Consider the following 128,257-nt stretch of genomic DNA (forward strand, 5'->3'; position numbering starts at 1 on the left):
TGCCCACGTCCTGCTGGAGGCAGTTGTGGCTCAGGCAAGCTTGCTCTCCTGATTCTGTAACTTTGCTCTCAAGTAATTACGGTATAATTGGCTTCTTTCTCATAATTGGAGGAACTGGAGAAAGCGGCTTTGGGCCTATCATCACAGGTCAGTGGTTTTAAAAGCATGTAAAAAAGTTTGTGGTACTGTATTATGAATATGATCATAATCCTGTATGTTGTAAAATAAAAGGTTTGTAACAGTTTGTTTCTTAGTGGATGGGCGAGGCTTCCAGAAGGCAGTGCTATCGCTGCTTCGTTATCAAGTGTGTGAACTGTTATACCTGTAAATACATATGAATTTATTTTTCACACCATCTTTGCATTTTTTGATGTCAGTGTTAGTAATATGTACAACGTCTCCAGAATTTTGTATCGTATAAGACAGCATTGAGGTTCGTCCTGAAGGACAGTTCGTCTTGTAAACAGGCCGTGTGAATTACCACATGTGCAAATCCAACCCTGTGTTTTCTCTTTCTTTTGATTTTCTTAGTAGCACTTTGTTTTGTGTAGCTTACTTTACGTAAGGACACAACACGTGTAACACACAGAACTGCAGACTGTGTGGATTAGGTGCCTGTGTGGCTGCTAAGGCCTCTGGTCCACAGTTACAGGCAGATCGCGGGGGCCCCTCGCCCCTTCCGTGTTCGGGGGTTTGGATCTCTCCTGCTGAAGGGCCCCCTTCTAGTACAGCTGTGTGTTTCCAGCCCCTCCCACTGGGCTGAGGCTCCTGGCCTCCCTCACAATCGTCCTTGTCCTATGATTGTCTGTCTGATCCTGGCTGCCTGGGTGGGTGTGAAGTGGTGTCTGGCTGCCTCCTGCAGACAGGCGTGGCCTCGGGCAGGGCTCTAGGGGAGGAAGGTCTGGTTCCTGCTTTTTCTCCCCTTTCTTCTCCAAGCTTCTGTTGGTTTTGTCAAGTGCCGGTTTTTCTCTGTCCTGAGACAGGTCCCTCAGCCAGTGCCCAGTTTGCATTGTTTGTCTCAGTTGGTGGTTGTCTTGCCATGTTCTTGGTGGCATCTTTTGAAGCAGGGGAAGGTCTTGCCTTACTGAGCGCCCACTTGTGTGTTCCATCTTTTGCTCCTTGTGCGTTAACGTCCTTGGGTCAGCATGGCTTGTGGGGAGCCAGATTGGCAGCAGCGTGCATGGTCGGCAGGAAACCCATGGCTCTGGCCCTGTTGGCCCCAAGGGTTCAAGTTTTCTTTGCGAGGGTCGAGAAAGGTGCCCATCAGCAGCCTTCGCCCCAAGACCCCAAAGGCACCACCCCACGGAAATGTGGGTTTTGGTGGCGTGGGCTGCTCCCCCCAGAAAGCATGGTGAGTACAGGCGAGACACCCACCCTTCAAGGAGCCACCTTTCGGCCACGTAGGAAACAGACTAGTCATGGTGGCAGCACCACAGTAAGGGCCCTGACAGGATCACAGGCTGCATGTGACCACATTTGCCTGGAATTGGTGGACCTTGGGAGTGTTAGCTAGGCTGTGGCCCTCATGGTGGCCATTGTTTGCATTTGAAGAACTTGGGGGTGTGGGTGATCCCACCGCTGGGGCAGGCACTAGCCCCCCAGGGGTACCCCCCTGCGGGCTATCATCACAGCCTCCTGGAGAGGAGGGTGTGGGTGTGCAGCGGCTGCTCGTGGCCTCACTCTCAGGCCTCAGCCTCTGTGGGACATTGGTGCTATCTCTTCTTGTCAGCCTTGCCGCTTCCCAGAACTGCTTCCACTGAAATCAGAACAGCTTTGGATATTTGATGAGACGCTCTCCCCAGCTCCTGGCACAGCCTGCCCATGTCCCGGGTGCTGAACTGTCTCGACTGCCTCACTTACTGCACTGACAGCCATGGTTCGGGGCTGTGCCAGCCGGCAGCGCTCACAGGTCGGATCTGAGGCTGGTGGGCTGTGCGGTCATCGCTCAGAAGGCTGTGACCTGGTGGAAGCATACAGCACAGGACGGGGGCAGAGGGCAGGAGTGTTGTGCAGTAGAGCACTTACACCCAGCTCCGTGTGAACTTCACAGAACGGGGGTCTCTCTGCACACCCATGAGCTTGGGGCAGGGTCCCTGGCTTAATCTGGAACTTGGGCCTGCTGTGTGCTACTCAGTTGTCCAGAATGGAAGCAGCCCTGTGGAGAGGCTGGCGATCCTCGCACAACCTAACTGCTTTCCTGGGAGGGGTGTCTCAGCTGGACACACACTGTGCTGCTGGCTGGGGCTCTGCTGCAAAACCTGGCTTCATGCAGGCACCGAGTCTGCGAGGGCAGACGCCAAGCGGCATCCTTTTGCCAAGTTGACAGCTCACTGACCAGGCCGTCCGGGGATGAGGCATCACCTTCACTCTTGGGCCCACATGTGGCATCTCTGACATGCTGTGGCGGTGGCCTGGTCAGGAGGTGGATGTCTGTTGGCCTTACAGCTACTTTGCCCAGTGCTCTGTCATTTGACCCTCACGCTGTGCCTCATTACCAGTGAGACCTCTTGGGGCCTGAGCAGTCAGCCTGAGGGCCAGGCAGCAGGGTCTCAGAAATGGATTTAGGCCAGTTTTGGTTCTCAATAGACCCACTCACCGAAGGGGGCCCTTTATTTGCTGATTAAAAAAAAAAAAAAAAGTGGATGCCTGGGTGGTCAGTGGTTAAGCATCTGACTTTGGCTCAGGTTGTGGTCCAGGAGTCCTGGGATTGAGTCCCACATCGGGCTCCCTCTGGGGAGCCCGCTTCTCCCTCTGCTTGTGTCTCTGCCTTTCTCTGTGTCTCTCATGAATAAATAATAAAATCTTTAATAAAAAAAAAAAGAAGTATTCACCCCTGTGGCACTGGGTACGTACCAAGACGTCCAGGCTGCCTTTTCCACCATGTCTTTACGGCTTCCTTGGTGTCCTAAGCCTTGTTCGAGGACCCCATCCCCTTTCTGAGGACCCTCTGCCATCTCCCTGTGTAGCCCTGCCCGCCAGCACCTTGGGTCTTCGTGTCCTGCTCCAGGACCAGCACCCCTGGCTTGCTTGGACAGATAAGCCAGCTCCTCACCCCCCATGGGAAGCTCCACTCCTGAGGCTGGGACTGAGAACCTTCCTCCGTGGTCCACGCCCCCTGGTTCAGATGTTGCTGCTCTGTCTGAGGCACAGGCAGCCTCCCCCAACTAAAACACACTGCTGGCAACGTGGCTGTGGCCTTCCAGGACTCCTGGGGGCCTGGGTGGGGTCCCCTGGAGGCCCAGGCCCTGCAGTACTCCTTCTCTGTGGGGTAACAGACCAGGGGGCTCCTCCAGCACCAGCTGGTCTCTTGGATCACAGCACATAGCTCTCCCAGAGCTTGTTAGGGATTGCTTGAATCTCTTAAGACTAAGGGAATGTGAAGCCTGAAGTGTTGGAGGCCAGCGTGTCCTGCTTGTGCACAGCCCTCAGCAGTGTCTCCAGCCTTGAGCACTTCTGGGAACCTCATCCGTGGTCACTCTCAAGCTCGATGACCCCGACTTTGCCTGGTGTGGCTAAATCTGCCTACTTGGTGCTAGGACAGCGGGACCCTTCAGGGGACAGTGAGTGGCAGTGTAGGCTTGGATCTGGCAGTGTTTTGTTTTGATTTTGGGTGTACCAACTCTAAAGTTTGACTCAAACCCCTTGTGCCTGGAAGGTTCAAAGCAGGGACCATCAGCACCAAATCGGCAGTGAAGGGGGAAGGGGTTTGGTCTAGGACCTGTTGTTTGCCCTTTAATTAGCAATTAATTAGTATTTAGGCATTCACAGCCGGGCCCCCAAGCACAGGGTGGGAAAGCATGAGGCTGAGGCCCAGTAGCAGGGCACTGCCCAGAGTGGCTATCCCTGCCTTGGGAGCCCCAGTGGACAAGGTGGTGGGGCTGGGCTCTGCTGGTACTGGTGCCAAGGCCGCGGGTTGAAGGGAGTTTGGGGAATGGGGGGGAGCTGCTGCCAGGCTCTTGGCCCCCTAGGCCCTCTGAGCATGGAGCTGTCAGCTGTAGGTCATACAGACCAGGCCAGGCCTGCTGTGGGGTCATTCAGCCCTTATGGCTGCTCCTGCCAAGGTGCCAGTGACATGCAGCTTGGCTGTGGTCGCTGTGCTCCAATGGAGGGCGTGTGTGGCCTGAGGCTCTGCGTGGTTCTCGATTCTGGGGAGTCCACCTTCATGACATCTGACATGCTTCTGAGCCCTGGGAGCCTCCCCTGGGTCTGGGGCATTGGTCCTTTGTCCTGTGGGGGCCCTTTGCAAAGGTCTGGCCTGCTGTGAGCTGGGGGCTTGGGAGGATGGGGTTTCTGCTGTTCGTCCCACCTGTGACTTGGAACTCCTTTCCTGTTTCCTGAGGAATTGAGCAAAATTCAGCCCCAGGTCATCTGCACGTTGAGCAGAAAAGGTCTCAAGTGGATCTTACTGATGCTCTATCTTGGCATTTGGCATTTGGCTGAGGCCTGTGACTCTTCTCATTGGCTTGTGCTGGGGGGGGGGGGGGTGCTGCCCACCTGGCTTGGCTCTCCTGTCCTCAGCCTGGGGGCCTGCCTAGCCTTGGCTGTTACTTCCTGCTTCCTGAGCGAACACTGCTGGAGAGCCTTTTTTTGCCATAAGGGCTGTGTCTGACCATCACCTGGGCCTGCTGCTGCTGGGGGAGGTGGATCGCTGCTGAACCCCTCCTGGGTCCCCAGCCCTGGCTTAGCCATTGGGGCTTGGCTCTGCTGCTGCAAGTTCAAGAACCCGAGAGTCATTTCCTCTGTCAGGACACATCTTGTCTTTGCTGGCCCTCGGTGGGGATCTGGAGCTCTGGGCCAGCTGCTATGAGGACGGACGCTGCCCTCACCACACTCCTATCAGTGCCCAGAACTGTTGGGCCAGAGGGGACCTGGGGGGCAATTGATGTCAGCCCCACTGCGTGGTGCCCCAGGCAGCATGTTTTCCTGGCCTTAGGCATTCATCTAAGTATAGTAAGAAAACAAAAGCAAAGCAGTTCCCATCTGCTCTGAATGGAGGGGGGGGGTCGGGGATGCTATTCATTTGCCCGGGTGTACGGGTGTACGTGTGCTCTGATATACTCGTGAGCAGCCTGCACAACAGGGGTCTGTGTGCTTCCATGGTGCTGAGGCCTGGTGACCCGTACCAAGGGTGTCCAGACAGAGCACAGGGAGAGAAGGACCCAGTAGGGGACATCCTAGGTGAGGGTGGAGGAGCCTGAGACCCTGACCCCACCAGCCAGGGTGGCAGCTCGGTGCAGGGAGCCAGAGGTGTGCTGAAGCTGCTGGTGTGCCCCAGACAGACATTTGCTTTAGGACATTGGTTCTCGTGGCAGAGCTGGTGCCCAGTGAGCAGACCAGGGTTACTGCTTCTCGTCCTTTGAGCATCCATAGCACCAGTTATGACAGGCAGAGTCTTAAGACTGTAGTGTTAAGATCCTCAGCCTAAGACCCACACATCTCCCAAGTGGGCATGGATAAAATTTGGGGTCTGTGGACCTGGGTGGGGAAGGTGACTATTCCCACTCACTTAGCGTGACCCTTCCTGCAGGGCAGCCTCTTAGGGTGGCTCTTGTCCCTCCCGTGAGCTGGATGTTGGATGTGGCACACTGCAGGGCCCTGCCTCGATTGCACTGGCTTTGCATTCAGGCGGTGCCTGGCACATGGCTGCAGATTGGGCCAGCCTCGCTCTACTGGATCTGTGCTCTACAGGTGTGTTCTGGCCTCGCAGCTAGGTGTCCCTCCTTTGGGCTGTCCTGGTTTGCAGTGGGCAGCTGTATCCCCAGCTGGCTTCTGGCTCTGCCTGGGAGTTGGGCAGGAGCAGCCCCTCTTCACTACCAGTGTTACCCCAGAAGCAGATGCCTGAGCAATGCTGAGTATCCACCATGGCAGCCAGAGCTCGGCACAGAAGTCAGGTTGTGTGCTTGGGCCAGTGTTGTCAGCCAGCATCTGGGACGCCTTTTTTCCCTCCTCTGTTCCCCATGAGCAGTTTCTCAGTCTTTTTGAAGATGTGCAGGGTGCTGCATGGGAAACCGTGCGTGAGAATTGACAGGGCAGGACAGGGACCCCTCCTGGGTTCAGGCTCTGAGTGTGGGAGCTCATAGAACATCCCAGGGCAGTCTCGGGCAGCAGAGCGGTAATGAGCTCCTTCCACCAAGAAAACATGGGGTGCTGCCAGTGGCATCTCTCCTAGGAGTCTTGCTCTAGGGGTTCAGCTCAGGCCTCACCATGCTGGTGGAACATGGGGTTCTCAGCAGAGTGTGGAGGAGGGACAGCTCAGAAATCCAAGGTCCAGGAGCCCAAAGCCCTCCTTCCACCCTGCCCTGCTTCTGGGCCTTGGCCTGGGCTGTCCCTCTGTGCCTTTGGGACTCAGGCACTGAAGTACGGCCTTTGTGAGCACGAGGCCCTGGGGCTAATGCCAGAAGCTGTGGCTCCTGGTGGCCACTGATCCTCTCGTCTACTCTCGTCTTCCCTGCACTGGTCTGGGGTAGTGGCCACAACCCCAGCAGCCATCCTGACCCCCATTCCACTTGTGTCTGATGGAGCCCACAGAATCAGTGACATGACTGACACCCCGGCCTAGGTTGACATAAAGGTCACGTAGTCAAGTCATCCCTAACTCATACCCCCAAATGCTTGCAAACCTCCAGAGGCCCTAAGCACAGTGTGCAGAACCTCATTGTGGGGTGTCCTCTCCTCTGTGAGGAACACACATACTCAGTGGTCCTGGGTGGGTGCCCACGGCATCTATAGCCAGCTCTTTTTTTCTTTTTCTTTTCTTTTTAAAAAACATTTATTTTTAAAAATTGAAATATACGTAACATAAAATTTACAATTTTAAGCATTTTTAAGTGTACAGTTCAGTAGCATTAAGTATATTAACATTTTTGTGCAACCATCATTCCTATCCATCCATTCGATTTTTTTCGTCTTGTAAAACTGAAACTCTATACCCATTAAACAATAACTTGCCATTCCCACCTCCCTTCAACCCCTGGGAACCACAATTTTTAAAATTTAAATTCAGCTAATTAAGATATAATGTATTACTGGTTTCCTAGGTGGAGGTCAGTGATTTGTCATCTTACATCCCCCCACGTGTCCTCCATCACTCCCGTCCCCCAGCCACCCATCCCCCACGACCCTCAGGTTGTTTCCCAGAGTACAGAGCCCCTCATTTTTCTCCCTCTCTGATGTCATCGTGATTTTCCCTCCCTTCCTCGATGGTTCCTCTGCTTGTTTCTTAAATTCCACCTGAGTGGAATCATGTGGTATTTATCTTTCTCTGACTGAGTTTACTTAGTGTGATACCCTCTAATTCCATCCACATCCTTGTAAATGGCAAGATTGTGGTTTTTTTTTGATGGCTGAATAATATTCCATCGTTTGCATACAGCACCTTCTTTATGTACTCATCTGTCGTGAGAATCAGGGCTTGTTCCATAGTCTGGCTGTTGTGCCACCAGATCTTCAGCAGGGCTGTAGCTCCGTGGCAGGCTGGAGTCTCCTGGGGGTGTGCACATGGGAGCACACCTGTGCACGGTGGCACCTGCCCTTGCAGATGCATGGCACAGTGTCCATGGGTAGTGCACTGGCCAGCTGCTATACCCGCCCTGCTGTGCAGGAGCCCCAGCAGGCTCTTGGCCTCAGGCTCGGGTGTAGGCCTTGCTTCTCTGGCCAGGTCCAAGGCCCAGAAGCCTGCCCCTTCCTTGGGGATTGTAGGCCCCCACAACCTGGCATGAAGGCCTTGAGAAGGGTCAGAAACCAAAAGTGACTGACCTTACCTGCTTGCTGACCTCTTGCGCAATGGGGATGTCACTGGGCATGGTTGTATCCCTGAACGTCTGCTATCACTGGGACTCGCTGGCACTTGAGGAAGCATGTCCTGCCAGGGCGTGAGAGAGCCCTCAGGTGACAGGGAGCCATGACCCTCCCTCAGGGCCCAGTGTCCAAACGTCCTGTCGAGGCTCCCCCGTGGCCCCTTCCTGCTGAGCTCTCACTTCCATAGAAGGTCCTGCTCATACGGTTTTTCTTGCTACAGGAATTCCAAAGGAACTACCCCAGCTGCCTGAAGACCCCTCCCCATCCTAGGGTTGACAGGCAGTGGAGGGGGGGGTGCAGGGGAGGCTCTGGCCCTTGCTAGCACCAATGGGCAGGGTTTGAGTACTTGAGGGGGCCAGGACCCCCTCAGTCCCCCACCATACGGATGGGGCTCTGGCCAGTGAGTGCTGGGTGCCATCAGCCAGCCACTGTACATGGGGTGGCCCTATAGCCGGAGTCAGGTGGTGCCCCTGGGAACCTGCAGGAGCCAGTGCCAGACCTGTGGCTTTTCTCTTGGTGAGAACTCAGCTTGTTTCCTCTCCTCCCTGCTTCCTATCTGCTCAGACAGGAAGCTCCACCCTTGCTGGCGTAACCGCGCCCCCTCCCCCACCCCCGCCCTGTCCCCCAACTGACTACCCGCTCATAGGCAGTGGGAGGTGTCCAGGCAATGCAGGCAGACGTCACCTGGACTCTTTCCCCTAAAAAGCACCAACAAACGGGTCTCTCTTTCCTGAATGATTGTTTCATGTCTGAGCAAACTGTCCACAGCAGTCTGTGGGTTCCCCTCTGAAGCGCCTCCCAGGAGCTGGGCGGGGACCCAGGAGCTGGGCGGGGACCTTTGAGCTGCAGGGCTCCAGGCCCCAGGGCTGCTGCTTCTCTGTGAGGACAAAGGCTAGTGCAGCCCTGTAGTGGGTCTGAGGTCCTTATATTTTCTCTTGGGGCCTGAGGGCTGCATCTGCCCGGAGTGGATTTAGGGGTAAGCCTTCCCGGTCCTCCTTGCCCTTGCCTGTCTGTGTCCCAAGAGGGGCTGCCGTGGAGCAGGATGCATACTAATGTATGCCAGGCTGGTCAGGACCTTCCCTTGTGGTCCTGCCAGTGGGCTCTCTGCCCGGGGTCCAGTCTGTCCTGGGTCTCTGGAATTTTGTGATGACAGCCTGGTAAAGCGGGACACCTCCACTTATCTCCCAGCCCCCAGGAGGCCAGGTCTGTGACAGTACATCCTCCAAGTGCTCCCAGAGGTGGGAGAGCCCTTCCCTGCCCCCCTCCATTGTCTCCCCTCCAAGGCTCCCAGCTGCAGGCCAGCACCCCCCCCCCCCCGCCCCGCCACCTCTGCTCCCTCCTCCGGAGGTCAGACCTACGGGAGTGACCGTGGCATTGCAAGGTGGGTGGTGCAACGCGATGTGTGTTGACCTGTGCTGTGGACGCCTGCACAGCGGCCCCGGGGAGGCACAGTCCATCTTCCAAAGGCAGTTCTGTTTTCTTGGGAAGAGACCCCATCTCCCTCAGGGATCTTGTGCCGTCACCTTGGGCGGGGGGCAGTTGTCCTGATGCCAGCTCGGGAAGCCGCTCTGCCCACAGTGTCCGACAGATGCTCCTTGGGGCCCCTGGTGTGGGGGAAGCAAGAGCGAGGCCTTCGTCCTGAAGCTCTGTGTGCCTGCTGGAAAGGCACATCTCTTACTTTGAGAATGCTTTTTCTCCAGGGTCTTGCCAGAGAGCCGCACTACCCGCCAAGGTGCCACCATCTCTGGCTGACAGCATGTTGTTGAAATTCTGCTTGGTGATACCCAGAACTCTGGGGACCTGGGTGACCCCCCCCCCCCCGATGGAAGGCCCCACACTTGACTACTGAGCCTGCCTGCCAGGCCGCCTCTTCCCCATCCTGGCATGACCACCGGTGTGGGTAGAAGGCCAGAGTCCACAGCTCCCGTCGGCTGTTTCAGCACCAAGTCCACAGTGCACACACCGGAGCCCGGCCTGGGCACCCCTACCCTGGGCCTTCTGCAGCTGTAGGTGGGGTGGCGGCATCACAGGTCCACAGAGAGTGCTCAAGGAGACGGCTGGTGCATGGGCGAGTCTGCTGGCTGGGAGACCCTGCCTGGAGTGCAGATGCCACTGGAGGTGCCAGTGACAACTTTTGTGTCCCTTGCAGGTCTCCTCCGAGCCCCCGGCCTCCATCCGGAAAACAGATGACGCCCCCTCCCAACTCCCCCCGTCTTCTGAGAAGGACAAACAGTCTGGCTGGCTGCGGACCCTGGCTGGCCCCTCCAGCAAGGTTGTGCGCAGGGCACGGGCGTGGGGCGGCAGCGGGCCTCTGCGTCTCAGCTCCTGACACCTGGCGCCTCTCTCCCAGCAGAGCCTTGGCTGCGTTCACCCTCGCCAGCGCCTCTCCGCTTTCCGACCGTGGTCTCCCGCGGTGTCTACGAGTGACAAAGAGCTCTCCCCACACCTCCCAGCCCTGATTCGAGACAGGTGAGTGGCAGCTGTGCTGGTGGCCAGTGGTCAAACAGGCCCGGGGTGGGGTAGGGTGGGGTGGGGCCGGGCCACAGTTGGGCTCTACCACCTTGGGGTCCGTAATCATCTGCTGGGTGAGACCTTCCCTTTGTGGGGCTGCCTAGGGTTTTTTTTTTTTTTCCTTCAAATGAAGACACGATCCTAGAGAGGCTATCGCTCTGTGGGTCTCAGGACTGGTGCCCCCTCCCCCTCTTCTGGGTGCTCCTTCAGTGGCCGAGGACACAGTGACATGTGCTTAGCATGGGCAGAAGGTCCCTGTGTTCTGCAGCCACACTGCTGGCCTGGCAGCTTCCTATTTGCATGGCTCTGCTCTTGCTGCGTCCACATGGGGCCCAGACCCTGAGTCCTTGGTCAAGGCGGTCATGGCAGTGCTGATCCTTTTGACAGTGTCCCAGTGGGCACACCCAGAACTTCCTTGCCCTCGCCTGGGTGCAGCCAACTACTGTGGGGCTGGCTCCTGGCTTGCATCTTCTCCTCCACACTTTCCAGGGGGCAGGTCCCACTATGAGCCTTCCTGTGCTCCCCACGGTGGTGGGGAGGCCTATGGCCCCAATGGCCCCTGTGCCCCTGCAGCTTTTACTCCTACAAGAGCTTCGAGACTGGTGTGGCCCCCAATGTGGCCCTGGCGCCGCCTGCCCAGCAGAAGGTTGTGAGCAGCCCACCATGTGCCACCGTCGTCTCCCGGGCCCCTGAGCCTCTGGCCACCTGCCTCCAGCCACGGAAGCGGAAGCTGACCGTGGACACTCCTGGAGCCCCAGAGACACCAGCGCCCGCAGCTGCCCCTGAGGATGACAAGGACTCAGAAGCCGAGGTGGAGGTGGAGAGCAGGGAGGAATGTACGTGTGAGTCGGGGTCTTGGCCTGCGGGCTCGCTGCTGCCCGGCAGTGCACTGGGCCTCCTGCTGACCTCCCCTTCCCTTTCTGTTTCTGCAGTCACCTCTTCCCTGTCTTCGCTCTCGTCCCCATCCCTCACCTCATCCAGCTCTGCCAAGGACCTGAGCTCCCCAGGTGTGCACGCCCCCCCCACTGTGCCCCCCGCCCCTGAGGTGGCAGCCCCTGCAGACACCACGAGTGGTGGGCTGGAGGCAGAGTTGGAGCACCTGCGGCAGGCCCTGGAGGGCGGCCTGGACACCAAGGAAGCCAAAGAGAAGTTCCTGCACGAGGTGGTGAAGATGCGCGTGAAGCAGGAGGAGAAGCTGAGTGCCGCGCTGCAAGCCAAGCGCAGCCTCCACCAGGTGAGACTGCCACACCACTCCTCGGCACCCCTGCACCTGGCTCAGGGGGCTGGCCTGTCCCTCTGGGGGCAGTGAAGGCCCAGCTGTTCTCACCGAGGAGCCTGAGACTTGCATGCCCAGTGTGGAGCCGGTACTTGGCACGTGTGCACCCGAACCAGCAGCTTTCCCTGCAGCGGGTGTGCAGGCAGGACCAGGTGGCTCCAGGCACAAGTGCACGGCCTTTGCGTGCACATTGGGTTCTAGATGATTCCACAGAAGTGACTGTTTCCTTTTGAAGAGGGGGCTAGAGGCCCTGCATTCGCCTCCCCCGTCAGGAGGGGCAGACAGTGGGGCCAGCCCTGGCTCCTCAGGCTGTGGGCGAGTGTCCTCTGAGCCACCTTTCCTGACAAGTGGGGGAAGCCCAGAGTTCACAGTGCCGAGGGTGGGGCCTTCACACAGGGCCCTTGCGGCCTTGTTGGAGATCTGCTCAGCGGCAGCTGCGTTCACACCTCTGCGGCTGGCGTCTGGCATCTGGCAGCTTCACACGTGGGGCTCCTAGCACAGCCCAGCCCTACCATCCCAAGAGCCCCAGGAGTTCAGATATCCCCTCTGAGTGTGTGTCAAGCACTTGCTTCTTCAGAACCCCCTTTCCCTGGTTCTGGTTGGAGATGTGATGTTATGCTCACAAACATGTTGAGGGGTGGGGGTGGCAGTCCCTGATGATGGACTAGAGGAGGGCAGCCTGGAAGCCTGAGCCAGTGAGGGCGCTGCCTCGGGGAAGGGAAATGTCCTGCTGCAGCTCCAGCACTGCAGTCACTGCCCAGGCCATAGGCTGGAGGACACACGAGGCACGCTGGTTAGGGTATCTGGGAGCCAGGGAGCATGTGAAGGCTGGGAGGGCCCTTTGCAGGGGTGCTGGGGAGCACTAATTGCTGCAGGCAGGTGAGGACCAGGGCAGCGGGGTGACTTTGACCCCCTGGGAGGGGGCACTGGCAGTATGGTGACCCTGGCCTGGTGTGTGTGCCACCTGCCCCCCTCCCCCCGCCAGGAGCTGGAGTTTTTGCGTGTGGCCAAGAAGGAGAAGCTGCGGGAAGCCACAGAGGCCAAGCGCAACCTGCGGAAGGAGATCGAGCGCCTTCGAGCTGAGAATGAAAAGAAGATGAGAGAGGCCAATGAGTCCCGACTGCGTCTAAAGCGGGAGCTGGAGCAGGCGCGCCAGGTGCGGGTGTGTGACAAGGGCTGTGAGGCCGGCCGCCTGCGCGCCAAGTACTCGGCCCAGGTACGGGCGGGGCTTTGTGGCAGGGGCTTTGAGGCACCACCTGGGAGGTAGGACCTGGTGCCTGGGGGCGGGTGGGGGGCGGAATGGACTGAGGCCTGTGAGGCCTGGTGCCATGCTTCTCAGCAAGGCCACCAAGCGCCACCTCCAGACTCAGCTGTGTGTGGGAAAGGGGGGGCCCTGGCAGGTCCCCGGTATGGGCAAGAAGTGGTAGGTGGTCTGTCTGCATCTCCAGGTCCTTTCTCATCTCTCTGGGTCTACTGCAAGGACCCTAGGGGCCTAGTAGGCTGATGCAAGCATGCCCTCCTGGGCTTCAGGGGCCTGTGAGCCACCGTGCAGGAGCTCTGTGCAGTTGTTCCCTCCTGGCCATGCCCTTGGTGGTTTTGCTTGAGAAACCATCCCTGAGCCAGCCTTGGGGAGCAAAGGAGCTCCCAGCCTCGGCGGCCCATCCAGTGCCTGCAGTTCCCACAGTTCCTGATCGTCCAACCCCCAAGCCAGAGTCCTGGAGCCTCGCAGCCTCTCTTCCCCTGACCTCACTGGTGCTCCAAGAGTCTGGCCTGGTCAGCAGGCTTCCAAGGGAACTCTGGCCTCAGGAGGTCAAGAGGGCACCCCGAGGCCGCTCTCTGGGGTTTAGGTAGTTGCCAGCTGTCAGAGGCTCTGTAGGCCACGTCTGGACTTGTCCTGCTGCCAGGCTGGACATCCTAGGCCTGGTCACCACCTGCCTCACAGGCCCATGTCCTGAGTGTGAGGAGGAGAGAGTACCAGGGGGCCAGGAGCAGGTGATGCTAATACCCGCATCCCTTTCAGATTGAGGACCTACAAGTGAAGCTGCAGCATGCAGAAGCGGACCGTGAGCAGCTCCGGGCTGACCTACTTCGGGAGCGCGAGGCCCGGGAGCATCTGGAAAAGGTGGTGAAGGAGCTGCAGGAGCAGCTGTGGCCGCGGCCCCGGCCCGAGGCAGCGGGCAGCGAGAGCACGGCTGAGCTGGAGCCCTAGTGGATCCCACTGTGTGCCGCTGCGGTGCGGACGCCACAGGGAGCAGGCGGGCAGGCAGCCCAGGCCAGCCGGGGGCTCGGGGGCTCTGCGTGCCGGCGGGCCCGCCCCCACGTCCACATAGCACAACGTCTTACTGTGCCTCTAACCAAGCGAGTGTTTGGAACCACATACTTTTGGAATCCACTGCAAAATTTTCTACTGGCCAAGTTTGAGTGTGCAAGCCGGGTTCCCAGCCGCGGCTGGAGCGGAGGCTCCAGGCCCGCAGAGGGCCTCTGCTTGCTGGAACGTTCTAACATTTACATTTTTGTTATAAGCTATTTAAAACCAATAAGAAGACTTGATACTCAGAAAAAAAATCAACAGGTTTTTTAATGACTAACTTTTAAAAGCCCCACCAACACGTGACGCCATCCTAGGACCTGCCGGGGCGCAGCCACTCCGCCCCTTGAAGCCATCGCAGCTCGTCCGTGGCCGAGCAAGGACAGGGAGGGTTTTCTCCAGAGTCTATTTTTTCAACGACGAGGACCCGGGCCTCCTGTGCTGCCGCTGGGAAGAGCAGGGAGGCCGCCGCAAGCCGCAAGCCGTGCCGAGCCAGGCCACCACCTCCGCCTGCCTGCCCACCTGGCGGCTCCAGAGGGGGCTCAGTGCCGGGCCCGCCCCACCGCGGCCGCCCTCCCTAGGCCACTCCTGTCGCGTCGGGACCGAGGCCGCGGTGTTGGAACAAAACAGCATTACTTCACTTTTTTTCTTTTTGTTTGTTCATTTAAACGTATATTTAGAACTGCACTTTGTCAAAAATCTTCCCTTCTCTTTTTATTCCCCAGTTAACTGAGGTTTTTACTTTTCAAATATCGCAGCCCCATTTATAGAGGAGTCCACATCCTAAGTGCTCGAGTGTTTAGAAACCCCCTCTGGTGCTTGGTTGAACAAGGGAATCACAAAACGAAAATGCAAAAACTGACTTGGGGGGTAGTCCTGTGCCTTCCAGCATCTTGTACAGCAAACCCTGACTTGTCTTCTTACCCCCGAGATACTGTCTTCAGTAGCGATGGAATCTGCCACTATCAGAATAAGTTACTTGCATTTATTCCAAATAATCTCGTTTACTCTCAACTGTTCATGCAAATTGTATAAGGTTTTTTATGCCCAAGCTTGAAAAAATGATTTTCCAGTAGACGAGAGGCGGCTCCCCATCCTGAATTACGGTATTTATGTATGTGAGGAAGATCTTACCAGAATTCTTCGCTTGACCCCGTTCTAACACCGAGGCAGCTGTGAGCGCGGACGGAGGGGGAGATGGCTGGCACAGGTACAGGCGCCGCCTGCTGCAGCGCCCACCAGAGGTCTGGTGATGACATCATCTGCGGGGCTCCAGCCCGTGGTTTACGGGGGGCAGGGCGCAGGTGCTGCTGGACCCCCCCTTCTAAAGTGCAATGCAAAAGGGACATCATATATATGCAGCGTTTGTTGGGATTTTTTTTTTTTTTTTGCTTTTGTTTTTCTTTTGCAGTTCCAGAATTTGTATGCATGGAATGTTAACCCTCTGCCGTATGTGTCCCCATCGATGGGCATTATTACCGGGTCCCGTGAGGGGCCTGTGTACTACACAACACTCAGAATGCTGTGTCCGGCCATGTTTCTCCGGAGTTGTTTTCTCAGTCATTTCTTCAAGGGAAACTAAATGATTCAGTTGGAACAGAGCTTCATGTGTGCCCGTGTGCTTCTGTGTGGCTGTGCTCTGTTGCCAAGTCTGAAAGTCGGGAGAGATCTAGGGGCCCAGGGCTACCTGTTCACTGTTCAGTTTGGGGCTCCGGAGGGCGGGGAGCTGCTCTGAGCTGTGTCAGGGCCCCGTGCTGCCCACCTCCGCTCACCAACTCCACTCCAGGGTCCTTGCTTCCTAGTGGCAGCTCTGTCCCAGAAGGTCAGGGAGAGCTGGCCGAGCCTGGGCAGCTTGGGGGCAACCCAGGCCCGTCCCTTCCGTCACTGCCTGAGGGGCCCGTGGCCCACCAGAGCTGGGGTGGCTCCCTCTGGTCCCAGGCAGCTCTCCCTGGGTGAAGTGGGTGAGGAGATGGGGGGGGCGTCGGCTCGTGCTGGCTGCTTCCATCCTCGGGGGAAGGGGGCCTGGGTCCCAGGGCCTGAGACCTGGCTTCCGTTCGTACAGCTGTGTTTCAGTTTCCCTGCAGAAGGGAGGAAAGGGATCTATCCTGTTGGCTGTTGACTCTCCCTGTGTGTAATATCCATTATTCCAAATGATTGTGTATTCAGTTTAATTACTCATTATTTCTATGCTGAAAGAGGATTTTTAACGAAGGGAAAAACAACAGCAATAACATTCATATCTTTGGAGCAGCTAACTCACACACATAATATCCTGCTTTTCGTACAGAACTAGCCCCGTGTAAAAACGGTTCCCCTGTAAATACCGTTCCTTGACACTGTTGTATCACACGCGTGTATGGTGGTTCCTTTTTCAGAAACTTTTCTTACCTGGTAGTTGTCTCGTTTTCTGGGTTGTTTTTAACTGAGGAAGAACAGCTCACCTGCCGGAGGGACGGACCCCCGCCAGCCCCTGCGGCGCCCCCGGGCCCTGTCCTCCCACCCCTGCCCGCCCACTGCGTCCACCAGGCTCAAGAGGCCGTTTTGTTCTTGCTTTAAGTCAGGAGTCACAAGCGACATTTTTTTTCAGTTAAGGAAAAAAACACAGCTCTACCTTTATATCCGCCAGGAGCGTCTGCACCGCTGTTCCCTCCTTTGCTGCTGCTAATGACAACATGATGACTTACTCTACTATCGAAAACTATTTTTATGTAATTAATGTATGCTTTCTTGTTTATAAATGCCTGATTTAAAAAGAAAAAAGAAAAAGCTTGGCATATTTATCTACTTCGCTGTGTACCCGTTAGTCCTTTGGCGCCCCTCCCCCAGACAGATGACCTTGTACAATAAAGGACTTTGAGAGTATGCCTAGGACAGCCATGCTTGGGCCCCAAGGTTCCCCCCCCCAGGGCCGTCCCTCCCCCCGGCCCCCATTTGGGCCTGAGCCCTGGGAGGGGATGGGACCGACCGTGTCTGCCCTCCAGACTGGGGAGGGGGGCCTTTGGTCTCCATGGCCCCTGAGTGAAGTGGGGCACGGGTAGGCAGCACTCTGCCTGGGGTGCTGTCTGCCTCTCTCGAGCCCAGAGACTTGCCCCCCAGGTAGATGGCTGGTGCCCCTCATGCCCTATTGGAGCAGGGAGCAGCATGGGGACTCTGCTGGGCTGGGGGCCAGGCTGCCATCTCTCCCAGATGCCTGGGGCTATCTATGTACTCCCGGCTCCCCCGTGGCCCTCAGAGGTCCCGTGCAGGTCAGCTCCCGGGGAGGGGGCACAAGGCCGACTGTGGTCCCGACAGCCCCACCCAGGCCAGGAAGAGCTCGCTCTACCTTGGGGCCAGGTTCCAGCCCAGGTCAGGCCTAGGGTGGGGACAGCAGATACCAGGAGGCCAAGCCTTGCCTGCCCTCGCCTCTACCTGCTATTCATGGGCTCACCCTCATGGGGTGCCCCCAAGGGCCTGGGACAGAGGTGGGGTCCGGGGCAGGGGACGAGGGCCCCAGCCACTGCCCCCACTTTGACCCCGTCCTGCTGCACAGGCCTTGGTGCTATCTGCCCCCTTCTGTCACCAGGGTGTCACCAGGCCTGGCTCCCCGCCCTCTTGGGGATGGTCTCCCATGGAGCTGGAGGACCATAAGTCAGATTGCTCCCTTAGCAGGGCTGGACACTTGGGTTGTGGGCCCCCTCCTATCACCTCCACCCCAGGGCACCAGCCAGCCCTCCTTGGGAGGGCCACCCCTCTGTCTCTGGGGTCCCCTATTGGGGGTCCCGGAGGCACCCCTGCAGCCACAGTGGTGAGCTGAGGGCTGCAGCAGTGGGCAGCTAAGGCTCTACTCCTGCCGATGCCGAACACTCGCCTCTTTCTCAGTCTCATGACCAAGCCTGCCCACCTTGCATGACCTTTCAGAAGACCTTGCATACCCATGGGGCAGCAATGCCCTGAGCCCCACCAAGTGAGTGTCTCCATGCTGCTGCCGCCAAGGGCCCTCAAGCATCCCCCAGAGCAAGTCCTCCTGCCACCCTCCGGGCCCCTTGGCTCTGTCCTCCACCCTGGTTCCCTGAACGTCTGCGTGCTGCCCTGAGTGTGGGGGCCACAAAGGGTGAGGCTGGCCTGAAGGAGGGCTTCCCAGGGTGGCAGGGCTGCCTGAGAGGGGTGGCCCCATGGCCCAGATGGTGCTCAGCCCCAGGGCCTTTGAGCTGGTCCGGCAGCAACCTCAAAAGGCCTGGATGCCAGCCAGCACGTCCCAAGGGTTGGGGCACCTGGGTGGCTCAGCCTGTTCCGGGTCAGACTTGGGATCTGGGCTCTGGTTGTGGCCTCATGGGTGGGGGGATGGAGACCGTATTGGGCTGTAGGCTCAGTTGGGGGTGGTCTGCTTGAGCTTCTAGCTCGTGGGCACCCCCCATTCTCCCAGCTCATGCACAGTGGTTGTGGGTGCATGCTATCGTGCACTCGCACTCTTGCTTGCTCCCCCCCCATCCTTAAAGGGTCCTGGGAACCCTGATGCAGGCCAGACAGGACAGGAGCCCCCTGGTGAGGACGCCCCTCCCAAAGCCCCCTTCCTAGTACTTCTAGCCATACCCTTCCTCTTCACCCCACCTCCAGGTCCCCCAGCTCAGGACCACCCGCCTCTCCAGCATGGCCGGGCTCTGGTCCGGGTCCCCAAGTCTGTCCTGTGAGTCCATCCTGTGGCGTGGCGGCCTGGTGGCCTGGCGGCCCATGGAGTCCTGGCAGGGGCTGCTCCCTGTGCTGGTGGCTCTAGGGCCTCCCCAAGGGGGTGCTGCTCTGCAGGCTGCGTCTCCAAGTCCCCGGGGATGGTGAGCACAGGCCAGAGAGGCTGCTCCTGGGCACCTACACAGGGGCCTGCCCTGTGACCCACCCCCACCCCCAGCTTTCACTTCTGCCTCTGTCACCAGCAGTCAGGGCCACAGCCTTGTCCCCGGTGCTCTCAGCTGTGCCTGCCTGGCTCGGTCTTGGGATCTCCACCCCTCCTCCCAGTCTGTTGGCTCCAGAGCCACAGTCTGGCCCCCCAGGCCCCACCCAGCACCCTGTGGTCAGGGGGGCTGACCGCAGGCCGAGAACTTGCACCCTTATCTGGGGCAGCGGATGCCAGGCGCACCCTCCGTGGAAAGAGGAAGCCGCCTGCCCATTTACAGTAACAGCTGGGAGGGCCCCTCCACCCTGGGCCCCTGGGGAGGACCGTGGGGTCAGTCCCCCACCCGCCCCTCCCCCTGTGCTCAGCGTGGTCCCTCGCCCTCCACACCACCCGCACCCCTGGCTGTGGCCGACAGCCCCGTCCTGGACTCACCCAGTCTGGAGCCCGACCTACCTCTGCTGGCCACCGGCACCCTCTCCCTCCCTCTCCACCTATCCTGACACAGGTCCCCCCTTCCTGCTGGCCAGGCAAAGGCAGCTCTCCGACTGCGGGGGGGGGGGGTCCCTGAAATCCCCAAGGCCCCACACCCACACCCTGGTGGCGAGGGGCCCGGGCCCTCAGGGTGACTGCCACCTGTGGGGAGGCAGGGGTCCTTGGGAGGGTCCCACAAGACTGTGCCCTCAGGAAGGGGGTTGTGCTGGCCCCAGCTGACTGTGAAAGCGGGGCCTTGGAGGGGACCCTGACCCTCCCCACAGAAACCCAGTGTGCTCTGTGCCCTCTGGTGTGCCCTGCCCACTGCCAAGCCACCCTGGGACGGGTGGGGGCAGAACGTTTGGGGCCCGGATGCCTGCCTGCCCCTGCCCTCCTGCCCCCCACAGAGTGATGACGTGAGCCTTGCAGGCCTCACATGAGTGGCCATCTGTGCCCAGACCTGTGCCAGGGGCTGGGGGCCGCAGGGGCCGGGGCTCCCAGCACTGGAGCAGGTGGCCCCACTGCAGGGGGCGGTACGGATGGGCAGGTGGAGCGGCCTGTGCCAGGCAGGTGTCTGGCAGGGCCAGGGTCGGCCTTCCTGTTCCCAGCCTGGCCCAGGAGCCCTTACTGGCAGGAAGCCGGGCCCAAACTCTTGCCCAGGTCTCTGGTCCTGCCACAGAAGCTTGTTCTGGAAACCTCTAGGGACAGGGTGCCTTGGGAAGGATGAAGCCCGAGATTGGGGCTTGGTCTCCCCGCAGAGGACACCTGAGTCCAGCTCCAGGCCCAGGCAGAGGTGGGACAGGGGAAGGCAGAGGAGCAGGGATGTAGGCAGTGTTCAGGGAGGCTGTGGGCAACTGCTGTGGTGTCTGCAAACTTGTGTGCCTGGGAAAACCAGGTTGGCTCGTGCAAACAGGCAAGTGCCAGGATGCCCACCAGGCCCTCTGTGGCCCCCACCTGTGCCCTCCCCTCACGTTCCTCCAGTGCCCGGTGAACTCCCCTTCCCCATCTCAGCCCCTTGAGGTAGACCCTGGACCCTCCTTCCCTTCCCTGCTTTGGTACTAGGGGTCCCCTGGGGCACTGGGGGCCCAGCATGGAGCATGGTGGGGTGTGCACCGCCCTTGCCTTGGGGGGCCTTGACCCCGTGGAGGTGCGGCCCACACCCCCAACTTCCTGTTTCTAAGAACAAAGCAGCCACAGTAAGGCCCTGGGGGTCTGGGGAGGGGCACCGAGGGCGGCGGGTGTGGCCAGGCCGCTTCACTGACCCTGTCACCGGCAGGCCATCTGCCTTCCCCGGCCACCTGCTTCCCCAGGCAGGAAGGCAGCGGTCAGGGGGACGGCCCGGGTCAGGGTCCCCGCCCCGCCCGTGGGCGCCCGGGGGTCGGCGCGACAGGCTAGGGTAGCCGGGCCCCCACCCACCGTCCCACGGCCCGCCTTGAGAGCCGGCGAGCAGGGGCACCGTCCCCTGCAGATGCAGATGAGCCCCACGCACCCCCTCCCCCGGGGAAGGGCAGGCCCGGGACTCCTCCGGGAATTAGAGCTCCTTCCAAAACATTCCAAATTCCTGCTCCTTCCGGCCCGGCCGGAAGCACGCGTGGGGAGGGGGCGCGGGGGGGCGCGCGGTGTCCCCCCTCCCCCCCCGGGCCGCGTGCGCGCTCAGGGGCGCTCAGGGGCGCTCAGGGGCGCAGGGGCCCCGGGCGGGCCGGCCTGGGGGCCTACACGCGCTGCGGCCGCCCACGTGGACGGGGCCGGGTCGGGGTGCGGGCCGCGCACCGGTGGGGGACGCGGCTGAGTCAGCGCGAGGGCGCGCCCCTGGGGGCCGGGCAGGCCGGCCGGTCCCCGCCTCCTCCCGCGGAGTCGCCCTGGGGGCCTGGCGCGGGGCCTCCCGTCCCCGCAGCGCATCTGGCAGGGCCCGCTCGCCGCCCCCGGGCCGCCCCGCCGCCGGGTTTCACTTCCCTCGCTCCCCGCCCGGCGTCGCGTCCGATTCCACCCGCAGCCCCGCGCTCCGACCCGGGGGTGGGGGGACCTCCCCTCTTCCCTCTCCCCTCCCCTCCCTCCTCTCCCGCGAGGGGCGGGCCCGGGCACCGGGGCGCAGAGGAGCTGGGGTTCCCCGAGTGCGGGGGCGCGCGGGGGGGGCGGGGCCGGGCGCAGGAAGTGCCCCCCTCCCCCCGGGCCGGGCCAGCGAGCCCTTCCGGTCCCCGTCGGGAGAGGCGGGGGCGGGGCAGGGGGCGGGGGCGCGGGGCTGGAGCTGGGGGGCGCGAGCGGAGTCCCGGCGGCCGGGACGCGGACGTGTCCACGTGTCGGGAGCCCGAGCTGGCGGGCGGCCCCCAGCGGCGGAGGCGGGAAGTGCAGGCTGGGCCGCGATGGGGCCTGCGGGCGCCCTCCCAGAAGGCGCCCCTGCCCCCCCCACCCGCGATGCCGGCCGGCGCCTTCCCGCTGGTGGAAAAGCGCCCCAGCCCGCAGACCTCTGCCCCAAGCCTCCCCCCCGCCCAGACCTCTGACCAGCCAGGTGTCCCCAGGCGGTCCCCTGCCCCGGGCCCACTTCCCTCGGCCCCTAGTGGCTTGGCCCGACTCCTGGGGATGCTGTCAAGGCCCTGGCTGGGGAGTGGGGTGGGGGCCTTGGCAGGTGTGACCAAGAGCGAGCCATGGAACACCACGTGGTGACCTGTGACCCCTTCCTGCCTGTCCTTTCTCCTCTAGGACTGGCCCCCATGCGGCAAGGGACTTGCTGTCACCAGAATGATGACCCTCGATCCACACGACCTGCTGTTCCTCCCCAACTGCCTGAGCCACTCCCTGCTAGCCCCCATTTCCCGCCTTCAGACCTACTTCAGTGGACCTGCCCTGATCAGGAGCTGGCCTGCACCCCAGGGGTGCCCCATCCTGTCCCGGGAATCTGCTAAAGACCCCCTTACCTTCCTTTTCTGCCTCACCTTTGCCCATTTTTCTGTGGGTCTGCAACGGGGGGGGGGGGGGGGGGCTCCCTAAGGATTTGCAAAGGAAACGAGGAACCCCTGGAAGGCCGGCCCCACCCTGACCTTGGCCTGTGCAGAGGCTCCTGTGGCCTCCATAGCCTGTGGCCAGCACCTGTGGTGCAGGGGGGATCAGGGAGGGTCTGGAGGCTTAGGGTAGGTAGCACCCCTCCATGCCGTTCCCCAGGCTGGGCCCTAGAGTGACAATTTTTTTTTAAAGATTTTATTTATTTATTTATTCATTCATGAGACACAGAGAGAGAGAGAGGCAGAGACACAGGCAGAGGGAGAAGCAGGCTCCATGCAGGGAGCCTGACGTGGGACTCGATCCCAGGTCTCCCAGATCATGCCCTGGGCTAAAGGCAGCGCTAAACCGCTGAGCCACCTGGGCTGCCCCCTGGAGTGACATTTGTCCTGGTTCTTCCTCCTCTAATTGTCCAGGGGGCAGAGCTGGGGGGTGCTGACACTTCTCTGATCAGCGGCGCAGAGTTACCAGGAGGAGTGGTGGCTAGGGTCTCGGCAGTGTCACCACTGGGGGGTCACACGGGGGTGGGGAGAGCAGGCCTGGTTGTGGAGCCCAGCACATCTGGCAGGCTCTGTCAGGCTGCCCGGCTGCCCGAGCGGCTGATGACAGCCCTATTTATAGCCTCCATCAGAAAACACCCGCGGCAACGGCAGTGGGGCAGCCTGCCTGCTCCTCGATGCCCGGGGCCTGGTGCCAAGAGGAGCCCAGGCCGGGGCAGTTTCGGCCAGTAAGGGTGGCTGCCTGGCCTGCTCACTACCCCCGCCCCGCCACCCCCTGGGCTTGCTGAGGAAGCACAGCAGTCTCAGACCTGAGACTGTGGGGCCCCAGGGTCACCCAGTGGGTGGGGACCCAAGGCACCTGTCCCCTCCTGCTCAGGCCCCCAACTGGCTCTCAAGGTGCTCACTCACTGTGGCCCAGTCTTTTCCATCAGAGAGGCTGTGGGCTGGCCCTCAGTGGCTGTCTCTTGCCATGAGGGGACGGGGGTGGCAAAGGGATGGCCCCACGCAGCTGTGTCCATTACCGGTGCGGAGAGCCGCCCGCCCCTTGATGGTTGTACTGAAGTAGACCTGTGACTCCCAGTAACTCCCCCAGGACTGAGGGACCCCAGGGTGCAGGGGGCCACTTGGGGCAGGCAGGGAGCTAGCAGACAGCCTGGCCCCGCAGGAAGCCCAGGAGGAGGGGCCCCACGCAGCTGGCCTTGCCACCCTGCTGGTGGCGAGACCTGGCAGTCTGCCCAGGCTTTGCAGAGGGGAGGCCTCCCCCGGGAGTGTCCTGGGTGACCCGCCAGTGGGACAGGAGGCTGGGCGAGCTGTCTGCGCCAGGTGGGGCCCTGTGGGAGGGTGGGCTATGTCTGTCCTGTACTAGATGCCAGGCTGGCGAGGGGTGGCCTGAGACCATGCACTGGCCAAGACCCTGCTGGGAGGTGGGCCAGGCCGAGAGGGACAGGCAGGCCTCTGGCCTGTCTCTCTGTTTCTCAGGCTCTGACTGTGGCTCAAGCATGAGTTTATCTCTGTAAATGTCCACTAAGCAAGTGGACAGCAGGAGGAGGGACCCCCAGGGAGAGACTGTGACCCAGGAGAGAAGGTTTGGGTTGTAGTTAGGGAGGGTCTGGGAGCAGAGCCTCCTCCCCAAGCCTCTTGGGGGCTGAGCAGCTTCTTGGGGTGTAAGGCATGGAGGGAAGCCTCAGGCAACTCCCTCTGCCAGCCCAGGTTGGGGGCCTCCTGGTCCTCCGGGTCTCCGGGGAGGGACTGAGGAGGCTGTGTGCTGGCTGTCAGATGGCCACTCGGTCAGGACCCTGGGCATAACCCCCTGGTGGAACAGCACTGATGCTACCTGGCCCTGATGCCGGGAGCAGTGACCAGGCTGACGTCCCTCTTTCCCCCACTGAGGACCCATGGAACAGGTGGGCTTCTAGGTGATGAGGGCTCCAGAGCAGAGCTCTCCCAGCAGGGCCCCTACTCCAGGACTGGTCACCCCAGGGGGCCGGGGCCACAGTGCCTCTCCCACTCAGCCCCTGGCCTGGGAGACCTGATGGTTGGGCCAGTGTCTGTGGCCGGGCCTCTGCTGACCCTCTTTTCTTTTTCCTGGAGAATTCAAATTTCTGGTGGATTTGTCTGTGAGGACTAGGGGTCTGGTCGGGGTGACAGCAGGCACCTCTGGTGCCCAGTCAGCAGTCCCCATGCCATCAGCAGAAGTCACGGGAGTCCCAGGGCTGCGGGCCTGGGAAGGGCCGCCGTTCACTGGCTTGGAGGCCTGCTGGCCAGGAGAGGTGCCGCCATGCTCAAGGGCTCTCCTGCTCCCTCACCCAGGAGTCCCAGCAGAGGCTGGTCAGTGGGTCCTGCCCAAACATGGGTCCACGGGGTCTAAGCTCTCCTCAGGCCTCGCTGAGTGGCCCCTGCCCCAGCACATCATCCCACTGGGCTGCAGCCACCCTGCCAGGAAGCCGTGGGGCATGGGACGGACAGAGCCTGGTGGGACCCCCCCGGGTGCAGTGCCCACTCTCAGGTTTACTTGCATGACCAGAAAGCAAGAGGCTTCACGGCCTGGGACCATAGAGCCGGTTTTGCTCCATGTCTGCGAGGGGGCTGAGGGGACAGACCATCTCTGCCCCATGTCCAGGGCTCTGGGGGCCTCAATCTGTTTGGGACGCTGACTCTGAGCTTGTGTCGTGGATTTTGTGACGAAGCCCCACGGTGCTAATTTGGAGATACCAAAGGACCCCCTGGACAAGCTGGGAAACACAGCAGCTGCTTCTGAGCCCAGCACATTTGTCTTCCTAAACTCAAACATCATTTTCATTGTTTTTTTTTTGACAGAAGTGTGGTTTCATCTGGAAAAGAGGAAAGAGCCGCATAGCAACTTGCTGAGCCTCAGGGGCGGGCCCAGGCGATGGTGAAGCCCAGACAAAGCTGTTCTGGGGACAGTGGGAGTGTGTAGCCCTCCCGACCCCTGGGTGTCCGCGAGGGGCTCTGTCCCCCTCGTGTTGATGCAGACGTGTGTGGACACACCTCCTATGACAGCTCATCGGCTGCAGCCCCCCATCTGCCTCCCTGCACTTTGGGCAGGACGCAGCCCCTAGGGCCCAGGCACTCTGACCTGGGATCCATGAGTCCCGAGAATGGGGACTTCCTGGGGACTCACTGCTGCGGACACCAGCAGTCTGTCCATTCCTGATGGCCAGTCAGAGGCAGAAGCCCTGCTGAGCCAGGTGGACAGCATCTATGGCCACTTGAGCTCATGGAACCAGAAGCCTGGTGGATACAGCTTGCTCCACGTGGCACAGCTGCTGCCTCACACCTCAGGCTCAGAATTACCTCAATTCCCCAGTCGTGGAGGTTCTGGGGCCCCTTTCCCTCACTGGCTCTCATCTCTCCCAGGGGCCTCCTGCTGTCACACTGGCTCTCTAGGGGCTGCTGCTTCACTGGGTCTAGAAGCCAGGACTGAGCAAGGGGTGGAGGATCACTTGGGACCAGGGGTCAGACCCTCTCTGGTCCTGGGCTGCCCCGTCTGCCAGCCATGAACTGGTTCACTCCTACTGAGACAAAACTGGATGGGAAACCACTAAGAGAAGAGCAGGGAGGGCAGAGTGAGGGGTGGCTGCCAGGGGCAAGACGACAACGGCTCTCTGGCTTTGGGTGGGTTTTGACATAGGGACCCTTTCCTCCTCCCACCTCTTGCCTTTAGTCAGAAAACAACTATTCTACATGAACCTGCCTCCTAACAGCAAATGAACCTCTGCTCCTCCATCCACCTATAATTACACCCATCACACTCCTGCGTGACCACTCATCTTCTATCCATCATCCATGCATGTACTCATCCATCCACCCACCCATCTGTCCATCCATCCATCTGTCCATCTCTCCGTCCATCCATACCTCCACCCACCCATCCAACCATCCATTCACCCAACCATCCATCCTTGTAGCCCTCCTTCCAGCTATTCAGCTATGAGTCCCCCTGTACACCTCCTCTGCCCAATTTGTCTCCAGTGGCCCCCATTTTGCCTGGCACAGAGTAGGTCCTCCAAATTCACTCATTCATTCAAACATTTGCCGAGGGCCTCCTAAGATCACACACTGTGCTAGATGCTGAGGCTAGATGCTGAGGCAGACAAAACTGACCAAATGTCTCCCTTTGGAGATTGCAAGCCAGACAAATGAAGTGCATGGCATGTTCACTCCTTGACCTGTGCAGGGACGTGAGGTGGGGAGGGAACAGGAAGTATTTGCTGGAGGTGGGGTGAGGCTTCCCTGGTGGCCAAGGAAGCCCTCATGAGAAGGTGACATCTGGGAGGTGAGCAGTCCAGGTATCGAGAAGAGCATATGCAAAGGCCCTGAGGCAGAAACATGGAGCTGCAGGGGCCAGTTAGCTGGGGGAGCAGCCAGCGATGAGGGCAGCAAGTGTGGAGCCTGCTCTGGTCAGGCTGGAAGTCCTGGCACAGACTTGGGGGGTGAGCCCTGATAGCACCTGCTGTGTGCAGAAGCAGCAGCAGGGTGTGTGGGGCTGCATGGGGCAGTGGGATGGATTTGGGTTGGGGACGTCCCTTGAAGCAGGACCGATACGCCTTGCTGTGGGCTGCTCTCCTGGCCAGAGGGAGTCTGTCCCATGACCCCTGTGCCCTGTGCCTCACTGCTGGTTACACTAGGGCGGGGGCCCAGGGAGACTTATGGGGAGGGACAGTTAGGGAGACAAGGGAGCAGCCGGTGTGGGGGGGCCTGAGGGAGGGGGTGGCCCTTCTGTGAGCGCTGGAGGAAGCCTCCTTCTGGTGGGTAGGGGGTGGCAGAGTGCAGATGCCTGTGTAGGAGGGAAGTGGGTACTGGATGGAGGGATGAGGGGCCTAGGGATTCCAGGATGGGAGGCAACAGTGTGCTTCTCCTGGCTGGGGGCTGGGGGCTCCTTCCCTGTTCCTCATTTGTCAGAGGGAGAAGGGATAGTGGGCTTCACAGCGAGGGGCAAGCCTGGCTCCAACCAGCACAGGGTGGGCACAGGGTGGGCCCCAGGGGCCATGGAAACAGGAGGTGGGCAGAGGCCTTGGATCCTGGATCTGGCAAGCCATGAGCCCACAAAGTGGAGGCCAAAGGAGGCCCCGCCACCCTCCCTTCATGTCAGCTGCCTGTCTAGCTGCCACAGCTTCCAGTCTCCCCACTCCCCTGCCTGCCCCGCTCTCGGGACTTGGGTGTGTTTCAGAGGCAGCTGTCAAATCCAAGAAGTGTCCCCCAGACATGAAGCTCCTTTCCGGAAAACCAGTCACCTGCTGCTACCTCTCGATTTCTCATTTAGCAGCCAGTTCCCATGTTCCCAGGCTGCCTGGCGGGGAAGGGTGGGGGGACTCGGTGGCGGGGGACCAGGCCCGCCCCCTCCCCAGCCTGGCCTGGGTTCTCCCTGGGGAGTGGAGGTGTCGCCAGAGGGGGACCTGGCATCACTGGTTGGGCCTCCACAGGGGGCCTGGCAGGGTGGGTAAGGTACCTCTCCGGAGTCAGTGTGGAGCATTTTATTGAAGCTGTGGAGTGTGTGAGGGCGGCTGTCCTAGCTCGGAGATTCAGGGCCTTCTCCAGGGACATGGGGCCGCTGGTCCATCCCCTTCCCCAAGACCCGAAGGTGTTTGAAGGCGGTGGGCAGCGTGTGGCCCAGGAAGGGCGGGTCAGTCACATCGCGGATCATGATGACATACTCCCCTGCAAAAGACAGGCCCTCAGACGTGGCCCCCAGGGGCCCCCAACAGCCCAGGCTCCTGCCTTTGCCCCACTCTGGCCTCAGCTTCTGTCCACCCCCAAACCCTGCCTGGGGCCCTGGGACCCTGGGACCTTGCCTCAGTGCCCTTCGGGGAGCTCCAGGCCACTTCCTCCACCCTCCACCCGGGACCCCAGGCCTGGCGGGGGCAGGCGGGCGCGGGTGGAGAGCCCCTCACGGTTGATGGGGCTGCACGGTTAAGGGCAAGCATTCTTTTGAAAATACTCCCTATCTTTTTAGAGAAAAATAATTCATTTCCTCTAAAATGTTATTTTTAAATAAGGAAGCCTCTGAAGACATGGCTGCCCCGCTGGCCGCGGGCTGGGGAGGAGGGCCGCCCCTGGTGCACTCAGGAGGAGACACACTTTCCCTCTTGCAGTCTGTAAACTGTCTGCAGAGCTTCAAAGTTGGAGAAACCATAAAAAAGAAAATAAGAAATAACAGAAAGTGCGGTTGCCATAGAAACCGCCCTCTTCCCTCCCCCGAGCCCACGGGGGCTGGCACCCGAGCGCGGAAAAAGCTCGCTGGGCTGGCCCAGGCTCACACCAGGAATGCGGCCACAGCTGAAACAGGGCACAGGAGTCGGCTCACACCGTCAGAGAGAACATTCCAGCACCCCGGTCTGGAAGGCAGGCCCTCTCCTCGCCGTGCTGCGGACGCCGCATGTTCCCGGGCAGGATGGGGAAGGGCCTTGTGGCAGCAGCGGCAGCAGGAATCCGCTGGGCTCTGAGTCAGTTCCTGCAGCTCCTGGGGGGCCCGGGGCGGGGAGGGGGGCCCCGCATTCCGCCGCCCGAGGCACCGGCCTCCCACCACACATGGCAACGCCACGGTGTTTGCAAGCAGCCGGGTTTCCAGGTGTTCCCGGGACCACGGCTCGGCGGCCCGCGGCCAGCAGTGGACTGGGCAGAGGGCTCTGGGCAGCCGCGTACACCCGGCCCCGCCCTGTGTGACCCCGCTCCTGACGTCCTCCTCCCGTGGCTGGGAGCAGGGCTGGCTGGTGGCCACCGAGGCCCGGCCCACGTGGTCTGCCCGTGGGCCCCGCGCCTGGTGTCCCCGCAGAGACAGCGTGGCCCACATCTCAGGGACTTGGCCACCCTCTGGCTCTGGCCCTCGCAGCCTGGAAGCTGCTTCTCCCTGGGGCCCTGCTCTTCTGCAGCCCACTCCCCATGGGCCCCTCCCAACTACAGTGCAGAGGGCGTCCCCTCTGCTCACCCTGGCTGCCTCAGGCACCCACGAGCTCCCAGGGCCCGGAAGTACAGTGGCCACAGCTCTGGCTCTTCTGGCTGGTCAGCAGACTAATGTGGCCACTGTTGGGATGCCCCGTACCAGCCCAGAGGGGGACGTGGGGGTCACTGCCCAGGCCCCAGACCTCCTCCTGCTAACACTCCCAAATACCTGTGGGGTCAGGGGAGGCCCAGGTCTGGAGGCCTGCCAGCCTTCCAATCAGCATCCGGGATACAAGGAAACAGGGCCATCGGCTTTGCCCGTGGGGACAGAGAGGCCCCCAAGATGGACAAGCAGCCCTCCACCAGATACCCTGCCCGGTGCCCACAGCCATTCTGGGGGATGGAGGCTGGAGGGGGCGTTGTGGAGGCCCTGGGCCCTCCATGTCCCCTCCACCTCTGGTGCCTCTGGGACTGCCCAGAGTGGTGTGGGTGGTGGCCAGGCTGGGAGCTGCCCTCTCTGATCCCCTGCCTGCCCTAGCCAAGATAAATGTTGAATTTAGGGGTGCGTTCAGAGGAAGGGAGTTTTTGCAAAAAGTCCACAATATGATACATTTGGATTGTGGGGTGACAGGTGTCCTCTGTCTGCCCACCTACCTGGGAAGGCTGCTGCTGCCAGCTCTGCAGTGGCTACCCCATCAAGCCTGTAGGGACAAGAGAAGGGAGCCCCTGAATCACTGCCCAGGGCCCCGCTGCATGTGGCACAGCCCCCACAACTGGGGCCCTGAGGATAGCAGAGTCCCTGCAGTCCCTGCCTGCTGGCCTCAGGTAAGCACAGGTGTGAGCATCTTGTCCTGTGAGCCTCACCTCTGCCCTCCCAGGGCTGTATGTGCAGCCCCCTCCAGACAGCTCTCTGCCCCTTAGCCCTGGGCCCTTGCTGTCTCAACCCAGACACGCCCGTGGACAGAGTCTGGAGCCAGAGCCAGCAGACTCAATCTGGTTCCCACAGCCAGTGCTGCTTTGCACAGGATAAAGGTGAGGTTCTTGTGTGCACACGGGCAGAGGATGTGCTGCATCCACGAAGTTTGTAGGTGACTCAGAACTGGTAGCTGGGCTTGGTGGGAGGTGGGATCATGGGGACCAGTGTATCCCCTTGGGTCCCCTTCCAAGGGCCCGAAGACCACTGTTAGCTAGGCGACCCTGGGAAGAAAAGGTAACAGGCAGGGACAGGAGGGGTGAGCCCCAGCCTGGTGCCAACTCTGAGGGACAGAGAACCTCCCTACTGGTCATGGCAGTGGGGAGACAGCCCTGACAGGCTACTTGGGGCAGCTCAAGCCCAAGTTTGAGGGCTCTGACCTGGTGGAGGTCCCCTCCGTGGCGTGTGGTGATGTGCCCACTCTACCTGCCCACGGAGCGGTCACCTGCCCAGGGGGGCATGCTGTGTGCCGCTGAGGACATGTGCCCTGGGTCAGGCCCTCGGCCTCCTCCCTGCCACCTTGGGATGAGGGAGCCAGTGTGGTGTGGATGCCCACCTGAATCCTCCAGCTGCTGGGGGCACCTTCTTGGCGGGATGGCCGAGGCCCCAAGGGATGAGCTTTGCCCTGAATGATCTATCCAATGGGACTTGGTGGCAGCCAGGGGACCCCTCCCCCCTGGCCCTTCATGGCTGGCAGTTTCCCGTCATCAGAGCTGGGTGGGGTGGAGGGCCAGGGGCTCCCGGGCATCAGCTCGGCAACCCACCAGGCTCTGACCCCTTGCCAAGCTTAATTACCTTGGGCATGGTTTGGATGATAAAAAATTAAAGACAAAAGATTTTAAAATTACTTCATTTCAAGTGGGGGAAGATGGGCCCTGGCCCAGACCCAGGAGCCACGTTACAAATTCTGAAGTGTGGGTGAGGAGGGGAATGCAGATAAATAATTCAGCCCTAAGAATAACCGGAGTCTGTCAGCCTGCCAGCTTCAAGAGAAGTAGATGGGGTTACAAGAATCCTGAGAGTTTTTACAGAACCCCCAGGGATTCAAGAAAACAGAGGCAGAGTGAGGGGGAAGGGGCTGGGGAGCCTCAGTGTGAGGAGGTGCCAGCAGTGCTGGGGAGCTGGGGAGCGGATGGCTCTCAAGCCGGTGGGGTGGGCGGGGTGAGGGCAGAACTGATGGGGAGGCAGTGGGAGCACTGGGAGCACAGCCTGCAGCCGGAGCGGTGGGTGGTGGTGTAAACGGGGTTCTGTGGGATGGCAGGAGCTCTGGCTGGGCACGGACCAGAAGCCCCCAGGCTTCCAAGGGGTCCAGGGTGGTGTCTGGGGTGGATCAGGAGCCAGTGGGAGGTAGGCGGTGCTGGGAGCTGGACCTGGGCCGCTGAGACCAGCGATCCGTCCTGTGCTTTCTCTTCAGCTGCCACTGCTGTGGTCATCTTCGCGCTTCCTGTGCTCGGGGTTCCTTGTGTATTCAATCTGTAGATTTATATTTTTCATCAAGTTTGAACCAATTTTGGCCATCATTTCTTCTGTCACATCCTCCCCACAGCACTTGGCAGCTTCTGATCCTGGCCAGCAGGAGCCATGTGACAAAATGCTTTGCCCATGAGGTTCAGCCTTGCTTTTCTTTCTGGGTTTCACGTGGGGGGTCCCCTGGCTGTGTCTGCAAGCTCGTGGCTTCCTTTCCCTTGCACCCATTCCTGCCCACAAACTCCAGCTCCAGTGGGCGATTCCACTCCTTCACGGCTCTCGTGTCTGCTGCACGTGGCCAGTCTTCCCCACTGGGCATGCCCAGTCCAGTCATAGCATTTCACGCCTCTGTCGACTGACTCCCCCATTTGTGTCATTTCTGGGTTGGCTTTGGTTTATTTTTCCTTGTTATGGGTTGTGCTTTACTGCTTTCTCTGTGTGCCTGGTAATCTTCGGTCAGATGTCAGACATTGTGGATTTTACTTTCTTGGCTACTGGATACTTTGTATTCTTATATTCTTGATGCTGTTCAGTTACTTAGAGAAGGTTTGATCCTTTTGGGTCCTGTTTTTAGGTTGTTAGGTGGGGTTCAAGATACGGTTAATTATTCTGACTACTAATACTCCTCCGAGGTCTTCTGGATGGGTCACTCTCCACAACCCTGTGTGAGCTCTGGGCAGGACTCACTGTGACCCTCTTGTCTGTTTTCCTGGCTTCAAGCACATTCCTCATGCTCTGCAGATCCCTAGGACTCCCTCCTCTCCGTGCTCCCTCCTTTCTGTTCTCCCTCCTGCAAACTCTAGCTGCCTTGGCTTCCTAGGACCCCCAGCTCCATCTCCTGGACTGGCTGAGTCCCCTCCCTGCACTACACTTGGAAATGCTCCAGGAGGTGATCTGGAGCCTCTTGGTGTCTTGAAGGCTGGCTGTCGTTTCCTGGATCTTGTCCAGCTTGTTTCTTGTTTACCTGTGGGAGAGCAAATCCAGCCCTTGCACTTCATCCCGGCTAGAAGCAGAAGCCTGTTCCCATATCCATAGACCAAACTGAGATATGGTGCCCAGATAGCCCTGGCTCATGGCTCAGTGGTCAATCTTGAGGGGCCAGGGCTCCTAGTGGAGGGCAGGGCATGAGGCCTCTGCCCCTGGTATTTGGGGTTGTCCTTTGAGGGCCCCAAAATGGCATCTTGCCCTGACTGCTCATGGCCCTGGTCCAGTGTGCATCATCTGTAGTAAAGGTCCCATGGTGGGTCTCCCAGTCTGCATGAGATCTGAGGGCCTCAATTTTGGCCTGCCCCCAGGGGATACATGGGCAAGCAGGTGGCCTCCTGCCAAGGTCAACAAGGTAGCTCTGCAGGTTCCTACTGGGTGCTCAGTACCTGAGTGGCTCACCAATGCAGTTGTTGTCCCCTCAGCAAAGCTGGCCTTGGTGCTTCCCATGACCCCATGTCTTTCCCTTAGGCCTGAGAATGTCCTGTCTGAGCCGATTGACCTCAACAGGACGGGTGTGCCTCAGGACTGCACTGAAAGTCATGAAGCCCCCAGGAATGCTCCTGGGAACTCTGTCCCACTGGAAGGACCATAGACACATCCAACCCTAAGCAGAATTCTTGCTGAGGTGATACCCACAGCAGCCTGGACAGGGCATGGGGCCACAGGCAAGCTCTGGGCTTTTCTCTATGGCTCGAGTTGGGGCAACAAATGGCAGAGCAGAAGAACTGGCCATAATTGGAGAAGAAGCCAAAGCCAGCCATCCACACCCTGGCCCATGCTTGTCCTTTTACTGGGTAGCCGAACAGAGGGAGGTGGGGGTATGTATCAAGACCCCCATGGCCAAGTACATAGTGGGTGTCAGGAGAAAGGGGTTCTAGCAGCTCAGGGGACCTGGGCCTGTCTACCCACAAGTCCACCAGGGGACCTGAAGGGCTGTGGGCTTGGTGGCTTTCTAGGTAGGCAGAGTAGGCCCCTTGGCTGAAGACCACACTTAGGGGCAGGAGGCTGGGGGCACAGGCTCAGGGTTTGGTCAACCCTGGTACTGACCCTTGTTGTCACTGGTTTTCAAGCTGTGAAGTGGGCACACGGGCATGGCATAGGGTGTAGACCCCCTGAGACTTCAATGGGCATGGGGACCCCTTCCTGCATCGTGGTTGGGGGTGAGCACCCCCTCTGGGCCAGTCTGGCTCATGGCCCAGGATCCTGGCCTCTGCCTATAGTCACGTGGGCACCATGGCTGTCCTCTGGTAATAAGTACTAAGTACTAGTAGGACATGCTGGCTTAGGGAAAGGACAGTCAAGGCACTGATTAGGGGAAGTGTCACCCTCAGGGTGTGTGGCCGGCAGAGAAACTGCCCAGGCTCTCCTGACCTGCCCACATGGGGTATGAGCCCTGGGGCTTTCTGGGGCCCCTACAAAGAGCTCCTAAGAAAGTTCCAAAATTAGAATGGTCAGCTAACTGCTGGAGCAGGGGTGGCCGGGATCTGGGGCGAGCTGGAAACCATTGCTCCTTCCTAGGGACCCCCAAGAAGCAGAAGCTTCAGGGCCACAGGCCCCGAGTGATAGCCATGGGATTACAGCCCCAGCTTCCCTCGTTGACGGTGCAGCCCCTATCTGCAGAAGGTGGTCTGCGCTGTGGGGCTCTGCTCAGCCAAGCTCACGATGGGATGGTGGCCCCTGCAAGTGAGGCCCCCGTGCACACGGCAGGAAAACGGCTCAATCCCAGGAAGAGGAGAGAAGGGGGGCACCAAAAGCTTCAGGAAATCTCAGCCCAGACTTGGGGAAGGGCTGAGGGGCTCTAAAGCCATTTAGACTGTCCCCCGCAAGCAGTCAGTTCCTGTGTGGGAGTGCCTGTCCCTCACCGAGGGCACCCACCCCATGGCCTGCCGTGGGTATGTGAGAGTTAGGCCGTGTGTGCCTCCATCCTCCATCTGCTGCTGTGGTGACTGTGCCCTCCCAGCCCCGCTGTGCCGAGGGGGACTGAGGGGGACTGGGGCAGCCGGAGCACCAGCCCAGCTGTTCCCGCCCGGCCCTCACACCTGCTTCCTTTTATTATTCCCGCTTGGACCAGACAGGGCTCATTTCTGGATCTCTAAAAGTTTCTGAGGAAGTAGAGAAAGTCCTCAATCACTATCTCTCGTCTTCCACGAACATACTGAGAGGAGCCACCTGCTACGGGACGGGAAGCTGGAGGCTGAGCCCACTCTGTGAGAGATCCATGGCCAAGGGAAGGGCCACCGACCAGGGACACGTTGCAGGGGGGACAGGAACCTTTTACATGGTGCTCTCTGGTCTTGGGAGTGCTCACCCCCAGGTGTGAAATCAACCCACCTGTCCCCTTGCCCCTGCAGCAGACCCTTGCCAAGAACCCCTGACACATTCCCTGGTGATTCAGGCCACAACCCAGTGGAAAGCCAGCGTGTCCCAAAGGCCAGAGGGCCCTGCCTGTGCAGGACAGAGGCAGGGGCTTGTGGGCTTCACCCTGGACCTTTTGTGGGGTTTCTCTGGGTGATTGGAGATTCAGTTCAAAGCATATAGCCCAGCCTCCTGGGCTGAGCTCTGAGTAGGTAACAGAGTGGAGGGAGAGAGCAGGGGATACCCGGAGCTGGACCCAGAGGTGGCCGAGCCGGAGTGCAGGCCTATGGCTGCGGGGGTCGTGCATCTACTCGGTCCCTGGGGCAGAAGGCGGCAGCTCCTGGCTGGGCCCAGCCCGGAGCCTCCAGGCTGCCTCTCTGTGCCCCCGGCCTGGGCGAGGCTCTGTCCCGAGGTCCTGCGGAGATGCTCCAAGGGCTCCGGGCTGGGCCTAGAGGCACAAGCCAGACTTCCAGGCTCACACCCAGCTCTGGCTCTTCACTGGCCAGGCCTGCCTGGCTGGACCCCGGCACCCCCGCTGGGGTGGGCACCCCGAGCCGTTCCCTTTGGGGCCCTGCTGCCCCCGGAGGCCCCTGGTCGGAGCATCTCCGGGTCATGGTGGAGCCTGTCAGTGGTGGTCTCACAGGACAGGCCCCAGGGCAGACGAGGGGGGATGGCAGGAGGACCTGTGCCCCTGGGGCAGGGTTGGCGAGGAGTGTGGGGTGGAAGGGATAGGGGCCTGCGTCCAGTGCTCAGCAGTCACCTGTGCGACCCTGTGAGGAGGGGCTGCCGGCCCCAACTCTCTATCCAAGTAAAAACATTAATTGGCTCCATCTGTGTTGGCCTGATGACTGATTAAATGACTAATCACGGAAGTCTTAATTAAACCCATTTTTCTCCGAGTGAGCAGGGGGGCGGGTTGTGCCGGCCAGGGCGCATCAGGCTCTGGCTGGCCGTGTGCTGAGCTGGCAAAGAGTAGTCATGGGCAAGGTCGTCCCCAAGGTGCTCACACACTGCCCGGCTGCCTGGTGGCATCTTGGCAGGTGGGGCTGCAGGTGGCTGCGTTGTCCTACCACAAAGCACGCATTTAGGATTTGAAGGGGGGGAATGCCTCGTTTCAATGGAATTCTCATGAGTGGCTGGGCAATCTCACAGCCACATTTCCAAAATCGACTCCGTCTTTTGCAGCTGACACAATTTCACATCACTCAGGAACTGACGGGGCTCTGTGTCATGTTGTGAAACTCCGTGATGTGCCAGGAATGTCTCCGCGGGAACACAGCGAGGAACACACGTCCCGGGGACGAGCAGCAGACCCGGAGATGCCCCCACCATGGGCACAGGGAGGCAGCCTTGAGGCTCCTGGCTGGGTTCAGCCAGGAGCTGCCGCCCTCTGCCCCAGGAATGGAGTAGATGCGCTACCCCCGCAGCCATCTGCCCACCCGCCCAGTCTGGGTCCACACTGCGGGGCGCTCGGTCCACGTGCTGCCTCACCCCGCAGGAGCTGGTTGGCACTGGGGACTCGGGGACTGGAGCAGGCCCACCTGACCCCGGGCAGGCAGCGACTCAGGACCCAGACTCGGAGATGGTGGAGAAGACAGGGCCCCGATTCATGCCATTCCCTGGGGAAATGGAGTCAGATGCACCTCACCCCCTCTGGGACCCTGGGATCCCGCTCAAGACCCCAGCCAGCCCCTCCCCTGTCATCCACATGCAGGGCCCTCCCAGCCTGGGAATCTGCCAGGTGTGGCTGGGGTGGGGCCCTGTGTGGCCAGGGGCCCCAAGTTGGCTGAGGCTGGGCCCTTAGCCCCTGGCTGCACCTGCATGCCCCCTACCCTGGGCAGAAACCCGCCCCCCCCCAAAAAAAACCCAGATGGTCAGGGCATGTACGCTGGAAGGCAGAAGCTGCTGGAAGCCCATTGGCGGCTAACCTACCTTCCCCTCCCCTCCATCACCAAAATGCACAAAGGTGATCCTTCTTAGACATTGAAGATGGTGCACAATTACGCCGAGAGTTGAGCAAGAGGCAAATGATTCCTCTGGAACGCTTTACCCTTCTTATGTAAATTAAAACCTCTGCCAGGCTCCGGAATTACAGGGTGGCGAGTCCCTCTTAATCTTTTTCAATCATTTCTATTGTGTGAGCCTCCTGGATGGTAATAATGGGCTGCTCCGTGGGCAAAGTGAGTGGATGAGCAAATGCGTGGTTTCCTGCGGCTTTGAGGGGTCACCAGGGAGATGCGGGCAGGCAAGGGCCCACACCTCACGGCTGACCAGTGGCAGGAGCCTCCGCGAGGCCCGTCCCTTCCCAGCAGCCCACCAGAAGCAGCCACCAGAAGGTGGCTCCCACCCCAGGGGAGGTTATGTGCCAGCACCTGGCCACTGAGAAGGCTCCCACAATCCTGAGGCTGAGGACTGGCCTTCTGCCCTTGGTCCCCACTTGGGTCACCCCAGGGGGGACGGCAGCCACCTGGACTCCCCACCACCCCAGCCTCCCTGACCTTGGGGTCTGACACCTAGAGACCCAGAGCAGCAAGCGGCTGGGGACTGACATTGAGGTCAGCCCAGTGGTCCCGCCATCCCACTGCCAGCAGGAGAGCTTGGACCCAGCCCGACTCCTGGGGCCACTTTGCACCCCTGGTCCCTGGTCCCTGGTCCCTGGGAGGAGGCAGCGTGTGGTGAGGTTGTGGGTGTGGAAGCCATCTGGACACACCCCACCTTGCCCCCTGGAAATTGTTAACACTTTGGAAACCTTGGTCGGTGAAGACCAAGCTCTGGAGTCACAGGGCTGTGAGAGGAAGAGGGTAGAGCCTGGGGTCTGGGGGTGGCAGTACCAGGGCCCAGGGCTCTGTGTCCCTGGGGTTGTTTTGGGCGCGGCCCCTTTGTCACCATGGGAGAGGCGGGGGGGCTGCCCCCTTCCAAACTTTGCCCCCCATGGCCCCTCACTCCAGGGAGGGAGGTCTAGCCTGGGAGGCCAGCTGCAAACCCACAGACAGAAATGCAGAATCTTGGACTGGCTGGGATGCCTGGATGGCCTGACATGGTCTGGGGTGGGGGGACCCAGGATGGGAGCCTATGGGGCCCTGTTCCCCGTTACAGAAAGTGGGGTTGAATGGTGGCCTTCCCAAGAAGCCAAGGCATCTAGGAGATGGCGTCACAGCCCCATCAGGAGGGGAAGGTGGGGGCTGCATGCTCACTGGGGGCAGAAGGCCACGAGAGCTGCCTCCCTCCTCCCCCCACCCCATGGGTCTGTCCTCAAACAAGAGGGACCTGGCAGCTGGAGGCTTCACAGAGCATGGGGAGCACCTGGTTCCCTTGGCCCCATTCACGTGCATGTGGAGGCCAGCCCTCGCAAATGCCCTGACCACATACCCCAGACCTGGCGGTGTGTGTGGGGGGTCCTCAACGCAAACCAGACCTGGTGTGAAGTCCAGGGCCTCTGACCCAGCCTTGGCTGCTAGACAGGATGCTTTCTTAGGATTCCAGAAGGTGGGTTTTTGGAGGCAAGAGCCAGGTATAGGTGCTGGTGTGGGGAGTTGGTGCCCAAACCAGAGTAAGGAGCCGGTGGGGGACATCGGGATGGCCATGCCCCCATAGCAAAGCTCGCAGGGGGCACTGGGCATATGCTGGGGGCCTCGGGTATGTTCGTGGCCCCCCACCACAAGACACCCAGGTGGAATAGGGGGCTTCGGGGCACAGAGCACCAGGGGCAGTGGGGTCTGAGAGAGGTGACTTGCCACATAGACCCTGTGACCAGGGTAAGGGAGGTGGCTCGGGGGAGCGTGCGCTCTGCAGCCACATGGGGCTTTGCACATCGATGCTCAGACCTGTGCCTGCAAACGGGACCCAGGGGCAGGGGCCCCCAGACCTCCCAGAGCCCCCAGACCTCTCCATGAAAATAATCTCTCCAGGCTTCCTGTGCGCAGAAGCCATCAGCTGGGCCACCCGGAGATTCAGCCTCCCAGGGGGAGGGGCAACAGCCCCTGTGAACCCCAGACGGGGGCAGGAGTGCGTCATGGCCACGTCACCAGCTCAGAAAGCTCATGCGCAGAGATGTGGAGCATTCCACACGCAAATGTGCCTTCCCAGGACTGCGACTCCCCCAGTACGAGGACCCAGGGGAGCCCCTCCCTCCCAGGACTGCAGACTCCCCCAGTATGAGCAGCCCCCCTCCGCAGGAGGCGCCTTCTGTTTGCTGAAAGGAGCCCGTCCAGCATTGCCGCCTGACATCAGGCCCGCGCTGCCCTATGTGTGTCCGCTTCTGGCTCTCACATGCGTTCCCGCCACCGAAACACTGGGTGAATGTGGTGTCTCCATGTTTAGCAGGATCTTGACAATGTTTTTTTAGGTCTGTGCTTCTCCAGTTATTGTGTAAAGCGGGCCTCATATTTAATTCACAAACCGTGACTCAGAACGACACAGAAGGGTGGCATCTTCCCCGGGAAACAGAGCGTCCCGGCTCTGCCTCGTGAGTGGGATCAAAGGCTTGTCAGCCTGCCGACACGGTGCCAGCCTCCGGGTGTCCCGGCCCGGCCCACGCCCGCTGGCGTCAGCGATGAGCGATCTAATTGCGGGGACAGCGGCAGGCTCTGGAGGCTCAAGACGGACACCACAGGCCCTCTTCCTATTTCTACTGAATTTCTGATTTTCCCAGAGTTTTGTCGTTGGGTCAGTGCCCACAGGCTTCTGCTCTTGCGCGTGGCTCTTCCCACGGGTGCCTGGAGCTGGCGGTGCGGAGAGAGGTGCACCCCGGGTATGCTGGCCCTGACCCCCAGCGCTGGTCAGGGGCCTACTCTTGCTGGCAGGCGGGCATCTGGGAAGTCCTGGTCCCTCCCTGCCCCGCCCAGGGCCTGGTGCTGCCCTGTCTCCAGACCGAGGGTTCCTGTCCTTCCAGAGCAGGTGATTCTTTAGGGGTCGGCACGTTGCGATGTTGGGAATTTCTGCTTCCAGCCCCAGGTCTGCTGTGCTCCAGGCTCCACCAGCAGAGGAGACCACAGGGGCCCGGGGGAGGGGTGTGTGTGTTCAGGCGCTGGTGGCTCCCAGGTGCTGGGGGAGCCTGGCGGGGAAGGGAGTTCACTCCCGCCTGAGCCTTGGGCCACAGGGCCTGGCAGGGGACATGCAGACGCCAGGAAAGATTTCTCTGGACCTCAGCCTTCCTCCTGGCAGGGCAGTGGGCTGGAAAGAGTGTGTGGCTGAGAGGTTGACGGAGTGCTGTCTCCTCGGCCCCCACAGGGCATGTGGCCCTTCCAGTGTGTCTGCTCTGCTGTAGGACCGGCCGCTACGGACCCCCGGCCTGTGGCAGGTGTGTGGCTGGCATGTGGTGACGAATGCTCTGCTTGCCTTCTGGGCCCCTCCTGGCTTCTGCACACATGTGAACAGTGTCCCTTGCTGCCCCTGCCAGCCCGTGGAGGAAGGACTGGCACGGCTCCCCCTGCTGCCCCATCATCTGAAGCAGGCCTCCCTGCTCTGCCCACCTCGGGTCTGAGTGAGTGCCCTAGCTCTGGCCACCCTGGACCAGGGCTGGGCTCTCGTGAAGCAGCCGGCCTGGTCTCCCCTGTTGTCCAGGCCACAGAAGTCCCTGATGCCCCTGGGCATCCGACCTCTGCTTGCAAGTGCATACACCTGGGAGGCCCTACCTGCAGTCCGGCTGGGGGCAAGGTTATACCAAACCCGCAGACGCCCTGAGTCGGTGAGCCTCTCCTACCTGCTACCTCCTGGCAGGTCCTGCATGGTGGGCGTCGTCCTCCCGGGGCCCAGGCCACCTCTGGGCCTGCCGTCTGCTTTCTAGAAGGAGTGGTGAGGGAGGGCTCAGAGGGGCTCCCCCGCTACGGGCCTTGGGGCTGCACAGCATGCGGTGGGGGGGGGGGGGGCGCTGCGGGGCGGGTCTCCCTGCCCCTACCTCACGGGGGTCGTTGAGGAAGAAGACAGGGCTGTACCCTGGTGGTGGGGGCCCCAAGCGGACATCCGAGAATTGGGCACAGCCTTGTTCCACTCGCTGGCAGTCCTCAGGACACTGGGGCTTGAGTCCCCAGGAAGAGGGAGAAGAATTTTCTCCTGAAAAGTGAAGAACGGAAAGACCTTTAAGCAGCGCAAGGCAAAGACGAGATTTCCGAGCCTCTGAAGTACTGCTTCTGCAGCTGAGCTGCCTGGGCCCCGGGTGGCCACGCTGACCTGGGGCCCTGGAGTCCTGCTGCCCAGAGTGCACACCTGCCATGTGGCAATCTCCAGGTGCATGGCTGGGCACCATGGTCCTGGCACTCCCCAGCAGGCCCTGGTACACACAGAGTGGGCTCTGTGTGGTGTATTTTGGGACCCACCAGAGGGCCTGGTAGGCTGAGTCTTTGGGGCTGGAAGGGTCCTGGGCAACCACACAGGGCTGGGCCGGGCCTCTCCACTTGGCACTGTATGCCTGGAAAAGGACATTTCCACTCCATGGCTTCTTGCTACGGGTGGCGTCAGGCTACAACTGGCAGCCACCAGCCCCCACAAGGGGCAACAGCCTCCAGGAGCCCCCCAAGTCCTCTGGCATCTAAGGATGGCAGTGGGCTGGGCTCAGCCCTGCAGCAGGTACTGCCTCTGTGTCCATCCCAGCTTTCATCATTCCTGCTTTCTTGGCACCCCTAGGTGTAAGGAGGACCAGCATTTCCTCCCAGAGATTCCCTCCCCAGGGTCTGCCCCCTGGCAGACGTAGCTGCGGCCTTGGCTGCCTCCTCCTCCTGTCCCATGCACAGAAAGCTGGCGGCTGAGATGAGTTAGTGAGTTTGCTGCAGGGTCACCAGGACTGCCCCAAACACGTGCATCACAGTCCACTATCCTGGGGAGCTGGGCTCCTGGCTCTCTTGATCTACCTCTGTCCTGAAGTCCCTGCCCCATGTTCACACCATCAGGGAGAGGCCACCAGCAGGAGCTAGTCAAACCTCAGGGAAGTGGCTGGACGGGGCCATGGGGACAGCCAGAGACAGGCAAGGTGGGCTGGATGCTCCTGCTAACAGAATCTGCGGTGGGGGGCGGGGCGGCCCTCATCCATGCGCTGGACGGGCCCAAGGACAGGAGGCACTAAGGTCCCTTCTCTGGAGACCAGCTTCTGCAGACAGGCCCCAGAAGTATTTCCAAATCACAGGGAGGGAATTATTTCTCTCAGAGGTATCTTCATTTCATCATTACAGCGCATTATAAGAAGTCAAGTCTGTCCTTCTGCAAGGACAGTCTTTAACTAATGCCCTTCTCTCCATTAGCTTTTGCTGTCCTCACGCTATTTATGTCCTGAGCAATGACTGGGGGCCGCGTGCTGATGGCATAATTTCTATTTCCGAGCGCAGGGACAGCTTCCAGTGGGCTCGGTGGAGCTGATTGCCTCTGGATGATGAAGACTGCCCCTCTGCCCCCCAGCTCTGCACCCTAGCACCCCCGGCCAGATGACCGCAGGCGAGTGGGTCCCGGATATGCCTCCGACAGCAACATGCCGTCTTCAGGGTGGGGGTAGACAGGGGATGGGCACACCCAGCCTGGAGTGTGTCATCTCCTTCAGCCCAGGGCCAAGCAGCTGCAGGCAGATCCTCAGAAATCTCTGGGCCTCTCCACTTGGCAAGGAGGAGTTGGGGTCCAGAGAGCAAGGGCGCTGCACACTGACCTCCATGCTTTGCCTGGTGGCACGAACGTCACGGAACTCAGCGGGGCCCACAGGCAGGGCAGCAAGGGGACAACCAGGTGCAGTTCAGTGAAAGCCCATCTTCCAGCCATAGGCTTGACATCTGCCATGACCTAGTGCAGGTCTCCCTCCACGCCTTCCACTGTCTGAGGACCAAAGGGACCTCGTCTTGTCCAAAGTGAGAGAAACCCAAAGCCATTGGCCCTAAAACGAAGCAGCTGCATGTCTGTGGTGCGGGGCAGGGGGTCTTCTAGATTTGGCACCGGGGCCCCTTCCCTGCACACATGGGCCCCTTCTGCACAAGGGACAGGACCCTGTGGGGCTCACTCCCCTGTTAGCATTCTCAGATGTGACACCCAGACCTGCTGCCACCTTCCCAGGATGGGCACCTCTGGTATGTGGCCAGGACTGGGGCTCCCTCCCCAGCCAGCGCTCCTTCACCACCCTGTCCCCACCGCCCTGGGTCTTCAGAACACATCCCTGCTGCCACCCACTGGAGTCCCTCCCTCCCCGCCTACCCCCACTGGCTCTAGCACTTCCTGCTGGCGCTGCCCCCACCAGGCTCCTAAGTCTCCCTCTGGCCTGCCCTCCACAGGCATGGTCACAGCACTGTCCCTCACAGGAAGTCCACAGAGCACAAGCCAGCCTGGCCAAGCTCAACCCCTGCACGCTGGTCCCAGGGAGCTCTGAGCCCCCCAGGCCCAATTCCTGTTCTTGCAGGTCCACCCCCCATCTCACTTGCTCTACCAGCAACTGGGTGACACCTGACTCTGCCCCTCCCTTCACAATGTCCCTCTAGACCACCATCGTGGGGGCCAGCCTCACACCCAGCACACAGATACCCCCTGACCTCCTGGGTCCTGAGTGTGCGCCAAGCCCTGGGGCCACAGCACCTCCAGGTCTGGCTGCCCCTGCTACTCATTGCCCCTGGTCCTAGCTCACGACCCTGCTGCCACATGAGCCTCCGGGCCCTTGGCCCCTCTGGCCTCTGCTTACATCCTGACCCCGGGACATCATTGCAGGTGCCGTGTCCAGGCGGCCTACCCCTGCCACTGCTCACCTTGCTGCCACGGCGGCCACGTGTGCCCCCTGTTGGACTTGCAGGCAGGTGCCACCCACAGGATGTAAGAACACCTCCTGATAAGGGGCCACGCTGCAGAGACACCACCAGGCACACAAAACAGGCAGACGCAACCCCACTCCCAGCCACGGCCCTGGCCAGAGCACCACGTTCTCTGGGATCCCACTGCCCTCCTGCACTTGGGCCCACAGGTCCCGAGGGAGCCACCGGGAGAAGTGAGTGTCCCACGATCCCCTCGTGCTCCCGAGGATACAGTGTTCTTGGCTGAGGGTCCCGCCTTGGCCTGCAGGGGCCCTGGAGCTGGTCTCGGCCACGCTGGGGGGTGCTCCCCAGCCTGGTTGGCCCACAAGGGAGCTCCCCCACCTTAGACACCAGACTTCAGCTCTCAGGAGTTCTTTCCGAAGCCTTTATGTCAATTTTAATTATCAGCAAGATAAAGGTCACTGCTGCCTCTGGGACCGGTGTGGGGGGGTGAGGGCGACTCTTAACGGGAGGCTGCGCCGCGGGGAGATCAGCGCTTGACCTCTCTGGGAGGAAATGTCGATTAATTATCTTTTTACAGCCAACTCAATTAGACTCCCTAATCACCTGTGTAGGACACGGAGACAAAGGCGGAGCGTCGGCGGGAGCAAACAAGCCTCACGCAGGCAGGGCCGCGACCGTCAAACGGCCGCCGTGGGCCTGGGCGGAGAGCCAGCCACGGGCTGGATGTTTTCTTCATTTAAGTGAAAAAAAAAAAAAAGTTATCGGCCCTAAGGGGCCGAGAGTCGTCTCATGTGGAGGTGACCAGACACACTGCATTAGGCTTTAGGGCAGACTCAATTAGCCAAGGAGCCGGTTGCTTCCCAAGGCAAAGCAGTCTGCAGGGCGAGGGGCTCCGTGACCCAGAGGGAGAGGAGGCAGTGTGAGCATTGGGCAGGGCTGGGGGGGGCCCTTGGGCCCCTTCTCAGATGGCCCAGGTCACCACCGTGTACCCCCTGCCCACCTGTCCATGTGTACAGTGGGGGCTGGCCCCACAGACCTCCAGATGTTGTCTTTGACTCGACCATGGATGGGGCAGGGCCTGTGGCGCTTCCCCTGCCTCATGTCCACGCAGGCTACACCCTGGGTTGGGGGAGGCGCCCGCGGAGCCAGTCCAGACACAGATGGTCCCCATGTGGGGCCCTAAGACCTGAGGCAGGGTTGGGTTCATAGTTTCATCCAGAGGTTTTCAAATTCAAGCATTTCCCAAGGAGCCTGTGTAAGAAGCAGGCTAGCAGGGAGCATGTGGCCCAGCCTGGCGGGGGCAGGGAGGGCGGGACGCAGGTGTTCAGGACCCCTGGCCCTGTGGCAGCAGGTCAGGACCCTGGGCCCCTTGGGTGGAGCTCGGCGGCGCACACACCACGAGGCCACAGCACTGTACTCATGGGGAGCCTGCTGCCTGCCTTCCCCTCCCTTTATTGAAGCGTGAAAAATGGACTTGACACAAAGCCACTGTCCCTGTTGGCCCAAGTCCTTTCTGGATGCGCAGAAAATAAAGGACGCACTGCCCTGTCCTCTCCTATGCTTGTGTTCTTCTGAAGGGGGCCGTAAGTTCTGTGCCAAGTGGCTAAAGCATCCTCTCTCCCCAGATCTTCCTGCTCCCTGGGGGCACGCCACTGTTTCCAGACTCCCTCCTGGAGCTATACTGAGCTGGAATGCCACACGGGATGTGAAGGGGAGGGGATTCTGCTGGCAACCCCGGGATGGGGGCACTGATGTGGGGTCTTCCATGAGCCCATCATGGACATCCCCCTACTCCTCACCTTTAGAAGGTCCCCTGGCCAGGCTATTTGTACCAAGGGGCCAGGGTGAGGCTGGGCCACCCCTGGGATGACCGATGGAGACACCAGCCCCAGAGGGCTGAGGCGGGCAGCCTACCACCCACACAGGGTGACCCCCCCGCAAGGGGCTGCTTCTCATCTTGCAGGCAGCTCATCCAGAAAGCAGCAGCCCATCTGGGCAAGGAGCAGGGTGGAGCAGGTGACCAGGCCCTAGGCATGGCCCTGGGATGCGGGGTCTGGGCACTGCAGCTGACCTCAGGATGTGCTGGTGTGGGTGTGGCTGCGTGAGGCACTCCTCGCAGGTGGCGAGCTGTGTACTTACTCAGAAGCTTCCCCTGTAGCCCTTGGGCCACCTGGACGGTGTGTGTCCTGGGAGGGCTGGCCTAGGGTAGCTCTGTGTACCTCAGCCCCCGGGGGCTCTCAAGACAGGCCTGTGCAGAGGCCTCGAGGCCACAAAGGGTTGCCTGCAGGCGGTCAGCAGGTGGTGCGGGGCCCTTCGCTGGGGCTGGCCCAGAGGTTGGAGGTCTCCTGACTTGGCAACACGCCTTGCCTTCTGAGAGGGATGGAGTTGGCCTGTGGCTGAGGCTATGCTTCTAGCAAAAGAGAGCTCCCTGCGTGCATCCTTCTGGGAAAGGATGAGGGTACCTGTCGTGTCTCTAGGAGCAGAATAGAAGCTGCTGAGCGGCCCGGGAGAGAGAGAACCATGGGCCAACGGCCTGTACCAGAAGGAGGTAGCTGGGTCTACGGCCTCCAGTCACATGACCGGGGCGTGAGCACACACTTGCACACGCACCATACATGGGAAACATGCACATAGGTGCACACAGTCTGCACATAAGGGCACACACAGAAACATTCCTATGGGTCGCCTCATGATACACACTCAGTGGGGTGAGGACTCATCTGGCATGTGGGCTCCCACATGAATGTGCATGCCTGGCCCATCCCCTCTGTCCCAGGACAGATCCCCAGCCGCTCATCTGGCTGACTCTGCCCAGCATGGGGGCCTGCCCACCCACCACTGCCCAGGACAGCAGCAACGCCAAACAGGCCCCTTCTCAGAACCTTCCCCAGGTCAAGGTTCTTGCCCTCCTGAGTCTCCTGCGCATGCCCCTACCGGCTGGGGCAGGGGCCTGACCCGAGCACTGTACCTGCGCCCTGTGGACAGAGAGTCACAGGCAGCAATATGGTAACAAGAAGAAGGCCAGAGGCTCCAGACTCGGGGTGAGACACAGGAGTAGCCCAGAAGGGCAAACAGGGCTCTGACCATCGCAAACCAGGAGCCCCTGCTGGTAGGTCCTAGGAGGGAGGAGAGTGGCACAGGGGCAGCTGGCCAGGTGGGATGTGTCCCCTCCCCTTCGTGGCTAAACCTGAGACAGATCAGGACACAATGAAGTCTCCATCCCTGCCTGGCCTGGGCTTGTCCAGTGGACTGCCTAAATCCCCCAGGTCATGGGGAAGGGGCCCACCTCGCCCCTGCGGTGTGAGCATGGAGACTGCCTTGGGGGCCACCCCCTGGGCCCCCTGGGATAGGCCTCGGAGGCCACAGCCAGGGTGAGAGAGAAGTCTGAGCAGGCTCTGTACTGCAGGAGGCACTTCTGCACCTAGTTCTGGAGCCGAGTTTGCTCTCCCAGGAGCAGCCATCCCAAGGCACATCTACAGGGGCATGGGCTTGCTACCCTGCGAGAGCTCGGCACTAGCACAGCCTGATGAATGTCCGGGCCTGTCTGCCGCCCTCTTTTCTCTCCAGGGTACCCCACACATCTGCTCTTGGGGCCCTGGGCGTGGCCCTCGGGCACCTACCCTGTGGCTGAGCCCAGGCCCCAGACCAGGCAGGCAGCTGCAGGAAGGACAGGGACTGGGGAGATGCTGGGGAGGGGGCTGCGGTTGCAGGTCCTGTGGCCACCCATCCCTCGGATGTGTGGTTTCAGGCAGACGTTTGAATTCATCCCATTGGTCCTCCTGCACTAGCCCTGGAGGTACCACAGAATCCCTCTGTACTTGTTGGGGACATTCCCTCTACCTGGTAGGATTCCTCGATGAGAAACCTACAGCACAAATTTCCCTTTAAAAATACGGGTCTTTCATGCTAGCTAATCTTGTCATCATTAACCACAGACAGTTAATATTATAGTGTGTTACCACCCCAAGCAGCAATGAAATTTCCAGAAGTTCTCTGCTACACATTCCGTCGCTTTTATTGGCAAGATTGGATTAGCAGCAAAGGACACCTTGATTTTTAAAATCATCTTAAATTACGGGTGATTCTTCGTAGGTCCCATCTGATGAACACTCAAAAGCATTTATTCAACGAATGGAAAAGAGGGACCACTCAGATCATTTGGAAACGTTTCCTGGGAGGGTTTTGTGCATTTAAAAGACAGAGAGAGAGAGAGAAAGAGAGAGAGCAAGCCCGATGCAATCTGAGGTTCTCCTGCTACAGCTTTATTAGGTTCCCAAATCCAATTTACGGGGGATTGTCTGCGCCCCTGGGCTCCGCTGCCTGACAATGTCCCCGCAGCAATTATCAGCACCTGCATTAGGACTCAATGGGCCTAAATTGCCAGGGGGTGAGCAGACACCCCACTGACGGCAATTTACAGAAAAGGGCGCTACCATGGAAAGCTGTGGGTGGGAATTACAAAAGGTTAAACATCTAAATATAAAAATCTTTTTGAATATAACATCAATGTGCTTTGTCACTGAAACATGGGTGCTGTAATTTCACCAAAATAGGGTTTAGAAAACCTGGCGATCGTCCACGCCCATGAAATCGCCTGTTCTTCTCAGCAAAAAGCAAATCATCTGTTTGAAAGTTAAAACAATTCAATGACTGAAATATTTCATATCAACAAAATAATCAAACACTGATTTTGGCAATTACATGTTACTGACATGAGGCCTCCGGAAAGAGAATTTTCTCCCTTCCTTTTACTTATTTGCGTGATTGGAAACTAAGGTTTTAGAGGGTTCGCTTTCTTAATTGTGGGTTGGATGGGTGAGGCCGGGCTGAGCAGCTGGTCCCTGTGGGGTGTGGGCGAGGGAATGAACTGGAAGGGCCAGTGGAGCCCTGCCTTGGGTGCCCATGTCCCGTCCACGTGCCCCACGTTCTGGTGACTGGAGGGGCTAGGAGCACGTGGCTGGAGAAACCCAGTGTACAGTGGGGAGAGAGCACTGAGCACCTACAGTTGCTTGGCCTGCTGGGGACTGTGCTCCGTGGACCCCAGCCATGTGCGCATGAGCTCAAGAACACGTAGAAACACGGATACTTGCTTTCAAGTGTGGATGATGCCTGTTCTGATTTCCGCCGCGATGCCTCCCTATAGGGTGGCTCCAGCCCCTTTCCTCCTTCCTCTCCCAGGCACCCAACCTCCTGGCTGCTGAGAATGGAAACCCCAAAGTGCTCAGAGTCGACCATGAGGTGGGCAAGGACATCCTGTTACACTGGTGCATCCTTCCGGTGGGGCTCACAGAGACAGGAGGGGCAGGGTGGGGAGGGGCAGGTGGCCTGTCTGTGACTCCTGCTGGTGGCGCAGCCTGCACCCAGCAGTACCTCTAGGAGCAAAGGCCTGTGAGGGGTGCCTGCAGAGAAAACCAGGTGGCCAGGCCCCTGGCCCTGCCTTCACCCACCGCTGGGTCAGGGAGGGGGGACACCTGTCCAGGACCAGGGTGGATCCCGCACTGTTTCTCGACCATGAGTGAACCCTGAGACAGAGACACAGGGCAGGGCCCTCTGCAGCCCTCCTCAGGTCCTGGTGCTGTGGGACCCCACCTTCACATTTCCCATTGGTCTCACACACTAAGCATCTTTACCACCAGTCTCAGTTTTACCAAACCCAAGGATCACTGCCTTACAGTCCTGTCATGGGACCGGGGCACGAGGTTGAGGGACATGGCAGGGCTGCACACATGGGACGCACTTCCCATAGAGAGATGTAAAGGAAGGGCCCCTCAGCCTGATCAGTCCCTGGAGGTGGCAGGAAGCCCAGGGCCTTGCTCTCCGCTGTAAGCTGAGGTTGGGTTCGATGACTCGATATACCCATCCTCCCCTTGTTCTCGGGTAACAGAGCCTGATCTTGGCTGGCAAGTTGTATTTCTTGTCTCCTTGTGGCCTGGTGTGGTCACGTGACCAAGTTCTGGCCAACGAGACAGAAGTAACAGTGGGTGTCTTAGAAGAGACGCTTCTTAGAAGAGAAGGGCCATTACCTCTTACACTTCCCCCTTCCTGCTGTCTGGAACAGGGGTATGATGACTGGCACCTGTGCAGGTCTCTGGGGCCACAAGGTGGTGTGGGAAGGTCGATGGAGTAGAAGAGGAAACGGGAATGGGGATCCCTGGCGATCATGAGGGACATCCCCTGCCTCTGAATGTCCATGTGAAATGTTTACATCAATGGAGTTGAAGCCATTGCTGTGTTGTCAGAAGCAGGCTCTTACATAAGCTCAGGATCGCGGAACTGGGGCAGGGGGTGCTTCTGGGGAGCAAAAGCATGTCCTTGGGATGAGGCTTCCACTAGCTGCACTCCTGTCTACTTGCACAGCACCTGCTCGGTCATGGGAGGGCGTCCAGTGTCGCCTGTGATCCTGATTGAGAGGGAAGCCCTGGGCTTGGAGTCTGTGCGCAGGAAGAAATGTCAGTGGACCCCCTGCTCAGGGCCACAGCAAGTAGCTTCAAGAGGGATGGTCACCTGGAAGATGTTCTGGCCGACATCTATTTCAGGCGTGTATTGACTGCTCTCTGGGTCTAAACCCTCGGGGCTGCACTTTAGGGGCCTGTCCGTATGTCCCGGCTATAGGCTGGCTGCCCCCAGCAGATGCTCCCAAGACTTTCAAACACATGTGGCTGTCGCCCCGGTTAGACAGAGGCAGTGACTCTTGGCTCGACCCTGACTCACTGCAGGCTTGAAAGGGGTTCCAGGGTCCTGGGCGACGGTCTGGCAGGAGGAAGAGAGCCAAGATCTGGGAGCCATACGAGAAGGCACCGTGCCAGGCCAGGGGTAAGCATGAGAATGACACAGTTTATGGTTTGGCTTTGAGAATACAGACATTCGCTTGTCTGAGAGAAAGATCCCTGATTATGTTGCCTATACACATGGGGGCTGCCATGGAATACCACACTTCTTGCTCTTCCAGGTAACGGATAAGGAAAACTTACAAGTTAAGGATGTCTTCCCCATATAGTCACAGAATAAGCCATTTCATTAAAAAAAAAAAGCCTTACCTCCTTCCCAGCAAGCAGCTCCCTATCCCCCGGGGTCTGCTTCTGGGTCCGCCCCCCCCCCGTCCCCCCCTCCCCCCCCCCCCCCCCCCCCCCCCCCGCTGGTGCAAGGGGCTCACACACTGTTGGGCTGCCCCACAGCTGGCGCCCCCTAGAGTCCACACAGCAAGCTCCCTGGGTTAAGCTGGGGTTTTCTCCTTACAGCTGGACCCCTCGCCCTATTTGCAGCAGAACTGATATGTGCAATGGCTTCATCTACTCTTTGCAGAATGCACCAGAGGACAGATGGCTAGCCAGCATGTCCATGCTCCAGGCTGGAGCACCAGCGAGGCGAGGGGTGCTCTGGGGCAGCTGTTGGGATGGGATCGGTCAGGGCCAGCGGTCCTCCAGAGCATTTGGAGGTGACCCCGTTCCCGTAAGAGAAGCAGAAGCATGTGAGATGTTCACATCAATGGAGTTGAAGCTCTTCAACCCTTCCTGACCCCTGAGCAGCTGTGCATGTCCCTGGCCTGCCACCCAGAGGGGGGGACAGGAGGGGGTCACAATGGGGCAGCAATCTTGGGGGCAGATGCTGCTCACCATCTTGCAGAAGAGGAGGTCAGTACAGTGGTGCCCAGCCAGAGAAGGGCTGAGAAGCAGCAGCCCCACTGTAGGCAGCAGCCCCCAGATGCACCTGGCCAAGGACTGGGGCTTGGGCTCAGCCACGATGCCTTCAGAGCTCACACCCCGAAGGCTCAGGGCTCCAACCTGAGTGTTTCTCATAAAACCAAAGGCACGTTCCCCCTCCGGTCTCCCGAAAGATAATTTTCTGTAGCACCACACCCGCACCTCAGCAAAGCTAGAAACGTCTCTGAACGTGTTGGCAGCTTGAGACCAGCCCTGCGAGCACGGGGTGAGACCCGCCCCTCGAGTGGTGAGCACCCCAAGCCTGCACAGCCGGCCAGGCCCTGGCCGCCTGCACTAAACATCAAGGAGCAGACGTGGGGGGCCCCCTTTCTGGGCCTGGTTTCCACGGAGACCTCATTACAGGCCCTGAAATCCCTCCCAGTGGAAGGCGTGGCGCCCGGCGAGTGTTTTTACACAGAAATATGAGAACGGTTTTGCCCTGCAGCGTAAAATTGCTCCTATAAACTGAGCTGGAAGCCGACGAGGGGTCATGGCCAGGCTCCCCAAGCCCCCCTCCCCCCAGCCTGTGGCTCCCCCAGTTAAGAGCCCAAGCCGGGTCCACCCAGCACTCTGTGACTCAGAAGCACCCCTCTGTGGTCTCCAGGGCTGGGATCCTAACTGTGGGGACGGCCCCTCTTCAAAGGCCAAGAAGAGCCTGGAGGCCCCCACAGCTAATGCATGTGTGAACTTGCCCCTTGGGGACCCCTGAGTCCCGAGAACAAAGCTTGCAATGGTCCCCAAGGATCTGGTGAGCTGTTTCCTGTGGTGAGGACGGCACAGGGGGCCATGCAGGAACCCCTGGCCATGCTCAGCTGGGATGCCTCGGGTAATGCCAATGCTCCTCCTATGGGACTGCGACGGATCGGATGGTGTGGGGGCACCTAGGAACCCCAGACACAGTGAGATGCAGAGATTAAACTTAGATTCACCTCCTGAGCTCCAGCACTTGGCTTCCAGGCGTAATTCTGGAATAATCCATGGGAAAGCCAGGCCAGCGGCTCCATGGCAGCAAGTTTTCAGACACCGGAGCCATGTCTCCATGAGGAATCGGAGCCAAATGCACACAGAGATGCTGGACAGTCACAGAATCAGCCGGAAAACCAGGCAAACCTGCACAGGACTACAGATGGTGGCTGACCTTGGCAGGTGGGGGCCACCGGGGTGGGCTCCTACACTCAGAGGTCCTGTCCACACTGACCACAGACCTCCTGGTGACAGTGACCTTGGTGGGTTTGCCGCGGGCCCAGGCCTCGGCCTGACAGATGCAGAAACAACCCTGAGACCATCAGCCCAGGGCTTCATTCTCCCGCCAGCTCCTGGTGTGCAAACTAAACCACTTCCTTTTACGCTGACAGCAATAGACCAGATGCACTCTGTGGGGGCCCCTAGGAGTGCCTGTGCCCCAGCCCCACCCTGGGCACCGGGTTTGCACCTGAGAGGCCTGGACACTCACGACAGATAGCTCCCTACCTGTCTGTCAGCCCACAGACACAGTGATTGGCCTTGCAGAGGAGAGGCCTGCTCAGGCCCGCTACCACCTTCCTGGGATGTCCTGTGTCCTCCAGGGTCACCATGCCTGGGTTCTCCAGGCTCAACTTTATTTTCCTCCTGCCCAGTTCCTGGGGCACTCCCTGTCACCCCACATGCCCCTAAGCACTCATGCCACCCCTCGCCAATCAGCTGGTTAACTCTACTCACCAGGGACGCCACCGGGGATGTCCCTCTGGCCACGAAAGGTATTTGATGCCAGCGCTGGCTCCAGCTCTCCCTTGGGGGGCAGCAGGTCTCTGGCACTTTCCAGGGCAGCTCTGGGCTCCAGGCCCCCAGACTTGGGACTCCACAGAGGATAGGCAATGCAATCAAACCCACTACAAAGGGAATAGGTGGGACTGGGCTTTGGTGGATGCCGAGCTGAAGGGTAGGGACACCTGGCTGAGGGGGACACCGTGGCATAGAGGCCCTTCCTAGGAGGAGATGGGGCTGAGGCAGGCACTGGGAGGTAAAGTTAGTGGGAAGAAGGGAGGGTGGGAGCAGGGAGCTGGTCTTGGTCTGGGACCACCTAAAACCCTGCTGCAACCCTAGTCCTCCTGCTCCTGGTTCTTTGCCCAGCCCCCACTGCCTCAGGTGCCTTTGCTTCCTCTCCACAAAATGGAGCTCATGGTGTCTGGTGGTCAGTGTCCTCAGAGTCCTGGCTGGTGTAGAGTGATGTGGAGATGGGTTTGGGTAGAGCAATTCTGGGCCAATCCTCCCTGTCCCCAGTGTCACACAGGTATTGTCCAGGGTCATCCATACTCACAACGGCGTCTGGATGGGTGTCTCTTGGCTGTCCTTATTCACTTTGAAGAAGCTGACCTCCGAATAGGCCGGGAGCTGCACGTACCTGACACCAGCTGAGATCTTCAAAACCCGGCCATCCTCACCTTGGAAAGGGGAGAGAAGCAGGTTGTCTCAAGGAAGGAATAGAATGGGACAAGCACTGGATCTCTCCCTCCCTGGTCCTGGCCTGGACACCTGTAAGGGGCATTGCAGCAGACCTCCCATAGGAGTGATGCTGGCCCAGGCCACAACTACGTTCAACTTGAGCCCCGACCACCTTCCTGGCCTCCTCACCCCTCCTGGCCCTTGGCTGAGCCATCCACACTGCCCTGCTGGGGGGTCTGGGCCTCATGGGACCAAGCTGAGCCACCTTTCCTTGTTGGCTGTCCTCAGGACTTCACCTGCTCAGGGACATGGGGGTTGTTGAGACCAGACACACAGGAGGCTTGTCTCCAGTATGGTCCTGCCTCCAGGGAGCCATCACTACCCATTACCCATCTCCCACCTCGACTCAGGGGGTGGCTCTGTCTCCCTAGTCTACACTCCTGAGGCACTCAGCACAGGGCCTGGTCATGTGGACTCTGGGTCCATTGCAGGACAGCCAACAATGACACTGACCAGTGTCAGTGGAGGCCCATTGTCCAGTCCCTCTGGAAGAGGAGACATGGCAAATGGGCACTGCAAACACTTTGACTCAGAAGGAAAGGAGTAGAGAGCCATGGCCCACTGTGGTTTGACCAGCTTCCACTTTTGGTCAAGATGGAGTACCTGCAACCAATCCATGACCCTACTTGAAGAGACCAAAAAAGCAGACAAAATTCAATGATAATATAATGGTTTTCAAGATCCTGGACCTTAGGCAAGGACAGCGGTCCCTGAGAGATGGGGAACCAATGGTGTCGACTCCATAACTGCCCAGGTCACTATCTTAGAGAAGGTGGACTGGGTGCAGGGAGGGGACTAAGCAAGCCCAGGAACCTCCTCAGTGAGGAAATAGCTGGACATCCATGACAACAGACATACAGCAGGAGTCCTGGAGGCCTGGAGGCAAAGAAAGAGAAGTGCAGGCCCCTCGGGTGCACAGCAGAGCACAAATCAGTGCATGAGTGTGAAGAAATGCCTAGAGGCCAGGGAAAGAGCCACCTGAGAAGGTGGCAGGGGCCTAACCCTGGCAGTTTGGGAGTGGTTCTCACTCCCGTTGGCCACACTGGGCAGGGCTCTCAGAAGCTCCCACTTCAAGAGTAGGAATAATGGGCCTCAGACAGAGCTCTCCTCCACACCTAACATGTCATACAGGCAAAACCATCAAAATGTCTCCAAATAAGCCAACTATGCCCCAGAACAAAGCCCAAGAAGTTTTGGGAACACAGAAATATCCAGCCCCTAAATGGTAAAATTCTCAAAGTCTGGCACCAATCAAAGATCGCCACACAAAGAATGCAGAAAAGTATGGCCCATAATGAGGAGGGAACGTAATCAACTAAAACCAACCCAGAACTGACCCAGATGTTAGAATTAGCAGGAAAGGGCGCTTTTTCAAAGTTTTTATTATAACTGTATTTCATGCACTCAAAACATAAGTAGAGACACAGAAGATATAAAAACAAAGTTGAACTTCCAGAAATAAAAACTGTAAAATAAAAATACGCTGCATGTGATCAAGGACAGATTAAATATTGCAGAATAAAGATTAATGAACTTGAAAACATAGCTATGGAAGGGAAAAAGAAGAAATGAAGGTAAAGAGAGAAGAGGGAGGAAGGGGGAAGGGGAGAAGGAATCCATGAACAGTGGGGAAACTTTGAGCGCCCTAGTACGTGGGTAAGGGGGCCCCTAAAAGAGAAGAGGGAGAAGTTGTGGTGGAAAAGCTATTTGAAGAAATAAAGGCTGAAAAATCCCCCCCATTTTAAAAAAGATTTATTTATTTATTTATTTATTTATTTATTTATTTGAGGGGGAGAAGGGAGGGAGAGAGAGAGCACATGAGTGGGGAAGGGGTGGAAGGAGGGGCAGAGGGAGAGGAAGAAGGAGAGGATCCCAAGCAGACTCCCTGCTGAATGCAGAGCCCAACATGAGGCTCAGTCTCACTACCCAGAGATCAATACCTGGGCCAAAATCAAGAGTCAGATGCTTAACCAACTAAGCCATCCAGGAACCTCTTTCCTTTTTTCTTTTCTTTTTCTTTTTTTAAGATTTATTTATTTAGAAAAATTCCCAAACTTGATAAAAACTATAAACCCCCAGATCTAAGAAGATCAACAGATCCCAGGCACAAGAAACATGAAGAAAACCATACCATGTTGCATCAAAAATAAAACTATTCAAATCAGTGATAAAAAGAAAATCTTAAAAGCAGCTAGAGAAAAAGCATGTTTGTACAGAGAAAACACGGATAAGGATGACAGCCAACTTCTCACTGGAAACAGTGCAGACAAGAAGACAATGGAACAATGCTGCTGTACTGCTGGGAGGTGAACCAGGTTTTTTTTTTTTTTTTTTTTTTTTTTTTTTTTTGTGAACCAGGATTCTATACCTGGTAAAAAGATCTATGAAAAATGAGATTTCAATATACCACTGTCAATAATTGACAGAATAATCAGACAGGAAGATCAGCAAGCATATGGTAAACTTTATAGTATCATAAAATCCACCTGATGGATATTTATAGAATATTCTACCCAACAAAAGCAGAAATCATATTCTTCTCAAAGTGCCCATACAACACTTACCAAAATAGAACCAATGCTATGAAAAAAAGTCTCAATACATTGAAACGGACTGAAGAAATACAATGTGTGACTCTTAACCACAGGGACTAAGTTAGAAGTTAATTGCAGAAAGATCTCTGGAGGGATGTCTGGGTGGCTCAGTGGTTTGGTTGAGCATTTGCCTCTGGGTCAGGTCATGCATGATCCTGGGGTTCTGGGATGGAGTCCCACACTGGGCTCCCCACAGGGAGCCTGCTCCTCCCTCTGTCTATGTCTCTGCCTCTCTGTGTCTCTCATAAATAAATAAATAAAATCTTAAAAAAAATCTCCAGGATGCAGCTAAAGCAGTACTAAGGGTGTTAATTAATAGCAATAAACTCTTGTATTAGTAAAGAAAGGTGTGAAAGAAATGGCATTGGTTTCCATCTTAAAAACTAAAACAAAACAACAACAACAACAAACAAACAAATTAAACCCAAAGTAAGCAGAAGCAAGGAAATAATAAGACCATAATAGGAATTAATGGAATAGAAAACAGACAATAGAGAAATCAATAAAGCCAAAAGTTGATTATTTATCAATGAAACTGATAACCTGTAGCCAGGCTAGTCATGCAAAATGGAAAAGAAGACATCAATAACCCATAGTAAGAACAAAAGAGGTGATATCAGTGCATTAAAAGGAGAATGAGGGAATATTATGAACAAACTTATTACAATAAATCTGACAGCGTAGATGAAATGAATGAATATTCCTTCAAAGATACAAAACATGGGATACCTGGGTGGCTCAGTGGTTGGGTGGCTGCCTTTGGCTCAGGTCATGATCTCAGGGTCCTGGAATCGAGTCCCACGTGAGGCTCCCCACAGGGAGCCTGCTTCTCCCTCTGCCTATGTCTCTGCCTCTCTGTGTCTTTCATGAATAAATAAAATCTTTAAAAACACACACACAAAGATACAAAACACTGAGGTTTACTTAAGAAGAAATAGATAACCGAAATAACCTTATATCCATTAAAGAAGTTGAGTAGGTAGTTATAAGAAACTGCAGGCCTCAATGGCCTTCATATTGAAACCTACCAAATATTTAAGAAAGAAATAATACTAATTCAACAGATTCTTCCAGAAAACTGAAGCATGAAGTCAACATTACTCTGATACCAAAACCAGACTAAGACATTATAAAAACAAAAAATTGGGGCGCACATGGCTGGCTCAGTAGGTGGGTCATGTGATTCTTAATCTTGGGGTTAAAAGTTTGAGCCTCATGTTGGGTGTAGAGATTACCTAAAAATAAAATTTTTATTTTTTAATTTTTATTATTTTTTTAAAGATTTTATTTATTTATTCATATGAGAGACACACAGAGAGAGAGGCGGACTCAGAGGTGCACCAACAGACAAGCAGGGGAACCAGGCGCAGACATGGTCAGTGAAGCCCCTCAGCTAAGAATACCAGTCAGGGACACAGAGCCAGAGGCTCTGCATGGTGGGACTGCACTCACCCCACGAGCCCACAGCAGGCAAATCCATGGAGAGGGGTGGGGGGACTGGGGCTGTGGGCAGGAAGGAGTAGCATTTCTGTGGTGAAGGGAATGGTCTCAGAACCATGATGCTGCTTGTCCAACTCAGTAAATTTACTGAAAATCACAGAATCACTTAATACACGAGGATTTTGAGTGGTATAAGTGACACCACAATAAGTTGTTAAAATAAACCAATTGTGACTGTCTTTGGTCCGTGCTGCTCATCATGGCTTGTTAGAGCCGGCTAAACTCAGGTGAACTAATGGACATTAAGAATCCCAGGCAGGCGTTTATTACTGGCCCTGGCACAGTGACCACCCAGGGGCCGATGGTTGTACTTGGGGTTGTACGCCCTGGCAGGGCACCCCCCTCTGCACCGGGTGCTCAGCTCATGAGTGGGAAGGGCTCTGGGAGGTTAGCCAGTTCACCCTCTGCATCACCTCCGGGCTGATATGATTCCTCAAGCAGCAACCAAATCTACTGGAGACCTGTCCTTCCCTGATTACCTATGGAGGACAACAGGGACTTGCCTCTCACCAGGCTGAGTGACTGGTGCCCTACAGATGCACCAGGGGGACTGAAGAGCCACCCATCCTCCTGTGAGAGGTGCGATGGCTCCAGGCTCATGCACGCATGTTGCACATTTGCACGTGCACATGCATAGGATGCACATGGTTGCCTCCCACCAGCTGGAGGCCTCATATGCCTGCTGCCTCTCTGCCAAGGCCCTAGTGACGAGGACCTCTGAACATAGTTATCACGGGTGTCCCCATACAAGGAACCACATCTGTAACCCTGAGAACCTGAGGCCTGTTGATCTTTCTGAAAACTCAGTCGCTGTCCTGGAGATGCTTACCTTTGGCCACTTCACCATTATCCTGCTGCAGCTGAACACTCAGTGTGAAGGAAGACCCCTGAGCCACGTCCATCACCTCTGGACCTGTAATCACGATTCTCTTGGCTTGTGCTGGAGAGCAGAGCAGAGGGCAGCACAGGTGACCCACGGGGCCCCTGCCTGTGTGACCCCCATGTGGGCCCTCCCACACCTGTGGGTTCCAGGGCTCTGCAGGAGAGGAGCTGTGAGTCCCAGCACGAGCCACCTCACCAAGTGACTCAGGCAGTCACTAAGATAAGACTGTGACCCCAGCCTGAGGGTCAGTGTGACTTCTAAGCAACTTATTACAGAACTGGTCATATTAAAGAGACTTCAGAGGTCCACCACATGTTGAAGGGCGGTGAGCGACTGGCTTGTCAGCATTTGGGTTCGCACACCCTCTGGTTGGTTGGGACTCCTTGCATTGGAGTCAATGGCTCCATGTGTGCTAGATGCGGTGCTGCGGCCACCTGCTGGGGAGCAGTCCTGGCGAGGGCTCATCCACCCACAGGCTGGACCTGCGGGGCATCCTCTGGGGTCTGAGCAGCTGGAGATGATGTTCGCAGTGTCTGCTTCCCCTGTATCCCTGATGTCCCCAAGGGCAATGACCTCTGGCACAGCACAAGGTCTAGGATGTTTAAAACCAATCACTGCGAAAAGCCTGATCAAGGACATGCCAGCTAGGAGGGAGCACACACAGGTGTGCCTGCAGGGCAACAGGTGCCGGCGGCTTCATGGAGACAGTGGGGCTGGAGGGTGTCAGTTCATATGGGCGCAGCCCAGCCCTGTTCTGGGGGGACCTCCCGACACCCAGCAGGGCGAGGCCAGAGCCCACCCCAGCTGTCCTAGGCTTTCCCAGCATTTGCTGAGACTCTGTCGGGGGGAAGCAAGGCCACGTCTCATGCCCATTGCCTGAGTATTTCACACCCAGGGATTCGAACACTCCTAATTTGGGGTGGGGTGGGATCTGGGTCTCTTCCCAAGGTGAAATTACTAAGGTGCTCCTGGTGGAGCCTGCCTGAGGCTGGGGGGTGGGGTGGGACAGGGAAGGATCCAGGAGTCCCTCAAGGAGACTCCACCTGACCCTGGAGCTGAGGTGTCTCCCAGGCAAGGTACTCTGGGGACCTCCCTGAGGTGCACGCCTGGTTGGCTCTGAGTGAGCAGCAGCACCCAGACTTGTGACCCCTAGTGGCACCTCTGTTCTAGAGTCTAATAGGAGGCTACCTGATGGGGCAACAGAGGGAAGGGCAGGTGGTCCCCAGCGAAGGTCCCTGCAGGCCACCTATGCTCCCATCACAGTGCAGAGAGCTCATGGAGGGGAGCTAGATGGGGTGCCATCTAGCTGCTGGTGGGGGACCCTCTGAGGCTGGCATGTCCTGCTCACAGCAGAGCTGCTGGCCTCTGAGGCCCAGCTGGGACGTCTGCTGGTCACAAACCTTTAAAAAATTATTTTATTTAAAATTATTTTATTTTATTAAAATATTTTATTTAAAATATTTTATTTTATATAAAAATTATTTTATTTAAAAATATTTTAAATTTTTATTTAAATTATTTTATTTAAAATTTTTTAGGGATCCCTGGGTGGCGCAGCGGTTTGGCGCCTGCCTTTGGCCCAGGGCGCGATCCTGGAGACCCGGGATCGAATCCCACGTCGGGCTCCCGGTGCATGGAGCCTGCTTCTCCCTCTGCCTGTGTCTCTGCCTCTCTCTCTATCTCTCTGTGACTATCGTAAATAAATAAAAATTAAAAAAAATAAAATAAAAAAATAAAATTTTTTAAATTATTATTTTATTTAAAAAATATTTTAAAAGATTTTTAATTTATTCATTTGAAAGAGAGAGACCATGAGTGGGAAGAGGCAGAGGGAGAGGGAGCAGCTGACTCTGCGCTGAGCAGGGAGCCCAACAATGAGGCTCCATCTCAGGACCCTGAGATCGTGAATTGAGCCCATTACAAGCACTTATCAAACCTGATTGGAATGTGTTTTTCCTAAAGGGGCTGAGGTTTTAGATCCCACTTCAGCACCCCCCAACACCTCCTGATCTAACATCCCCATGCAAGTGCCTGAAGCCACTGGAGAGACCCCACAGATGACCCAGCAAGGCCAAGGGGGAGGCAGGGGTGGGAGAGGCACCTACCCACTGGGTGACCATTGATCCACATCCCGCGGTAGATGGCCCCGGAGCAGTGGGTCATGTTGCCTAGGCCACTGAAGACGTCACTGTGCCACTGTCCCTGTGGAGAGAGCCATGTGGACCCAGAGCCCACAGGGGACACTTGAGGCGCTGGGGAGGCCCACGGGGGTCTGCACACAACTTCAGGGGCAGGGAATCACAGCGTACTGCCCTACATGACAGTTGCCCTGCAATCGAACTGTAAGATGCCAGGGAGTTTGGGGACAAGGTACATAGATAAAATGCAAACAAAACACTGGCTCAAAACAGGCACTTTCAGCACAAAAATCCTCCCAGCAGAGACTGCATCTGTGCGGGTGGGGACCCCGCAGTGGCTAGGCCCATCAAAGGGACCTTGGTGTTCACGAAGCACCTGTGAGGGGATGCTGGTGGCTGTACACCCTGCTCTGCCGCCCCCACAGAAAGCCTCGCTTTCTGAACCCCATGGTGGGGGAACCACGTGCAAGAGCGGTAAACGTCACGATCCTAACAGTATTTTATTTGCCTATGAATTACTCCTGTTGGAAGAAAAATCAGCCAGAAGCACATTGCTTCTATGCACCTGTCTGTGGGAGCTAATTGGGCTCCCGTGTCCTGTCCCTGCCGTCAATGTGGGCCAGGCCATTGGTGCCCACAGGTGCTGGGGGGGCCAGAGCAGCCGAGGCTGGTGCTGGCTCTCTCAGGCCCTTCAGAAGGGGGTGCCGCTGGGGCCCACGGAGCGCAGGGACAGCCCCTGAAGGCTGTAGCCCTGCAGAACTCATGCCCCAAGCCCAGAGTCACTGAGCGCCGGGGCTGCAGAGCCAGGTCATGTTGAGGGGTGGAGGGGGACATCCCTGTCCAGACCCCATCACAGCTGGCCTGTGGGCCAGGGCACTGGACAACTGGCAGCCGGCAGGAGAGGCTGGGCTGCAGCTGGGGTCCACGTAGGCAGGGGCAGGCTATCTCTCCGTCCCGGGAAAGGCTGGGCCATACTGCAGCCACCACACAGCCTTGCCCCTCCCGCCCCAAAGCCCAGAGAGGCGCAGGGCCAACGGTGCGTGTTCTCCTGAGGCTGCATCTGGCTGTGTCCCCTGGATGTGCACTGCCATGCGCGACTGATGTCATGTCCTCTAGGACGTGGCTCATGTGTGCAGGAAATGGGGTCAGACCAAAGTGGAGGCGAGACCCCCAGGCATCAGGACAGAGGGGGGACCCGCACCAGACAGTGTGCCCTGCTCTATCACCCTGGACTCAGGTGGGAGCCCACCTGGCAGCCACAGAGTGGCCAGCTGACCACCTCTGAGCAGCAGCAGCGGGTGCCTAGGCCCTACGACCAGGCAGGTACATGCACAGGGATGTGTGTGCATGAGTTTCTGTGTGTGTGTGTATGTGCACCTGTGCACCCGTGAGGCGGGGCAGCGGTGCCCTCTCACCATGATGGGCAAGGTGCATTGGGTGGGAGACAGCAGTAGGAGGGTCCTACATAGGCTACTGGCTATGGGTCAAGGCGGGGGCAGCCCGGGGAGGACAGAGGGTTGCCCCAGAGCCCCCCGTTACTCTATCTGCTTGCTGGGAGGCAGAAAATGAGGCTTGGAAGTGAATAAGTCACTGGCATGGCTTGCTTGCCGGGAACTTTCCCTCACAACACCATCCTCCATCGTGAGATTTCAACTCAGGCCACAGGACTCCCAGCCCAACAAATACAAACCCCACAGGAGCCGAACTAAATCCACTGCCCCCAACACCCACCTTGCCCTCTGCTTAGAAACCACTGGGCTCAGTTCCCGGGCCACCATCAACAGGTGGTACAGTGAGATGTGGTCAGGATCCAAAGAAGGCCCGGACAGGGGCAGGGGCAGGGGCCCCAGGGGATGGCTGTGCCTCATAGAGAGTGAAGCCTTCACATGGGGCCCCCTGCCTTTCCCAGCCCCCTAGCTCCAGCTGCCCTCTACCCTCTGCCTTCCCAGTGGCAAGAGCTGCAGTCCTGTGCCCATGATCTGGGAAGCCGGCCACCTGCCCACACATTCCAGTCTTCACTCCTGTCCTTATGTAGGTGTGCCGGGGTCTCCCCATCCTGCGGGGAGCCCGGCCACGCGTTCATATGCTCTCCCAGGTGGGAGGCTAGGATTCAAGAAGCTGGAAATTGGCTCTGGAATTCATTCTGCATGGAGTGCCGGCTCAGCCCTGCACCTCCCTTGTCGGCTCTCTATCATGCGGCTCCAGACTCTCCAGCCAGATGGAGTGAAACCCTGCGGTACTTCCTAGTGGTTGTTGCTTCCCTATCCTTGGGGGCATCTGGGGCTCCTGGAGCCAGGAGTCCCAGGTCCCACAGATGGACGCTAATCATCAACGCTCCCGGGCTCCCTCAGGACCACTCAGGGGCTGACATCAGCATTGGCTGAAAAGCTCTCCAAACCGAGAGATGGCTGCAAGGCCCGTCCCCCATGTTGGCCCTCACTGTAGCTGCTACTGCCACTAGAATGGCCACCTCTCATCTCCACTCTCCCTCTTGTCTGCCCAGCCCCCTGCAAAGGCACAGACTTGGGTCACACCAGGAAAGAGTGGATGCACGGGTCATTCCACACTGGAGCTTCAGGGACAGCTTGTGGGCACAGAGTGAAGCCTGCTAAGTGGCTGTAAATGTGCCGTGGGGCCATGGCACCCCTGCACCCACGCAGTGCGCTATCAATGTGTTTTCCCTGGTCATTTCAAGTCAGGCGACCTGTCCTCGCGCTGCTGGAACCTCTCGGGAGCTGGGTATTCACAGCTTTAATGCAGAACTTACCCAGGACAAACATGCTCCAGTGCACAATGTACCTCACCCAGCAGCCAGGAATCTTTTCTAATTAATGGTATAAATCATATCTTTGAAAATTCTGCCCTTTCTCAGCTGACTTGCACCCAAAAGCATCTCACGGAGGTGGCCAGGGGTGGGGTGGGGGCGCATTCCATTGGAGCGGGCTCCCTCTGCTATCCTTGCCCCTGCCTGCCCAGGGGAGGGCTCATGCACCGCAGGTGTGATGTGGGAAGTGGGGATGGGGCCTGTGTCCACATCACAGAGACTGGCGGGACAGGGTCCAATTGTTAGGGAGCCATCCTGCGGGATGATGGTGAGGCGCACCTGTCACCCTGCAGGTGCTGGGGTGCCCCCAGGACTCAGGGGATGCAGCAGACTCTGCGGCTAGGCCTGCTTCTGAGTGCTCAAAGCTCCCAGGATAGCTGGGCCGCTGGGATGAGAGACCCCTTGGGTGCTCTGCCCACCACAAATGGGTGGGAATAAATTATGATAAGTATTTGACTTTCTTCTCATTTTAGGGAGCTTCTCCAACTGCATGCCACCCTCCCCCATGCCCTCTGGTGCTCCCAGGCAGACACACACTCTCCAGCCTGGTACACCGGTCACTTCCTGCCTCCAGCCCTCCCCGGGCACCAGGGTTTGACTAGCCAGGAAGGTCCAAGGGCCTGACTCTTCCGTGTCTGCCTCAGATGATATTCATAGCCTCCCCATCATTGCCAAATCTTGGAGTCAGAGCAGGTGAGGTCACAAACTTGTAGACCAGGTGGGGTGGCCTGGGGTCTGGTCACATGAGGACATGGGGACCTGGATCCCTGTCTTGGGGGGTGGCCTGCAGGGGTGGCAGTGGCCACACAGGCTCATGTGTCAGTGGCATGGATATGCATCCTGCTCATCAGCCTCCCAAACAATAGTGGGGTCACGGGGGGTCAGTGTCTGACCTCCATGACCCTGGTTGTAAATTCCTCAGATTTCAAAGTGTGAACTGGGGCGCTTGCTGCCTTTCCACGCCTGTTTCTGATGTCTGTTGACATATGAACCCCACGAGGATGTGGAGCCTGGCACTGGTTCCCACGATGGCTCTGCAGTCTAGCCCTACCCCCACACATGCTTGAACGGGCCCAGAGGCTTCTATGGTCCTTGTGTGCAGTGCACCTCATTCCCGGACTGGGAAGGGTGGTGTGAGGACATAAAGGCCCCTGGCGTTCCTGAAGACACACAGGTAAGGACAACGGAAGCTGGGAGCCGTCAGCAGGTGAAGACGCACATAAGGCCAGCCACCTGCTCCATGTGGCAAGCAGGTGTACCAACCAGCAGGCCTCCCTCTGGGAAAGCCAACACAAAGAACACAGCCAATGTGCATGGAGCAGCACCAGGGACAGCCCGGAAGCCAGCAGCTTCTAGCGGGGACCACACGACAGCCATGCAGGAATGGTGTGCTGTGCAAACAAGCACCGAAGTTCACCAACAGCTTGGGCATGTGGCATGTCTCCACATGCAGGGATTCCTGAGTGCTGCCCCAGCCCGTGGGGGTCACCGTGCTGTGGCCATGTCCTGGGAGGAACTGCTGGGCTTGCCCACCCCCAAGTCCCATGGAGACGGAGGTAGCACGGAAGGTCAGCAAGTGCAACCTGGGGGCCCTGAAGTAACCCGCACAGACCCTCAGGGAGTAGCAGGGGCAGGAGATGCTCTCTTCAGGGTGAGCGACTTACAACCACCAGCCCCCTCCTGACCTGTGGCTCCTGTCAGGAGAGAGAGCGACGCCATGCTGGCTTTGAGACACACTGTTTTATGTCTGGAGGGGAGACGCTGTAATATTTTTAAGAGTGGATTTTTTCTAGGACTAATTTTTAAAAGGCTCATTACAGCGGCCTGCATCCGGGAGTACTGATGATGGGCAGCAGGGACAGTGTGGTAGAGGCACCCCTGCCACTGGGAAGGAGACTTTGCTGCACAGGGGTCTCGGTCCCCTGCCCCATGGGGCCCTGCAGCACCCACCTCTCTTGGGACTCCTCCTCCCTCAGGTCTGGCAAGTTCTGTCAGACTCAGCTGATGTAGGACATGGTTGAGGGACAGCTCGTGTTGAGGGGGTGCCCAGAGCAGCTTTCTGGACATCTTGGGGTTGAAGAGGGTGGGAGTCTACACTCCCAGGGAGGAAATGAAGAAATGCAGGAATCCTGCTACACTTGCTGGCACAAGCTGGCACAAAGATGTTTCTGAGTCCCAGCGCATGTGGTGAAGCCAGCGCTCCCCAGGTGAGAGCAGCTGTGAATGCCGGCGGTCCAGCCAAGGGATACATGGGGAAGGAGGGTGAGGCCACGCAGGAGACCAGCAAGCACGGAGGGAGGCTGCATCCCCAACAGTAGCCACTCTTGTGAATGGCATCAGAACATGCAGGGACAACTGTTTTTAAGAGCAGGAAAGGACAAGTGCAGGCGAGGGTGTGGATGGATCGGAACCCTGTGCACAGCTCCAGGAAGAAAAATGGTGCAGCCGCCAGGGCAGGCGGTGTGGAGCTCCCCAGAAATCAAGCAGGGCGCTGCCGTGTGGTTCAGAAGGTCCTCTCCTGGGTCAACACCCTGAAGACCGGGATGCAGGGCTGAGAGCTGTGTGCTTACCCACGGTCACGGCAGCATTGCTCACAGGAGCCACGTGGGGGAGGCAACCCAGGTGTCCCTCGCTGGATGGATGGGTGTGCAGAACAGGGTCCCTCCCGACGACGGAACATGGTCCAGCCTTAGAAACAAAGGAGCACGATGAACCTCAGGGAGTTCATGCTCCTGAAATAAACCTGTCCCCAAGACGGGTCCCGAAGGGCTCCCTGCAGTGCAGTCCCCGGGGGGTCAGATCCCTCGAAGACAGGAAGTGGCAGGTTGGGTGCCAGGAGCCGGGGGGCTCCTAGAGAGTCCATCTGGGAGGATGGAAAGTTCTGGAGACAGGGTGGTGACGGGCACACAACAGCGTCCATGTGCTTCACGCCTCTGAACTGTATGCTTGGCAGTTACAGCCATAAATTTTGTTAGGTGTATTTTACGATACAGGTGTTTTCCAAAGGCCGACAGTTTGCCTAGTGAGAGCGCGGGAACGGCTGTGCCCTCCCGGGAGATGCACCTGAGGGCCGTGCCCCGCTCCCTCCAGCAGCGCCCCGTCTATGGGTGACTCTTGATGACCGGAGGTCGGAGGTCAGACGAGAGGTGTCCCCACAGCGTGGAGAGGCCTGCACCTTCCCCCTGGGCCAGGCCTGGCAACAGACTGTGTACCAAGTGTCCCTGGCGGCCCTGGACCGCATGTTGGCAGCAGCGAGTGCGTGCGTCTGAGGTCACTGTGTGGCTGCAGCCTGACCCCACTGCTCTCCTGGGCATGGTCCTTCTCCCCGCCGCATCTGCACAGGCCTCTGGAAGCCGGTTTCAACAGCGGCTGGAGGGCAGAGGAATGCCGCAAGGAACCCAGCACTGGCCCTCTGTCCAGGACCCAGGTGCCACTCAGGACTGCAGGTGAGGTGGCTGCTTGCATCCCTGCCGTCTTGTGTGGCCAGGGGCTGCCCACACAGCAGTCCCCCAGCAGTGCTCTGAGCTGCAAGTGGCAGGCTGGTTGTCCAAGGTCCTGGGGCACAAGGTTCTGGAAGGTTGGGACGCCGCCAGGCAAATGGGAATGCAGGCAGATGCAAGTCTGCATCCTGGGGAGATGTGGCTGAAGACCAAGCTTCCATGCTCACTCATGTGGGAGGTGCCCCATGTTGAGGACATGCATCCCTTGAGGGTGTGTGGAGGGTCCCAAGGTCTGCAGGCTGGGATGGTGCAGCTCATGACACCGAGTTTGGGTGTCGCTCTGTGAAGAAGCAGCTTGGCCTTGGAGAGCTGCAGCCCCAGTCGGTTCCTTCTGCAACCCTGCTCCCAGTGGTCAAGCTGGAGCAAAATGTCTCCTAAGTGGGAGAAACCCCTTCAAGGCCTGACTGGGCCACACTGCTGGTGGGCCTGGGCTGCCCCCTGGTGGACTGCCGGGCAGGTGATGGGCGCCACGGGTGGGCCAGGGGTGTGGAAGGCTGCTGCCCTAGTCCTGTCCCCCCCTAGCTGACCCATGATTTGCAGAGAAGGCCTGTGGGGTGTGTGTGGGGGGCAGCCACACCCCTCAGTGAGGCCCTGAAGGCGGCGGGAGGGGGCGGGGTGGGGCGGGCAGAGGGCCAGACAAGCCCCCGGAGCAGGGCAGAGCTGGGGGCTCCAAGCAACGAGATGCTCCCTCCGCTTGCCCTGTCTGGCCGAGGGGACCCACCTAGGGCCAAGGTCGTGCCAGTTGCTTCTTAATCTCACTTGGGCTCCGGCTGGAGCTCCCTCCTCCACGAAGTGGGGGCACTCTGGGGCTGAGGACAGAGCCTGGTGCCCATGGTGTGAAGCCTCATGGCTGAGTTCTCACAGTTCTGGTGGTACGCACCGGGAACTTGACTGTGTCCACCCCAGCCCCTGGAGCTGTGGCTGTGCACGTTTGTGGGGATGACTCCAGGTGTGGGGGGATGGCAGTGGGAGCCTGTGGGAGCCTGTGCTGTCCCTACAGGCTGCACAGATGTCCCCTCGAAGAGATGCACTCTCTTGAGCTTATGTTGGACGCCAGGCCTTGCCAACTGCTCTGACCTGGCCTGGGTGTTGTCTTACACAAGCTGAGCTTGTTTTATGAGCAGGGAAGGCAGCTGTTTGAGGCTTTCAATGCTCTAGCTGGCATCCGAGCAGACCGGGGCAGACACTTACGGCTCTCCACCAGCTGCCCCCAGCCGCTCTGTCTCAACAAGGTGGCCAGTGATCAATCGGTTTATCGCCTTTCACCCTCCCTCACTGGGTCTGTGCTGCAGGAGCTGGACCCCTCATGGTCTCCAATGGTACCCACTGCGCCACTCGCCAGCAGTAGGCCCTGCGTCAACGGCCATGTGCAGCAGCATCTGGGCCTGTGGCCCGATTTGGTGGATGCATCACAGCCACCAAGGCGAGGTCACCGCACGCCATGATTCTCCATCCCCAAAGAGCCCTGCTGCATGGGCAGGGGCCCCAGACCTATCTCTGGGGGCGTTTCCAGGGCCACCTGTGCGTTTGCTGCTGCTGCATTTCTGCTTTTACCCCTTTGAGCACATCACCGCCTTTCCCCAGCTACGCATTTCCATGGTGATGGACTGGTGTAATTCCTGCCTCCTGGTGGGATTCTGCTCCAGGCACTGCCACCTTCTGATGCTCAAGTCCAAAACCCGAAGTCACCCTCGCTTCTCCTCTTGCCTTCACCTCAACATCCAACCTGCCAGCAAGGCTGGCTTCTCCACCTCTGAGCCATTCCAATGCTGTTCTCTGAACTCCCACCTCTCTTGACACGGCAGTGCCTTCCCAACAAGAGCTGGAAGGACCTCTCAGACACTGAGACCGGACTGCCGCTTCTTTGCAGGGCCTCCTGGGCCCTCCTGGAGCCCTTGGCTGGCCATGCCGGCTCCTCCTGCTGCCCTTCCTACCCTGCCCTCGCTCCTCGGTGGTGGTGGGGGCTCTCGTCATCATTTACAGTGGTGGTGGGGGCTCTTGTTATCACTTAGGCCTTGGCTCAAAGAATGACACCCGAGAGAGGACGGCTGGACCTGTGGCCACCCCGCTGCCTGAAGAACCAATGGGGTTACTTGTCACTCCAGCCACCAACTAGCCGAGGCAGGAGCCAGCACTTCACGAGACCCACATCTCTGGCTCCTGCTCCATCGGCTCCTGGCTGGGCACGTGGCCAGTGTCTGACGAGAAAAATGAATGATGGATGCTGGGGTCCCAGTAGTGGCTTTGGATCTGCCTGGACTCTTCCCAACTCCCGTGAGACTCAAGGGTAGTGCCTGCTGCAAGGAGGGGTGAGTGTCCTCACCCGCTTTCCTGTGTTATCAGGGCGGGTATTTCTCATCAAAAGCTCTTCACCAGCCCTGAGGGCATTCTCAAGTGCCCGAGAAATGTCAACCCATTCCCACAGGTGATAGCACAGCTTGCGGGCACCTCAGGAGCCAGATGGATAAGGTGTGAGCTGGGGCCCTTCCCTCCTTTCCTCATCATGGAAGTGGGGTGTGCCACCTCCCCTCCCCGTTCCTTGGGTGGAGGAGTAGTACTGACATGCAGCACGAGGACGCCCGGGTGGCACAAGTACCCCAGCAAGGGCCCCTGAGAGCCCAGTGTCCTGCCACGTTCCCGGTACCTCGTAGGTGGAGCCGTCAGCACGGCAGAGCACCCCATGCCCCTGACGCCGGTCCTGGACCCAGTTGCCTTCATACTTGTCACCATTCCTGGGGACACAAACATGGGCTGCTCTCAGGGAGAGCCAGGTGGTGGCGCTGACTCAGACCCACTCCTCCGACCGGGGCTCAGCATGTGCCACCCGGACGGAGGCAAAAATAGGCCCCGAGCAGATGGCGTAAGCTCCTGTCTTGCCAGGGCCCACGGTGGAGGGGCAGGAGGCCTTGGCGCTCGGTGGGGAGTGATGGCAGCCGGCTCCTGGCCCCCGCTCGCCTGGCCCCCAGGTGTGTAAGACTTGGACAGGCTACTGGAGAAGAACAGTAGGTATGAACCTGCACATTGCCATGGCGGCATGAAGAGGTGGCCCACTGTGTCCTGCAGTGCCTGAGAGCCTCTGTCTCTCCTGCGTGGACCCTGCATGCCACCCTCCTGCCACCCAAGCTTCCAGGAGGTATTTACTAGGGGGAGTCAAGGTTTTCTCTACCAGACACCTTAATAACCAATGTCAATAATTAAGAAAGTGTGGAATCCCGAATCTTGAAGACATGCTGAGGCTAGGACAGACCGTGGGATGGCATACTCACTGGAAGACCATGTGCCCTTGGCCATGCCGCTTGTTGTCATGGAATGATCCCCAGTAGGCTTGTCCATCCGGATCCACCAGATGCCCATGTCCTAGGGAGGGAGCCCAGGGCACTGAGTGTCACCTCCTGCATCTTCGGGGGGTGGGGACCCTGCTTCCCTGAGGCGGCTTTGTAAGCTCCCCCACCCAGAGGGTGGTAGTAGGTTTGGAAGAAAGCTGGGGTGAGCGCAGTTCCAGGAATCAGGTTGCCCTCCGAGGCCAGGGCTGCCCAGGCAGGAATGGCACTGGTGACCCCCATGCCAGGATGCCAGGGGAAGGTCCCCCAGGCCCTAGCATCTGAGGCTGGCATGCCTGCCATCTGGCTTGGCCATCAAGGGTGTACAGGTAAGTCTATAGGAAACCTGCACCTCACAGAGGCCCAGTGCTGGGCCTCCAGTGACAACTCAGAGGCCCTGGGTCTAAAGGCCAGAGGCCAGGGGTGCCTGGGGGGCTCAGCTGGTTGAAGGTCTGACTCTTGGTTTGGGCTCAGATCATGGTCTCAGGGTTGTGAGATCCAGCTATGCATCAAGCTCTGTGCTTGGCAGGGAGTCTGCTTGGGATTCTCTCTCTTGCTCTCTCTCTGCCCCTCCTCCTGCTTGTACACCTCTCTCTCTAAAATAAACAAGTAAAAAAAAAAAAGTAAAAGAAAAATAAATAAAAAACAAGTAAATCTAAAGAAAAAAAAAAAAAAAAGAGGGGATCCCTGGCTCAACAGTGTAGCGCCTGCCTTCAGCCCAGGATGTGATCCTGGAGACCGGGGATTGAGTTCCATGTTGGGCTCCCTGCACGGAGCCTGCTTCTCTCTCTGCCTGTGTCTCTGCCTCTCTCTCTCTGTCTCTCATGAATAAAAAAATAAAATCTTAAAAAAAAAAAAAAAAAAAGAGAAGAAAAGAAAACAAAGACCAGAGGACACACTCGTGAGAAGAGGGCTTCACTGTGTGGTTCAGGACAGCCAGAAACACAAGCATATCCTCCCACATGAGTGGACCCTGGAAAGGCATTGTTGGACCTTGTGGCCGCTTGGCTTGCTTCTGGATGTTGGTCTTCAGAACAGTGAGCATTTCGGTCTTTGGGCTGCCAGGGATGCATAGGCTGCAGGATGCTTCCCTATCCCCCAGGGCAGAGTCTGCAGTCCTCCAAGTGTGGCCTCCTGACCAGCTTTATCCAGCAGCATGTCCTCAGGGGACTTACAGCTTCCCACCCCACAGAAGCTCCAAGCCCACCAGCCCTGCTCAAGTATCTGCAACCTCCACTGTAGGGATGACCCCATGTGAGGCCAGAAGCCTTGCCCAGCCGAGCTGGGGAGACTGCTGACCTCCAGGATTGTGGGTAAATAATAAAATGGCAGTTGTTCTGAGCTGCTAGATTTTAACCACAGCAGTGGTGAACTGATGCATGACCTGCGGTCATAGCCACAGTAGCAGGGTCCCCAGGCCATAGCTCCACCCAGAACCAGGAGTGGTTGTGGGGGCAGGGAACAAAGCACTCCCCATCTGACTGGTGGACGTCAGCCTCCCTGGGCAGGCACAGATTTCCGAGCCCCGCCAGGTGCCCCAGGTCAGATCTTGGGGAGGGGTGCTGGGGCCCAGGGCTCCCCATGAAGTGCCCTGCCACACTCAGCAAGTTCTTGTAGGCATCACACCTTCTCTGGCGCCGTGGGAGAGCTCCCCTTCGTAATGTCCTCCAGCTTTGTACTTCATGATGCCGTGTCCTTGAGGCTCTCCCAAAACAAACTGTCCAGAATAGGTGTTCCCTGGTGCAGAAGAGGAGCAAGGGGCATGTTCAGGGTTAGTGCTGCTACCTGTGTCCCCTGTGGGCTGACAATCAAACGCCTCCTGCCCTGTTCAATGGTGGCAGCGAGTACCGTGTCAGAACAGGTGAGGGTATCTCTTTATCTCCTATTTACCTTGGCTAATGAGACAAAACAGGATCACGTGGGTTTGGTCCTGCCCTCCTGGCTCCTGCAGGGGTGGCAATGCCCTCTGCTCATAGTGGGTGGGTGCAGACCCCCGTCCTATGACGACCCTCTCTGTGGCATCTAGGTGCCCAAGGGCAAAGGTCTCTCTGGGTCAGAGTCTGGGGGGTGGGCCTTCTGTCCATGGAGAACCAGCCCCTATGTTGGCCTGGGGAGGTCTGTGAGTGGTCACCCCTGCCCTAGGCTAGCACGCTGCTGACACGGGGTACCTTATGGAAACCAGGATGCACTTCCCAGATAGAGAGGTGCCTTATGCATCCGGAAGCCAGGGACAACTTACAGCAAAGACGGTTTACAAGAAAGGAGCTGACACTCATCCCCATTGCTCACCTGCACCTGTCCCCACTGCTCACCTGATGAGGCCCAGAGCCGGCAGCCTTCCCCTGTGATCTCCCCGTCTACAAACTCGCCTTCATAATAACTCCCGTCTTTAAATAGCAGCTTCCCCCAACCTGTGGAAAGAAATCATGACGTGAGGTCAGACCAGAGTCAGAGAAACCCCTAGTGTCCATGTGTGGTGGGACTCGTTTCTCAGCGGAAAGAGCTGGGCTTTGGAGTTCTCAGGTCTGTGTGTGGCTCTGCCGTGTGTCCCACACCTGCTCTCTGCAAACTCACCCACATGCATGTTCATCAAGAGAAACATTCTTGAAACAGGATTATCTCAGCCAGGATGACAGCGGGGCCATCAAAGTGCAGGGAGAGCCCAGCCCAACCTCTTCAGAGGGGACTCTACGGTCACCTGGCCTCTATCAGCACCGGGGCCGAAGGAAACGGCATCTGTGGGCACTCAAGAAAACATTTAAAAAGGGGGAACCAGGGGCAGCCTGGGTGGCTCAGTGGTTTAGCGCTGCCTTCAGCCCAGGGTGTGATCCTGGAGACCTGGGATCGAGTCCCACATCGGGCTTCCTGCATGGAGCCTGCTTCTCCCTCTGCCTGTGTCTCTCATAGATAAATTCTTAAAAAAAAAAAAAAAAAAAAAAGCGGGGATGGGGGGGAACCACTCTGTCCAGGCCAGGCTCTGGCAAGCATCTCAAACATGAGGCTCCATGCCTGGCTCAGAGAAGGAGAAGCAGAGATTTCAGACACAAGCCAGAAACATCTGTGTGGCAACAACACAAGTCAAAAGGTTAAAAATACAGAAAAAACTGGCAGCCAACAGACACAAAAAGAGCTCACATAAGAAAATGCTGAAAGACCAATTCTCCAGGAGAAAAGCGGGCAGAGGACGTACACGGGCAGAACCGCAAACAGACACGAGACTGTGAGCGTGAACCTGGGAAAGTCTGGGCCTACCCTGGGGAGCACTCCAGAGGCTCTTACTTGGTACTTTCTCTCCCACGATACTGAGATTTTCTACAAAAGTAATCTCTTTTTAAAAAGGTTTTTTAAGTTCAATTTAGGTACATAGACTGTGTTTTAGTTTCTGGGGTAGAATTTAGTGATTCATCAGTTGCACGTAACATCTGGTGCTCATCCCATCACAGGCTGTCCTCAGTGCCTGTCCCCCAGGGGCCCCATCCCCCATCCGCTTCCCTCCAGTGACCCTCAGTGTGTTTCCTATGATTAAGAGTCTCCCATGGGGATCCCTGGGTGGCGCAGCGGTTTGGCACCTGCCTTTGGCCCAGGGCACGATCCTGGAGACCCGGGATCGAATCCCACATCGGGCTCCCGGTGCATGGAGCCTGCTTCTCCCTCTGCCTGTGTCTCTGCCTCTCTCTCTCTCTCTATGTGACTATTATAAATAAAAATTAAAAAAAAAAAAAAAAAGAGTCTCCCATGGTTTGCCTCCCTTTCTGTTTCATCTTATTTTAGCTTTCCTTCCCTTCCCCTGCATTCATTCATCTGTTTTGTTTCTTAAATTCTACATATGAGTGAAATCATGTGGTATTTGTCTTTCTCTGATTGAGTTATTTCACTAGTATAATACCCTCTAGTTCCATCCACGACTTTACAAATGGTAAGATTTCAATCTTTTTCATGGCTAAATAGGATTCTGGTGATAGACCACCTCTTCTCTATCCACTCATCTGTGGATGAATATCTGGGATCTTCCACAGTTTGGCTCTTGTTGACATTGCTGCTGTAAACATTGGGGTGCAGGTGCCCCTTGGAATCACTATGTTTGTATCTTTCTGATAAATACAAAAGTGGGTAATATCTTACTCATCAAACATAAACCATAAAGACAATTTTCACTTTGGCAAAGACAGACTAACACTCAGGGGAGGATTTCTAAGTTGAGGCTTCCCCTGCCCAGGGTGCCCCAGAGCCCAGGAGAAAGAAGGCCACTGACCAGGGGTCCTGCAGGGCTGCCAGCCACAGGCAGCCTGGAATGTGCTGCATTGTGAGCTGCAAGGCTCACTACAGGGAATGGCCTTTGGTGGGCACCAGTGAGAGGAGGTATGGGGGCCCAGGCTCCCCGAGGACATGGGCTGTCGGTGCAAGGGGCAGCTGTGGGAATAGGCCAGAGACGGTTCTCACCGTGTTTCTTTCCTCCTTTCCATTCTCCTTCATATCGAAAGAAAGAGTTCGGGTACACGTAGACACCATACCCTGAATGTTGAAAAGATGGATGGTGAGCACATGGTGCCACAGGTGACCTGGCTGACGACTGGGCACCGAGTGGGGGTTACAGGATGCGTCAGCCCAGACACTGGGAGGGGGTGCAGGATGCAGGAGACCGGGCACTGAGGGGGGAGGATGCAAGATACAGGAGCCCGGGGAACTGAGGAGGGGCACTGGGGAATGCGAGATGCGGGAACCGGGCACTGAGTGGGGGGTAGTACAAGATGCGGGACCCCAGGCACTGGGGGGGGGGGTGCAAGATGCAGGAGCCCAGACACTAAGGGGGGGCACGGGTGTGTGTGCGTGTGCAGGATGCTTGAGCCCGGGCACTGGGAGGGGATGCGGGATGTGGGAGCCCGGGGAACTGAGAGGGGTACGGGATGCGTGAGCCGGGGCACTGGGGAGGGGTACTGGGGGCTGCAGGATGCGAGACCCCGGACACTGGGGGGGGGGGTGCGGGATGCGGGAGCCCGGGGCCCCGAGAGGCCGCGGCGTGTAGAGGGGCGGCAGTTGCGGAGTGCAGGCGAGCGGAAGGAGTCAGCCCTGGGGTCCCTCCGCAGGCACTGAGCTGCGGCGTCGGGTCCCCTCCGCACAAAGTCCACGCCTGCAACGGCCAGCCCCGGCGGTTCCCGGGAAGGCGGGCCCCCTCCCCACCAGCCCGTGTCCACGGCGGGACATGGACAGCGTGGTCGCCAGACTCCCGTATCGTCCACGGAGAGGCTGGGGCTCCCCCCCGCCGGACACGATCGTGTGGATCTACGAGCAGCGCCCGCCGCTCCTCCCAGAGCCCTCGGGTACTGCCGGGGTGCTCGAGGCCCGTCTCCCCCCGCCCCCATCACGGACGGAGACCCGGCCCCCGCCTGCCGCCATTACCTTCCCGCGGCGGCCTCCTCCGCGGGTCGCGGAACGACCGACTGGAGCTCGGGTTCCCTCCGCCCGCGGCTGCCATCTTGCCGCTTCGCGTTTCCTTAGCAACCAGCAAAGCTCTCCTCCATTGGCTGGTGGGTCAGTCCCGGGCGGTAGCAATCTCTGGACTGGAATTCTGCCGGCCCGGAGCCCGAAGACACAAGGACGCATGCGCAGCACGGCGCGTTTCCGCCGCTGACGTCCCTTCCGTCGAGGGGACCGCCCCGCCAACGGCCCGGGCACCTGCACCGGAAGCGGAAATGGTTGGAGGCTCCTAGCTCCGCCCCGACGGCCATCTTGGAGGCTCCGGAGGCGGTGCCGCACGGGACAGAGCGGAAGTATTCGGCTGGCCCTTCCCGGACCGTGCGAAGCGCCGGCGCGGCCGCCTGCCCGCGTCCTCCTTCCCGCGGCCCTCGGAGACCGCGCTCGGCCGCAGGGAGCGGCGAGGTGCCGGCGGCGTCAGGGGTCCGGGCGGGCGGGGCTGGGAGCGGGGCGCGGGGCGGGCGCGGGGCTGGGGTCTCGGGGCCCCCGGGGGCGCGCAGGGACCGCCCCCCGCCCCTGCCCCCGCCCGCGGGCGCGGCCCGGGAGGGGTCGGCTGCCACCCTCCGGCTCGCGGGCGGACGTCCGCCCTTTCCTGTCGGGTCCCTGCTCGGTCCCGGGGCTGGTCTGCGGGGTCTGGGTGGGAGTGCGGCCGCTCAAGGTGATCTCAGGAACGCTGCAGGTTGCGGCCGCAGCAGCCCGGGCTCTCGGGCCCCCGCAGCCGCCCTCGTCCGGGGCCGCCGTCGGCTCCGCTCCCTCGTGTCCTCCGAGTACGGGCGGCCGGGAGCCCGAAGTTTTCCCGTGGACTTGGTCTTGCCCTCGGCGGGGATAGAGTCCCTTGAGCCAGCAGGTCTCGGAGGGCGGGGAGGTCAGGCCGGGGAGACCTCAGGGCGGCCGTGTCCGCAGGCGGGAGTCGCCGAGAACCAGTGAGTGACGTGCGGAAGGGCATTTGAGCGGAGGGAGCGGCACCGAGGTTGCAGGTGGGCCTGGAGGAGGAGCGAGTGGATGACCCGGATGCCCAGCTGGGCTCTGGAAATGCCGCGGTTGCTGTGTGCTGGGGCCGGGGGCCCGGGGCCCGGACGGGGCCCACAGAGATTCGTGCGCGGCCTCAGGCGTGACGCTCGCGGACTTTCCTTGGGACGCCTTTATTTTGTTTTTGACTGTTTTCTTTGTGATTGAGCATAAAGCACTTATATCCAACAGGTAGTTTATTGGCACCTTCTGTGTAGCAGGCCTTTTTAGGGGGCAGGACGCAACCGTGGCCCAGACAAGGTTCCCCCCCCCGCTCTAATAGGAAATAAAGAAACACTAGGAAGGTCGGAAAAGGTTGGTTATCTAAAGTAAAAACAAGGTGATGTGACCTGGGGATGGATGACAGGGCGGCCTTTCTGAAGAGGTGACCCTCAGACGGAGCAGAGGGAAGGGATCGCAGTGGGAGGAGCTGGGGGGAGCCTGGCCCCAACCCACAGGCATGGCCGCCCATCGGAGGAGGCCTCCCAGTCCCGGGGTGCCAGGTTCTCGGCGCTCACGGCCGGGTCCCTGCAAGGACCCTTTGAGGATGGTGCCCAGATGCTGTCACCCCATGTCGCAGCTTGGAATGAAGGGTCGCTTGTGCCACACTGCTATAGGAAGTGATGGAACCGGACTCCAGAAGGGGACAGCTTGACTCCGGAGTTGGTGTTGGCGTGCTTCAAGTCTCTGTGACAGCGGAGGCCATGCAACGATGTATGTGTTGCTTGTCAGACAATCAGCAGCTGGTAGGACGTTCATTTAAAAGCCACGGACGTCTCCAGCTAGAGTGCATGGGTCCAGGGCTCAACAGGCGTGTCCTCTGTGACAGTTTTTCCTGTTTCTGTTCAAGTAAAAGCATTTTCATGGTGAACGCTTGGTCCTAAATAAAAGAAGAAAATTGTGAAGATCCCCAGGACAAGGAGTATCACTGATGTAGCTTTCTGCTGCCCTGTCTCTGGCCCAGACAGGGAGGCTGGCCATCCCAGGGAATCTCATACAATATAGGATCCTCTCACCCAGGTGTAAAAGCGCACCTCCTGGAGACATGGGGCCCAGGGCCGTGATTCATCTGTTCAGTTCACTCAGTTGTCAGTACTTCCTGTGTCTTGTGAGGGCAAAGGGCATTTCTCCATCCCATTGACACTCCTGGCCCTCTGCCCATCCTATGGTGGCTCCGGCAACTGGTGTGACATAGACCGGATGCTGTGGCATGGCAGGGCTGCTCAGGTGGTCTCAGTATCTCAGTTGTAATTGGAAAGTTTTTCCTTTGAGGTCTAGAGTCACCTAAGCCTGCTGACTTCACGTTGAAAAGAGGATGTTCTGAGCATTTGCCTTGAGGATGTGATTGGGAACCATGGCCCCAGGCAGGTGTGGGTTCGGGTTGTAGCCACACATGCAAGCTGGCCGTTGGGGCCGCTGTAGCAGTTGTGAGCTGCCTGTCTGCATGGGACGGGCTGCTGTGTCCATGAGGCCACACCGCTATATAGCCCAGGTGCCTTGGACATAGGGAGCTGGAGTCTGTGTCTGCTTCCATGCCAAGACCTGTCGTGCTACTTACTGGGAAAGGTGCTGTGCATAGGTTTGGGGTGCAGCAGTGAGCTTCGCCTGGGCATCTTCACCAGCACCTCAATTCTCTGGTGTGGGCAACAGCATACTCCAATAGAGAAACTCCAGTCATGCAGAGCAGTTCCTGACCTTGGGTCAGTGGCTTGAAGTATTTGAGACTCGGTCCTCCTTAGCAAGATAGAGATAATGAAGCTCGCTTGGTTATCAGGTTCTCATCAGTTAGTTCCCCATGGAATCCACAGTGGCAGGCACATTGAAATGGTCAGGAGCAGATAGGATCAATTCCACTTAGAGATGACAAACTGGGGCACAGACGGTTGGCTCCCTCCCTGGAAATCGTGTGCATTTTCCTGTTCATGGGGTGGAGGACCAGGCCCTGAGAGGACCAGGGCTTGCCCAGCTGACTGCTGGTGTCCTGCAGAGGAGCAGCCTAGACAGAGCCCAGGGCTGGGCCCAGAGAAGAGGGGTTGCTGAGGGGAGCCCTAGGAATAGACCAGAGGAGGGAGACATGGGTGCAGCAGCCTGTAGTGTGGACCAGTACCAGGGAGACCATCCATAGGACTCCACGGTCAGCAGGGGCAGCTCCTGGGGACCAACAAGAGGGTGATATTAGCAGAAACAGTCCATCCAGTGCTGCTTTGTATGTCATGTACCATTCTGGCTCTCCACTGGGGTCACTTGTTTGTTTTTTGGTAAAGATTTTATTTATTTTAGAGTGAGGTGGAAAGACAGAGGCAGAGAGAATCTCAAGCAGACTCCCTGCTGAACATGGAGTCCTACACGGGCTCGATCTCACCACCTTGATGACCTGAGCTGAAACCAAAAGTCAAATGCTCCACCGATTGAGCCCCCCAGGGACCCCTCTTATTTCTTTTTCCTGGACGACTTATGGCAAAGACACTAGAAGGAACAAGTAGTGAATATTGAAAAAATTTGCCTGATGGCATTAATGAAATTAGGGCAAAGTGATAAGATCCTTGAATGTTTTTATTTAAAGTGTTTTGTTTCTCAGTTACAGAATGTCCGAAGGTGACAGTGTTGGAGATTCTGTCCATGGGAAACCTTCTGTCGTGTACAGATTTTTCACGAGACTTGGACAGGTTGGTTTTTCCACGGGTGAAAAAACTGACTTGATGAACAGATAATTGAGCTGAGGAAGAAAAGGTTGGCTCTAGGACATTTTTCTGCAGGGACCTGTGTGTTGGCCACTCGCTTTCCCAGCAGGAGTGTAGCGAGCCTTCCCACAGCCTCGGTTTATACTTTCCCTCTGCACAGCTGTAAAGTGCCAGACAGTGGTCTTGGCCTTGGGGCCACAGATGTTCTCTGCCATACACTTGTTTTCTGTCGGCCCCCCCCACCAACAACCTTTTAAGCCTTTGCTCCTGGGTGGCATGGCGGTGGCCCCTGCTGTGCTCTTACCGTCCTCTATCCCAGCTGCCCACCTCCATGTCCGCTTGGCAGGGGGAGGGGGGCTCTTATGCCCCCTGGCCCAGCTCTGCGCTGACCTGTGGGTTGTACCTGTGGGCTGTACCTGTGGGCTGTGCCAAGGCCTGCTACGGTCACGATCACACGTTGAGTACGGAAGTCTGGTTCAGTGAACAAGTGCATATACTGATATGATGTTTTGGTTTAGAATTAGAAATATATATTTTTAAAACTAAAAAAGAGTATTTGGAAAACTTTATAATTATTGAAGCCAGGCGGTGGGTACTTTTATGAACTATTGACATATTTCATTAAAAATTTAAAAATTTAAATTAATTTCAAAATTAAAATTAAACAGCACACATATGTTGCTAATTACATGTATCTGCGCACATGTATGTGTGTATATGGGTGAAGCCAAGGATTCCTTCTGGAAATTCCACACATGAGCTCCACACCTGCGGGAGGTCAGGCTGTGGCTGATTGGCCTGAGAGCAGAGGCAGGGTCCACCCTGGGGCCAGCTCGGGGAGGGGTTGGGAAGGGAATGAGGGAGCCCTCAGGCTGATGCTACAGGGTTGTCAGCTGTGAGAGATTGTTCTGTAACACTGTTGCTTGAGGGGTGGACCTGTGTCAGGAATTTGGGTTAATCGTAGTCACTGCTTTGTTGTTGCTGACCTAAAGTGCAGAGCAAGAGCTTGTGGAAGTATGCTTTTCGGTACACAGCGCAGAGTCTCCACAGTGCACGTGAACCCTTGTCTTTCCAGATCTATCAGTCCTGGCTAGACAAGTCCACACCTTACACAGCCGTGCGATGGGTAGTGACACTGGGCCTGAGCTTTGTCTACATGATTCGAGTTTACCTGCTACAGGTAGGTGTGGGCCGGGGGCCAAAGCCCATGCCATCTCTACGCCATCCAAATGTAGGCTTGGGTGGGGTGGTGGTTTTTCCCCCATTTCTGGAGTAGTAGGGTCCAGGGTGACGATGCAGCCTGTGCAGGCTGGCTAAAATTGACATTCCATTTACTGTAACAGTCTTCAGGGTTTTTGTTTGATTGGGACTCGGTCCATTCTCTGATGGAAAGAGAGACCCAGAGGCCTCAATTTAGGGGCACAGGCAGGATGGGGATACAGTTGTCTTCTAAACCAACTTCGTACCTGCTTTGGCACCCCTCAGGTGCGTCAGCTTCCCACATCTCATCTGTAATTTTCAGACTTGAGAAGGTTTAAGGCACAAGGATTTCATTGTGTTTGCACATGTTTTTGGCTTTTAAAATTGATAACGTGGTGCATTCTGGTCTAATTGGATAAACTTCATTTAGAAATGAGTTTAATTGCAAGTACACACATTGTACGATGTTGTACGGGTGTTCCATTTCTTTGCATCTCTTGAGGAGAGTTTGGCTCCACAACGTTTTTTTTTTTTTTTTTTCAAGACTTTATTTGAGAGAGCATGTGCCAGTGGGGGAGTGAGGGAAACAAAGGCAGAGGGAAAAGTACCAGATGCAGATGCAGGACTTGATCCCAGGACCTGAGAGCTGAAGGCTGATGCTTTACTGGCTGTGCCACCCGGGTGCCCCTCCGCAGCATTTCTTTAATCTCATTGTTGATTTCCTGATTTTCCGGTTCTGGATTTCTTCTGGGCACGTATTATTAACACCCCTGAGCAATGTGTGGCAGTGTGAGGGGTGCACCAGCACGAGTCATAGCCAGCGTATCCTGAGTGACGGCCCAGAGCCCATATTCCGGTTCAGGTGGCTGTTGGTAAGGCAGGGTCTGGGCCTGGGCCAGGTGTACACACCAGCGGCACCCGTTGCCCGGCCCACATCTGCCCCAAGGTGTGGCACGGCTCGGGCGTGTGACTTTCTGCTGCATGCCTGGTGGGGAGCTGGTGGCTTCCAGCGTTCTTTGCACCCACCCGGACCCTCGGAGAAGGTGGCTCTTTGTACTGCGGCTTGTCCACTGTCCCACTCACAAGGTACTTTGAGATAAACTGTCACTGTGCCTGTCACTTGTTGCAGTCCCCAGACTGGAGGTAGGTTGTGGGTGCTCTGAAGTTCAGCTGATACAAGGTTGTGAGTTACTGGAAGGGACTGGTTTGGAGCCTGGCTGCTGGGGGGCATCACTGATCGCGTGTCCTCCTCTTGCAGGGCTGGTACATTGTGACCTACGCCTTGGGAATCTACCACCTCAATCTTTTCATAGCCTTTCTCTCTCCCAAAGTGGACCCTTCCCTGATGGAGGACTCAGGTACAGTAGAGATTATCCACCTTGCTTCTGTCTGTTCGGGATGCTTGTGGTTTTGTAGATTTCACAGATTGCCTCATTTTCTCCACAAGTCTTTGAAATCTGAACTTCTGAGACTGTTCTCTCGGTTTTTAAAACAGACTGAGAATCTTGGATGTAGATGGAGTCATTAAACCTTTGTTGCCACGTGGGGTGGGTGTTCCCGCTACTCTGTGTTGTGGACGAGGGACTTGACCGAGATCACAGGCAGTGTGCATGCGAGGGAGGGTGGCACCCCCGCCACAAAGCCCGCATATTTGCGCTCCTTGGGTAGGTCCCCTTCCTGGGGACCAGCAGTGGCCACCGGGATACTGACCCTCCATGGTTGGGCACTGTTGATGGTGCACTCCCTGATTCCCCAGGATGACAAGTTGAAAAGTTCTTGGCTCACCCTGTTCCTGGCCAGACCTGGGCCAGGTAGGAGGGCCAAGTCCATACCTGCTTGTCCAGCTGGGGAGGAGGGAGGTGGGGGGGCACAAATGGGGAGTTGGTTGCTCCTGCCAGCACGTGTCACCACTGTTGGGAAAACCCAGGCGCAGTTGCCTGTGGGTGGATTCCTCTGTGCCGGCAGACACACACTCCCAAGTCCTAGATGCTTTCTCCATGCTGCTCAAGTTGTTACCAGCAGCCTGTGGTTTTTTCTCTATGGAGTATTTAATGAAAACCTTAAAGGAAACAACACTTCCATTTGTTGGCATTTGGGGGAATGAGAAGATGAGACCTGTTTCCTCTGTGTGTAGCTGGGGAAGACGCTTGCCTGGAGTCGGGTGGGGCAGGGTGGGGTGGGGCCAGGGCCAGGGCCAGGCAGGGTGGCTTGACTACACCCAGTTCAGTGGGGGTGGGGAGGTCAACCATGGGGGGGTGCTGAGTTGGACTCTCAGGAGTAGATATAGCTTTGTGTGTCTTTCCTGCCTCTCTTCTGTGAATGTTTTCTCTGCCTTTGTGTGCTACAATTGATGTGTGCCTCAAGATTGTTCTGCAGTTTAATTTTTATGCAATCATTTACAATGTGTAATTCTTTTAAAAAAGAAGTTCTATTTTGAATCTTCTAAAGCAGTGAATTGATTTCTGAATCAGCTGAAGGCTCCCATGTTGTGTTTGCTTAAATAACATAAATGTATGTTTCGTACGACAGGAGGGCTGGTTCAGAAGCTTTAGGGAGAAACTCATAAACGTAGTGATGGGAACAGATGGATGAGACGCCCGCTCCATCTCACTGACGTTCTGCCTTTCAGATGACGGCCCCTCATTACCAACCAAACAGAATGAGGAGTTCCGGCCCTTTATTCGAAGGCTTCCAGAGTTTAAATTTTGGTGAGTTAATTCTTAAGGGTAGTTGAGAAAGACACTTGTCCTTGGTGTGGCTAATAAGACTGAGAACAGAGGGGTTTTGTTCTCATTAGCCAGCAAAGACTTCTTAAAGAAATGAGCGTTTTATTGTGTGTGTTCTGAACATTCATCCCAAGTGTGATGCTGTGCTTGGCTGGGTGTGGAGGCAGGTCACAGGGGCCTCTCAGAGATCGCAGTGCCTGCTGGCTTCTCTCACTTGAAAGTGAGCACCAGTGCTCTTTGCTTCCGGGGCAGAGGGTCCTGTGTATGTTGCTGTCATGGGCCTCAGGAGGGATGTGTGTGTAGGGTCTGGCTGCCTTGGGCAGACTGGCTGGCCTGTGTGCTGCTCCTCACACGGCACCCCTTCTGATTGCTGGCATGAGCGGACAGCCTCCTCCACCCTCCTGCTTGAGGTGTCTGTGCAGATCCAGGACAGGTGCAGCCTTGGGGACATCTGCCTTCACTGGAAGTGCTACGCTCTGGGGAGGGGCTTGGATGGGACTTGGCTTGTCCCCCAGGCCTCCTGGAGGTAGTGACATCTGTGTGATGTTGCACGAGGACAAGTGTGACAGGTGGACAGGTGACCCCTGCTGTCATGCATGAAACATGCATGAAGGTGACCCTCACAGCGTAAAGGCTGTGACCTTGTCTGTCATGTATTTGCTGGAGCAAAGAACCGAGGGGAACAAGCTGCTGCACCTCTACTTTGCTTCCTGGTGCCGTGTGTGGTGTGTGGCAGGTACTTTGCAAGTCTGCCAAGTCTGCTGGTTGGCTGTGAAGGGCATCAGCTGGGGGAGCTGCTGGGGGAGCAAGCAGAAAGCAGGCAAGACGGCCCTGCAAGTCCCCCGGGAAGCTGGCCTTCGTCCTGCGGGAAAGGGAGCACCCAGGAGCATTTCCAGTATGGCTGGGAGTCCAGTGGGCTAGGCCTGAGCTGGAGGGAGTTGCCTGGCTGGGGTGCCACCAGGGTCTTGTGAGCGATGCACAGCCTGGGGCGGGGGGCTAGTCCAGGTGGCAGACCCAAGGCGCCTGGGCTGGCCTTAGCAGCCTCTTCACTAAATGTTTCATGCTCTGTAATTTTGGAAGCACACTGGGGGCTTTCAAGGGGCCGAGGGAATGCCGTGTCTGGTTGCATGTGGTGCGCCCTGTAGAAACACACCTCCAGTACTGCCCCACGAGGGGTGCTGCCGTGGCCCCAGGCCACACTGACCACCTCCCCTGCTTTAAGGCACGCGGCGACCAAGGGCATCCTCGTGGCCATGGCCTGCACCTTCTTTGAGGCTTTCAATGTCCCAGTGTTCTGGCCCATCCTGGTGATGTACTTCATCATGCTTTTCTGTATCACCATGAAGAGGCAAATAAAGGTGAGCACGGGTGGGCACTGCCGCACGGGGAAGCGCCGAAAGCCCTGCTTGGATCTTCCTGGTCTGTACTTGGAGCATCATGAAGCTCTGTGCAGGTTTGCAACAGGGACGCGGCACATCCCCTTCCCACCAAGGTGGCCCAGCGCAGATCTGGCCCACAGTGCGGTTGTCCAGCCCACGGACAGCTCTCTGGGGGCCTGGCTGGGAAAGGCCCTGTTCTGCCATGCTGTCCTCACTGCCATGTCGTCCTGGGGGTTCAGAGCCCAGGGCCCACTGGACAGTCCCCATGTATTGTGCTGACTTTACCTTCAGACAGATCCCAGGGCAGCTTTATCCCCCCCACTCCTCTGGTAGATCCCAGGGTCCCCCGCCCAGCCCTAGCCCTTCTGCATGCACAAGGTCACGGAACCTCTCCCAGACCCTCGGGATTTCCAGAGCCCGGCTCACTGGGCCCCAGGAGGGTTTTACTGTGTCACTTTGTGTCATTGGCGGGGAGGGGACTTGCCCTTGTGTAGGGAAGATCAGGACTCAGATTTGGAGAAAACATAGTTCATCACGAAGCCATTCTAAAATGAGTTTGTTTGTCCCCAGCACATGATAAAGTACCGGTACATCCCATTCACGCATGGCAAGAGGACATACAAGGGGAAGGAAGACGGAGGCAAGACGTTTGCGAGCTAGACACTTGGCCCAGCCCGTCACAGTCTGGGGACGGTTCTCAGCCATTGTAACAATGCCTTCTTCCTTCACATAAAGTAGTTGATTTCGAGGGAGTCGAATTTTCTTTTTAAAAAGGAGCTTCAATTATTTGTAACTGAAATATCAGGTTCTTGAAGAAACTGACATTTAAACCAAATTGCATTGATTTATTTTTCAGTGACATTCAAGTGTTCAAACGGACAGAATTCTAGTAAACTGCTGGTGGGGTGGACAGTTGAGCAGGGGTATGGGGAGGGATGGGCGGTCTCGGTTGTCGTGTGGCCTTGGAACGGACCTGCGCTGAAGGAGCCGGGTTGCACCCCAGCTGCCCCAACCAGGACACCCTTGGCCACATCACTCAGCTGGAGGATGATGCTAACCTGATTCCTGTGCGTTGGAAGAACATTTGAAAGGTGATTTCTGAGTAACTCTGGGGTTCTAATGCCAGTTTCCCAATTTTATCTCACCAGAGATGTTTAAAGTTGGTCTCTATCATAATGACTCAAAACTTTGTTCTTAATTACCATGATTGCTTTTTGGGGGCCTGGAATTATAAATATATATATTATATTTTAATTGTTTGGAATTATTTTGACACATTTCTTTGATACCTGAAGAGTTGTTTTTGATTAATTTGAAGTTCTCATGCAGTGGCCCCTTTACAGAACAACTGGTAAGGGCAGACCAGTTTGTGGGTTTTAACATGGCTTCTCACTTTCTACAGGAAAACAGAACTCTGACCCGCATGTCAACTTTTTTGATGTGATAAAAACAAATACTCGTAAACATTTTACTAAGTGACTTTTTAATTCCAACTTTATTAAAGACAGTGTCCCCTTTCTTGTGGAGTCTTTATGTGAAACACTATACAGCTTACTGCCTGTGAGTAAGCCCAGCTGGGAGGTGCACTGAAATTCCCCAGGCTGAGCTGGAACAGTCACTGGGGCACAGGTGCCAAGGTACAAGCCCATGGGTGTCCTCCAGCAGTGCAGACTCATAGCTCTGACCAGTTTTCCATCCGTCCTAGGGGTTTAGGCACTGAATATGTTCACTGGCTTTTTGGAGCCAATTTTTACATATCTAAAGTGGCACTCCTCTTGCTTCTAAGAGGCCACATGAAGATCTTTCATACACCTGATCCCATGTTTAAACCTTGGTACTTAAATGTTCTGAATGGGTTCAGTACCTTTGATACCTCTGGTCAGATTCCAGAGCCATTTGCATAGGCCTCTGCCAGAAGCCAGAACTGTGGCCTCACACCAGGGTTGGGACATCCTGACTGCAGGTTTTTGCCCTTTATGAAGGTGATCTTTGGTTCACCCTTAGGGCCTTCTTAATATACCTTTGCTTCCGTGGAGCTCGTTTCTTAAGGGAGCTTATGGCAAAGTCTGGTCTTTTGCACAAGTTAATACTTTTAAAGACCTGAAAGTAACAAAGAAGTGGCAGGAAGTAGGCTGGGCACAGCAGTGACCTGGCACAAATAGCCAGCTTCCCAGGCCTTGGGGAGAGCTGAACTCTGAGAGGCAGCTGTGGGGCAGGTGTGGAGAACCTGAGCAGCCTGGCACCACATCCCCAGGTTCCAAGCAGAGCTCAGCCAGGATGCAGACTGCCACTGTCTAAAATGGGAAACAAACTTGAATGCATATTAAAAGACAGGTACCACATGTCTTAAGTGGAGATAAAGCATCTTGGAGTTCTACTCCCGTGAATGGATGTGCCCGAGCCACCAAGCAGCCTGGCTCTGGTGACGATGGCAAAGTTTCCAGGTTGTCGGTGCTGGTGGACGGACCACTGGTGACCCTCGTCCACTCTTCCCCACACTTGCCCATTCAGGTCAAACCCCAACCCTTTGCCTGAGAATCTTTCTCATCATATGAATGTTGGTCCTGTTTCTGAAACTCATTTTCCAAACCAGTTTGAGGAAAGGAGGGGAAACTAACCTTGTCCGAGAGTCTAGCTGTTGAAGAAGTGACCCCAGTGTGTCACAGGGGGTGTGTGGTGTGGCCCCCCAGGTGGGCTCTGCTCCGACTGCTGCTTGCCATCTACACCGTGCGCTTAGGGGTTCACTGGGTGGGTGGGCCACACTCAGCCCAAAGGCTTGGACCAGCCATCTTCCAGGCAGATCCGGCCTCTGTCCTCCTGAGCTGCTGGCATAGTCTCTTAATGTGACAGGAGATAAAATTTGAGAATTCTAGGACTTCTGTGCACATAAAGGTAACTTTGAGAGATTACGTCTATCCCCCGACGTTAAGGAAAACTCCTGGGCTCCTGTCCTTGGTCAGGTTAGCGATAGTGCCGCAGGTAGACGAGCTTCTGGGGAGGGAACTTCTCCCTGCAGAGAGGGCATTCTGTCTGCAGAGAGGGGCGGGGGTGTGTGTGTGTCACATTGGCTGTGGCCAGCAGAGCCCCCTTCCCAGGCCCTCCCGCACTGGCATCTGCAATGACACATGCAATGTACACACACCTCTATTCATTTCAATGAAGACAATTTAAAAAAAATCACTTTTCTCAGAAGTCACAAACCTGAGGAGAAGGCCTTAACCCTGGAGAGTGGGGCAGGAGCAGTGACCAGGCCAGGGAGGCAGCCCTGCCCCTAAGGACAGGTTGCAATCTCTTGTCCCCAGGAAGGCCAGTTCATCTCCCCACAGGCGTTCCTTCCTGGGGCTGGCCACTTACAGGAGGTGGCACCTGTGTTCTGGGGGGAACGGGGAAAGGGGGGGCAGGGGTCCCAAAGAGGAGGCTGTGCAATCACAGCTGTGGGACCCACATAGCACAGACATTTCACAGGTGCTAATTTTATACCAGCTCCAGCTGGGCCCTGAGGCCATAGCCACTGTGAACCCTGGACACAGGCTCTGAGGGGGGCCCCTTGGCCGGCTGGTACTGGTAGATGCCCTCAGGGAAGAAAGTGAACAGGCCACTTCAACTGTGGGGTGCACATCACCACCTCATCTGTGCAGCCCTTCCCACCCTGAGCCTGGGTGGCAGGGCTGGTGGGGGCCCAGGAACCCACCATCCCTTGCTCTGGTCACCTGGTACCACCCTGAGGTCTTGAAAGGCTGGGGCAAGCGGCTCTGCATTCTGAGGGCTCCCATGTGGGTGGTCGTGGTGGGGCATCCTGGACAGAGCCCCGCGTGTGCTGGCAAGCCAGGGCTCCCAAGGAGTGGCAGGATGGGGGAGACTCCAGGAAGGGAGCCTCATAGCCCGACCGCTGCCCGCCTCCCCACGATGCCTCAGATGCACAGTGCAGCATGCTGACTGACTCCAGATCTGTCCCGTATACTGCTCACATAAGGAGCTTTAGAAAGATACCCAGCCTTCCATCCCTCCTGAGAGGTGCCTGGGCCAGGCTTCTGGATTCCTGGGCGGCCGCCTGGGCCAGCCCATGTACTTGCTCACAGAGCCCGTGCACGCCCACCTTGGTGTCGCACCACTGGGTGATGCACTCCCAGCAGAACAGATGGCCGCAGGGTGTGGCGGTGGAGTGTCTGCGTTCTTCTAGGCACAGCGTACACACGGAGTTCCTGGAAATGGCTTTCTCTTCCATGTGGCTCCTGGGGGAAGGGGAGGGAGACACCAAAATTTACCCTCAGAAGCCCTTGCAAAATGTGGCCCTTGCTCGGAGCCATGGTCTGCTTAGCGCCCAGCCACTGCCCCCACCTCCCAGGCTGGAGCAGCTGAGCTAGGACCTTGTGCCCTCCTGCCGCCCCCACACCTGCGGTGAGACAGGCCGCGGTGCAGCTTCCACTCCCGCCGGGCGCGCTGCCTCTGCCGGAAACCGTACAGCTGCAGACCCACGGACAGGGCCAGGTGCACCAGGGAGACGAGCCCTAGCAGCCTGTAGCTTTCTCGAGCCCTCAGGTCCTCCACAGCCGGGGAGCGGACACGAAGCTGTGGAGGACCCCAAGACACAGTCACATGATCAGCTGGCACAAAGCACTGAACAGCCTAGGGGCCAGGCCTCCCAGTGGCACTAGAGTGCCCCATAGGATGAGGCCAAAACCCGCCCTCCTGGGACAGGGGCGTGGGGGACAGGAAATGACGAGGGCATCTCCGCTGAGTGCTGAGCGAGGCGAGGAAGACGGCCATAGGGCTCCAAGTCTGCAGTCACTCTGGCTGCAGAGGAGGACTTGGGAGGTGAGGTCCATCAGTGGAACTACATCTCAGAGAATAAGGCACTGGCAAAGAATCCTGAGAAAAACTGCCTGGGGGATGAGAGGCAAAGTCTCACAAGTAGACATTGCCAACCAGGCTCTCTCTCACATAAAGAGAAGTTTCTGGCTTTCAAAAGGGAACCCAATTCCCCCAGGGACGCTGGACCACCCAGTGCAGTGCAGCTAGCGATGCATGAAGGCAAAGTCAGCTCCTCTCCACCTCTGGTCTCCCTTCCCTCAGCCTGGGAACCCCCCAATCACACCCTGTGCCCATGCAGGGAAGGCCCCAGGAGAGTTTGAGGCTGTGTTTCCAGCCCCCATGTGGCAGCTCAGAACACACCCCAGCCACTGCTGGGGGCCCGGAGCCATTGGCTCCTGTAAGTGTGCACCCTGAGGGCAGGGACTGGACTGGACAGGAGGGAGGCACATGCTTAGGACAGTGCTGCCAAGCTAGGCAAGAAAGGGGGTGACCCTCCAGTGATCAGGCGCCGGAGCTGAGACTTTCCGGGTGAATCCGGGAGCAAAGGCACCAGGTGAGAAACAGGAGGAAAGGCTGGATGGCAGGCTCAGGTCAGGGAAGGTCCTCGCAGTGACAGGAGGCATCACTACACCTGACCCTCCAACAGGGCAGCTGGGAAGGAGCAGACATGGAGCCCAGGGGCCTGGATCCTCAGGCAGGCTCCCAGTGCTGGCTGTGGGGAGGCTGGCACGCCTCACACTCAGGGTTGACTTTCTGGGATCTTTCAAGCAGACGTGATAAAACCCATGTTTCTCAGTAAAGAACCTTGGCTCTGGCCCTGTAATCATGCTGGTGGGCAGAAACCCTAAAAACAGAGTCGAACAAGTGTGGACAGCCCTGAAAACTTACATAAGTGACTCCTGTGAGCCTCTTGGCCAGGTGGTAGAAGGCACCGTGGATGTAGAACCAGGCGACATGCAGCCGCTGGAGGCCACTGAGGCCTTGCCTCAACACCATCACGGCCTGCAAGAAGGTCCTCTTCTGCGGCTCCGTCAGGGGGGCCACCTGCTGGTGTACCCAGTGCCTTGCCCCCGACCGGCCACGCCCCCCGAGGACCAGGCTGCCCTGTGAGGGCCTGGCGCTGTCGACATCGGCCTGCAGCTCACATTCCAGGTGCCGCAGGGCCTTGTCCAACAGGTACGGCAGGAGGGTGTGCAAGGCGACCAGCACACCACGGCGCAACCTTGAGGGCACTCTGCTCTGGGACGGGTCCACCTGGATGACACCGACATACTCCTCCCCGAGGGTCTGGTAGCCTGCCAGATACCGAGGTGGGAGTGACTCACATGAAAAATTAAGGCAGGGATCTGCCATCCTTCTCTCTGTACTGGATTTTGCTCTCAGGTCCCTGCCTTTCCTCTAGAGCGCAACGCTCCACGGGGGCCGCCCCTGACCTTGCCCTGTGACAGAGCTCAGTCCCGGCATCCCCCATTGAGCCAAGGGGCTCAGCCACAGAGAAACAGTCCCTGGGCACCCTGGCCAGCATGCAAGATGAAGGGCCCCGGGAACACAAAAAGGAAGAGAGAAGATGAGAAACTTAGGGCCGGGCCTGGCCTCCAGAGGAGGGCCTCGGAGTTCCCTCCTTCCCTGAGACTACCTCCGGGCTACGCCGGGGCCCCCCGGGGAAGGCCTCCGGGGCTACTTGTTCGGCCGGCAGCACCCCCACCGCCCTCCGGGCTTGGGTGTTGGGGGCCCCTTGGTCTCAGGGTCCCACCAGAGCTGCCACCTGCAAACGTGGTGAGGCCAAAGTAGGCGACGTCCGACAGCAGCTCCACCTCTCTCCTGCACTCCAGCCACCTCTTTGCACCTGAGACCGGGAGGCGGGGCGCGGTGAGGGTCCGGCCGGGGCTTCCCGCTCCTCCACCGGGCTGACTCGTCATGGCCTCCGGGCTGCTCCGGGTCTCCCCCCGGCCGCCCCCTGCCCCGCACCTGCAGCCAGGTACCCCCCGGCCCCTCGGGAGGGCCGCCAGGACGTGTCTGGGATCCCGGCCACCCCCGTGAGAGGGGAGGCGTCCACCGGGCCCCCGGGAGGGACGTTCGGACGATCGCGCGGCGGGTGTTCGTAAAGCGCCCACAACGGCATTTGGCGCAGAACAAGTGAAGCGTCAGGGACCCACCAGCCGTTTCTTCCGCTCGCACGTCGGCGCCGCCCCGCGGACCCCGGTCCCCGCACGCACGCACTCCCGGGTCCCCGCTGCCCCGTCCCAGGCCCCGGCTCACCCGCCAAGCTGTGCAGGGCGCTGCCCGCCGCGCTCCGCAGCCCGCCGCGGTAGTAGTCGTCCTTCTGCGCCGCGCGAACCACTTCCGCCGGGCTGGCGGCCGCGGGACTCATGGCGGCGGCTCCCAGGACCGGCCACGAGCCTGGTCACGCCCACGAGGGGGGCGGTGCCTGATGACGCAAGCGTGCGGCTCACACCTTGTGCGTCAGAGCGCGGGGGCGGGGCCTGGGCGGTGCGGGCGGCGCGGGCGGCGGGAGGGACGGGTGCCCGCTAGGGGCGGACCGTGCGGGCTAGGGGCGGGGCCTCGAGGAGCCGCGAGGGGCGGGGGGCGACGTGGACGCTCGCGGGGATCCGGGGCGGGGCTCCGAGGGGCGGAGGGGGGGGGGCGACGTGGAGGCGGGGCGGGGCTGGGGCGGGCTGGGGCGGGGCCTCGAGGAGCCGCGAGGGGCGGGGGGCGACGTGGACGCTCGCGGGGTCCGGGGCGGGGCTCCGAGGGGGCGGAGGGGGGGCGATGTGGACGCGGGGTGGGGCTGGGGCGGGGCTGGGGCGGGGCTGGGGCGGGCTGGGGCGGGGCCTCGAGGAGCCGCGAGGGGCGGGGGGCGACGTGGACGCTCGCGGGGATCCGGGGCGGGGCTCCGAGGGGCGGAGGGGGGGGGGCGACGTGGAGGCGGGGCGGGGCTGGGGCGGGCTGGGGCGGGGCCTCGAGGAGCCGCGAGGGGCGGGGGGGCGACGTGGACGCTCGCGGGGATCCGGGGCGGGGCTCCGAGGGGGCGGAGGGGGGGCGACGTGGACGCGGGGTGGGGCTGGGGCGGGGCCTCGAAGAGCCGCGAGGGGCGGGGGGCGACGTGGACGCTCGCGGGGTCCGGGGCTCCGAGGGGCGGAGGGGGGCGACGTGGACGCGGGGCGGGGCTGGGGCGGGGCTGGGGCGGGGCCTCGAGGAGCCGCGAGGGGCGGGGGGCGACGTGGACGCTCGCGGGGTCCGGGGCGCGGCTCCGAGGGGGCGGAGGGGGGCGACGGGGTCGCGGGGGTGGGCCGTAGCCGGCCAGATTCCAGGCCCGGGAGTGGGGTTTCCCTCCGGAAGCTGGTGTGTCGGGTCGCGGAGAGCGGGGCCCCGCCCCTCAGCCACCCGCTCCCGGAGGGGCTCAGACGCTGGCCGCCGCCGCACTCGCGCGGGGAGGGGGGGAGGGGAAGGGGAGGGGGGGAGGGGAATGGGAGGGAGGGAGGAGGAAGGGCGGGGCTGTGCCGGGTGCGGTCGGGGCCCCACCCGACTGACCTGGGGAGGGAGCCGCTGGCCCTTTCGGCTCTAGAGCGCCTCGCTTCGGGGCTAGGGAGCCTCGGAGCCCAGGAGGGTGCGGGGCGGGACGGGCGCCACTCTGGGCCGCCCCTCTGCTGCCGCTGGCAGGAACTGACGGCTGCGGCGCGGCTGCGGGGACTGGCTCAGGGCTCGTCCGGAGGTCCCGGGCTGTAGGCAGGCCCCTTAGAGGGAAGGCACTGCCCGGTGGTTCCCGTAGTCCCTGCTGCTCCTGAGGCCCCGTGCCCACGCCCCTGTTTCCTGGAGGCAGAGGCTGCCTGAAGCTTCGGTTGGCACCCAGGGTAGACCCTTCAGCCCTGGGGGGTGTGGGCAGCCGAAAGACCCTGCGGCTTTCTCAAGTTTCTGGCCAATTCCATATACTAGTCTGCGGCGCTGAGCTCTTTCCTGGTCCCAAAGACGCCCGGCGTGTGGGTTTGCACAGGCAGGCTCAGTGTCCAGCGGCCCCCAGTGGACTCTGGTGGAGGTTCCCTTCCCTCCCTGGCCGGTTGCGCCCACGGGTGGGTCCTGCTCAGGACTGCACCTTCCCAACAACTCACCAGGTCAGCCCCACGCCTGGACAGGGCAAGGCCAGAAACGGTGTGACCAAGTGTGTGTTCTGGGCAGGCGGGACCTGGGTCCGCCCTGCTCAGACTCAGTCTCCCTGGTGTTGCAGCAGGTCCTTGCTAGGAGGACTTGGGGCTGGAGTCAGTGCAGAACGGCCAGCAGGTGGTGCCGTTGGCCCATCGCTATCTGCTCTACCGGGTCAGTGTGTAGAATTTTAGGGGATTGGGGAGTGAGTTTCACCGCAAAGAGAGAATCTGGATCAGAATTCAAGGGGTGGCGGAGTGACCCTGAGCCCCTGTGGCAGGAAGGTAGAGAGCCGTGTGGACGTCAGGGACGTGGCTGGCGTGCCGGCTGGAGCTGGCTGTCGGGAGTCCAGCCCCAATGTGGGGCTGCCGTCCCCTGGCTGGGCCTGCAGTCAGGGGCCGCTCTGTTCACCTAAGTGTGCTGCTTCCCGTGTCCAGTGGAAGCCAAGCCACGGGCCGTGCTGAGCAGACGTTGCCCAGGTGTCCTTTGACGTTCCCAGCTGTGATTTCAGCAGGCTATTGATCACTTCCAGAGAGCTTTCACACACATTCTGCCTTAATCCTCTGAAATGGGACTGCTGGTAGAATTAGTTGGTGTTTATTAGGAGGCTGCTGTGGTGTTGCACGAGTCCCCTGGGCCACAGGCCACCCTTTGAGCAGGAGTGTGATTCTCAGCACGCTGTGTCCCTTATCCCTCCTCCAGGACACCTGCTCTGGCCCATCCCTGAGCCCTGTCGCATACCTCACCCCCCACCCCTGGTTCCCTGCCTCATCTCCCACCTCCACCAGGCAGCAGCCTAGGGGGCAAGCCAGTGGTCAGCTGGCCAGCTTGTCTGTGCCCCTCTGCTTCACCAGAGAGGCTAGCTTTGCCTGGCGTAATCTTCCTGCACGGCTGGTTGTTGTATCGCCAAGGCTAGAGCACTTAGGCACTCAAGAGAAACACGGTGGGTCAGCTTGTCCCTGTTCTCACTAAGGTGGTCTCAGCACATCCCCTAATCCCCAGGGCTTGGGATCATTTTGTCACATGCCAAGTGGGATGCACCCAGTTCTGGGACTGGGAGTGGGCGCTTTCCAGGCAGAGATGTTGGGGGACACAGGATGTCTGGGTGCTGGGCCTGGGTGCCCCTGACTGGGCATGCACCCTGGTGGTGCAGAGAGGTGGGCACTGCTGCCTTTTATGGGGAGCGGCTCCTGAACAAACCCGGAGAACAGGTTCCTCTACCCTGTGGCTGCCTGGAGGGCTCAGAGCCCCAGGAATGCACCTCACTCCACCAGATTGTACGGGTGTGCAGTGGTCATGGAGTGGGCAGGGGGTGGGCATGGGGTGGGGGCAGCCTGGGGGGGGAGAGGCGGAGAGGGGAGCCCTGGGTGCAGACGGGCAGCACCTCCAGAACAGAGCCAGGGCTGTACAACACTGGGTCTCCTGACAACGCCTGCAGCAGAGGCCTCTTCGGCTACAGGATAGTCCCAAGCAGTGCCCCCTCAGGGGCTTGTTAGGTGGGGTCAGGGCACGAGGCCAGAACATAGAGGCTGGGCTTGGGGTTTGGGCTTGTCTGGGAGGTGATGTCAGTGGTTCCAGGGCATAGGTGGGTGGCTGGCGGCCACTGTGTCCCCTGGGCTGGTATTTTCCTGGCGGAACCATTTGTGTGGCCAGAGCAGAGCCAGCCTGGCGCTCTGGGACTCAGGGCCATGGTCAGGGTTTCACGGGAGCCAGGACAGGAATCCGTACTTGAAGGCTGAGGAGGGACACGGTTGCATCATGTGGCAGAGCTAAGAGATCAAAGCTCAGAGAGGCTGTTCTTAGGTCAGAGCACACATCTGGGGAATCCAGGTCTGTCTGGTCCCAGATCTGTATCCTAATGATTTCACCTGTTGCTGGGTGGGGGTGGGGTCTCCATGTAGCTGTGCCCATCATCCTGGATTGAGCTGGTTGGTAGAAGACACTAAGGGCCCAAGGAGGAGACAATTCAGGAGGGCTTCCTGGATGAGGAGGCTTTACACTGGCAGAAGGAGAGGGAGTGCTCTATCCAGACAAGAGGCTGGGGTGATGGGTCATCCTTCTGGCCTCTCATGGGGCTGGCGAGAGAAAGAAAGAGAGGCAGGGAGGGAAAGTCCAGGCCCCTGCAGGGTGAGGACCCATGGACCAGGGAGGGCATCGTCTGAGCAGGGTGTTGAGAGTGGCATGGGTCACCTGTATGCTGTCTTCACTCCAGCCAGGACAGTGGTCTCCCTCCCAGGGTGCGGGGAGGGCAAGCCCTGTCCTGGGCCATGCCCTGGTTGGGGCTGTGGGCAGGGTGGCCACCTTTGAGGGACTGAGTGCTGGAGGCTTCTGGGAGACACTCTCCCGTGGTGGGAGGCTCCTTGTAGCAGCCTTTTCATTGTGGGGCTGGGGGCTGGGCTGCCGTGTCTGCATAGCCCTGTGACCCTTGGCGGCCCCCACCTTCCCTGGGGCTCAGCGTCCTCACCTGCCGAGGGGGGCAGCAGAGGCGTCACCTCCCCAGGCTCTGGGAACTGCAGGAAGTGTGCACGTGTGCTGGCCGGTGTGGGCCTGTGGGCCTGTGGGCTCAGGATCCTGGGGAGCAGGGGCTGAGGACTCTGACGGTGCTGGTGCCAGGAGGGTCGGTCTGGGGCACTCCTGACCAGCTCCCGGCTTGTCCCAGAGCAGGTGCTGGCCTGCCTGCAACAGGGCTCCCCCCGGGGGACCCGTCCTGCCAGCATCTCCTCTAGGGCGGGACTCTGAGTCTCCCGTGCTCTGGCTGCATCCCACTCGGAGCGTGGGCTTCACAGGTTTGTTCCAATCCACAGAGATTAGAAACCGCTGAGGGCAACAGTGCCTCCCAGCTCCTCTGGGCACCTCAGGGTGCTCACCAGTGAGGCAGACAGAGGCAGCCGGGATATTTTAGTTTCAGAGTTGAGGAAGTGAGGCTACTGAAGGCCCATGGCCTTCCGGGTCTTGGGCGTGAGTGTCTGGAAGTGACAAGTCCTGTGGGGCTTTGTGTGAGCAAGGGATGGGCGCTCCTGGGGGGCGGAGATGCCTGAGTACAGCCCGGCTGTGGCCTGCTGTGCCCTGGGTTCTCCACCAAGTGGAGAGGCCCTGCCAGAGGCCAGTGGCCAGGAGCTGAGACGTCCAGCAAGAGGCCCCGGGTATTCCTGCCCTGCTGCATGCTCATGGGCTGCTTACAGGCTGTAGATGGACAAACAGGTGTGCCTGCTGTCACCAAAGGCCAGTACTGAGCAGGTACTCGGCGAGGGGTGAGTCGCCCACTGGATTTGGGAGCTCTGGGTGTGTGGTGCGCTAAGCACCCTTATAGTCCACACAGTGTCCCTGCCTCACCACCCCCTGTGGCCCTGAACCGCTCTGGGCCTACAGGATAGAGTCTAGGTCTGCACTTGGCCCTGGAGGGCCCACAGATATTATGAGCACCTCAGGAAGTGGGGATGTGGGAACAGGGGTGCCCTGTTAGGTGAACACTGCCTCTACCACAAGGACGGCTCCAGGTACCATCTCGTCCAGGGTTGTGCTGTGACTCGGCTAAGATATCTCTCCAGGCCCCCACAGCAGGTGGCCGGGCAGCTGCCCAGATCTTCAGGGGCGGCTGGGGTGCCGTCAGGTGAGGGGGGGCCTGGCCTGTGGGACTTTAGAAGGTGTCTCTGTGCCCTCTTGTTCCTGTTGGATTTCACAGCCCTATTCCCAGGCCATCCGTGGGGGTCGGGGCAGTGGGTGGGCATGTGTGCTGTTTCTCCAGCCTTGCGTGGCCCTGGGCACCAGCCTGGGACACCAGGCCAGGGGCAGGCAAGGGGAGCTCCTCCATGAGTGTGGGCAGCTGGAGGAGGCTTTCGGTGGAGGCCAGGCTGGTGGGCTTTGGACACTCCCCTTTACAAAGGTGGTAGTGTTTTGTCCTGAGTCCCTGAGGCCTGGGATTCTGGGTGGAGGACGCGTCTTTGGATGATGGGCGTGGGTGGGCCTAGCTGCAGTCTCTCTGCCCTGTCCTAGGGTTGGTTGAGAGCCCTGAGGGCAGTGCTGAAAACCTTGATAAAATGGGCACCAGAGGGGAGCACAGCACAGAGTGTGGGGGTAGGGGGGCAAGGGATGGCCAAGGTGGCCCCCAGTACCCCTACACCCACCTCATCCCGCTAGAGGACACCCCACCCTGGGCCCCATGTCCCTCGAGTGCTAGCGTCTTTGCTGTCCAAGATGCCCCAGTGTCTGCTCCCCACCCCTCAGTAGTGGCTCCGAAGACTAGTATCCCCCCAGCCATGCACCTACCCCAGAGCATAACCCTCCACAGAACTGCTCTTGTCGGGGTCATGGCACCCCCGTGGCTGGGCCTCTGAGGCCTGCGGTCCTCAGTGGCCCTCCTCCCTCCTGGGACCCGTGGGACCCCCTCTGTCTCCCTTGCGGTCTGCCTGCTTCTATGCCCCTGCCCAGCCAGCCACCTCAGGTCGTGGGTGGTCCTGGGTGCCGTTGGCAGGCCTGCAATGGCATGGTCAAGGTGGACGCTCACAGTGAAGCTGCTGGCGGTGGGAGATGGATGTCTGATTTGCTGTTGGCTGTGTGCCCGTCTAGCAGTGGGATGTGGGAAGCCATGGCGTGCCTCCACTGTGAGGACAGTGAGGGAAGAGCAGGGACGGGCCCGTAGGTTCAGTCTGCACTGGGACATGGAGCTCCTTGGCAGCCCTGGCTCTATGGATCAGAGGACCCTTCCTGCCACAGAGCCTTTGCACAAGCTGTTCTTCTGAAGAGGGTGCTGCTCACAGCCCCGAGCCTGGGCTTGGCCGGCCCCTGGGCCCCTCTGAGCCCCTTTGTAACCTCCTCTGTTCTGGAGCTTTACAGCAGGTTGGCTGATGGATGCAGGTCAGGGGTGGGTGCCAAGACCTCACTGGCTGCCTTGGTCTCTGGTCGTTGGTCAGGAGCTTAGCGTGTGCTGGGTTAAGGACACAGGGATGTGGGGACGTGCCCTGTGCCTCTTCCTCCTTCCTCTTGCCCCCAGGCTCGACTTACCTCTCGCTGTCAGCAGACTCCTGCCTCCATCCCAAAGACCCAGCATTTCATTGTCAGGTCGTGGCATCCAAGGTGGAGTCTCTGTTGCCCCTCCTGGGCCCTGGGCCGTGTGGTTCCATTTCAACCCCCCAGCTCTAAGGGTGGAGACAAAATTATCACCACCTTTGTGTCTCCACCTGGAGCTGCCTGTTGGGCCCCAAGTGACTTGGGTGGAGAAGGTGGGGTTCAGGCAGGGCAGAGGGGCTCTGGTCTGCTGGTGGGTATGGGGGCTTCCCGGGCCTGCCTCCCTTTGTGGGGTGAAACCCCATTACTTGGGCCCTGCCCCTATGGGCTGTGATCCTGGGACAAGCACCAGAGAGCAGGCCCAGGCACGGCGGTCCTGGGGTGAAGGCCAGGAGGGGCCCATGTCTGCCGGCCAGGCTGGGCTCCTCTGGCGCCGGCCCTTGGCAGGTGGAAGGTGGACACCGCACCTGCCGTCTCCTGTGGGGGAGGGGCATGTAGGACCCTGCTCTAAGGGGTGAAGAAACCAAGGCTCATAGGGAGGCTTCAGGCTGTGCAGGGCTGGTTTCAAGCTGAGTTCTAACTGTGAGAGCCTCTGGGGCCACTCCTGGTGCCGGATGGATTGCCGTTGGCTTGTCTGGTCTTCCCACTGTCCTGGCGGCAGTTCAGGATGCATCTCTTGTTTGTGGTAGTTCTCAGCGTGGATAGTGTTGTTTTGCTGCAGGTTTTAAAAATCAGTATTAGTGGAGCACGGTTTCCAGTCTGAGCCATTGCTGGGACCGTCGAGAGCCAGCTGTGTTGTGACACACGGCCATTATTAACATCAAATTAAACTAATCAAATTATGTAAAACATATAAATTATTTAAAAAGCAAGGTAATGAACAGTCACACTGCTCGCCTCCCGATTAGTCACATCTTGCTGTTATCTGTGTCCTTATCTTGGTGCAGTTGAGTCTGTGCCCAGAGTACGGATGGGATATGACCGTGTTTCTTCCTGGCGGGAAATTGGCTGCCGAGGGCGTTTTTACATGGAAATCGGCCAATAGCACCCATCAGGGCTTGGTAAATCCTGGTTGGTGAATCCTGACCCGCTCCTGGGTATTATTATGTGATGTTTACTACGTTAGATGTGAAAATTGATCATCTAAAATATTTCTGTCGATGCGGTCTTACTGAATAATATAACCCACTGATCACGTGTGCATAAAATAAATATTCTTCGGTTTTTGTAGAGGTAGAGTTGGCGTGCGGGGCTGTGTTAGTTTCGGTGGCACAGACGGTGATCTGATGGTGTGAGCATCACTCTGAGCTCACCATGATCACGTTATCCCATCGCTGACCGTGTTCCCCACACTGTCCCTCCTGTCCCTGCCACTTCTTATCTTGTGCCTCGAAGCTTATCAGTCATCACCTCCACCCGCCTGCCCTAAGGAAACCAACCACCAGCATGGTCTCTGCATTCAAATGTCTATGTCTGTTTGTCTGCTTTGTTTTTTAGGTTCTACACATGAGTGAGATCATATAGTATTTGTCTTTCTCTGACGGACTTATTTCACTTAGAATGATACTCTCTAGTTCCATCCACATCGTTGCAAATGACAAGATCTCATTCTTTTTCGTGGCCGAGTAAAATTCCACTGTACACACCATGTCTTTATCTGTTTATCGAGGGTCACCCAAGCTGCATCTGTATCTTGGCTCCTGTAAATAGTGCGGCTATAAACATAGGGGTGTTTACATCTTTGCAAATGAGTGTTTTCTTTGGGTAAATACCCAGCAGTGGACTTACTGGCTCATATGGTATTTCTATTTATAATTTTTGAGGGACTTCTGTATTATTTTCCACAGTGGCTGTACCAGTTTACATTAATATAAGTAACATTTTATGAAAAAAACTTTTCTGGGACGCCTAAGTGGTCAGTGGTTGAGCATCTGCCTTTGGCCACCTCACACCAATTAGAAGCCCTGATTGGCAGCTTTAGATTTCTTGATTAAAAAACCTAAATAAACGGGTTAAGTTTTAGGCAGTCATTCAGTAATAAAGAGGTTCTTACTGAAAAGATTGAGAACTATTCCATTTGGTGCTTAGTGAAAATATTTTGAATTCATGTAAGTACCAATTAATTGCCATTTTTTATTCAAAAATTTTCTGTCAAATAAATAGTAATTTTTCAATCTTAAAAAAAAAAAAAGGACCTGCCCGCCTACAACTGGAACACCTTCGGCCTGCGCTATGGCAGGTGGCGGGCCACGCCTCCCCAGGGCTGCGCGGGGCTGCGCCGGTGAACCTTAAACCCCAGGCTAGGGATCCCGGCGTGGGCAGGGGCCTGGGGCTGCGGTCCTGAAGAGAAATAAAGGCAATGCTGCCGACAAAAAAAAAAAAAAAGGATCCCGGGGTCCTGGGATCAAGTCCCACATTGGGCTCCCTGCAAGGAGCCTGCTTCTCCCTCTTTCTGTGTCTCTGCTTCTCTCTGTGTGTCTCTCACGCATAAATAATAAAATAAAAAAGAAAAGTAACTTGCCTTTTTTTCCCCAAACTAATCCAGTGAGAATGGTGGTATGTTCTGCATCCTTGAGGTCTGGGACCTCGGGGCAGGAGGAAGGGGCTGGGTTCTGGGTCTGCTACTGCACCGGGACCACCACACATGTTGCCAGTGTATGGGGGGGGGCACCCGTGCGTGGGAAGGAGCCCTCCCCATTCTCCTCCACGCACAGAACAGCAAGCAGTCCTCACTGCTGCCACAGCCAAGCCCGGAGTGGGGAGTGGGTGAGAGTGAGGCCTGGGGCAGTGGCCACGTGTGGTTCTGCTCTGTCACCCCAGCAGTCCCTGTTTCCCTGTGAATGGATCTCTACTCAAGCATGCTTCAGGCTGGAAACCACTGGTCAGTGAGCTGGGCAGAGGTCCCAGATGTTGGCATGTCACAGTCTCAGTCATGAATGTCGCCACCCTGTCGGGAGGAAAAGCCTTCAAATATTTGGAAACCATCAGCCTGCCGAGGTGGCTGCGTGTTCTCCAAAATGCTCATTTTTACTTGAGCTTGAATTTTATCACTGGCAACAGATCCTATCACTTTGTTGTCACTTTGCTTTTTAGGTGGCAGGTTTGTGTTACTTGGTTTTGGGAAAACAGCTGCCCTGTGTTACATGCACCCATGCCGCGGAGCCCAGGCTCTTGGCCAGGCCTCCCACTCCCACCCCTGCGCTGGTGGCCGTCACCAGAGTGCCTTCCTCTCAGACACCCCGTGGGCCTGTACCCACAGTCCCCCATTTTCTCACACACAATGCTGGGAAGAGCCGAGTTTTAATAAAATTCATCTTTTGGAAGTTCTCAGGGCAGCGGCTTTTTCTTTGTTTAGATCTGAGTAAGTGGTAATGGAGGTGACAGAAGGGGTGACCCGGTGCCCTTTGGGCGGTGGCCTTGATCCTGCTGAGCATTATCCGCCATTGTGCTAAGGTAGGCACAGGGAAGGAGAGGATTATTATGCAAATAGCAGACTGTGTACCCGGCTCTGGGGGTTCTGGGGACACCGGGGATCCCCATGGGCTTCCCACTTTGGGAAGCAGTGCTCTCTGGCACACCCCACGCTGGTCACTGCTTCCTCTGCTCAGTACGGTCCTCTCCAGATGGGTCCTGTCCCAGCAATTCTCATGCTGTGGTCACTGGTGCACCCCCACTGGATGGGGCTGTGGACATCTTCCTGCCCCCTTGGGGGCCTGGGGAGTGTTCTTTATGGAGCAGAGCAGCTGGCCCCAGGCTGTACACCTGTGTCCTGCCTGTCCCTATACCCCGGGGTCTTTCCCAACCAGGGGATGCCAGTGGAGGGAGAGGCAGTCTTGCCTTTGGCGGCAGGGAGGGCAGGCAGGAGGAAGGGGTGGCCTGGGAGCAGGCTGGGGCTTGCCGTGGGCCCCTCCAGTCCTCCTGCGGGGAGCTAGGCACTCTGCTGGACACAGAAGGGGGGTGCTGCAGGCATCAGGGCCGGCGGGGGGGGATACCCGCTGGCCCTCCCCAAGGGCAAGGGCAGTGAGGGTGGGCAGGGCACCAGAGACTGACCAGCAAGAACGGGGCAAATGACGATCCCCTTGTCCTCTGGAGGTGGGCCTGCCGGTCTGGGTATGAGCATCGCAGCCTTGACACCCAGTTTCCGGCTGGCCACCCTCCTGCCTACCCGGGCCTGGGCTATACGTCTTCATTAAACAGGCTGGCTCTGGACGGGCAGGAGCAAGAGGACCTCTCTGCCCTGTCCCCACCCCCTGGCCCAACCTGGCACTGGACAGGGCCATCTTGGGCAGTGGCCAGTTTCTAGGACTTGACATTGGCATCAGAATGAGGGTCTGAGCAGAGGCTGAACAGAGGTGCCCCCACCTCACCTGAGGCTATGCAAGGACGGGCAGGCTTAACTGGGGACAGCCCCCGGCCCGCAGCCCCCATCCCACAGGGCTGCTGATCCTGCTGCAGGCCCCGGAGACTGTAGGGGGTCCAGCGTGGCTGGCAAGGGGTCACCACAAGAGGCCCCAGCATGACTTGAGGGGCAGGGGTAGGCGGTGATGGGCTCAGCTCACACGGCAAGGTGCAGCCGGGCTCATGCCAACGGCTGACCTCATGGTCCTTAACGGCCGTGCCTCGGCTTGTGGTGTGGCACTGTTGCCTAATTAGGTTCTACTGTGCCAGCCCCGCTGAGCCCCACGCCCGGCCCGCTCTTATAGACGTGTCCAGGCATGGACCCCGGGCTCCCGTTGCAGCAGGAAGCTGCCGTGCCTGCTCGGGAACCCGGCAGTAGCCGGCTGGGACCGTGGTGGGAGCTTGCCCTGGCCTCGTGGGCTGTGGAGCTGAGGGTCTGCTGCAGTCTGGCTGCCTCGGGCAAACCTGGGCCGGGAGACCCCACGCCTGCTGGTGAGCCTGGAGCTGGGGCATCCAGAGGGGAGACCAGGAGCACAGGGTGGGCCTGTGAAGGGCTGTAGTAGGCACAACCGGGCTGGGGCTGGAGGGGACCCATGAGTCCTGGGTGCCCTGGCCTTAGGGCTGCCTGGCGCTCGTCCTCTGCTCTTCTGGGGCGTGGGACTCCGGAGAGCTCCTGGCTGATTCCAGGTCTCCTGCTGGTTGTGGAGGGAGTAGGAGGGGATAGGCCAGGTGGAGGCCTGGGGGCTGACACATGCCAGGCTGAGGGAGAGACAGACTTCTGGGAGGCAGGCAGGAGCCCCAGAGGCCTGGGCTTTGAGAGGGTCATGCACTCAGGCTGACCACACAGACCTTGGGGAGCCTGGGCCTGCCCACCTTGTTGTTCTTCCTACTTGGGTAGAGCATGGCTCTTGGGTCTGGAGGGCCCAGGTCTCCTGATGCGGCATATCAACAGGGGTGGGCCCGGAAGCTCTGTCTTGGGCCCTGTGGCCTTCCATCCTGGCCTCTGCGGCCTCTCCCTGCCCCCAGGGAGGAGGAAGTCTCTGGAAGGAGTCGGGGGTGCTAGGAGGAGCTGGATGGATGTGGTGGGGGCTCCAAGCAGGAGGGGAGCCTGAGCAGGGGCCCATGGGGCTGAGCCTGGGGAGAGCACAGGAGACAGGCCAAGCCCAGGGCCCTGTCGGGGGCTTGGAGAAGGAGCCGCTCCAACCCCTGGGCAGACAGTCAGGTGGCCGAAAGGGCCTGACCCCCGGGCTGGGTGGGGGTAACAGTGCAGTGAGTGCCAAGAGCTGTGGGCCCACCAGGGCAGCGTCCTCCCTGCTCCTGGGCTCCGGGGTCGTCCCACCAAGGCCCAGGCCAGGCTGGCACCTCCAGCATCTCCACAGCAGGGGCACTGGCTGATTTCTATGAAGTGATGCCTGTCTTGCCTTTGAACTTCCTTGAGCTGTGGAAAAGCCCCAGCACAGAGCGAGGGTCACGCTCTGGTGATAGAGCAATTGCCGTGGCGACCGGGCCTCCGGCTGCACCCGCTCATCCCCCTGCCCCCCACCCCCCCCCCCCCCCCCCCCCCCCCCCGCTGTGGGCTGCTCATCTGTGAGGGATGCTGAGCTGGGCCGCCCCTCAGCAGCCCCTGCCATCCCAGCCCACTGTTGGCCTGCACGGCTGGCCTGGCCTCACCCGCCTGCTGCCCTGCTCTCTCTAGGTGTGTCATGAGCCCCACACCCAGCCTCTGCTCCAGAGGGGGACAGAGGGACCTGACAACAGCCCCCTCCTGCCTCCTGCGGGTGGCCGGCTCCAGCTGGTGACCCAGGCCGGCGCCATCTCTCACCGCCGGGAGCCTCCACCCCTCCGAGATGGCTCCCCCGCCAGAGGACCCAGGGCCCAGTCTGGAGAGTGGACGGCATTTCCTGAACATCAATGTTCTGCCTGTGGGTGAGTGAAGCCTCTGGTCAGACGCTGTTGTGGCGCTGAGTCTGGCTTTCCCAGCTTGGTCCCCCAGAGCAGGTGGGCTGCCGTGGGCAGGGAACCCCACACACGATGCCAGGAGTGGCCGGTGTGCACCTGCCCCAGTGCACAGGGTGACATGTCTTTGCTGGGGGCTGAGGTGGCCCCACCCAAGGTCCCTGGCTTTCCTCAGGCTTAACAGGAACCGTGACAACTCAAGTTGTCCAAGGGGGGCTCTCAGGGGCTTTGGGCAGAGGCAAGACACAGGCTTCTTTCTCCCAGGGCTGGGGCTAGGGGTGGGAGAGCAAGGTCATACCCCGCCCCTGCTGCCCTGGGCCTGTTCCCCCCTCCAGGGCCAGAGCAAGGAGTGGCAGATGAACAGACTTTCCTATTAGGAAGACAGCTTTGGGGCTGCCAGCTGGCCCCCCAGCCCTGTCTATCTCAGTCAGGCCCTGGGGACCTGGGCCAGCTCGGGGTCCTCAGCACAGCTGGGTTGTGCATCCCAGGGAGGCTCTTGGCATTTCTGGGCCTGTTGGCAGAGATGTCTGTAGTCTCTGGAATAGAGCACGCCGTCTCCTCTCTCAAGTTCGGAAGAGATGGGAGAATAACCTGCACATTGGGTGCGTGGCTAGATGAGGTCCTGCCACGTAAATTTGCCCTGGAACCACCACCTTCTCTTTGCGGCATATTACTTTCTAACATTTGGAATCACACAGGTGTTTAGGTATACAGGTGAGCCTGGCCAGGTGTGAGAACCCCTACCCAAGAGGTGGGGGCCCTGGCGGTGCCCATCCCTCCCCGTCGACATGGCTCGTGTCTCATGGCTCGTGTCTCTCCTGCTGTATAATTTGCTCTGTGCCACGCCATGATCTGCCCACGTGGAAGAATTACGTACCACTAGGGTGTGAGCCTGCAGGTGGGGCCCAGGCTCCGGAGAAGTGAGAGGCTTCTCCCTCCACCCCAGGATGGTTGGTGCCTTGTCCTGAGTGCCCAGCATGTGGGCATGTGGACGGTATGTGGAGCCGTCCTTATGGGGCTGAGTTGCCACCTGGGGGCTGCTGCCCTGGGGTGGGTTGGGAGCCCAGGAGGCTGCTAGCACCCACTCTGTGCAGAGAGCCCTGGGGTGCTGCTGGTCCTCTCTGCTTCTGCCTCTGAGCAGCAGCAGGTCAGCTCTGCCCGCCCCGTGTGGGGGCCCTGACTCTTCCTCAGCAGACGCAGCAACTGGTGGGACCCTGACTCAGCTCTCCTGGAGGTGGAGGAAGCCATAGCCGGCGGGGGGGGGGGGGGGGGGGGGGTGAGGGGGTGTCACAGGGTGAGGCCCAGCCAGCAGGACTTTGCAAGCATGAGATAGGCCTGCATCTCAGTGAGATGGTGTGTGCATGTGCGTATGTGAGTGTGTGAGCACATGAGGACCCGCTCTTTCTGAGGCTCTCTGCTGCTTGCTTGGGGGTTCCCCCAGGGTAGCAGCAGTGGACATGAGTGAGGGCATGTGTGCATGGCGGGAACTGGCATGCACACCATAAGGGTCTGTGCACATATGGGTGCGTGCGTGTAGAGTGGGCTGTGTGCACGTGCTCTGTACCCCGAAGGGCCGGACCCAGCTTGTTCTCCTACATTCCCCAGACAAGCCCCAACAGGTCTCCACCACCGAGGGGACACGTCTGCTCAGAGGCCCACAGCCCCCTGCCCAGGTTCTGGGGCTCCTGCTCAGCTCAGTCTGGGATGGACATTGGGGGGTAGGGGGTAGGGGGTGGGGAGTGAGGGGTGGGGGGAGGAGTGGAGGCTGCAGAGCCCAGGCAGACCCTGAGGGGAAGCAGTGGGGCCAGGAGCTAGGGGGGAGGAATAGGCTCTACCCTCTGACTGCTGTCCCCTCCCTGTGCTCTGTGTCCCCTCCCCATGCTCCCTGTTCCCTCCCCATGCTCCCCATCCCCTCCTTGTGATCCCCATCCCTTCCCTGTCCCCTCCCCGTGCTCCCCCATCCCCTCCTTGTGCTCCTTGTGCCTCTCCATGCATGGCTTGTAATTGATGTGAGACCGGCCCTGTGCTTGGTTCTGGCCCAGGACTGGGGTAGGAGTGCTTGGGTCTGGCCCTAGACGTCCTTCCAGAAGGCTCCCTGAGGCAGTACCACTGAGCAAAGAGAGGCTTTCCAGCCAACAGGGCAGGAGAAGTCCTGGGGCCTAGAGACCATCTCCAAGCCTGTGGAGCAGGTCAGCAGGTCCTGGAGACTGTTTGGGGACTGTCCGTGGCTGCATGTTCTGTCCCCTGGCAGTCAGGAGGCTCCTCTGGCTTTGGTCTGAAGTATGTCCAGGTCCCTATGAGCCATAGCACCTGCCTCACTGATGCCCCTTCTGTCTCAGAGTGGGAGCAGGTGGCTGTGTGTCTGGGGTCTGCTCTGGGGCCCTAGCTCTTGGGCTTCAGGACCTCGGGCAGTGGCTTGCATGGAGCCACTAGCTGGCACCTGCTCTGCTGGCCCCACTGGGACTCAAGGTCACGGGGTCCACGATGGGGTGTAGGCCCCAGGTTCCAGGGGGAGAGAGTCTGGCTTCCTACGGGAGCTGGGTGGGGGGACGCTAGGGGGCCTGGGACCAGGGCTGGGACAGTGGGAAGGTGTCAGGTAGGAAGGCAGCTCCCACAGCAGACTGCTTACCCCAGTCCTCCTGCACCTGTGGCCCCCGGTGTCACTTAAAGCTACGTAGTAAAGGTTTGGGACAATGTTAATGAGCTTCTCCCTGATGTTCTGAGGATGAGGGTGATGAGAGCTGGGGACAGGCTCTGAGAGACCTGCAGCCAGAGGACCCTCCCAGGGGGTGCTGAACATCTGAGCTACCCAGTTGGGGCTCCTCCCTAGTCCTTACAGCACTTGCACCAGGCTCTGCGAGTGACCCCCTCTTGATGCCTCTGGGGTCCAGGATGCCAGGCAGCAAGGGACAGGCGAGGCAGGCAGGATCAGGCTGGACACAAAGGACATCCCCTGCAGGGGGTGAGTGAGCGTGGTTCCCCTCTAACCACCTGGTCAACAGACTGGCACTCCCTCCAGGGCTTTGGAGGCTGGGGCCTTGGGGCTTCGGGTGCATCCACGGCCCCCAGGGGGCGTGCGTGCACAGGACAACTGCAAAGGCACCCCTGAAGGAGCTGGGGCTGTGGGGGCAGTGGTTCCTGGGGGGACACCTGCCTTCTTGGGAGCTGCCGTGGATGCTTCCCTGGGTTGCTGAGCTGCCTGGCTGACCTGAGAGCTACAGCTCCTATAGCCAGGTGAGGAGGGGGCTGCAGTGGGAGACCTCAGGAGGATCTGCCACAGTGGCTCTGCAGTTGGCCCGTGTGTGTCCACGTCTTCGAGGATGGGCCGTCTGGAGCAGCCAGAGCTTTGCTGGCAGAACAGGGCTCGGGCGGCCCACGAGCTCACAGGTGGGGAGGCTCTTTTGAGCTGCCCCCCTCCACAGCCCCACCTGGGAGCCATTGAGCTGAGGAGGATGGGGTCTTCCTTCCATGGTGCCCTGTCTAGCCTGAGGCCCAGGCCTGGGCCAGCACCGTGCTGGGGTGCTGATGTAGCACAGCGATGCTCAGAGCTGTTCAGTCACTAGCTCAAGCTCATGCAGCATGATTTCCAGAGAGGGTCTGGCCTGGGGAGGATTGGCTAGAATGTCAGGATGCTGCTGGGTGTACGAGATCATAATGTTGGACCCGACTGGCCAAGGGACCAGAGACAGCCAGGACTCTTAGGCTGGATGGCGTGTGTGTACCTGGAGCTGCTGGTCTTGTGGAGTGGGGGCAGCAGTCCCCCCAGCACCTCTCTGGGTGTCCCCAGGGCTTGGCTGGGGCTGTGGAGACACAGTTGGGCTTGGTGCTGAGCTGTGGGTGCCCAGGACAGAGAGGTCTAGCGCGTGTCCAGGCCTGCGTGCCTCCTGTGTGCCTCCCAAGCCAGGGCTGGAGAGGTGGTGCTGGAAGCAGCCTCAGGGCCTGTGCAGCTGGGGGGATGCAAGTGTGAGTCTCTGAGGGGGCAGCGGGATGTGCGGATCTTCAAAGTGTGTTGAGATCCATGGGCCCCCAGGGACCTCCCACCCACTCTAGGTCGGTAGTCTTGCTCTAATTTCTTTTCCTGACTATGAAAGCAAGAAGCAAAATTTGCTCAGAGGAGGTGCTTTGGAAAATATGGGAAAATGTGGAGAAGAAGCAAGATGGGTCACTACTGCTGGCACCTTCCTGGGAGGTTCTGTGCGCAGGCCCTACACCCTCCCCCGAGGAGCCCTGCCCTGGGGCTGGGACACAGCCTACGTCCCTTCAAACCCATTGATTTTCTTCTGGGGCCTGATTTTCAGTGGCTGCCTCACAGTCAGGCAGATGTGGCACAATAGCCACCACCAAGTGTCTAGGAGCCTGTGAGCGCCGCAGTCACAGATAACGTGGCTGGTCCGTGCTGCTTCCTTGCAGGTGTGTGTCTTTCCCGCTGCATGCAGTGGTATCTGATGTGTGTGCTGACTCTGAAACTCAGGCCTCTGGCTAAGTGGCCAGTGGACAGGGCGGGAGGCCTGAGCCGAAGCCTTGGCCTCACGGCTGCCTTTCCAGGGTCAGTCCTGCCTGGAGTCAGAGGCCTCCCCATCCCCCACCCGGAGACAGTGAGTGCACTCACCTTCCTGGCATCCGAGGCTGCTCCAGGCTCCCTCACTCCCCGGGCAGGGACACATTCCTTTTAGGCAGCTGTGAGTCCAGAGAGCAGCCAGGTTTTGGAAGGTAAAGTCACGCCCTGTGCCTGTGTGTATGAGATGGTGTGACCGATGCAAGTACTCGGAACACGTCTGCTTCCCTCTGGGGTCCCCGCACTTGCTACCTATCAGTTCTTCATTTAGACACAGTTCTCTCAGGTGGCCAGTTCAAATCTCCAGTGGGGGGAGAGCGTGGGCAGGGTCTCTGCTCCTCAACAAGTAGAGACAGGCCATGCTTCTGGGTTTCCTGGAACCCTGCTGGCTGCGTCCCCTCTGGGACCCAGCAGGCCTCTCCCAGACGCCATGTGCACTGATACTTCTTGTCATCGTGAGGACTGGCCAGATTGGGTGAATGCAGCTATGAGTTGCTATGTCCCTGGGAGTCCGCTCTGGATTGGCAGGGAGACCTGTGCCCCCCTGGTTGGGGTCCCCTGGGAGCAGAGTCTTCCCGCAGCCCAAAGCTGGCTGCAGAGAGGAGATTCCTTCTGATGCACATGGGGCTGGCGGCTCCCAGCTACCCATGGATCTCGAGCCTGCCACCTGCCACAGTGAGGGTCCCCAGGATGGAGACCTGGCTTTGCCAGCAGATGGGGAGCCAGGCAGACTGGGATGCTCCTGCCTGGTCTGCAGGGAGGCAAGTGGCCCCGGGCTAGGCCAGGAAGGGTGGCTCCACATCAGGGAGCAGGGAAGGGGTCACGGCTTGCCGCTGGGGGTGGTCTGCAACCTGGCTGGAGGCCATTGGACAGGATAGGCTGGAGGTTGCTATGGCTGGCGGTCAGGGAGTTGCTTCCTCCAGGGAGGAAATGTGGTTTGGGGGCATTTCGTCAGTGGGGCCAGGGAAGCCCACAGCCTGATACTCTGAGCCTGGGAGTCTTGTGGGGTGGGGGCTGGCTCTGACCACCCTGGCATGCAGGAGAGAGCCAGTCCTGCCAGCATCAGGCTGAACATGTGTCTGGGTTCACTGAGACTAGGCAGGTGTTTGTAAGGTGGGGATGCTCTCTACAGGGGCTGGGGAACAGGTCCCAGTTTGTGAAGGGGGGGTCCTCTGATGAGGCTCCTACTTTAGGGGGCGGGATCTCCCTGTGTGTGTGCAGAGCCTGGGGAGGGAGGGGCTGGGAGCAGGTCCTCACAATGGGGCTTGAGCCCACAGTGGCTCTGCCCCAAGCCTGGGGGCTCCTGCTCTGCACAGCACAGGGCTGAGTTACAGAGCTGGGCTCAGAGCGGGAGATGAGGGCCCCTCCTCCCTCCATTCCCCGGGGGGCGGGGGTGCTGGGCAAGCATCCCAGCCCTGTCCCTGTTGCCAGCTGCCCGCTGAGGAAAGGCGTAGGGCATGAGCGGTGTGTCCCTGGAGGACCTGCCGGGGAGCCTAGAACCCTGAGGGCAGGGCGGCCCCCTTGGGCTGGCATATAGCCGGCACTCAACATGTGCTGGCTCAGGCCCTCTGCCCAGAGCAGTCAGGGAGGGAAGAGCGAGCCCAGACCTGGCCAGTGGGACAGAAGGGTCTTCTGGGGCTTTCTTTCCAGCCAGCACCAGCGTAGACAAGCATCGGCCAGGCAGCCCTGCTCCCAGCTATGCTGGCAGGTCCTCTCCCATGGGGGCCACCCCATTCACGGTGCCCAGCTCACTGCTCCCCTGGCTCACCTAGGCCTGCCTGGCCTGAACCTCTCAAACCAATTGGCTTGGATGGCTCTGCCCCAGACCTCCCCACAGCCTCTAGTCTGAGCAAATAGCACTCCATGTCCTGTAGCCCCGATCCTACTCCTCAGTGTTGTCTTGGGTCCCCTCACATTCCTCTACCTCTATGGCCACACCCTGTCTGAAACACCTGTGTGTCTGGTGCCCAGGCTTAGCAGGGGCCCACAGCCAGATGGCCTGCTTCCTGCAGTACCCCTATCCCCCCTTTCTGCCTTCCTCCCCCCACCTCAAACCACATATCCCAATGATACTCTAGACCTGACCTATGAACAACTCCTTGCTTTTATCTCTAAGACCCTTAGTGATCTGGCCCTGGTCCTTGCCTCCCTCCCCTGCCTCTCCCTCAGCCCCTCTGCCTCTGCTTTCCCCACCCAGATGGGGTAAAGTTCAGCGCCCCCATCTGGGGCCCCCTCCTGCTGTGCCTCTCTAAGAACCCACCTGGTGTCACCGGTTACACTTTTTGTAAACTGCGTGGGGAGTTGTTTGGGTGCATGTGTCATGCCAGTCAGTTGGCAGAGGCCTCTTCCAGGGCGGGGGTCTTGGGATGAAGTCACACTGAATTCCTAGCCACCCACCTGGGTGCCCTGGGGACATGCAGGGTTGTAGGAATGTGTGAGCAAGTGAGCGAGCCAGTGGGAGTGAGCCAGTAAGCACAGAACAGTCAGCCTAGCCGCCAGGGCCACAGTCTCAGGGCTGAGCAGGGGGCCAGGGCCCAGTGTCCCCTGCTCCACAGACACTGGGGTGGCTGAGACCCATCCATGGGAGGGCCTTCCTTGCACCCTGGCCCTCCTCTCCCACTTGCCTCCTCCCCCTTCCCCAAGACATACTCCCCACTGCTCCCCTTCCCCAGAGCTCCCCCCCAGCCCCCTACCACCTCCAGGCGAAGGCAGAAGCAGGGCTGGGGCAATGGGTACAGGGTTGGGGTACCCACGGGGAGGACTGGGAGGAGCTGTGCTTCTTCAGACTGTCTCCACACGGGATACAGGGGTTTGCCCTGGGGTCATTTCCAACCCCCACCTTCCTGACACAACTGCCCTGCTCAGGGGTCTGGGCTGGCCTAGAGGGGCCAAGACTCTGGCCTTATAAGACTCAGCCATGACCCAGCCCTGACCTGCCAGAGTGACATGGAAACACCCCCAACCACATCTAATGACAGAGGCCCTTTGGGGGCAGGAGACTTGGTATCCAGGAGCCTGGGGCAGGTGCCTCCTCTGTGGCATTGGGGGTTCGTGATCCTGAGGGCTAGCAGTACCTGTCGAGACCCTTGGCTCATCAGAGATAGCCCTCCCTGTGTGTCCTCACCCCTCCTCTGGTGGCACCACTTTGGCGCTGCAAGATGCTTATGCCAGGGCCCAGGCTGCCCGTGGCTTCTCCTGTACACGTGGAGACACTGGCAGCACCTGGGCCAACGCTGCCCAGGCCTGACTGGGGTCTGTCCCCGGGCTCCAGACTCTGTGTGGGAAGCAGGAGCTCTGATCCCTCTACACTGTCTTCAGTTCTGATTGAGAACGGGACGTCTTAAGACCAGATGCTGGTGAAAAATGAAACACACACTTTCTAAATTTAGCCAGTTGAGAATTGCACATTTACCCAATTAGGCTTATTGATTCGGCGTGTGCACTTGCTCCCCCCTCCCCCCTCCCCCCTCCCCGCACTTGCTGTGCCCCTGGCTGCCTCCCGGAGTGCCTCTCTGGGTCTGTGTGTCCTCACTGGGCCCTTGCTCCGCACCTGTTACTCCGGAGCGGGCAGCGCTGTCCCTTGGGACAGTCTCAGTGTCCGGGGGGCAGCTGGTCAGTCCAGCTGGACCCCTCTCTGCCAAGGACAAGTGGACACACGCCTGAGGCTGACCTGAAGCTGGTCCAGCCTACGCGTGTGGGAGAACAGTGGGCGCATGGTGCCCTGCCCTCAGGGACCTCATGATTTTCCTGGGCAGCAAGATCCACAACAAGGGCAAGGCCCTTGTGACACTGCATGTAAAGTTCTCTGGCTCAGACTGTAGATGCTGTAGTCTCAGGGAGGGTGACGTGAGGGACAAGGTGAGCAGGGAAGGCTTCCTGGAGGAGGTGCCTTGCTCCAGGCCCTGGAAACCAAGGCAGGGGTTCCCCTGGGTGTCAGGCTCAAGGGTCTGATCTTGCGGGACAAGAGATTGGGGTTCTTGAGGGTTTGAAGCCAGAAACAGCCTGGTGGGGTGGGCCTGGGGGAGGCTGGAGGCCAGAGTGGGTCTGGGAGATGTGGAAAAGGAAGACCGGCCAGGGCAGTCCTCAGTGGGGGTTATGGAGGGCTCCGGGAGTGGGCAGTGGGTAGACAGAGGACCTAGCGGTCACGGTGGGCAAATGCACACACCAGACACCCTCTCTCACAGGCCCTGGACCCCACCTGCCTGGACACCCTCCCTTCCTCACCATGTTTGCAGTCTGTGGCTCAGAAGGCAGGTTTCTTTCCTGGTTTCCGATCTGCACCCCAGTTTTGTTCTGAGCAGGAGGAGTCCAGGTTTCTCTGTTCTTATCATCTGTCTGTCCCTGGGTTCTCTGGGCACGTGCACCCTCCTCCTGGGGCCACACCCCCATGGCCTGCTAGGGTGCTGCTGAGCTCAGGCAGCCCCATCCCCAGGACTGGTGTCTCTGTGCCCCTGGACAGCCACCTCCTTCCCCAGCTGAGCCCCACGCCGCCAGGGAAAAGGGGTGCAGGTGGGCATGGTTGGAGGTGTTGACTACTCTGGCCTGCCCCCAGCCCTGGGGACTCTCAGCCACGTGGTGGATGGCAGGGGCGCCTGGGGCTGCCACTCTGAGGGAAGCCTTGGAGGGCCTGGGGATGAGCCCAGCGCAGAAAGAAGCCCCCAGGCCCCTGCTGGGATATCTCTAAAGCTGAGGAGTGAGGGTACCCACGGGTATGATCCCCAAATGCCATGAGGCCACAAGAAAGAGACCCTTCCTGGTCTGGGTGTGGTTCCTGCAGGTTCCCCAGCATGTCCTAGAGGCTCTGTCACTTGTCCATCTGATGTGTGCTTTTGCCCTCTCACGCCTCTCAAGGTCCTGGGCAGGCACGGGTGAGGAGGGGACAAAGGAGCAGTGGCCGTGCCTTATCCTGGGCACTGGGTCCCTGGAGGGGGCCGTGCTAGGGACAGGGTGTGCAGAGAACCTAAGGAACCAGGAGGTCTTCCACCTGGAGAAACAGGCCCAGAGAAGGAGGGGTTGGGCTGAAGCTAGTCCTGGTCTGGGGGGAGCCGGCACAGGAGCCTGCGTCCCATCTACTGTTACAGCTGCACCAGGGCCAGCTGCTGGGAGTCTTGGCCTTTCTGGAAGCTGTTGCCCAGCCGGACAGGACATGTTCTGTGGATCTGTCTTGCACCCCCCTCCTCCACCACTGTCCACTGCAGAAGAGGGTGAGAGGTGGGGCAGAGAGGGTGCTCCCAAGAAGCCTGGTCTGGTGGGGGCGTCCTGGGAGGGAGGGTCCCTAAGGGCTCAGGGCTTGTCTCTGTGGCTGCTTTGGGGGCCCGCCAGCAGTGTGAAGGGAGCAGAAGCTGAGGCTGTGGCCTCTTTGTAGGAGGCCAGTTTGGGGAGGGGAGGCAGCGGCCCTTGGTCCTCTCTCCAGCAGGGAGGTCCCAGTTCCAGGAGAGCCCTGGGCAGCGCTCCTCCCCCACCCTGCGGAACTCTGGGGGGTCTGGTGCCTGGTGGGGGAGGCATCCCTCACCCCACCAGATCTGGACACTTGTGCGGCTTTCTGCACTCGCCACCTTCCCTCTTGGGGGAGGGGTGAAGCTGGGCAAACACCCCCTTCTTGCCGCACCAAAGCGCCCAGCCCTTGGGTGGGGAAGCGGTCCCCGGCGCCCCCCACCCCCGCAGTCCCACCGCCCGGGCCTCAGAGGGGCGTGGAGGGGGAGGCAGGGGAGCGACGACCGAGCGCATCTCCGCATCCCCGCGGGGAGAGCTGGGGACCCACTGTGCGCCGGCTGGACCCCGCTCTCCGCGCCCCGCCCTGCGCCCTGCGCCCTGCGCCCAGCGCCCCTCACCCTGCGGCCGCCGCGCAGCCCGCGCCCCCGGCCCCCTCCGCGCTCGGGGCGGGCAGGGGGTGTGGTGCGGAAGGCACGAGTGACAGCGCTCTCCGCGCGCGGCGCCTCCACGGGGCGCAGTGTCAGCGCGCACAGCCCGCTGCGGGCCGCCCAACTGCGGGGCGATGCTGCCCCAGCGCCGGCCGCGACCCCGGCCCCGGCTCCAGCCCCCCGCCCGCCGCTGACCGCGCCGCCGCCCCGCCGCCCCGCCGCCCCCGCCGCCGCCGCCGAGACAATGGACGCGGGAGCCGCCCCGCGGAAGCACAGTAGGTGCCGCGCCGCTGCCGGTGCTGCGCCCGGGGCTCGGTGGACGCGCGGGGGCGCCGCTGCTCGGGGCGGGGCGGGCCGGCGCGGAGAGGCTGCTTCCGCCCCGCGGCGGGGCGCTCGGCCCCCGAGGTCCAGTGCGGGACCCGGACCGAGGGAGGGGATCGTGGGGGGGGGGGTGCCGGGGGTGTGGGTGCGGGATCGCTTCCGGCAGGTGAGGGCTCCCGGGCGCTCTCGGGGCCGCAGGTTCGCGCGGGGACATCTGCGGCTCCCCCTGCGAACTTTCCTCCCCTGGTTGAGGGTGGAACCCCCGCGACCCTGTGCTGAGCCCAGATAGGGTACCCTGTCCCCTCCCTGGATGTGCATGGTGCAGCCGGAGCCCGGCCCTCCTTTGGGTCTGTGGCGAGGAGCTGGGTGGGAATGCAGCAACCCTTGGACTGAACCCAGCTGCTTGGCTGCAGGTGCTGCTCTGGCCCGGACCCGCACTGGCAGGAGACCCAGCCAGGCTCTGGGGTGGCCCTACCCAGGCTGTCCGGAGGGTGCTGGTGCTGGGTACCAGTGCTTTCTGGAGTTGAGGGCCTGCTGGGAGAGCTCTGGGGCAGCCCTTAGGGGAGGTGGACACTTCTGGAGCCGCCGGAGGGAAGATGCCAGGGGCACAGGAGGCCTCCCTGCCCCTGCTCTATGCCTATCCTGTCCAGTGGCCCTTGAGGCAGAGAGAATGACCACTGACTTCCCAATCAGTGTGGCCTAACTCCCGTGGCTTTCCCCACCCCTCATCCATGGAACTGCACTCTGTCTGTCCTTTCTGTGCTCTCTGCCCTGATCTCCAGAAGGTGATGCTCAGCTCTCCGGGCACCTGGGCCATGGAGTTGAAATATTTCTGTCCTGAGGAGCCCATTTGGGTCCTGCTGGGGTCCTTTGAGCCCAAAGATTCAATCAGAGGGCTGTAGCCATGGAGGGAAGTGCAGGCACCTGGCCTGGGAGGCAGGTCAGAAGCAGGGATGGGAGCCGGCCCATGTGCCCCAGGACCCGATGGCAGCTCCTGCCTGGGGGAGCAGAAGAGATGGGTTTGGCAGCCCCCAGCCTTCCCCTTCGGTTCCATTCCCTCTGAACTTCACCCATGACCATGTCCTCTGCATGGTCCCGAGGAGAAGGTCCGGGGGTTCCGGAAAGGAGGGAAGTATGTGGCAGGCGGGGTGTGTACTGCTGTGTGACTGAAGGGTCCTCCAGCCCCCTCCCCCAAGGCTAAACATCTTGGTGGCCCAGTCCTGGTCGGTGTCTGGCCAGAGGCTGTGATTCTGCCCCCACTCCTGGGGGGCATGAGAGCTGACACTTCTTGGGGGGGGAGTGGGACTCAGTGTGAGCATGTGCTGGGTAGTGCCGTCTGTGCCTGGGGCTTTCCAGAGAGGGGTCTGGTGGCCTTTGCAGCTTGGACCCTGGCCCACCCCAGCTTTGAAGTGAGCATGGAACTGGGGTCTGCTAGGGTCCTGCATATTATCCAGCCACCAGCAGAACAGAGGGGGCTGCAGTTGGGGAATGGTTGGGAGCCCATGGACGATGTCCAGCCGGCTGGCAGTGACCCCTGCTGAGGGTGATCAGCCAGGGACTTCCTCAGCTGGTGCTGTGGAATTCTAGGGGTACCTGAGGGGCCCATGACGCCCTGTAGACCCTCCTGGTGGGGGCAGGTGGCCTGGTCCTGCCTAGGCCCTCACTCCCTGAAGCTGAGAGTTCAGGTTACATAATCCCCCCCACTCCCCGCCCCATGGATTGTTGTAAGTGGCAGGAGCCAGGTTTGACAACAGGAGTTGTAATTGGATTTTAATTTTTAATGTCTGCAGTAGATGAAGAGCTACGGGCCCATTTGTACATATTCTGTTACACTGCACCTAATAGGGCTACTTCATTAGTGGGTGACTGTCATGCCAGCCGCCTGCTCCCCGGAAGGCAGGGAGTCTGGCCCAGAGACCCACAGGCTGCCTGCCACCTGCTCCGGTGTGGGGCAGGGCCAGGGTTGGGCTCCAGTGGGCGCTCCTTCACTGCTAGGCCACCCTTCCCCTCCCTCTTCTGCATTTGTGCCCATTGAATCCCCCAGGCCCTGTGTGCTGGGGAGGGGCAGCCCTTGGAAGTTTGGGATCACACCCCTGGGAAATCCAGCTTCCATTGCAGGCCCCGTCAGGCCTTTTGACCCCAAGGACCACTGGGTACAGATGGCGCTGGACTTGGGGCTCTGCCTCCCTCTTCCAACTGCCAGGCCAACCCCTGGAAGCCAGGACTCTATGTGTGACCTGGTTTCCCAGGTGCCAGGGGTGGGTGCAAACCAGGGTGCCCCTCGGGCCTCCAGATGGCCTTGGGCCCTGGGCAGAAGCAGGACCCCTGTGTCATTGGCCCCACCCCCATCGCCAGCTTGAGGGGTCCCTGGAGGCAGGACGGCTAGTACCCCCTGCACTGCCCGCCCTCTAGATTATTCTTAGGTCTGTTGTATAACAAGCACGGCACAGGGAGCAAGGGCTCCTGGGAGCTGTCTCCAGCGGCAGCAGCCAGCCAGCCAGGAATGGAGCTTTGTCCCTTCCACCTGCCCAGTGCAGGGGACAGAAGAGGCTGCTTGGTCACCTAGCCCATCAGAGAGCTGGCCAGCCTGGGCTGTGGAGAAGGGACCTGGGGCCAACAGGGGCTCCAGGGCTCCCAGGGCTGAGTCCGGCACGGAGGCCTCAGCCCGTGGGTGCCTGTGTGTCCCCCCCAGCCCAGGGGTCTAGGGAGAGTGCCCACCCCAGTCCCGCCTGGCTCCTCTTCTTTCCACCCCCTCTGTGCTCCCAGCAGCCTCCGGGGCACTGATTCTGGGGTCTCCACCCCCACAGAGCAGAGCAGGCTCCTCACCTGTCCTCAGCTCCTGATGTGCATCAGACCCCGGTGGGCGGGAGGCGCCAGGAAGGTGGGGCTGGCACAGGCAAGCAGGCTGTGCCTAGAGAGCTGCGTCTGAGTGGGAAGGCCCCGGGGGACTCCACTCGCCTGTGTCCTGTGGGGCCAGCACCCCCTTCATCACCTCCCCCAACCCCGCACCCATGTGTGTACCCTGGCACTGACACACACATGTGTATACACGCAATCACAGGACAGGAGACCTTGGGCTGCCCCGGGAAGGAGTGAGCTGGCTGGCGTATTGGGCCCCCTACTTCTCATCCTAAGACTCTGCCATACTCAGAGGGGTGCCCTTCCCACCAGCCAATGGGCCTTGGCAGCTGGGCCAGTGTGAGGAGCATTATGGGGACACCAGGAACAGCATGGGCCTGAGCTGCTGACCCTGGGAGGCAGAAGGGCAGGGAGGTGTGGGGGGCAGGGGGCAGTCTCTGAAATGTCACAGGAAGAGCCCGGGGAGCCTCTGACCCCTGCTAGGTGCCTGCTCCCCCCAGTGCCACTTCTCCTGGTCCCCTTACGAGCTGTGGTCACCTAACCAGTGGTCCCTTAGTCCTCCTCCAGAGAGCTTGGGCTTCTCATTGAATCATTCATGCAAAGCAGGTAGCCCCCTGCCAGTGTTGGAGGCCTTGGGGCCCCAAGGCCACTGTGGACCTTGTCTGGGTGGCCTCCAGACAGGTGGACCTGGCCGAGGCACCCACCTTATCAGGAAGGCTGCATTCTCCCTGAACCCCAAGTGAGCTGCTCCTCCAGACCAGTGTGGAAGGGCCGCCTAGTGCCCTGTGCTGCCACAGCTGAAGAGCACAAACCTCTATCGCTGGAGCCTCAGGGCCAGGTGTTCAGGGCTGTGCTCTCTCCAGAGGCTCTAAGCAAGGGTCGCTCCTACCTGTTCCAGCCCCCGGTGGCCTCCCTCCAATCTCTGCCTCCGTCTCCATGTGGTCCTGTCCCTCGTGTGTTCTTCCCCTTCTCACAAAGACACTTATCATTGGATGGAGGACCTACCTGGGGCGATCCGGGATGAGCTCATCTCAAGGTGCTTAGCTGGATCACACCTGCAGAGATCATCTTCTGCATAAGTTATGGGATGTGGATATGTGTCTTGGAGGCCACCACGCAGCCCTCTGTAACAGCTGTGCTGTGCACCCACCATAGCCCTGCCCACGCCTGCGAGCCAGAGGCGGGGGCCCACATCTCACACACCTGAGCCCCACAGGCTGAAGGCCAGCTGAGTGAGCAGAGATGCTGCCTGCTGGGTCCCCACCTCCCCAGGCTCTCCTGGGCAGGGCATGGGCTCCAGAGGATCCTGGGGGACGGTAGGGAGGGGGCCCCGAGGTCCCAGCCTCTGGGGATGTGGAGGCCCTCCTTCAGTGAATGGCTGCTTCTGGATCCTGCCGGCCACTGATCATGGCCACCCGAGGGGTGGGGTCTCCCAAGTGCCCCTTTCGTCAAAGCTGCTATTTTGCTGGTGAGGCGAGGGCCCTTGGTCAGTGGCCTGCTGCCTGGGGTCTCGAGTGCATCTCTGTACCAGGGTGGACCTGACAGCCCCCAGGGGCACCAGAGAGCTGCTCTGCTGAGGCACCCCTGGGCCTGAGCAGCCCCCGAGCTGTGTGGGTTTTAGGTGTTACCCGTGAGCATGAAAACACAGCCTCAAGGCAGGCGGGGGCAGTTCCATAGAAATGGGCCTTTTAAACGGGCTCCCGAGGATGCTCCAGCCTGAGAGCCACTCTAGAGGAATCTCAGGTGCTAGGGTGGGTGGCAAGGAGATCAGGGCCCTGGGGGGCTGTGCATCGCAGGCTAGCTTTCGCTGGAAGTGAAGCCCAGGGCCTGCCCAGGGCAGGGCCAGGGCTGGGAGGGCACCCAGAGTGAGCAGACTTGAGTTGGCTCCCAGCTCTGCCACCAGCCCCTGTGTGGCCTTGGCCAGAAGACTTGGTCTGAACGTTTTCACCTGTGAGATGGGCTAATAGTAGTGAGCTGTGGGCAGCGGACAAGGGGCTGCGTGCAGAGCCCTGGCCAGCTGCTAGTGGTGGCCGCTGCTGCTGGCCCTCCCCAGCTACCCAGAAGCAAGGGTGAGAGGCCAGGGCAGTGGTATGGCCTGGTTCCCTCTTCCTTCAGTGGTGGCCCTTCCAGCACAGGATGGTGGTGGCCCTCTGGACCCCTCCTTCACTAATCACGAAATGCCGCACTTTCTCAGAGCCTCTGACTGCCCCCCACCCCCGAGCATAGTAAAGACGTGGACCCTCTGGGATGTGTCCTGCAACCTCCAGAGAATAGAAAGGGTGCTGCCTTCCACCCTCACTCAGTTCCCCCCGCCTGGGACCCCTGGGCTGAACAGGCAGGACCCACCAGAGGTCAGGTATGGGGCCGCGGCCTGCTTCAGACCCCGGCCCTGACACTCCCTGAGCTGTAGGTTCCTAGCCAGACAGTGGCCTCTCTGAGCCCCAGGCCCTCATCCCCAAGGGAAATTCAGGGGACATGCCAGGGGTGATTGCTCCTCCGAGGCTGAGGCTTCTTACTAGCTTTGGGAAGATGAACCCTGGGAAGATGGTTCCCCTTGATTGGCCCTCTGGAAGCAGGACTTGGGTACAATTTAGGACAGCCCAGGGTGGGGGACCAGCAGTGGGCCCCATGTACTGAGGGGAAGGCCAGGACACCACCAGACTCCCCAGGTCCTACTGCCTCTGAGTTGAGGCCGGGATGGGGGTCCAGACCTTGAGGCTTGGAGCCCAGAGCTGCATGGTTGCTCGCTGGTGCCCCGGCCCCAGTGGGCTTCTCTGGCTCTTTCGGGTCCTGTCATCGAGGGATGCCACTTGCAGTGACAGTCAGAAGCTGTCACGGAGAACATGGCTAATCTGGATGGATCTTGGGAGGCCCTGACTCTGGGGGCTGGATGGGGGACACATGCCTCCCAGGAGGCCTCCCCCTACCCGGGGGACTGGTTTCAAGGCCCCAGCCCCCATATTTTTGCATTGAGGTTGGCAGCCTTGTGGGTCTGACACTGGCAGGCCCTGTGCAGAGGACTGCCCTGACACTGCATGGCTCTGAAAGGGTCAGGTGCCCTTGGGAGCAGAGAGTGTCCTCCAGTAACTATGGTCAGTCCCTTCCCCAGGGGGCAGTGGAGGGGTGGGCAGGGGAAAGCCAGGCCAGAGGTGACCCTCTGTGCCACAGGCCTGACCGCAGCATGGTCTGCGCCCCCAGCTCTGTGCCCTGCTTGCTGGCAGCCCTGACAAGAAAGAAAGAGTCAGGCCTGATGGCAGGGAGGTGGTGAGGCCCAAGTGTCTTTTCACACAAAAAAGCCCCAGGATCTTTGTCATCCTTCAGAAATGCCAACCTGCAAAGTAGCGTTTGTGTTCTGCCTCCAGCCAATGGGAGGCAGGCAGAGCAGGACCTCTGCCCAGGCACCCTGCCTGACCCCTGCAGTGTCCCTTATCGGAAGGGGGCACCTGCAGGGTCCAGTCACTCCATTTGGCCCCACAGAGCCAGGGCAGTGACCCTGTCCACCCAGATATACAGAGGGAGAGAGCTGGGGGGTGGGGGGTGGCAGCCCTGGGTGCCGGACATGGGCGCTGGCCTTCAGGGGGCAAACCTGAAGTTCCCCAGGGAGTGTCTGGCTGGGGTACCCCCATGGGCCCCTCCACCCAGCCTGGCCTGCAGGGGAAGAGCTGGCAGGAGGGTTCCACGGTGGCCCGAAGGCAGCAGCTGCTGGCTGAGCGTGAGCCGGGGGAGGGGAGGGCTGCTCGGAAGGCTAAGGACCCCTTGCTGTGGCCCTCAGCCCACCCCAGGGCTTGAGAGCTGCCACCCTTAGCAGCAGGAGGCTGGGGCAGCATCCACCCCCTCCTAAGAGCTTCGAGGTCATGCATCTGCCCTTGTCTGCTGAGGAGAGCACGTGGGCCTGGGCAGGTGCCCATGTCATTCTCAGGCAGTAGGGAGAGTGGCTTGGCTAGGGCTCCCCGATCAGGGACAGCTGTGAGCCTCCCTTGCAGGGGCCTGGCCATTGGTCAGCCTGGTCTTGGGAGCCCCCCTCTGTGTGTTGTTTCCAGCCCTCCCAGCGTTGGTCCTTGGTTTTGTTGTTGCTCCATTTTATGTATGAGGATGTCGAGGCTGGGGGTGCTTACCTGCCCAGTCCTGGGGCTGGTGGGCAGTGGAGTGGGCGACCCCCTCTGCTTTCTGGTTACCCAGGAGCACCTGTGCACAGAGCAGACGCTCCCTGGTTCTGGCCCCTCATGGCAGGTGTCGTCGTGGAGGCCCTGGGCTCATTCATCCTGGTGTAGGGGTCTGGCCTCCCCCTTCCGTCTCAGTGCTGAGAAGCGGATGGCTCACAGGACCCCACCCATGGGCCCCAGGCCAGGCCCTCCAGCCCACAGCCCTTGCCCCTCCATCCTGTACACCACCCTCCATCTACTCTGTGCACAGCCACATCCCACATCCACATTCCGCATCCCCGTGCCACTGCCATGCACCGGTGTCCTCTAGCCCAGGGGTGGGGTGGAGCTGTCTCTGTGTCCCTGGCGTGTCCCCATGTGTCCCGGCGCCACAGGTTGTGGTGGCTCCCACTGTCCCTGGGACTGTGCCCACATCAGGGTACAGCCTGAAGGGAAAGCCCTTCCTTCCTCAGGTGGGGTGCGGGAGGCGAGGGACACCCTTTGGGAGCCTGAGGACCAGACACCTCCTGACTCAGCAACAAGCCCGTGCCCCACTGGCTATGGGCAGGGGATCCGGGCTGCCCAGGCCAGCTCCCCTGGGGAGCCCTCCTGGGCCTGGGCAGTGCTGAGTCCCCCTGCCCTATGTGCAGCTGTCCGCAGGCCACCCACCGCAGAGGCAGATCCCGGGACCACCGGAGCCGGTTCCTGGGACCGTGGCCTGCTCTCTTCGGGCTGTGGGGACATTGACCGCAGCGGCTCCCAAGCCTGCCTCGGCCAGCAGGCCACGAAGGGTGGGGTACTCCTGGCCTCTCTATGCCTTGATAAGTTGGGGGTGAGAGAGCGATGGGCAGGGGTTCAGCTCCCTGGAACAAGGCCAGTCTGTGCTCTTCTGGGCAGAGCTGTGTCCTGAGGGGCTGGGCGGCCCATCTGAGTGTGCTCTTTCTGTGACCCGTCCTTGTCACCCTCACCCACCCAGCGCCCCCTTCAGCACCCCCTCCAGCCTGGCATGCTGTGGTGTGTGTGTGGGGGGGGCGGTGTGACAGGGTGGGTGGACTGCAAGGGGAGGGGTCATGCAGTGGAGGCTGGTTGGCTGAAACCATGACCTTGGTTCTGTGGGCCTAGACCAGCAATGCCCGGTGAGAGTCCAGCCCCTTTACTGGAACAGGGCGGCCTGATGCGGCCCCCAGCCTTCCTGACCAGCATCCTGGGGAGTAGGGCCCAGTAGGGCCCTGGGAGTTCTTCAGGGTGAGGCTCCCGAGTGCAGGGAGGAGCAGGACATGGATGCCAGTGGGCTTCTAGCTGCACCCAGGGCCCAGTCGGCCTCTGCAGAGGAAAGAGCCACTGGACCATGTTTCTCTGGTGCTGTGGGGTTCGGAGAGCCAGCCCATTCCTGGAGCCCCTCTGGTGTGCGGGCCGAGGCTGCTAGGCACCTGGAACTGGATAATGGCTGACCCACTAGACACTCTGTCCACCTGCCCAGAGTGGGTGCCAGGGAAGGTTTGGGCCTGGTGGGTGTGGAGGACCGGCCACGTGATAGGCTCATGTTTGCCTTTTTTGGGCAGGTCTGCACAATGTGGTGGTCCATCTGCCATTCCCAGCATGGATGGGGAGCATGGGAGCATGGGCAGGGGCTAGGGGCCCCAAGAGGGGGCTCAGGGCAGCGGGGGGAGAGGCCTAGGCAGCCCTGCTTTTCTGCAGAGGTGAGTCCTCCCAGGCCTACCAGTTGGGGAGGGCTGGGGGGCCTTGAGGGCAGGGTTGGGGCATGCTGGAGTCCAGTTGGGGAGGACTTGGGGGTATTGGGGGCAGAGTTGGGGTGCGCTGGGGTGGCAGATGGTCTCCCCCTCCCAGGGGACATGCCAGAGGCAGGGCCTGCAGGTGTGAGAGCACGTTTGGGGAGCCCGTCGCCCCTCCACCCCAAATGCCACTCAGGGCCTCCCCTCATTCACCCGGGGTGGAGGGCAGGCCCCTCCCCATCATGCCCCTACCTTTACCCCCTACCTGTGGTGGCACAGTGGGCGGAGGCGGGCGTCCTCGTGGTTGGGTTTGTGTCTGTGTTTGTGCATTTTGTGTATTTTTAAAGCGACTCTGCAGCTGTGCTTGACTCAGTTACATTCTGAAGGAGCTCTGCACGCGGCGCATTGTGGGGTTATTTTGGGCTTGGCATTATTGGGAATTATTATATTCTGCGTCTGCAAGGAAATGCACCACCGCCCGGGGGATCATGGGGCTGAGGTGTCAGGGGGTACTTGCTGCAGTTTGGGAAGTGGCCCAGAGTGAGGTGGGGGCATCCCCCAAGGGCTGCCCCATGCTGCCTGCCCCTCACCCTTGGGTGCAGATGGCCGCAGGCCCTGTTCACAGCAGGTGCCCTGTGAAGGGCTGCAGGCTTGAGCTGGGGGCTGGGGTGTCAAGCAAGGCCCCTGGCAGTGTTCGTGGCTGTGGGGTGCTCTCAGGGAGCAGACACACAGATGGGTGCCAGGAGAGCAGGAATAGCTGTGTGGGGATGCTGGGACTCGGGGGGCCTCCCTGCCCGTACCCCCGGGGCTCCTGGCTGCAGTTGGTCCAGAACCAGAACCAGAGCCCACGTCAGACAGTTTCCCCAGACCCCCAGCACATGCTACTGTCCGCACTCGCCACCCCCCGCCGGGTGCTCCCCAGGTCCCCCATCCGAGGAAATCCCTTGAAGGGTTGTAGCCCTCTCATAGACATGCCGCCCCAGTCATATAGCAAGGGAAGCCCACCCCCAGGCCAGTGAGTGGGGGTCTACTGGACACCCCACCACGTGTCACCTTGTCCCTGTCCGGCCCAAATCCCTCTGTCTGTGGCTGCACCCCCACCTTGTGGGATCTGGAGGGCATTGCTCAGTGGGCACGTGGCTCTGCACTGGGCTCTGACCTTGTGTTCTCTGCCACACACTCTCCCGTCTTGTCAGAAAGACCTAAATTGCCCCCCTGCACTCAGCTGTGCCTTAAAAAGACCCAGATGGTGACTCAGCCATCCCCACTGGGCACTGCTCCTGGAGACCCACAAGGGCACTGGGGTGGCTTGGTCTTCTTGAAGCCCCTGGGCCAGACTTGTTCCCACAATGGGCGGAGAGAATGGGCGGCCCCTTCTCTCGGCCTCTGGTGTAGGTCCTGTTTGTCCAGCCTGGGATACTGGCCCCTTTCTTAAGGAGTGGGAAGCTGTCTCCAGAACCCCTGGGCCTGGCCTCTCCAGTCCCAGTGTCTGTGGCTGGCCACAGTGGCTTTTCTGTCCTTTCTCGATGGTCATGATGCTGGCCAGTCCTTATCCAGGGTGGCCTGGAGTTTGGGGCACTCAGGGCTCTCCCAGGGTAGCCTCTCCCAGGCTAGAGGCTCCATCCTTGGCATCTCCTGCCCTGTCTGGGGTTGGGGACTCGCCTGGCCATGGGGAAGGGGCTACAAGGGACCAGAGGTCTGGGGGGCCTGTGCCCCTCAGCAGCCACATGGGCTGTGATATGGGGTCACCCTCTGCCAGTGGTTTCCAGGGGACAGTGGCTTCTCTCTGGTGCTTCTGACTCTCCTGGTTGATCACCCTGAAATGAATGAGATGGCTCAGATGCTCCCCAGACAAGAAAGATATGCTGCAATGGGGAAAACCCATTCTCCTGGGGCTATGGTGGGGGGGCCAAGCCTGCTGGACAGCAGCCTGCTCTGGATGGGCATAGAGGGACACGGTGGTCAAGGACCTCTGAGGGAGTGGCTTTCCTTGGAGCCCTGGCTGCAGGAGGGTGATGTGCCCAAGGGCCAGCCGGCACACGTGCTGCCCTTTGGGAGGGTGGGGACAGTTCTGGTCCTGCCTATGGGGGTGCTGGGGCTGCTCCTAGTGCTGTTTGCTTGAACATCCCCAGTGACTCACCCTCCGGATAAGCCACCCTTCTTCTTTCTTTTCTTTTCTTTTCTTTTTTTGCCCTAGAGAAAAAAATAAACATTCATGTGCATAGCACTTGATGGCTGCTGGGGCCCACGCAATCCAGAGGCAGGGAGTTGGGGGGCAGAGGGTGAGCAGGGGGGCAGGCAGGCCAGGGACATGGTGCCCTGGGCTCCCTGTGCTTGTGTCTGCTGCTGGCTTGACTTGCCACAGGCTGCGGGTGGAAGTGCATGTCGGGAGGACAGTGACCATGGGCAGGGAGTGTGACCTGTTGCCACCCCAGCTCCGTGTTCCTTGAGGCCCTGAGGGTCAAGGATTGATGGCCAGGTGGAGTTGAGGACCTCAGGGGCCTGAGCAGGGGGCTCATGGAGACAGATGCCCAGGATGGCCCTTCTGTGGTCAGTGCCCACTGCCTGGGCAGCTGCTGTGCTCTGTACTGAACTGGGGCAGCCCTTCCTCCTCCAACAGGCCCCCTGGGCCCTCTGCTCTCTGCTGGGCACACATCTGGGTCCAGTAGGATGTCAATGTCTCTCTTTGATCTTGAAGGAAATTGTCTCTTCCAGGTTTCTTGGCCCTGGCCTCCCTGAGCTACGTGTTCACACCCCCGGCCTCCCTGAGCTGTGCGCTCACACCCCTGGCCTCCTTGAGCTGTGCGTTCACACCCTTAGCCTTCCTGAGCTGTGTGTTCACACTCCTGGCCTCCCTGAGCTGTGCGTTCACACCCCTGGCCTCCTTGAGCTGTGCGTTCACACCCTTAGCCTTCCTGAGCTGTGTGTTCACACCCCCGTCCTCCCTGAGCTGTGCGTTCACACCCCTGGCCTCCTTGAGCTGTGCGTTCACACCCTTAGCCTTCCTGAGCTGTGTGTTCACACTCCCGGCCTCCCTGAGCTGTGCGTTCACACTCCTGACTTCCCTGAGCTGTGTGTTCACACCCCCGGCTTCCCTGAGCCATGTGTTCACACCCTTAGCCTTCCTGAGCTGTGTGTTCACACCCCTGGCCTCCCTGAGCTGTGTGTTCACACTCCCAGATTCCCTGAGCTGTGCATTCACACCCTTAGCCTTCCTGACCTGTGTGTTTACACCCCCGGCCTCCCTGATCTGTGCGTTCACACCCCTGGTTTCTCTGAGCTGTGTGTTCACACCTCCAACCTCCCTGAACTATGTATTCACACCTCTGCTCTGAGCTGCTTCAGCCTCCCTGAGACTTTGCCCCCTACCTGCTAGCTGATCAAGGCATTTCCTGTCTTAGAAAAGACAGACCCTGGCTCTGATCCCAGTGCTTTGGCGGTTAGAGGGGCAGTCTGACCC

At 59.2% G+C, this 128,257-nt stretch overlaps 4 protein-coding genes across 22 annotated transcripts in view; 2 read left to right on the forward strand and 2 right to left on the reverse strand.

Moving 5' to 3' along the window:
• Positions 1–16,754, forward strand: part of SKI (SKI proto-oncogene) — a 70,224-nt gene extending 53,470 nt beyond the window's left edge. The window contains exons 2-7 of one of the 7 annotated variants that reach the window (XM_072731051.1): positions 9,947–10,069; positions 10,148–10,266; positions 10,882–11,150; positions 11,241–11,542; positions 12,570–12,800; positions 13,605–16,754. In XM_072731051.1, the coding sequence (XP_072587152.1) occupies positions 9,947–10,069; positions 10,148–10,266; positions 10,882–11,150; positions 11,241–11,542; positions 12,570–12,800; positions 13,605–13,793 (1,233 nt within the window). In that variant the 3' untranslated portion in view covers positions 13,794–16,754. The remainder of the gene's footprint in view (positions 1–9,946; positions 10,070–10,147; positions 10,267–10,881; positions 11,151–11,240; positions 11,543–12,569; positions 12,801–13,604) is intronic. The other 6 variants (XM_072731047.1, XM_072731049.1, XM_072731046.1 and 3 more) reach the window with 6 other exon arrangements.
• Positions 16,755–27,702: 10,948 nt separating this feature from the next.
• MORN1 (MORN repeat containing 1) lies at positions 27,703–76,110 on the reverse strand. Of its 8 annotated transcripts, none has more exons than XM_072731052.1 (14): positions 75,951–76,110; positions 74,994–75,065; positions 72,866–72,964; positions 72,180–72,290; positions 70,500–70,590; positions 69,878–69,965; positions 60,877–60,973; positions 58,718–58,801; positions 53,610–53,733; positions 53,012–53,181; positions 40,799–40,953; positions 40,604–40,683; positions 29,775–29,821; positions 27,703–27,899 (listed from the first exon to the last, which is right to left on the reverse strand). In XM_072731052.1, exons 1-14 carry the CDS (start codon positions 76,024–76,026, stop codon positions 27,751–27,753), a joined length of 1,443 nt encoding a protein of 480 aa, XP_072587153.1. In that variant the 5' UTR covers positions 76,027–76,110; the 3' UTR covers positions 27,703–27,750. The 8 variants fall into 8 exon arrangements, with proteins under 8 accessions (XP_072587153.1, XP_025860953.2, XP_025860955.2 ...); XM_026005168.2 differs by having other exon boundaries at positions 58,718–58,828; positions 75,951–76,109; XM_026005170.2 differs by lacking the exons at positions 27,703–27,899; positions 29,775–29,821 and adding an exon at positions 30,928–32,524 and having other exon boundaries at positions 58,718–58,828; positions 75,951–76,107.
• Positions 76,111–76,201: 91 nt separating this feature from the next.
• On the forward strand, positions 76,202–86,537 carry RER1 (retention in endoplasmic reticulum sorting receptor 1). Of its 5 annotated transcripts, none has more exons than XM_026005175.2 (7): positions 76,202–76,430; positions 79,612–79,699; positions 80,790–80,894; positions 82,173–82,272; positions 83,544–83,622; positions 84,863–84,998; positions 85,590–86,537. In XM_026005175.2, exons 2-7 carry the CDS (start codon positions 79,619–79,621, stop codon positions 85,677–85,679), a joined length of 591 nt encoding a protein of 196 aa, XP_025860960.1. In that variant the 5' UTR covers positions 76,202–76,430; positions 79,612–79,618; the 3' UTR covers positions 85,680–86,537. The 5 variants fall into 5 exon arrangements, with proteins under 5 accessions (XP_025860960.1, XP_025860963.1, XP_072587158.1 ...); XM_026005178.2 differs by having other exon boundaries at positions 76,284–76,430; positions 79,618–79,699; XM_072731057.1 differs by having other exon boundaries at positions 76,298–76,448.
• On the reverse strand, positions 86,486–93,830 carry PEX10 (peroxisomal biogenesis factor 10). 2 transcript variants are annotated; one of them, XM_026005173.2, is made up of 7 exons: positions 93,363–93,830; positions 92,091–92,259; positions 91,597–91,677; positions 90,720–91,126; positions 89,413–89,588; positions 89,116–89,251; positions 86,486–88,049 (listed from the first exon to the last, which is right to left on the reverse strand). In XM_026005173.2, exons 2-7 carry the CDS (start codon positions 92,200–92,202, stop codon positions 87,981–87,983), a joined length of 981 nt encoding a protein of 326 aa, XP_025860958.1. In that variant the 5' UTR covers positions 92,203–92,259; positions 93,363–93,830; the 3' UTR covers positions 86,486–87,980. The 2 variants fall into 2 exon arrangements, with proteins under 2 accessions (XP_025860958.1, XP_025860959.1); XM_026005174.2 differs by having other exon boundaries at positions 86,486–88,132.
• Positions 93,831–128,257: the final 34,427 nt, after the last annotated feature.

This window comes from Vulpes vulpes, chromosome 12 (genome assembly GCF_048418805.1).
Source record: "Vulpes vulpes isolate BD-2025 chromosome 12, VulVul3, whole genome shotgun sequence".
Lineage (NCBI taxonomy): Eukaryota > Metazoa > Chordata > Mammalia > Carnivora > Canidae > Vulpes > Vulpes vulpes.

What these genes read in the sequence shown, in the direction of transcription:
- MORN1 (XM_026005167.2), bottom strand. Translation starts at nt 76,026, where the DNA reads ATGGCAGCCGCGGGCGGAGGGAACCCGAGCTCCAGTCGGTCGTTCCGC. An exon ending in GATCAATGGTCACCCAGTGG is followed by an intron (nt 58,829 to 60,876) that starts GTAGGTGCCTCT and finishes TCTGCTCTCCAG; the next exon opens with CACAAGCCAAGAGAATCGTG. An exon ending in CATCCCCGGTGGCGTCCCTG is followed by an intron (nt 40,954 to 53,011) that starts GTGAGTAGAGTT and finishes TTCACTTTTCAG; the next exon opens with GAGAAAATTCTTCTCCCTCT.
- RER1 (XM_026005175.2), top strand. Translation starts at nt 79,619, where the DNA reads ATGTCCGAAGGTGACAGTGTTGGAGATTCTGTCCATGGGAAACCTTCT. An exon ending in TTCCCTGATGGAGGACTCAG is followed by an intron (nt 82,273 to 83,543) that starts GTACAGTAGAGA and finishes TCTGCCTTTCAG; the next exon opens with ATGACGGCCCCTCATTACCA. An exon ending in CCATGAAGAGGCAAATAAAG is followed by an intron (nt 84,999 to 85,589) that starts GTGAGCACGGGT and finishes GTTTGTCCCCAG; the next exon opens with CACATGATAAAGTACCGGTA.
- PEX10 (XM_026005173.2), bottom strand. Translation starts at nt 92,202, where the DNA reads ATGAGTCCCGCGGCCGCCAGCCCGGCGGAAGTGGTTCGCGCGGCGCAG. An exon ending in CGCCCTGCACAGCTTGGCGG is followed by an intron (nt 91,678 to 92,090) that starts GTGAGCCGGGGC and finishes TCCCGGTCTCAG; the next exon opens with GTGCAAAGAGGTGGCTGGAG. An exon ending in CGCGGCCTGTCTCACCGCAG is followed by an intron (nt 89,252 to 89,412) that starts GTGTGGGGGCGG and finishes CCCTTCCCCCAG; the next exon opens with GAGCCACATGGAAGAGAAAG.